Source organism: Oryctolagus cuniculus, chromosome 15, assembly GCF_051225735.1.
Source record: "Oryctolagus cuniculus isolate XC-2025 breed Fujian yellow rabbit chromosome 15, ASM5122573v1, whole genome shotgun sequence".
Taxonomy (NCBI): Eukaryota; Metazoa; Chordata; class Mammalia; order Lagomorpha; family Leporidae; genus Oryctolagus; species Oryctolagus cuniculus.
Window position 1 is genome coordinate 42,831,713 of NC_142881.1, and position 144,179 is coordinate 42,975,891.

The following is a 144,179-nucleotide window of genomic DNA, read 5'->3' on the forward strand; positions in this document are numbered from 1 at the left end:
ATTGGATTTGCTGCTTTGAATTCCACTGTCGTCTCATCTTTGACACACCTGACCTATATCATCTGTAATGTAATTTTTTTTTCAATTTGTGGTTATATACACTTATATTAATTCTCTGTTGCTGCTCTAATAAGTTAGCACAAACTTGGTGGCTCAAAACATTTCATATTTATTCCGTCACATTTCTGGAAGCCTGAAGTCTGATGTAGCTCAAGGTGTTAGCAAGAGGCCAGCGCCGTGGCTCACTAGGCTAATCCTCCACCTTGCGGCGCCAGCACACCAGGTTCTAGTCCCGGTCGGGGTGCCGGATTCTGTCCTGGTTGCCCCTCTTCCAGGCCAGCTCTCTGCTGTGGCCAGGGAGTGCAGTGGAGGATGGCCCAAGTGCTTGGGCCCTGCACCCTCATGGGAGACCAGGAGAAGCACCTGGCTCCTGCCTTCGGATCAGCGCAGTGCGCCAGCCGCAGTGCGCTGGCCGCGGCGGCCATTGAAGGGTGAACCAACAGCAAAGGAAGACCTTTCTCTCTGTCCTCTGTCTCTCTCTCTCACTGTCCACACTGCCTGTCCCCCAAAAAAAAAAAAAAAAAAGGTGTTAGCAAGAGCCTTTGATGCTTTAAGAGAGGATCTGTTTTCTTGCTCTTTCCTACTTCTAATGGCCACCTACATTCCTAGAACGTAGCCTCCTCCATCTTCAAAGCCACAACAGCTAGTGGAGTACTCATGCCCTCTCATCACTCTGATCTTCTCTTAGGCCTCCTTCTTCCACATTTAAAGGACCCTTGTGATTATATTGGGCATACCTGGATAATCCAGGCTAATGTGCTTCTCTAAATTCAATAGATTAAAAACATAATTCCATCTGCTACCTTACTTGCCTTTTGCCATGTAACCTAACAGATTCATAGGTTTCAGAGATTAGGATGTGAACATCAATGGGGGTCTATTAGTCTGCTTACAACAACAAGTTTCTCTGATTTTGCTTCTGTCTTGTCATTAGCACTTCCACAGAAGGGTATTGATTTTAAAAAGCTAAAATGTCGTCACCATTCTACATAATTTTTATACTCTCTGTATAAATATTAACTATCATAAATAAGAGAAAACATGTGGTATTTGTCTTTTTGGGTCTGGTTTATTTAACTTAGCATAATAATCTCCAGTTGCATTCCTTTTGTTGCAAATGTCAGAATTTCATTCTTTTTTAAGACCAAGTAATATTCCATTGTGTGTATATACATTTTCTTTATCCAATCATCAGTTAATGTACATCTGAGTTGAATCCAAATCTTAGCTATGGTAAATTGAGTTGCTATAAGCTTGGGGGTACAGATAATTCATATGCTGATTTCACTTTCTTTGGGTAAATTCCTAGGAGTGGAATGGCTCAGTTATATGATAGATCTATTTTCAGATTTCAGACAGGCTGAATGGATTAAAATAGACCCATCTATTTGTTGCCTACAAGAAACACACCCCACCAACAAAGATATTTGCAGACTGAAAGTCAACGGATGGAAAGATATTTCATGCTAACAGAAAGCAGAAACAAGCAAGTGTAGCCATCTTAATGCCAGAAAAAAATAGACTTTAGCATAAAAACTGTTAAAAGAAACAAAAAAGGACACTGTATAATGATTAGGGGATCAATTTAACAGGAAGATGTGACTATAATGAATGTGTATGCACTCGATTACAGGGCACATGGCTATGTTTTAGAAAGCTTTATTTAATAAATATATTTCATAGGTACAGCTTTAGGAATATAGCAGTTCTCTCCATACCTGCTCTCCCTCTCCCACTCCCACTCCTATTCCACCTCCTACACTCTCTCCCATCCCATTCTTCATTAAGATTCATTTCTAATTATCTTTATATACAGAAGACCAACTCTATACTGAGTAAAGATTACAACAGTTTGTACCTACACAGACATACAAAGTATAGAGTGATGTTTGAAGACAAGTTTTACCATTAATTCTCATAGTACAACTCATTAAGGACAGAGGTCCTACATGGGGAATAAGTGCACAGTGACTCCTGTTGTTGACTGAACAACTGACACTCTCATTTATGACATCAGTGATCACCGAAAGCTCCTGTCATGAGCTGCCAAAGTTATGGAAGCCTTTTGAGTCCAAAAGCTCCGTCAGTATTTAGACAGGGCCATAAGCAAAGTGGAAGTACTCTGCTCCCTTGAGAGAAAGGTACCTCCTCCTTCTTTGATGGCCTCTTCTTACCACTGGGATCTCACTCAGAGATCCTTCATGTAGATAATTCTTTGCCACAGTGTCTTGGCTTTCCATGCCTGAAATGTTCTCTTGGTCTTTTCAGCCAGATCCGAATCCCTTAAGGGCTAATTCTGAGGTTGGGCATTTGTTTAGGGCATTTGTCATTCTATGAATCTGCTGTGTGGCCTGCTTTGCATGGCACATGGCCATTTAAAAGAAATGTTAATGGACCTAAAGGGAGATATAGATAGACTCCAATGCAATAGAAATTAGAAATGGGAAACTTCAACATCTAACTTATCAATGGACAGATCAACTAGAAAAAAAATCAACAAAGAAACAACAGAGCTAATCAACATAATGTATCAAATGGATCTGATATCTACAGAACCTTTCATCCCATAGTTGCAGAATACACATTCTTTTCATCAGTGCACGGAACTTCCTCTAGGACAGACTATGTGCTAGGCCATAATGCATGTCAGCAAATTTAAAAAATTCAAAATCTCACCATGCATTTTCTCTGGCCACAATGGAATGAAGCTGGAAATCAACAACTCAAGAATCTCTAGAACACATGTAAACACATGGAGACTGAACAACATGGGCCTGAATGAACAGTGGGTCATAGAAATCAAAATGAAAATCAAGAAAATCCCTGGAAAGAATGAAAATGACAATACAGCATGTCAAATTTATGAGATACAGCAAGAGCAGTGTTAAGAGTAAACTTTAGAGCAATTGGTGCCTACATCAAGAAACTGGAAAGGCACCAAAAACTGAGCTATCACTGCATCTCAGTGACCAAGAAAAACAACCACAAGCAAATCCAAAACTAGTAGGAAAGAAATAATTAAAATAAATAAACAAAATTGAGATCCCCCACAAAAACACAAAACATCAGTGAAATGAAGAGCTGTTTTTTGAAAACAAACAAACAAACAACAAAAAGAAAACCCCACAAAACTGACACACCATTAGCCCAACTAACCGAAAAAAGAGGGAGAAGACTCAAATTAATAAAATCAAAGATGAAAATGGAAATGTAACAATGGATACCACAAAAATAAAAAGAACCATCAGGAATCTCTAAAGTTGTATGCCAACAAACTGGAAAATCTACAAGAAATGGATAGATTCCTGGACACATACAATCACCGGAATTGAGCCATGAAGATACAGAAAACCTAAACAGACCAATAACCAAGATGGAGACTGACTCTGTAGTAAAGACCCTCCAAACAAAGAGAAGTCAAGGACCAGATGGCTTTCACTACTGAATTCTACCAGACTCTTAAAGAACTAACTCCAATTCTTCTCAAGCTATTCAAAACAACTGAAAGGGAGGGAATCTTCTTTTAGGCCAGCATCATCTTAATTCCTAAATCAGAAAAGATACAACAGAGAAATAGAACTATAGACCAATATCTCTGATAAACATAGATGCTAAAATTCTCAACAAATACTATCTAATTGAATCCAACAACACATCAGAAAGATCATTCATGGGACCAAGTGAGATTTATCCTTGATATGCAGAGATGGCTCAATATTTGCAAATCAATAAATATGATACATTACATTAACAAACTGAAGAATAAAAACCATATGATTATCTAAATAGATAGAGAAAGCATTTGATAAAATACAACTTAGTCATAGGAACAGTAAACAGGCAAAACCTCCCTTTTGAAATCAAATGAAAGTAGAGAAAGTTTTATTAATGGCTTCAAATTTTATAGATAAGGTAGTCATCACGTTTGTGAAAGCAAGGACAAGCATTTCAACTAAGATCCAGAATCAGACAAAGAGGCTCACTCTTATCATTATTATCCAATATAGTCCTGGAAATTTCAGCCAGAGCCATTATGAAAGAAAAAAAGAAACTAACGGGATACAAATTGGAAAGGGAGAAGTCAAACTATTCCTATTTGCAGATGACATGATTCTTCATACAGGGGAAATAAAAGACACCACTAAGAGACTACTGGAACTCATAAAAGAGTTTGGTAAAGTGGCAGAATATAAAATTAACATACAAAAATAGCCTTTGTATATACAGAAAATGCCAAGGCTGAGAAAGAACTTCTAAGATCAATCCAACTCACATTAGCTACAGAAAAAAATAAATATGTTAGAATACATTTAACCAAGGAGATGAAAGATCTCTATGATGAGAATTATGGAACATTAAAGAAAGAAACAGAAGACACACAAAAAAAATGGAAAAATCTTTCCTGTTCATGAATTGGAAGAATTAATATAATCAAAATATCCATATTACTGAAAGGAATTTACAGATTTAATGTGATCCCAATCAAAATACCAACTACATTCTTCTGAGATCTAAAAAATGATGCTAAAATTCATATGGAAACACAAGAGACCCCAAATAGCTAAAGCAATCTTATACAACAAAAACAAAGCCAGAGGCATCACAATACCAGAATTCAAGACATACTACAAAACAGTGATAATCAAAACATCCTTGTGGCACAAAAATAAACTTGTAGATCAACAGAACAGAATAGAAACTCCAGAAATCAATCCATACATCTAAAACCAACTATCTTTGACAAAAAAGCTCAATTCCTGAAGAAAGGACAGTCTCTTCAACAAACAGTGCTGGGAAAATTGGATCTACACATGCAGAAGTATGAAACAACCTCTACCTTATACCTTATACAAATATCAATTCAAAATGAATCAAGGATCTAAATATACAACCTGATATCATAAAATTACTAAAGGAGAACATTTGGGAAACTCTACAAGACACTGGCATAGGCAAAGACTTCTTGGAAATGATCCCAGAAGCATAGGCAATCAAAGCCAAAGTTGTCAAATGGGATTACCTCAAGCTTAGAAGCTTCTGCACTGTAAAAGAAACACTCAGCAAAGAGGCAACTGACAGAAGGGAGAAAATATTTGCAAACTATGTACCTGATAAAGGATTGATATCCAGAATCTATAAAGAGTTTAAGAACCTCAACAACAACAAAACAAACAATCCAGTAAAAGAATGGGCAAAGGACTTGAATAGGCATTTTTCCAAAGAAGAAATTCAAATGACCAGCAGACACATGAAAAAAATGCTCGGGATCACTAGCCATCAGAGAAATGTATATCCAAACCAGAATGAGATTTCACTTTAACCCAGTTAGAATGGCTCCCATATAGAAATCAACGGACAATAAATGCTGGTGAGGATGTGGGGAAAAAGGTACCTAATCCATTACTGGTGGGAATGTAAACTAGTACAGTCATAGTGGGAGACAGTATAGAGATACTGTAGAAAGCTGAAAATTGATCCCATTCCTGGGAATTTACTCAAGGAAAACGAAATCAGCACATGAAAGTTATCTGTAACCCCATGTTAACTGCAGCTCAATTCACAATAGCTACGATATGGAGTCAACCCAAATGTCCATCAACTGACAACTGGATGAAGAAATTATAGTATAGGTAAACTATAGTATACTATTCAGCTGCAAAAAGAATGAAATCTTGTCTTGTGCAACAAAATGGATGCAACTGGAGACAATTATGCTTAGTGAAATAAGCAAGTACCAAAAAGATAAATACCATATGTTTTCTCTGGGCTGTGGTAAGTAACAGAGTACCAGAAAAGTAATGTTTAGAAGTGAAACTGACATTTTGAGTTTTGATGATTATTTTTTTTCTTAATATTTGTTGAACTCTTTACTTAATGTACAGTTAATCTATTTTTTTAAAAGACGTATTTATTTACTTGAAAGAGTTACACAAAGAGAGAGGAGAGGCAGACAGAGAGAGAGAGAGAGGTCTTCTATCCACTGGTTCACTCTCCAGTTGGCCACAATGGCTCGAGCTGAGTCGATCCGAAGCCAAGAGCCAGCAGCTTCCTCCAGGTCTCCCACAAAGGTGCAGAGGCCCAAAAACTTGGGCCATCTTCTACTGCTTTCCCAGGCCATAGCAGAGAGCTGTATTGGAAGTGAAGCAGTGGGGACTAGAACTGGTGCCCATATGGGATGCCAGTACCACAGGTGCTGTCCCCATTTTTAAGTTAATCTTATGAGTATAAAGTAATATGAAAATAGATCAAGAAAGGAATTAAGAGAAGGAATAGGAGGGAAAGGTGGGAACATGGGTGGGAGGCAGAGTAGGGTGGGTAGTATCACTATGTTTCTAAATCTATATATATGAAATTTATATACCTTAAATAAAATTATTTAAAAAGAGAAAATGCCTATTATTAAAAACAAAACCAGAAGAAAAGAAACCTAAATCCCAGAAACCATAATCTGTTTACTATTCAAAGTGGGAACAACCTTACCAATTATGTTTTTTATGATGTAACCTTTGACACAGTTGTAACATGTGACTGCATAATTATCTTGAATGGAACATTTGAGAATGAATCAGCTTTAGTAAATATTCATAAATACTTAGAGGGGGAAGTGAAAAAAAAACACCCAGCTTTCCCTTCTAACTTAGCTAAGTTCAAACCAGTCATTTTCATAAACCAGTTTTATGTGAAAAATTAAGTCATTTTATATGCTAAAGATAAATGTGCTTGGTATATAAGGCTATTATTCTCATTTTCTTGAATATACTCCAGAGACTTCTGAAAATCATCTAAAATATAATACTAGTGAATACAGGGCTTCTCTGTTTTTCCTCCTTTAGGGACAGACACTAATGATTTCCAAGGGCACCTGATTAGATTACCAAGAAGAAATATAGTGCTCTTGTCCCTTGGCTGACCTGCTCATCAACATGGATTGCAACTTGTTTTTAGTGCAAGAAAAGCATTATTTCAGTAAGAACGGAAACACAGCATTTTCTCTAGATTGGAGTCCTTCTATTATATTTAGGTTCTTTTGCTTTCTTGCTGATACTTTCCAGATAAAAATAATTATTGGGGGCAGGTGGTTAGCCAAGCAGCTATGATGCCCCCATCCCATGAAAGTGCCTAGTTTCAATGCCCAGCTCTAACTCCTGATTCCAGCTTCCAGACACTGGGAAGCAATAGTGTGCCTCAAGTATTTGGGTCCCTGCCACGCATATGTGATGCCTGAACTGAGTTCCCAGTTCCAGCATTGGCCCATTCCTGGCTGTTGTGGGTATTTGGGGAGTAAACCAGTAGATGGGCACTCTGTCTGGCTCTCTCTTTCTCGAACACTTGGGGGTGGAGTGGGGGACACTATTGAGTTAATATCCTTTCCACAATGATATATAAATGCTACCAAAGGTTGCTATTTATATTGGTTTAAAATGTTTTAGAAATTCTTGACCAACTGTGAAACAGACCATCCCTATTAAAACAAATAATGATGAAATCCAAATGGCAACTATCCTGGGTAGAAGCTCAGAAGTATAAACAGTCCACTCAGGAAAACATTTATTTTGTTCTTTCACACTGAGGAAATGAATGATGTAGTCTGGTATGTCACTTGCTGCACTGAACAATGCTTCAAGTTAAAAGGAAGTCTAATGGTAGAATCCCACATCAACTGTGCAGACAGGCTGGTGTTCCTCAAGGCACAGAGACTTTCTTCGACCCTCAGAAGTAAATTCCTTCTGGATACCAGCCAGTCTGGGCCATGGTAAGCACACTGTTGGCTGCTCTTCAGTATTGTGAAAGGAAGATGGTACAAGCTGTAAGATTCCAAAATGGAGTCCTTTGTGGCAACCCTATCAAATAATAATTATATAAAGCTTGAGGGTTATGAAAGAATGGTCCTTACACATGACTGCCTCATAGTAACTATCACAGAACCATATAACCTCATAGTAACTATCCACAGAACTATGACAGTCACCACCTTACAAGAAGGTACTTCTACAAAGATATCTGTCCAGCAACTGTCTGTTCAACCTCAGACTAATGTCATCTTCGCTACTCATCATGGGGGCCAAAATAATAATTTCAAAACATCTGATATAATCCTCTTCATTTCTACCTTTAAAAAAACTTCCCCTTGTCTAACATCTTTGAATATGCCCACAGTTAATTATGGTATGCATATTCCCGTGGGAAGCTCTGCAGTTCCCAGATAAGTATCATTACTCTTTGGAGAATCTCTGATTTTTCTTTTTTTTTAATTTGGGTTGACGGTATCCATGTGGGGAAAAGGGAGACAAACACAATGGTTGAGAATGTTGGGTCCTTAGCCAGATGGTGGGGAACATGGCTCCTAGACTTAACACTTCCTGACTTTGGACAAAGTGTTTTTCTCTAAGCCTCTTTTTGCTCATCTGTAAAGGGAGATCATTACAGTATCTACCTCCAGGGTTACTGTAAGGATCAGTGAGACTGTAGGTCAAGGACTTAGTCCAGGCCTAGCCCACAGTAAGTACACAATCCATTAGCTCCTCTTGCTATACTTTCTTGCTGTTAGCATGACTGAAGTAAATGGAGATGGACAATGTTTCAGCTTCTGCCTACAGCTTTCCCCAGATTTCCAGGAATAATGTCATATGAAAAAGGAGCAGAGTTACATAGAGAGGGAGGGATGGCAGAGGCCTGGGATTTTCCAAATGCTTCTCTCCTTCTTCTTTCCTTGCCTTGGATTCATTTCCACCTTAGGTTCTTGAAAGAAACCAAAACAAAAACACAAAGACTAAATAAATGCATGTTATAAGCCTTGGGACCAAACCCCTGCACAAGCCTGAAGACCTGGGCTGGCCAGTTTGTAAGATCACTTTCACATAAGGCAGGCCAGGGCCCAAGAGCAAAGCCATCCTTGCACCTCTCTCTCCTCAAACTCTTCTTCCCAAAACCTGTACCCCAGTTTCCCTGGTTCTGACAATACAGAAAAAGGAGCCTAGGAAGAATTAGCAAGTTAGCAAAGAAGTAGTTTACTCCAGAGGGCATGCATTCCTCATCTAGAGCTCAGTTGAATGAGGCATTCTCAGGAGGTGAATAGCAGAGGGAGAAAAAAACCCCGAATGACAGAGCCAAGAGCAATCACCCTACTGAGGTCATAACTTTAGGTTGCTCAATTCATTCAACCCGTTTTATTGAGCCTCTATCATGTGTTATGAACTTGTGGCAGAGGTGGAAACCTCACACCACTGCAGAAGTGAATTCATCACAACCATAAAGAAGATAGACACCTTTGATCCTTTGTACCTGGAATCTGCCCCTTACCCTGTCAGAGCTAAACTCCTTCAGACCCCAACCCATCCTGAGGCAGGGAGTGAGAGGAGAGGAGGAGCTGAAGGGAAGCTTAGGTAACCATAGTCAGAAAGACAACAGAGGGAAAGTATCAAATGGAGAGGTATTCTCACTTGCTTCCCTGGCTTCATTTTTCATCACAGGTGGGGTCACAAAGTGGTCGCCAGGCAAGCCTGAGTGGGGACTGTGAAGACATAGAAGCCTCTGCCCTCTCTCTGCTGGGTCACTCTAAACTCCTGCCACTGGACTGTCATTTGGTCCCAAATAGGAAATTAGTTGATCTGAACTGGGGAAAACGTGGTTTGCAGAAGACAGGACAGATGCAGGCAGGCAGTCCATTCTTGTTTGCTTTGGAAAATGAACTGCCTGCTTTCCATCCCAAGCCAACAGCATTATAATCTACTCAATGCTCTGAACCAAGGCGGAGGCCAAGTGCTAGGGACAGAAGATGCTCCACCAGGGGCAAGCACTTGGCCTGGCAGTTAAGACATAGGTTAGATCACTGCATTCCATATCAGAATGTCTGAGTTCAGTACCAGGCTCTGGCTCCTTATTTCACCTTCCTATTAATGCAGACCCTAAGAGGCAGTGGTGATGGCTCAAGTAGTTGGACTCCTGCAACCTACATGGGAGATCTGGATTGAGTTCTCTGCTCCTGACTTTACCCCCTTCTGATTGCCAGCTGCTGTGGACATTTGGGGAGTACACCAGCTTATAGGAGCTCTGCCTCCCTGTCTCTCAAATAAATAAAAAGAAGATGCTCTTCCAGATGTTTTTTATCTGACCAAATTATAAGTTAGGTCCCAGATGGAACCACAGGTATGATGGAGACAGAGCCTGCCATAGATGGGCTTGATTTTTTCAGCTATTTCTTCAAATTGCCGCTCACATATTCTTGATAATCTTTTAGATTTAAATAGACTTATCCTAACATCTTTTACTTCTGGGGTTTTGAAACTGAACTAATTCATTCAACCAGCACCTTTTGTGTTTAAACATAAAGGATAGAATTCCAAGTGGGGGGAATCTCCAGTCCTCATGATACAAGTGTATTTTACTTGCTCTATATGCCCTCTGGAAATTTCTTTTCAGACATGACCAAAAAGGTAAGATGCAAAGAAGTTAAGGCCTCTTTTCTGAGTTTCTAATAATCACGGTGAAAAGCTTCTTTCTCAACCTTTGCTCTTTGCTCCTTCAGTAAGAACTGACTTATTGAAGGGTCAACTTTTGAAACCACATATGAACTTACCTTTGGGATTTGAGAAAATGGTCTAAGAGCCAGCTCTACCTAGAAGAAAATTTAGAAAACTCCCCAACTTTTAGTTAGAGGGCTGGGATGGGTGGGTGTGGCAGCTGTGGACTGGGTTTCTTGATTCTTTGCTGCTTACAACCAGGATAGCTGTGAAGTATAGGACCAGCCCTTGTGTCAGGAAGCAGAAAACATGCGTGACAAGTACCCTGCACTGAAAATTGGTGAACATAGAGAGTCACAGATTGTAAGTTACATAAACCATACAACTGAGAATTAGAATGAATTTTAAAGGCAATGGTTCAATAGTCTATAGATAAACTGAGGTATTTTGAAGGTAATGACTAAAACTAAAAATACATAATTAGATTTCTTGTAAAGATCACTAAGTTCACAATTTGACATACCCCCTCTGTTCAAACAGCAATAAATAAAATAGATTAAAAAAACTTTTAAAGGATATGGAGGAGCTCAAAATAGGATACACATTCCATGAACCTCAGAAGAATAATATGTACACTGAGAGAGACTGATGCTCCCAGCCAGAAAGCAGGCACTGGTGGCTGGTCTATAATTTTTGAAATTTGATGGGGTCTTCAGCTGTCCCAAGTGAAATAGGAAATTAATGACTTCCTGCTTGAAATCAGGGTCAAGGGATTCAAAGTATGGAAAAACACCTGCTGCTTACCCACTTCCAATAGTCTGGGCTCAAGAGGAAGTAGCAGGTTTTAGAAGGAAGAATAGGTAGCAAGTGGGCATTGGGAATCAACAAAGCTTGTGACTTGGAAAGGCCTGATGTCACAGGAGAGTTTCCAATTGCTGTTATAAGATATGGTTTTGGACTACATATCTAGACTGTGGCAACTGTAAAACTACCAGAGAGGTAAGGTGAGGAAAGAAAGATGAGGAAGAGGAAAAGAAAAAAAAACATAAATAAACACACTTTTGTGCTAAACAACTGTGCTACTCCAGACAAAACCTAAGAAACAAAAGCTATAACAAAAGCAATGAGAAGTTAAATTTGTTCTGTATGACATTAATTTTATGGAGCAAGCTGACAAAGACTTTAAAACAAATATTTAGAATGGTCAAAGACACAAAGGTTAACTTGAATTTTCTCTTTAAAATTTTTATTTGAAAGGTAGAGAGAGGGGAGAGACAGAGATTTCTTCTTCACTGGTTCACTCCCCAATTGCCTTTAACAGTCGGGGCTGAGCCAGGCTGAAGCCAGCAGCCCAGAACTCCATCCAAGTCACCCAAATGGGTGGCAGGAAAGTAAGCACTTGAGCCATCACCACTGCCTCCCGGGATGTACAGCAGCAGGAAGCTAGAACTGGGAGCAGAGCTTGGACTTGAACTCACAGACTCCTATACAGGATGTGGGCATTTTAATTATTGTAGCAAGCATCTACCTCTAGCTTCAATTTTAAAAGAACAAAAAATAAAACAAAAAGAGGCAGACATAAAACAAGTGAATATGAAAAAAGTACCAGTTGGGGCTAGCATGGTGTTGTAGACCATATGGACAGTGGTTTGAGTCCCAGCTGCTCCAGTTCTGACCCAGCTCCCTGTTAGCACACCTGGGAAGGCAGTGGAAGGTGGCCTAAGTGCTTGGAGCCTGCACCCATGTGGGAGACCCGGAAGAAGCTCCTGGTTCCTGGTTTCTGGTTTCTGGCTTTGGCCTGGCAAAGCCTCTGCTGTATTACAGCCATTTGGGGAGTGAACCAACATATAAAATATCTCTGTCTCTTCCCACTGCCTGTAACTCTGCCTTTCAAACAAATAAAAAAATCAAACTTTTTTTTTTTTCAAGAAAATACCAGAAGTACTAGATAGTATTCATAAGTGGTCTCCAATATTTTCAAAAAGCAAGGATATTATTCAGGAAGCAGCACAGAGACAAAGGGTTAAAAAATATATAAAGCCAAAGAAGCCTGGAGGACTGATTTAGAGGGGGGCAAATTAAAAGAATCCAACATAAATTTCACAGAAATTCTGGAAACGAGAATGGAGAAAATGGCCAAGAAATAATATTTTAAAAAAGAAAGATTGTGAAACTTGCAGAATTAGAAAAATGGTATATGTTTTCAAGTCTACCCTCTCATATTAAATAAAGGCAATTCTACACTTAAATTTCAGAATATCAAGGATAAAAGTACCAGACCTTACAAATCAATACAAGGCAGATTATCCAACAAAAAAATGGGTGAAAGACTTGAACAGGCACCTCACAAGTTATGTAATGGCCAAGCAAAAAAGCAGTCAATTTCATTAGCCATCAAAGAAATGCAAAAACAATTTTGAGATACTTCAACACACAAAAATGGTTCAAATGAAAAAGTGTTGGTACAAAGTCTGCCAAACAGCACTTTGTTACATTGGTGGTGAGAGTGTAGAGAGGTACACTTCAGAACACTGTTCAATGATATACAGGTTGAGTATCCCTTACCCAAGTGCCTGGAACCAGAAGGGTTTGGAATTTGAAACTTTGTCAGAGTGCAGAGTAACAGAAGATATATAAGGCGGTTTCTTGGGAATAGGGTTCAAATATAAAAACAAAATTGATTAATGTTTCATAACTTATACACACAGCCTGGAGGTAATTTTATATGTTTTTAATAGTTTTGTGGATGAAACAAATTTTGAACATTTAACTATGTTTTGGCTGACTCATCACCTGAACTCAGATGTGAAATTTTCTACATATGACATCATGTTGGCATTTAAAAAGTTTCAGATTTTTCAGAATAGGGATGTTCCACTTCAAGTTGAACATACACAATACCCTATAACTTAGCAGTTTCACTGCAAATAGAACTACACACGCAAGATCAGAAATGTATATATGTGCTCATCAGAAGATAGGAATAGGGCTGGCATTGTGGTGCAGAGTTAAACTGCTGCCTGCAAGGCTGCACATCCCATATTAGTGCTGGTTCAAGCCCTGGCTGCTTCAATTCCAATCCAGCTCCTTGCAGTGACACATGGGAGACCTGGATGGAATTCCAGACTACTGGCTTTGGCCTGGCTCAGTCCTGACTGTTGCAGCCATTTGGGGAATGAACCAGCAGACAGAAAATTTCTTGCACTCTGTCTCTCCCTCTCTTGTGTTGTAGTGTAGGAGACTAAGCAACCACTTGTCATGCTGGCAGCCCAGGATTAAGTCCTGGCTGTTCCACACCCAATCCAGCTCTCTGGTAATGTGCCTGGGAAAGCAGTGGAGGATGACCCACCTGCTTAGGCCCCTGCATCCACATGGGAGACTTGGAAGAAGCTCCTGGTTCACACTGGCCCAATCGTGGCCACTGCAGCCATTTGGGGAGAGAATCAGTGGATGGCAAACCTAACGCTGCCTTTCAAATAAAATAATCCTTTTTTTTTTTAAATCTGATATGTGATTTATAGCCAGCATCTATGACAAACCCTAATATCTCAATAAGATGACAACCACTCACTTTCAGAATGGGCAAAACATTGAAATAGGCACTTCACCTAAAAATGCTATAAATGGTGAATAAGGACATTAGAAGGTACTCAGTGTGTGATCTTCTAAAAGAATTCCAAGATGATAGTGATGGCATGGCTTTTTATATTTACCCAAGCCCACTGCCCACCATAGAAACAGAGCAACCAAAATAGCAAAACCAGAAACCCAGACACTATCCACAACAAAACTAGTGAAGTATTCCCAAGAATTTCCCAGAAGGTAGAGACTAGCCACCGACAGCTCAAAGACCTATACCACATGAATTATCTTCTTTATGGGCAGAAAAGCAGAGGGAAGCTTTGGGCAGCTGATGGATCCAAAAAGAGAGGGACCTCTGAGTCACCCACAGGTACTCACTGAGAGCACCAAGAACAAACACACAGCAGCAACAATATGCTGTTGTAAAGTTTACCTCAAGGTCTGAAAAGGGCTAGAGGGGGCAAGGGGGCTCTATGGACTCTCAAACCTCACCAGTTCATTTCCAGGACAGGACCTCACTTTGTGGACAATCTCCTGGGGAGTGAAGATTCCTATCAAAAGAGGATGGGGACAAAGAAAAAAAGAAAAAAAAAGAAAAAAGAAAAAGAAAGAGAAGGTCTACATAAAAACAGGGTTGGGAATTGAATCAATCAGACTTCACAAAGGACAAGGGACAGTTCTCCTGACTGGCTCCCTCTGCCTCACCCTAACCAAGGTTCAGGAAAATGAATTAGTAGTAGATATGCGGGAAATATCAGCACATAAGCCCCTAGGTAACACCACACTTGAAATAGCAAAGTTATCACCGAGAGGTCAAATTTCAGCATCTGGTCCTCAGATTGGGAAATGCTTTCTAGCAATGTCTGTAACAAGATTCTGCTGATGTAAAACAATTGGGTATTTACTGTAACCACATTGTTATTGCAATGATTATCAAAGTGGCAGAGGGGTAGAGATTGCTGGTATGGGATAACATATGCAACTTGCCTCTGACAAGTCAGTAGCTAATTGTATTTTTTCTTTTCCTTTTTTTTTTTTTTTGACAGGCAGAGTGGACAGTGAGAGAGAGAGACAGAGAGGAAAGGTCTTCCTTTACTGTTGGTTCACCCTCCAATGGCCGCTGCCGCCTGTGCACCGTGCCGATCCAAAGCCAGGAGCCAGATGCTTCTCCTGGTCTCCCATGGGGTGCAGGGCCCAAGGACCTGGGCCATCCTCCACTGCCCTCCTGGCCACAGCAGAGAGCTGGACTGGAAGAGGGGCAACCAGGACAGAATCCAGCGCCCTGACCGGGACTAGAACCTGGTGTGCCGGTGCCACAGGTGGCAGATTAGCCTATTGAGCCGCGGCGCCAGCCTAATTGTATTTTTTCATTCTCTGTAGAATCTGCCATTATAGTTACCTGGTAAAGCAACTGTCAGCTGTCACTCTGAGTGTTCAATGAGCCTGGCTTATAGACTTGATAGGTGAGTTACAGAAGTGAAGGTTTGTGGGCTGGCGTAACTATATGACAGCTATGTTATCTGAATGAAGACGGGAGTGCCAGGAAAGACCACAGGCATATAATTCTAATTCAAGCACAGAAATCATCAAGAATCCTCCTAAGACTGAGGACATTCAAAGATACATTATTTCTAAAACAGGAATAACACCTTATTTAGCAATACAGAGTATGTACCCAAAATATTTGAGGGCACAAAATATTTTATTCCAGTGCTCAAAACCATCCTCTCAAAAGGGTTCTGTCATGAAAGTAATGGAAGAAGAAATATATATGATAAGTGTAGTTCCCATTATTCTTGAATTCAAACAACTGCATTTCCAAAAAAAATCATGAGACCAGCATTGTGGCATAGCAGGTAAAGCCATCCCCTGCAGCGCTGGTTCAAGTTCAACTGCTCCACTTCTAATCCAGCTTCCTGCTAATGTGCCTGGGAAAGCAGCAGAGGATGGCCCAAGTGCTTGCACCCCTCCCATGTGGGAGACCTAGAAGAAGCTCCTGGCTCCAGGCTTTAGCCCAGTCCTGCCCCAGCCATTACTGCCACTTGGGGAGTGAACCTGCAGATTGCAGATTTCTCTAACTCTGCCTTTCAAATAATCTTATAAAAAAAATAAATTTTGCTTTGCTCACAGTAAAAAAAAAAGTCTGAATTGTGCCTTGCTTAGAAATACTTAAAACAGAATTTTAAAGGATCATTTAAAATAAAAGAATCAATTAACTTGACCCACCTTTCTGTTTAAATCTGAAAGCATTTTAGAATAGGTGCATTGTGCAGTCAGCTGATTGGTCTTGGGCCATTTCCAAGGCTCTGATCACAATACACTTTCTTCTTCCCATTTCCTACAACTTCCGGGATTCCACAATTATGACCATGGGGTACAGAGAAGAACAAGGGAGAGCAGCAACTTCCAGGATAGCTGGAGTTTTATTGCAGTAGGGAGCAGAACCAAGATGTTGGCCAACAAGCAGTCTGCATTACTGAAACAACCTGCACACCAAAATGCCCCAAATGAACGATGTGCAAGCAATTCCACTTTAAGATTTTTTTTTTTTTTTTTTTTTTTTGGACAGGCAGAGTGGACAGTGAGAGAGACAGAGAGGAAAGGTCTTCCTTTTCCATTGGTTCACCCCCCAATGGCCGCCGCGACCCGCACACTGCGGCCTGCGTACCGCGCTGATCCAAAGCCAGGAGCCAGGTGCTTCTCCTGGTCTCCCATGAGGGTGCAGGGCCCAAGCACTTGGGCCATCCTCCACTGCACTCCCAGGCCACAGCAGAGAGCTGGACAGGAAGAGGAGCGACCGGGATTAGAACCCGGTGTCCCAGCGCCACAGGCAGAGGATTAGCCTATTGAGCCACGGCGCCGGCCCAAATTCCACTTTTTCAATAAAAAGATTTAATGTATTTCAACAGCAGAGACTGAAAAAGAGGATCTTCCATCTGCTGGTTCACTCCCCAAATGGCCACAATGGCCAGGGCTAGGCAGGACCAAAGCCAAGAGCTTCATCCTGAAGTCCCATGTGGGTAGAGGCCCAAGCACTTGGCCATTTTTTGTTGCTTTCCCAGGTGCATTAGCAGGAAGCTGGACTAGAAGTGGAGCAGCTGGGACAAGAACTGGAATCCAGATGGGATGCTAGCATTGCAGGTGACAGCTTTACCTGCTATATAACAAATTTGAATAGTGCTTTCTCAACTTCAATTTCCTCAGCTGCAAAGTGTTTCATTACTATTGACTTCATAATGCTATAATGAGGATTAAGTGGGATAACAGATAAGAGTATATATGACTACAGTGCTTGGCAGGTGCAGATATTTCTCTTACCCAATAGCATCTATTAATTAATATACATGATTTATCTTATAGATAACCTAATTCACATCAGGTACATTGCTGAGTACTGAGAATTACAAAAATACTTAATTATACTTTGCTTTGTAACAAGATGATTTTCTCTTAAGCCTGGACTACACACTTTTCTTTGGGTAAATACATGTACTCAGATCCATAAACGTGTTTACAAAATACTTATGAAAGAGTTTTTAGACCTGTTAAGGAAAATCGTGCTTTGAAACATCAGTTTGGCCCAGGGACTGCAGGGCTGCTCTAGTCATGCCTCTAGCTATTTTTAAGAGCTAGGCTGATGACAGCTAGACTTGAAAAGCAAGTATTACTGACCCACCTACTAGGAGACTGAGGCAAAGATCAGCAGCACCTATTTGAAAAGTGCCAGTGTTGCCCACTCTCTATTTTCCTCACTAGAGAAACCTGAAGCCTTTCCACCAGACTCGAGCAGATGTAACATCCCATTACTTCTAGAAGCCACACTTCAATCTGCGTTTCATTTACTGTTTCTCTCAGAAAGAAAAAGGCAAAGGGGTGTTGCTTCTATCTCACTTTTCCAATGTCCTATGACAAGGATCTCAATTTCTCTTTTTAGTCCCATCTACTGAAGTAGCAAGCAAAGCCGTGAGACTCCACTGCTTTATTTTTTCCCCACTATGAGTAACACTTAGGTGGATTAAAGAGAACACAAAACTGTAACTAAAGTAATCAAATTAGAAAACCAGGCTCTCAACCTAATCTCCATAAGGCAAATGTTGACAGAGAGCCTGAGGGAGCAGCCCTGCACATGGAAAATAAGCACTATCTTCTCACCAAGACTGCTCTTCTCACTTTCTTAGGAAGATAAGAATAAAAAAAAAGTGTAAGGAAAAGAACCTAATGGGTCTCTCAAAGAGAAGAGCAATAATGGCTAGAGCAAGATGAATGCTCTCGCTGTCTCCAATTAATTTTTTGTCTATAAGAATTGAATCCTTAGATTTATTTCACCAGAACATAAGTAATCGACACCACACCAGGATTTTTTTCTCCACAAAATTTGTTGAGTTTGCAAAAGCACCTACACTCTTAAATGTTTAACGAAGACAAACAGAACCAAGTTTGGTCAGATGAACTCTAATAAAAAAAAAAAAAAGAAAAATCTATAGACTTTCATCCAAACTATTTTTTATACTAGCTGTTTTAGGAATAGTGTAAAATAAATATTATAATTATGCTTTGCTATTATACTGGGAGTGTTATCTAATTCAGAAGGCTATTATTTTAATGAACAAATATTTGTTGCTTCAGTATAACAAATAAGAGTGTGAACATGAACTCTTTGGGTTTGAACGGTTTGATATTTTAGAATATAGTACCAGGAAAAAAATATATAGTACCAGGAAGATACTGAATTAGGACCAGTTTTAGAAATAAAATTAACAATCTTTTATCTTAAAACGTATTAATTCAATAATGATAAAATAGTCAAAGTTTTAAAAGTTAATCTAGCCAGCACCGCAGCTCAACAGGCTAATCCTCCGCCTTGCGGCGCCAGCACACCGGGTTCTAGTCCCAGTCGGGGCACTGGATTCTGTCCTGGTTGCCCCTCTTCCAGGCCAGCTCTCTGCTGTGGCCAGGGAGCGCAATGGAGGATGGCCCAAGTGCTTGGGCCCTGCACCCCATGGGAGACCAGGAGAAGCACCTGGCTCCTGCCTTCAGATCAGCGCGGTGAGCCGGCCGCGGTGGCCATTGGAGGGTGAACCAACGGCAAAGGAAGACCTTTCTTTCTGTCTCTGTCTCTCTCTCCCTGTCCACTCTGTCAAAAAAAAAAAAAAAAAAAAGTTATCTACCAAGTGGCCAGGTATGAAGCTGACACCACACATCTTTTCCTGCAGTGGAACTATCTCAGAAAACCATTCACAAACACATACACACACACAAATAAATAAAATAGCTGACTAGACTGAGAAGACCCTTAAGAGTACAACAGGTTGCCAGGTGAGCAGAAAAAAATGCTTGAGAGAAAAAGAATGGTTAGAAGAGAATGGAGAGGCCTGTGATACAAATTCAAGGTAAAAATCTAGATATGAGCATACTATATAGTAATGCATTATTTATTAAATTTACTTTCAGCTCATATTTGGCAAAAGACAGTCAAATTCCAAGTATCATTAATGGACCACATGAAATGCCACATGGGAGAAACGTGATCCCAAAATTTATACATTTACTGGATCAGTTGCGTGTTTACTTAGACATCTTCAAGAGCGTGCAAAAAAAAATCAGTTCTGCAGCCTGCAAAAGGAACACATTCAGAGATATGAAAGTTGATTACACCTACAAAAAACACTTTTTTCTTACACAATGATTTCTGCTTTCAGTGTCAAAATTAAGATCATTTACAAAAACAGTATCAATGAGTGACTGTGTGACAGAGCAGAAACTACATAATCAGAAGAAACTAAGCACAATGCAATACACACAAGTTATAGATTAGGAAGAAAGACACCTAATGTCAGTAGGTATTAATTAATCAACTAAAATGTCAGAAACAAAAGGGATTAGACTTTGGCCTAATTGAGTAATTTGGTGACCTATTGCGAAAGAACCCTTCCTATTCAAAAATTATTTCTCAATGTTCAGCTTTTCATATATCCTATCCTGGGTAGGATCTTTAGATTTTACCATGAGATTCTTCAGTTTCAGGCATTTCCTAAATGAGAATAACAGCACCAGAATATCACAACATTTTTAACACTTGCAAAAAAAACAAAAACAAAAAACAAAAAAAAAACACACCACTTACTCCCCCATCCTGAAATATTTTATATATGACACATTTTTATATAATCAAAGATGACTCTATGGTCCTATTCAACAATGAAATTAAATAACTCATAAAATTTATATAGTCTTTGTTATTGTATAAAGTATTCAAAGAGTCAGTATTATTTAGTTAATGTCAGACACCATGTAAATTCAAGTTTTTTGAAGATAACCCCTTTCAATAAAATAATTAGGCTCATTCATTTTTTTATGCTCACAGATGCAGTCTAATATTTGGACATAAAAAGAACTCAATGGGTATTGAATTCAAAGTATTAATTTTTACAACAAATGATTAGGATTAAGAAAGCCTTGAAAACAAATACAGCAGTAATAATAAATCACTCATTCAAGAATGATATGCAGTTAAGTCCTTTTACAGAAAATTTAAAAACTTCCACAACAATAATACAAGTTTCCAGAATCAAGCATGAAACAGAAAGGTTAATCTTGAATTTTATGTTGATGGTCACCTCTAGGCAAGGAGTAAGGACAGTAAGATCAAGGAAGTACACAGAAGTTCTCAAAACTGCTCTTATTTGGTTTAAAACAAATGTTATGTAACTTCGACAAAACATAATGGGTATGAGTCCTTACCATTTTTCTTCTTTTATCTACATATTCACAACATTTGAAGAAAAATGAGGACACCAGAATTTTCCAGAAATAATCAGCACTGAGAACATTCATGGTAAATTCAGAGCATTTACCACTAATCATCTATTTTATGGACATCATTCATTTGAAGATCAGTGACCAACAAAATGATGTATGCATCTTCTTTATGATTTTTGGCATAGAGTTGTATACCTTATTATGTAAATTTTTAACATAAAATAGATTTCCATTTGTCTTTCAGAAGTGAAAAATAGGATACTGGATTCAAATGACTCAGGAAACTTGTGCTTCTCTTTCCTATGGATTGTCTCAGGTTTTTCACATGCTGACATGCAGTGTGACTACAAGGAGGCATTTATGAGTGGTCTTCAAAATATTAGTGTAAAATGCATATTATGGGGTCTGGCACTATGGCATAGTGGGTAAAGATGCTGCCTGAGGTGCCTGCATTCCCATTTGGGTGCCAGTTTGAGTTCTGGCTGCTCCACTTCCAATCTAGCTCCCTGCTAATGTGCCTGGAGAAGCAACAGAAGATGGCCCAAGTACTCCCAAGTACCCACATGGGAGACCTGAGAAGCTCTTGGCTCCTGGCTTCAGATGGGCCCGTTAACAGCCATTGAAGCCATTGTGTTAGTAAACTGGTAGATAGAAGCACACATGTGCTCTCTCTTTCAAATAAATAAATAAATAAATAAATCTTTTTTAAAAAATGCATATTATAAAAAAACTATACATGGACTGCAAATTTTTTTACATCACAATAAACTTATCTTTAATTCCATTTCCCACAAACTTTCTGAAATACCCTTGAGTATTCTATAATTCCCAAATGCTGGCTTGTAGCTTTTTTTTTTTTTTTAATTTATGTACTTGAGAGGCAGAGAGAGACAGGGAGGGCTCCTACCTGCTGGTTTACTCCCCACTCCCCAGATGCCTACAATAGCCCCCAACTATTTCAGTGGAGCTGAAACCAGGAACTCAATCCAGGTCTCCCACTTGAGTGGCAGAAACCCAATCCACATAAGCCATTACCACTTCCTACCAGGATCTATATTAGCAGGGAGCTGGAATCAGCAGCAGAGGCTGGTGTAGAACCAGGCAACTCAACCAGTCTTAACCACTATGCCAAATGCCTGCCATGCCTTGAGTCCTTTACTTACTTATCAGTGCTACTATTTTTAATATTAGAAATCCATTCAAAAAGGTATTGGCAAAGTTACATAACCCCACGGTAAATTTAATTTTAAAAGATATCCTAGTCTTATTTTTGCAAAAGTGAAAGCAACAAAGTTTTCTGATCAACAGAAAAAAATTCAAATTTTTAAAATTGTATTCATAAATTAGCATAAAGTATCACTGAGTAAAAAAAATTTTTAAAAATCAACTGATTAAATATTAACCAGAAAACATTTTAACTCTCAATGCTAAAAATAAATCCCATTTCCACTTTTTAAAATTAAAGCTGGAAAGATATTTTTCTATTTTTACCCTGAAATTTGGCAGAAAGTACTCAAATTTTAGCCATACATGACAATTTGTCCATAAACACATGCATATCCTTAATATGTGTTTGTTTTCCTATGGTCTGGCCAATCAAAAGTAAACTCTGAAAAACTCATGCAGTAAATTAAACTGAAATTTTACTGTAAATTGTTTGATAAGAGTAACCACATTTTAATACAAAAATCCTAAAACTCTCTTTAAAATATATCTTTAAAATGACCATGAATTAAAATAAAATAAAATGGATTAGTAGTCAATTTATTTGAGGAAATTTTACTAGAAGAAAACTGCCTTAAAAAGCCTGATTGCGTAGCTACTTGAAATGCCAACCCTTTATTGATTAAAATTCAAAAAGGACAGCAGAAAAAAACTGTGTTAGTAAAGTCACAAGAATTTTATTATTGTAACAGTCTCATGGTATTTGACAGAACTCAGAACTACTTCTTTGAGATAGGTTCAAATCTGTGAAAACAAAGCCAGCCATAATGAAGTCTTTATTAAAAAAAAATCAAACAAGCAAAAGATACATTTCATAAAGCAAAATATAAAAACAGAAGCCAGTAACAACAGAAAAGATAGCTAAGCAATAGATTTAAGAAACTTTGATTCCATCCATCTGACTTGTTGGTAACTGTTCTGTTTGTCCTTCCACTGCTATCTCTGTAAAAGTGGTATGATAATTTAAGACAACCTAAGACCTATTAGAAGCTTTAAGGAATTATTGAAAAAGTATTCAAATGTTTTACAAATACTACCAACAAACACATTATACTTTTTATCTTGCTCCAGTGAAAGCGTCTCTTTAAATCAGACTCTGCTCTGTAAGTTTCAAACTCTCATCTAGAAAGATGTTAGCTTTCTTCCCAAGTAATACTCGGTTTATCACAACATTTCTGATTAACACAGACAATTAATACCAGAATTGTCCTACCTAAGGCAAAAAGAACTTTAGCACATTTGGTAGTCCCTAGACTCAGTTCAATCAAATGATGAGTCATTCAATTAATATTTTATTAATTGTTACTCAAGCATTTTTCAAGTATCATTTTGAAATTACATCCTTCCTATCTCAGTGTGAGGTTTCTTAAACAGGAAGAATTTCATTTCTGTTAATATCTGCAGTGCCAGCTGTTTCAATAAATAGATATTTTTCTCTTTAAGAAGCTGCCCCAGTGAAGAATCATTTCTTATATATCATGTCCAGATCCAAAAAGAAACATTTTTCTGTGAAAAGAAATACTCAAGAAATGTGAAAATTCTCTGTAATCAAAGGATTGCCTACCTCTTAAAAGCATGTAATCACCCCTACAGTTTGGTGAAGAATTAAAAGTTTTCTCTAGTGGCTTACAGCTCATCAGATGTACTGTTCACCTTTGGTAATTCACATTCTTCACTGTTCTGACAACCCTGAAGGATGTCCTTGTAGTAGTTCTTCAGATCCTCATACAAAGAAACAGTTTCCTGTGAGTGAGCCAAGGGTAACACCTTTTCATTCAGCAACATCTGCACTTGGAATTGTTCTTTAGGAGTCTTAGCGTTCTCACAATGGTAAAGCACAAATATCAGGTTTGAGGCATAAGGTACAATGTGACCACTTCGGAACTTCCGATGCATTTGTTCCTTATAATTATAAGCTGTCAGGGGCTCCTTGTCTTTGAAGTAGCCCATGAGAGAAAGCAGTGGTAGAAGGGTCTCTGCATGACCAAACTGGAGAATGACTGGAGAAGAAATCGGTTGAGACCTTCAAAGAAAAATTGAGAAAAAACAAAGAATATATATATTCAAAGCATGGAACATAATATCTCACTTAGAAGTCATATGCAACTTGCCCATTTTCTTCTCTTTTAAGTTTAAATAGTCTCACCTTTTTATCTTTTTTTTTTTTTTTTTTTTTTTTTTTGACAGGCAGAGTGGACAGTGAGAGAGAGAGACAGAGAGAAAGGTCTTCCTTTGCCGTTGGTTCACCCTCCAATGGCCGCCGCGGTTGGCGCGCTGCGGCCGGCGCACCGCGCTGATCCGATGGCAGGAGCCAGGAGCCAGGTGCTTTTCCTGGTCTCCCATAGGGTGCAGGGCCCAAGCACCTGGGCCATCCTCCACTGCACTCCCTGGCCACAGCAGAGGGCTGGCCTGGAAGAGGGGCAACCGGGACAGAATCCGGCGCCCCTACCGGGACTAGAACCCGGTGTGCCGGCGCCGCTAGGCGGAGGATTAGCCTAGTGAGCCGCGGCGCCGGCCACCTTTTTATCTTCTTATATGTAACTCAAGCAGATGGCTGTGCGGCTGAAAACTGAACTTTTTATATTGAAAGTTAAGTTTCAAAATCCAGGATCACTGTAATGTAAATTCATCTAAAATAGTGTGCATGTATATTATCCTTTATGTTTAAAGAGAGAGTCCTGCATATAAAAGAACTTGAAGCAGACATACATTTCAATACTAGCTGCCTTTCAGTGAATGAAGCTAAGCAAATTGGCCCTTTGTAAACAGACTACTTCATAGAGCCATCAGAGTAAATTTAAAATGTTACTACTATTTTTAAGGAATAAGGACAAACAATATTCAGTAAATTTTTTGGTTAAGACCAAGTCTGAACAACGAATAGTAATCCATGTAATCCTCTGTTTACGAGACCTGATCTGCACAAAAACTTTAGCACAGAGCCAGACAATGATAGAGATGCAGCATATCATGTGAATACACCCTGTCTCTGTGACTGAGAGTAGGAGCCTTTTCGGTGCCAGAAACACAAACTGCTTTCAACACTATCAGTTAAGTTATTTTTCTTCAAGCTTTTTTCTATGATTTTTTTTCTGATAAAGGCTTCTTTTTATAAGAAGCAGTGAATGGCTGCTTAGTCTTTTTCCAACTTTTACAGAGAGAATATGATTCCTGTTCTTAAACAGAATTTGTAAACTTCATTATTCAAACTCAGCCATCTGACTTCTTGCCAACCACTCCCCACATCAAGTTATAAATTTAGTGCATCCGGATTTTCTAAGAGGACAGACACAGGAGTTGTAGACCTTCTAGGTTTCCCACAAAAAACGGTTGGAGCAACTAGACTGAAAACCCAAAACCCATGGGAAACATTTACAAACAACAAGGTGGAAAAGTATTCCCTATTAGCCATCACATATTCTCAAGAATTGTGTATTATCAGTGGGTTTGTTGGAGAAAGCAGAGGGAAACCAGAGTATCTGAGCTATCTGAGGGCAGAAGAACCCCAAACAGCCAATAGGTATTAGCCGGAAAAGGCGTGGGGTGGGGGGTGAGGTAAGAGGGGTCAATCTGAGAGCAGCTGAAATCAGGAAGCTGTTAGCCTACTCTAGTATTGGTGAGTGCAAGGCAGGCCTATGGTTAGCCCAGGGACTTGGAGAAACCTGGTCCTGGTGAACATCACAAACACAGAGCCCACAATACATAGAAACTAGTGGGAATGGAATCAAGACAAGCAGGAAGGGAATAGCAGAGACAAAGGAAACAGTAAGTTCGGATGAAAGTAGGCGGGAGAGAACAGAACCAGGCAACCTGAGAAAACAACTCCCAGGGGCTGGTGTTGTGGTATAATGGGTTAAGTTTCCAACTGCAATGGTGGCATCCCATATGGGTACCGCTCCACTTCCAATCCAGCTCCCTACCACTGTGCCTAAGAAAGCAGCTGAAGATGGCCCAAGTGCTTGGGCCCCCTCCACTCATATGGGAGACCTGAATGCAGTTCCTGGCTTCAGCCTGACCCAGCCCTTGCTGTTGCAGCCATTTGGGAAGTGAACCAGTGGATGGAAGATTCTCTCTCTCTCTCTCTCTCTCTCTCTCTCTCTCTCACACACACACACACACACATTCTGCCTTTCAAATAAATATAATGAATCTTAAAAAAAAAAAAGCAAGCAAGCAACGCCACACATATCTGCATGGAACACACATAGGGAAAAGGAGCTTGTGAGATTAGAAAAGCAATCTTACACAGGCCTTCTTCTAAATCAGGGGTGGGGAATCTTTTTTTCTGTCAAGAACCATTTAGGTATTTATATCATTTGCAGGCCATAAAAATGATCAACTTAAAAAATTAGCCTGCTATAGATTTATAAGGGGGGCAAGTGTCTGGCACATTGGTTAAGTTGCTGCTTGGGATTCCAGTATCCCATAGTGGAGTACCTGGTTCAAATCCTAGTTCTACTTCCAATGCAGATTTCCTGCTAATGTGAACCCTGGGAAACAGCAGTGATGGCTCAAATATGTGGATCCCTTCCATCCACATGGGAAACACTGACTTAGTTCTCAGTTGCTGGTTTTAGTCTAGTCCAGCCCTGGTTGCTGTAGGCATTTGGGGAGTGAACTAGCAGATGAAACACCTCAATCTCTCTCTGCTTTTCAAATAAAATAGAAATAAAATTAAATATCAGTATGTAATACTTTAAATGTAAACATAGTTTCAAGTAACAAATTCATTTGATTGAATGGTATATTTTCATATATTTTAAAACTCATCAGCTATCCTAAAGTACCAAAGATCCAAATTCAAAAGCATGGCATAATCAAGTTTCACAACTACAATTTACAGGGTTAAGATCTGCAAAATCAGTTGGTGGTCTGGCCCTGCCAAGGCAACTGCAGGAAGGATTCAAAATTCAGTAAATTAGGTTAATTTTTAAGTTGATAATTTCGTATGGCCCATGACTGATGTTATAAATGTAAAAATGGCCCTTGGCAGAAAAAAGGTGCCTCACCCCCGATTTACACCAAAAGAAAAATCTTCATGCCTTCTTGTGTAAGACAATACTTGTATATTTGGACTACAACAAATACTTAGGAATTTAGCGCTCCAAAGTTTACTTTTTTTTTGACAGGCAGAGTTAGACAGAGAGAGAGACAGAAAGGTCTTCCTTCCGTTGGTTCACCCCCCAATGGCCGCTACGGCCGGCATGCTGTGCAGATCCGAAGCCAGGAACCAGGTGCTTCCTCCTGGTCTCCCATGTGGGTGCAGGGCCCAAGCACTTGGGCCATCCTTCACTGCCTTCCCAGGCCACAGCAGAGAGCTGGCCTTGAAGAGGAGCAACTGGGACTAGAACCCGGTGTGCCGGCGCCACAGGCAGAGGATTAGCCTAGTGAGCCGCAGCACCAGCCCCAAAGTTTACTTTCAAACCACTGCGGATTTTAAATCGTTTAGAATCAAATCAGTTTTTATCTGAGTGGAGAAACATGGTATTTCGACATACTAGTTGAAGAGGACTATATTCTCATGTTAAATCCTACAGAATAAGAAAATGGATTATTTCTTAAATAAGGCATAGATTCTTCTCCAAGAATATAAAAAAAAGCAAAGACCCATTCCTCAGGTTTTTAAATCCAAAATGAATACACAGCAAGAAAAAAAAACTGAATAAAAATACTGTCCTACAAAAACTCATCATCAATGATATAAGAGGATGAACGAAAAGAAAAAAATCTTGCTTCAGGAACATACTTCATGACTAACCGCTTCCTAAAATTAGAGACATCATGTCTCTGTGAGGTTATCTAGACAGCTTCTCCCTCTCAGTGTCTAAAACACTCATTACCTTATATTCCCCACCATGAATTCAATCTGGTTGGTAATAAAGACTGTGTGTGCACACTGTAACATAAGATGCACTGAATTAATATTATGATGCTGTATTTTTTTTTTGCTTTATGACAATATCATTACTAGTCAAGTATATCATAAAGCAACACAAAAATATATATACCATATATATATATATATACAAATTTATTCCTACATTCACGTACACAAATCTTTAATGGATATTGAATAAAAATGTTTAATTGGTTTGGTTTATGACTTTTTAAAAAATGTCAACAATGAAGATTTACAAACATGGGTTAAATTTTATTTCAAAAAATAATTCATAAAATAAAGGATGATTTATTTTATGCTTAGAATACAATTCGGTTCCCCAAAGCCTTATGTTAATGTTTATTGGATTAATGTTAAATGGTTGATGGATTGATTATAGGTGGAAGGCTTGATATAGCTATGCCATCTAGGAGATGAGTCTCATGGCAGGGGGAGGTGTGGGTACACTGGAGGCATGATCTCAGAAGGCAGGACTAGAGGCAGGGTTGGTTAAATAAGCAGAGCCTGTTTCTGGTTCACCACGTGATCATCCCTCTGCCATTCTTCAGCCTTACTAGATGCTTAAACCTATGAGGCCGCCTGAGCACGGACTGTGAACCTCCTGAAATGAGCCTTATTCCTTCCTGAGTAGCTTCTCTTGAGTATTTTGGTTAAAGTAACAAACAGCTGACTAACAGATGCTTTATAAAATATCCTGTCAACATGAACATTAAATGGAAACCCTAATGGGGACAAAAATTATTTTTGAATATTTATATATTATAAGTTTTATAATAAAACTTTTTATTTCACCATTTGAAAACAAAACAGAACTTACTAAATGTCTAGGTTGAGGTTTTAGGGTTAAGAAGCAGAATTTAGCACACTCTTAAAGAAGTCACAACTTAAAGAATGTTAAGTATTTTTTGCTTTACCTCAAAAGTATTTCCACTAAATAACTTGGAATTTATTTTTTTCCCACACTGACACAGTACTTCATTTATAACTTTTGACCCATTATCACTCCCAAGTTATGTTTTTATCAGCTGTCAAGTATTCAAGGTAAAGATAAATTTTAGTTAGATGGGACTGCACCTGGAAAATAAATTCTTAAAATTCCATATACACGCTTCAAAACTGCTGACTCCCAAGTCCATCTATGAACTCCAGGGTTGCCAGTATCGTGGTGCAGCATACTAAAGCTGCACTATCTGAATAGCCTATTAATTCTGCATACATCGGGTATGTGTCAACCTGTATCAGACTGTGCACTCTAACTGAACATGGCAAAATATCCATTTTTTTGAACTTATCATTTGATGTCAAACAATGAAGCAATTCCCAGCAGTATATACAAAAAAAAGCTTTGCATTTACAAAAGAATGTTTCCCATACTGATTAATACAGGCAGCTAACTCATTGGTTTATGCAACTTTATTGAAGAAAAATAAATCAATTACTAGCAGAGCTATTAGTTGATCAGTCATTCATTGACAACTTGCATAATTTATTCAGTGCTATATTAAACAGTGTATTGGAAGATAGATCAATAGCTCCAAGCCTCCTAACAATTTAACTGAAAATTACAAAATGTTTTAGACCCTGTTTTGGAATACAAAAGGTGTTTGACTTCCAATTAATAACTTGGGATTTAAATAATTGAAGGCTAAAACATTTTTCTTCACTATTTTGTTTTTCCTACTCCAAATTCAATTTCTTAATCCTTAGTGGTTTGAGTGAAAACTAGAATAAAGACAACAAAGCAATTTTTATTATCCCCAAGAAAACAGCCTTCTTCCTCAAGCCTCCCAAGAAACTATAAGAACTAACTCAGGGGACCGGTGCTATGGCATGGCGGGTAAAGCCACCGCCTGCAATACCAGCATCCCATATGGGAGCCAGTTCGAGCCCCAGCTGCTCCACTTTCGATCCAGCTCTCTGCTGTGGCTTGGGATAGCAGTGGAAGATGGCCCAAGTCCTAGGGCCCCTGCACCCGCATGGGAGACCCGAAGAAGCTCCTGGTTTCAGATCGGAGCAGCTCTGGCTGTTGTGGCCATCTGGGGAGTGAACCAGCAGATGAAGACCTCTCTCTCTCTGCTTCTCCTCTCTCTGTGTAACTCTGACTTTTGAATAAACAAACAAATCTTAAAAAAAAAAAAACTAACTCATAATTTTGAGGTATAAAATTCAAGAACTTAGCCAAACATTTTCTGCCATTTAAAACTATACAAGAATACACCAAAGGTTCATGGAAACTATGCATGGTTTCAGAAATTTTGGCACCAAAATAAACTTTAAAATTTTTAAATTATTTTTTATTTGTAAGACAAGGAGACAGAGACAGAGCTTCTATCCAGTGGTTCACTCCTCAAATGTCTTCAACAGCTAGAGCTGGGCCAGGTTTAAAACAGGTGTTGGGAACTCAATCTAGGCCTCCCATGTGGTTGGCAGGGACCTAAGGACTTGAGCCATCACCAGCTGCCTCCCTGAGTACCCATTAGCAGGAAGCTGGAGTCAGTAGCAGAGTCAAAATTCAAACCTAGGCCTGGCATTCTCACATGGGATGTGGGCACCCCAAGAGACAATCTTAACTGTTGCACCAAACGCCTGCCCCAAACTTAACTTCTAATTTGTTTTTCCCACAAGTTTTTTGAAGAGCCCTCTTAAATCAGGGGTCCATTTACAATAAGAATGTAACAATGCTTTTATTATAAGCAAGAATGACTTAGCAGTACACTGACTCCTACTATACATTGTTTGAATCTCAACTAGCAAAATATCAAACTCTGGTATATTAAAAATTAACTACGGCCGGTGCCACGGCTCAATAGGCTAATCCTCCGCCTAGCGGCGCCGGCACACCGGGTTCTAGTCCTGGTCGGGGCACCGGATTCTTTCCTGGTTGCCCCTCTTCCAGGCCAGCTCTCTGCTGTGGCCCAGGAAGGCAGTGGAGGATGGCCCAAGTGCTTGGGCCCTGCACCCCATGGGAGACCAGGAGAAGTACCTGGCTCCTGCCTTCGGATCAGCGTGGTGCACCGGCCGCAGCGCGCCAGCCGTGGCGGCCATTCGAGGGTGAACCAACGGCAAAGGAAGACCTTTCTCTCTGTCTCTCTCTCTCACTATCCACTCTGTCAAAAAAAAAAAAAAAAAAAAAATTAACTACTTCCATGGAAATATTGGTGACCAAAAGAAGTATATGTTTCCTCTAAAGGGTTAATATAATCCCTCTTAAACAGCTGCACATGCTTATACCTGTTTGTCCTTTTATAAGACTTTACTCAAATTTCTGTTTTCTTTGGCAAAGTTAAGTGGCATTAGTGTCAAATGGAAAAACATACCGTATTTCTATTTTAAATTATATGTGAACACCTAAAATTGGGACTTGGATCATTCTACTACTGGAAGCTGAAAGAGTTGTGGGGTTTGCATGTATATGCACACTTACAACAAGGCTTTTTTTTTTTTATTAACTCTAAACATCTCAAAGCAAATATACAAGGGTATTTAATTATTATCCAATTTCATAACAAGTATTTGCCAAGTTTTTACAAAGTAAATCAGTAATTTCTGCAAGAAAGTGGCTTGATTTAATTTCTAGGAACACAGCTACTCTTTGCTTTGTGCCATAACTCACAGTAAATCTTTTTTCTTTTAAGATTTTTGTATTTATTTGAAAGGCAGAATTAGAGGTAGAGGCAGAGAGAGAGAAAGAGAGAAAGAGAGAGAGGGAGAGAGGGAGAGAGGGAGGGAGGGAGGGAGGGGGTTTTCCATCCGCTGGTTCACTCCCTAAATGGTCACAATGGTCCGAGCTGCGCTGATCCAAAGCCAGGAGCCTCCTCCGGGTCTCCCATGCAGATGCGGGGGTCCAAGGACTTGGGCCATTTTCTACTGCTTTCCTAGGCCACAGTAGAGAGCTGGATAGGAAGTGGAGCAGCCATGACTCAAACCGGCACCCATATGAGATGCCGGCATCGCAGGAGGCGGCTTTACCCGCTAAGCCACAGCGCTGGCCCCCACAGTAAATCTGCCACAGAATTTAATTTGGTTCTAAGCCATTTCTTAGGAACTGATATATGCCAGTTGGTAAGGCCTACTCACTATATGAAAGAGTCATATCCCATTTCTCTTTAAAAACACTGAAACCCCAAGCATAGCATAAACACTTCTCTGGATTTCATTCCTAATATTCTCCGAAGCCAAAATTGTCTATAATTAGACATAATACTGGTGGCAGCAAATCGGTGTGAGCATGTATGTGAATGAGGGAGTAAGGAAGAAATATGTTTATGGTTTGGGGATGCATGTGTGTGGGGGAGACAGAAAGATGAAGTAGGTAAGAGGACAAAAAGGGGAGGAATGTGAAACAAATTACTTTTTATATGACTCTATACATATAATTTTGTCATAAAATTGCTGGGAATACAAAGATTAATATATTCTACTCTATCAACAGTCCCATGTAGCCTTCTTTTACGCTGCCATTCAATGAACAGAGTTGAGGTTCAAGGTGCCATGACCACACAGACCAAGCTTTTTTCTTAATAAAACAATGCAAACTTCTTTTTTTCTTTAAGGTCTTCCTTCCACTGGTTCACTCCCCAAATGGCCGCGATGACCGGCGCTGTGCCGATCCGAAGCCAGGAGCCTGTTCCTGGTCTCCCATACGGGTGCAGGCGCCCAAGCACCTGGGCCATCCTCCACTGCCCTCCCAGGCCACAGCAGAGAGCTGGACTGGAAGAGGAGCAACCAGGAATAGAACCCGGCGCCCATATGGGATGCTGGCGCCGCAGGTGGAGGATTAACCAAGTGAGTCATGGCGCCGGCCCACAATGCAAACTTTTAACATGAATATGTATATGATTTTTTAAGGAGGGTCTGGCAATGCAATCAGTGATCAAGCATATTCAATATCCACTGCATCGGTGGTTTTTAACTTACGAGTAGCTTGAGATTTTGACTAAAGGAGTAAGAAGAGAAACGCACACAGCCATAAAAACCTGAATATAACTTTAGAAGTTCAGACTTCTAAACAAAAACCTCTGTGCTATATGTTAGAATCTGTCATCCTGAGACATAATGCACCTCTAATTCCATCCCACTTTGGTTTTACCTCCTGAATCACATGTATTCCAGAAAACTGACCATTTTTATTCTAATAAATTCTGCATTTAAAATGTCTAATGTATTAAATTTATATACTTAACACCAAATAAAGAATTCATAGGTCCTATAATTTGTTTTCAACTTTCCTATTTTCATGAATCTTTGTTTCTGTTGGTGTTTTCTGTAATCTGATCCAATAACAAACAGACTTCTATTAGTCACATTTCTCAATTTAACTTACACCTAACCACTTGTAATGACTTCTTACTTTGGGACTCTTAGTAGAATAGATTCCCAATAAACAGGGAACACAAAAGCACGGTATGGGACATCTTTAACTCTGATCTCTCACTCTGATTTAAAAACACAAAAGCATTAAACTTGGGACAAAGCCACTTTAAAAGAAGTATATTTTGTTTAAAAAACTTGGAAAATGTAAACAATACAAATGCAAGAAAGCGAAATGAATAATCTATAAGAATATACAGAAACAGAATTCTTAGGGCTGGGATCTGGTCAATCCCCCTTATTTTAGAAATAGGAGAATCAGGGGCCGATGCCGAGGTGCAGTGGTTAAGCCACTGCCTATAGTGCTGGTTTGAGTCCCAGTTGCTCTGAATGAGATCCAGCTACCTGCTAATGTGCCAGGGAGAGCAGTGGAACATGGCCCAAGTACCTGGGCTACTGATACCCATGTGCAGATATTGATGGAGTTTCAAGTTCCTGGCTTCAGCCCGGCTCAGCCCCAACCACTGTGGCCATCTGGAGAGTGAACCAGTGGATGGAAGAGCTCTGTCTCTCCTTCCATTATCTGCCTTTTAAATAAATAAAAATAAATCTTAAAAAAAAAAGAAGTAAGAGGCCCAACATGGTTGAACGACCTAATGTTACCCAGGAAGATTAGAATGTAATTCTTCAAATTCTGTCCCTCTTTTACAAAAATCTCCAAGTAAAAACAATATTTACTTTGAAGTCTGAAATTACATCGTTAAACCAGAGTTGATTATAATGGGTATGTTCAAAAAGCAGGTAAAACACACAAAGAAAATACTTAAAAATCATTTTAAAAGCTTACCCAGAAAACCAATAATTGCATGTTTTCCTCAAATGTACTCAGATCTTTCTAAGCTCTTAATTCATGTTTCACACTCAACTGATATCACTTAGAGTATGTTTTTAAACATGATCCAGGCATATCAGATACAGCTTCAAATAACACATAATTTCCAGACTTATATAAGTGCACAAACAAGCAATATGAACCAGCAGATATGAGATGCTTTGGGAAGAAAATTACCAATAAACAAAATTTAAGTTTTCTTATACCTCTGATTGCAATATCAACTCCAGTGAGCATATGAAGAAATATCAATTCAACAGCTTAACAGTAATGTAGAACTGAAAAGACTCCAGCATAAAGTTTTTTCTTAAGCAAAAATACACACGCGCAAAACCAGCTTTTGCTTCCAGTCAAGATGGAGTAAAGGGATCAGACTTACCGTTCTGCTTTAAACTACTACTTTTAGACACTCAACAGAGTAAGAGAGAAGGAGAGCAAATGAGGTGCCCCAGCTTACTGCCTACAGTTTGCAGACACAAGAAGGTGTAACCTAAACAGTATGGCAACCATGAGACGGCAGTGAGAATTTAGACAAGAATATAATACCAGAGAAGAGAGCTACAGGACAGAAAGCTCAAAGTTCAGTAGGGGCTTCCCTCAAGTTTTCAGCTGATATCGCTCAGCACAAGCCCATAATAAAATCACAAATCTAGAGAAAAATATTTGGAAAAAAACAAGTGAAAAATTCTCAAAGCTAATACAGGGGGCAGGAATAGTATATGTTCATTCAGTCAGACTAGGAAAACCTCAAAATGCAAAGGATATCATACAGATACTCAGGAAGAAATTCCTCAATGGCAGTACAAAATCAAAACATATCATTAAAAACAAAAATGCAAACCACTGACTATGAAAAATATGTGTAAAGCACCAATCTAACAAGCAACTTCTATATCTAGTATATAATAAATGCTTACAACAAAAATAATGAATAACATACACAACTCAAGTTAAAAATGGGCAAATGATTTGAACACACTTAACCACAGTGGATAATATGTATGGTAAATAAACACATGTGAAGACGCTATCATTAGTTTTGCAAACTAAAACCCAAATTAGGTACTACTAAACACTGATTAGAATGACTAAAAAAAAATTTTTTTTTTTTTGGACAGGCAGAGTGGACAGTAAGAGAGAGACAGAGAGAAAGGTCTTCCTTTGCCGTTGGTTCACCCTCCAATGGCCGCCGCGGCCGGCGTGCTGCAGCTGGCGCACCGTGCTGATCCGATGGCAGGAGCCAGGAGCCAGGTGCTTTTCCTGGTCTCCCATGGGGTGCAGGGCCCAAGCACCTGGGCCATCCTCCACTGCACTCCCTGGCCACAGCAGAGAGCTGGCCTGGAAGAGGGGCAACCGGGACAGAATCCGGCGCCCCAACCGGGACTAGAACCCGGTGTGCCGGCGCCGCTAGGCGGAGGATTAGCCTGTGAGCCGCGGCGCCGGCAGAATGACTAAAATTTTAAAGACCTACCATAGTAACAGTTGGCCAGAATGTGAAACAACTGAAACTCTCAAACACTGATGGGTAAAGTTCAGAAGTTTTACAAAAAGTTAAAGATACACCTACAAGGGCAAGTATTAGACTAATGGTTAAGATACCAGTTAAGATGCCACATTGAAGGGCTTGGGTTCAATACTCCACTCCAGCTCCTGACTTCAGCATCCTGTTAATGCAGACCTTGGAAGGCAGCAATGATGGTTATAAGTAATTGGGTTCCTGCTACTTGTGTAGAAGACCTGCTCTGAGTACTTGGCTTCAGCCCAGCCCACCTGTGGCCACTGCAGGCATCTGGGGAGTAAACAAGCAGACAGAAACTTTCCCAATCTGGTTTTCTCTCTATCCCTCTGTCTCTGCCTCCAAAATAAAAAAGAAACAAAACAAAAAACTCATAAAACCTACATATAACTCAACCATTCTATCCTTAGGCTTTATCCAAGAGAAATGGAAGCACATACCCATGCAAAGACCTAGAACATTTAAGCTGCTTTATTTGTAATAGCCCCAAAGCAGAAACAACCCAAATATCTATCAAAAACAATTTGTGTTAGATATATCTAACACAATAGATATCACTCAGTCTTAAAAAGGAATGTGGTATGCATATATCCAACAACATGGATGAATCCTATAATCATTATGCTGGGTGAAAGAGGCCAAACAAAAAATGTATATACTATAATGGTTCCCAGACATAAAATTCTAAAAAGTATAGAGTAATCTATAGTGCCAGAAAGCAAATCAGCAGTTGCTCAGAATGGGAATGGGAAATGGATTAGAAATTAAAAGTTAAAAATGGAAACAAAGAAATATTTGGAGAAGATGATTTTGATGTGGTGACCATTTCATGAGTGTATACATATGTTAAAAACACATCAAACTGCCCACTGTAAATACGTACAGCTCACTTTTGAAGTATTATATCAATTATACCTCAAAATAACAGTAAAAAAATTACACCAAAATAAACACTAAGGACTGATCTGATTTGTTGAGATTAGTAAAAAAATCTTTGGCTATTTTTCCCTTAAAACCTTTCACGAACAGTTTCACTATTTTTTCCCATAAAACCCTTAATGAACCTTTTCACTATTTTTCCCATAAAACCCTTAACAAACCCTGTAGTTCAAGTGAACCCTCCCTTATCACTTCTGTTTTTACCTGTTTAGTGCTATTATATAAGTCCTCTGAAATGGACATAAGTTTTTTGCGATAATTTAAATATATTCATCTACTTCTACAACCTCTACTGTCTATACCTACATAATAATCTGAACATAGTGGATACTCAAAAATAACTTGAGAAAAGCTCTGTATTTAAATAGATATGCCCAACTTAAAAAATTAATAGATATTATCTGCCAGTATCCTAACTAAGGAGAGAGATGTCTACATACTAATCTCACAACCCACAAAACCTATGTTTAAGCCAACAAAAACATTAAGAGAGAAATAATAAAAGTTTTAAGCCAGCATCTACAAGACAGGCCAAGTACACTCTGATGGGTGAGGCACAGGTAAAACCGTACCTAGCACGACTTATTTACAAATGTTGCTCAATTCAAACCATCAAATTAATTTACTTAGCATCCCCCAAACACTCCCATTTTCAGTCCCACACAAGTCTTGCTCCATACTCTTCCTTGCAGAATATTCTAATCATTCTTCTCCAACCAAATTCTACCTGTGTGATTGTCAGATGGTGCTAGCAGTTAATGAAAAAATGAAACTATGGATCAACAATAATTAATAAAAATCATGGGACATGTGTGCATGTCAAGTGAAACAAGATTTGTCTCCTGGTTCTGCTCTTGGGACCAATGAAGAATAGGCATACTCCCCAAATATGGCAAAAATAGATATGGAAATAAATGTGAAAGTGATTCTAAAAAAGTTGGACACAATTCAGTAATAGATAAGTAAAAATATGTATGAAGGGAAAATAACTGTAGAAATAATGAATAATTAATATAACAATACACTAAAGTTAAACAACTTTTGGCTATCCACAATAATATGCATTTAATAAGCAAATACCATACTGAGTGAAAGAAGGTAAAACAACACATACAGTAGGGTTCCATTAATATAAAGGCAGAATTGTATGATATTCTTTCTTAATATACTGAAAGTTGTACCAAGAGGTGTACTAGGTGTTCCATTTCTTGACCTGGTTAATATATATGTAACTGTTCACTTTATAATTGTTCCTTTAAAAAAAATTATTCAAGAGACAGAGAAAGACAAGACAGAGAGAGTTCCAACTTGTTGGTTGACTCCCCAAATGCCTCCAACAGCCCGAGCAGGCTCAAGCCAAAGTTAGGAGCCAAGAACTCACATCGGTGGCAGCAACTTGAACCATCACCTGCTGTGTCCCAGGGTATGCATATGCCAGAAATAGAAATCAGAAGTACAGCTGGAGGGCTGGCGCTGTGGCCCAGCGGGTTAACGCACTGGCCTGAAGCGCAAGCATCCCGTATGGGCGCTGGTTCTAGTCCCGGCTGCTCCTCTTCTGATCCAGCTCTCTGTTATGGCCTTGGATAGCAGTGGACGATGGGGGAGTGAACCATCGGATGGAAGACCTCTCTCTCTGTCTCTACCTCTCTCTGTAACTCTTTCAAATAAATAAAATAAATCTTTAAAAAAAAAAAAAAAGCAGTACAGCTGGAACTTGAACCCAGACACTCCAATTTAGGATGTGGGTGTTCCAAATGGAGATTTTACAACTATGCCAAATACCCATCTTAATTGTTCTTAAAACTGTACATATATTTTATAAATATTTTTTCTTAATAATTTATATAAAAGGAACAGATTTCATGTGTTTATGTATTTCATATATACAGTTTTAAGAACATAATGATACTTCCCACATCCCTCACTCTCTTACATCTTGATCATTTTGAAATGTGCTAAGTAAAATTTGCCAAAAACAATTAATGAACTAAATTAGTAACCTTTAACATATTTTAAAAGTCACTATTTGGCCGGCGCCGCAGCTCACTAGGCTAATCCTCCACCTGTGGCGCCAGCACCCGAGGTTCTAGTCCCGGTTGGGTGCCGGATTCTGTCCTGGTTGCTCCTCTTCAAGTCCAGCTCTCTGCTGTGGCCCAGGAGGGCAGTGGAGGATGGCCCAGGTCCTTGGGCCCTGCACCCACATGGGAGACCAGGAGGAAGTACCTGGCTCTTGGCTTTGGATCGGCGCAATGTGCTGGCCGTAGCGGCCACTTGGGGGGTGAACCAACAGAAAAAAGGAAGACCTTTCTCTCTCTCTCTCTCTCTCATTGTCTAACTCTGCCTGTCAAAAAACAAAAAAAGTCACTATTGGAGGCTGACACTGTGGTGTAACAGGCTGTCTCCACTTGCAGCACCAGCATCCCATATGGGTACCAGTTTGTGTCCTGGCTGCTCCTCTTCTGTTCCAGCTTTCTGCTATGACCTGGGAAAGCAATGGAGGATGGCCCAAGTCCTTGGGTCCCTGCACCCAGGAAAAGCTTCTGGCTTCTAGCTTCAGATAGGCTCAGTTCCCACCATTGCGGCCATTTGGGGAGTGAACCAGTGGATGGAAGAACTCTGTCTCTACCACCTCTCTGTGATTTTTTGTTTTGTTTTGTTTTGTTTTTTGACAGGCAGAGTTAGACAGTGAGAGAGAGAGAGACAGAGAGAAAGGTCTTCTTTTTCCATTGGTTCACTCCCCAAATGGCCGCTATGGCCCACACACTGTGCTGATCTGAAGCCAGGAGCCAGGTGCTTCTCCCGGTCTCCCATGCGGGTGCAGGGCCCAAGCACTTGGGCCATCCTCCACTGCCTTCCCAGGCCACAGCAGAGAGCTGGACTGGAAGAGGAGCAACCAGGACAGAATCTGGCACCCCAACCGGGACTAGAACCCGGGGTGCTGGCGCTGCAAGCAGATGATTAGCCAAGTGAGCCGCAGCGCCGGCCTGTGACTGTCTTTCAAATCTTTAAAAAAAAAAATCACTATCATCAATGTCACCTTCAGAAAGCACAGCAAAATATCATAAAACCTGTGAGAGGACTGCATCCTGGTAGTCAATGGGGAGTCATGGTATGATCTATGCAGGATTCAGATACAATCAGATCCACATCCTAGAAAACAGACAGTATTTGAGGAGAGTAGGAGTTACCACTGAAATCAGGAAGCACTGAAAAGACAGCCACTGTTCACTAATATGAACTAAGGTGGTAGCAACTAGGATGAAGGAAAGTAAAAGGTACTGACATAAACTGGAAAGGAAAAATGTAATGAGAGATAAAGAAGATGCAGAAGCTGGAGCCAAGAATGATTTGTAGATTTGTGGCTTGGATTTCTTGGAAGATGACAGAAACATCAACTACAATAGAACTGTAAGAGAGACAGAGAAATGGTAGATACTCCTTCACTACATACAGGAAGCACCAACTATATCACATGCATTGTTCTAGGTACTGAGGCAACAATGTCTTAGACAAATCTACAACCTAGTGGGAATCAAAACTTACCTACCCAAAAGCAACTGCACATTTGAACCTGAGCTCAAATATAGCCAGGACAGTTATTTAAATTTTTACATTATTTAGGCAGTAGTTCTCAGCAACTTATACTAGGAGAGATTCCTGGTACTCCTGGTTAAAATTCATGGAACCCTGACATCATAAAGTTGTAGCAAGAAGACCTAGAATCTGCACACATTTCTAAAAACTTAAAGGACCAAGTTCCTCTCTTTATAATGAGATAACTGACCAAAACAGCTACACATTTATTATGCCACTGAACATTATTTCAATGCTGCCACCTTATGTTAGAACACAGGACTACACAATCTAAAAAAGATATCCTTATTCAATTACAAAATCTGAAAACACCAAAGATTTCAGAACTGATGAAAAGGTTAAAAAAAAAAGGTTAATGTGAGTCATTTAATGACTGTAATATAAATATTACTCATAGCAATTAATTTTGGTATCTGGAAATATTCCTGACTGAACAGAAGATCTCAGGAAGCAAGTAATTATAGTCTTAAAAGTCTTACTTTGAGAAAACAGGAAGCAAGTTGCTGAATTTCTCTAATCTAAAATGGTAAAAAAAAAAATATTAGCAGAGATAACAGGGGAAGGGAGAAGAAAATAAAATGCAGAGCTATCTCATTTCTTTTGTAAATTCAACTGCTTTTCCTAATCACAGCTGCTTAAACAGCAGTAACAGTTTATGTTTACAAAGGTAGCAAATTCACTGGTTTCAACTTTAATCCCACCACTGTAAGGATAGTTTAAAGGAAGAAAATAAAAGCCAAGATCCTAATAAAAATTAAAGACTTTGAATTTAGAGAGCTATTCATATGTAACTGAAATGTTGACATTTGTCAATAATATTAATTGTGATATTTAATTTTTCTGTGAAGTAAAATTATGTTATAAAAATTATAGTGGAGGGGTTGGCACCATGGCGCAGTAAGTTAATCCTCTGCCTGCAGTGTCAGCATCCCATATGGGCACCAGTTCTAGTCCTGGTTGCTCCTCTTCTCATCCAGCTCTCTGCTGTGGCCTAGGAAAGCAGTAGAATAGGGCCCAACTCCTTGAGCCCCTGTACCCGCGTGGGAGACTGGGAGGAAGCTCCTGGCTCCTTGCTTCGGATCGGCAAAGCTCCGGCCATTGTGGCCATTTGGAGAGTGAACCAATGGACGGAAGACCTTTCTGTCTCTCCCTCTCACTGTTTGTAACTCTACCTCTCAGATAAATAAATAAAAAATAAATTATACTGGAAAAATGCCCCTGAGTAGGGGCATTTAAGAAAATCTGAGTTATTGTTAACAAAAAAGGACTTTAACAATCATGTAAGAAAAAAGTTAATGTTTTGATAAAACAGATCAGGAACAAATACAAAGATAAAACACTCTGTTAAAACTACCATTCTATCATACTGTGCACCACCTCCATGGTGAGGGAGGCTGTGTGTGGTATGTGGGAACTCTGTATTTTCTACTTGGTTTTGCTGTGAACAAAAAATAAAGTCTATTAATTAAAAAAAAAAAAAAAAAAAAAAAAACTACCGCACATTTGCTAAGCATATATTGGTTTCTTCAAAAGTATGCCTCACAGCATTGTTCAGCACCAACTGTTTTTCAGGGAGAAATCAGATGAAAGTCTCTAAGCACACTTTCCTTCATTATTTTAAGAAGAGTTAGTCTTGATTCAACTAAATAAATAACTGAAAATCCTCATCAGTCTTTAGTACAGACAGTCAAGTTGTGAAATCACCTGCCAGTTTCTTCACTATCATTGCTGAATTACTTTCCTTTCTCAGAGCAAGAGGCAAAGACTAAAACAACTTCTGGTCTCTTTCTCTTTTTAAAAAACAGTTATTTATTTATTGGAAAGGCAGGGTTACAGAAAGGCAGAGAAAGAGGGAGGTCTTCATCCACTGGTCCACTCCTCTAATGGCTGCAATGGCTGGAGCTGTGCCTATTTAAAGCCAGGAACCTGGAGCTTCTTCCAGGTTTCCCAAGTGGGTATAGGTGCCCAAGCAGTTGGGCCATCTTCCACTTCTTTCCCAGGCATATTAGCAGGGAGGTGGATGGGAAGTGGAGCAGCCAGGACTCCAACCAATGCCCATATGGGATGCTGGCACTGTAGGCAGCAGCATTAACCGCTACACCACAGCACTGGTCCCACAACTTCTGGTTTTAAACAGTCAATAGACTTTCCTTCCTTTAACTTTCACAATCTTACATAAACATGCTTTTATAAAACACCTCTTCTATCTTGAGATTGTAAAAGTCACAGGTGCAATAACTTTGCCTTAGTTATCGACATATCCTAAAACATTGCCTGGCATACTAAAAATATTGAATGAATTTTCTTTTCAGTTTTACAAATGAAGGAGAAATAACCCAAAAGGTATAAACATTTTCCCCATCTTTCAATATAAACAAAATTAGTTTAATAGACGAACTCAAGGGCCGGCACCGCGGCTCACTAGGCTAATCCTCCACCTGCGGCACCAGCATCCCGGGTTCTAGTCCCAGTTGGGGCACCGGATTCTGTCCTGGTTGCTCCTCTTCCAGTCCAGCTCTCTGCTGTGGCCCGGGAAGGCAGTGGAAGATGGCCCAGGTCCTTGTGCCTTGCACCTGCATGGGAGACCAGGAGGAAGTACCTGGCTCCTGGCTTCGGATCGACACAGTGCGCTGGCCGCAACGCGCCGGCCGTGGTGGCCATTTGGGGGGTGAACCAATGGAAAAAGGAAGACCTTTCTCTCTGTCTCTCTCTCTCTGTCTAACTCTGCCTGTTAAAAAAAATAAAAAATAAAAAAAAGTCTTATCTTTGTGTGTTTAAATATTTAAAGGCAACTACTGCTACACACACACACACACACACACACACACACACAGTAGAAGCCAGTACAACAAAAGGCAAGATGAAATTTTAAAAAAGAAGAGTCAGGGATGAGAAAGACAGCCCTAGTGACATTATCTGAACCCCTGGATTCAGCCTTTCCTGAAGCTAGCTGCACCCCTTGTACTCCTCAGCTACTTGCAGCCGTAAGTCACCCTTGTGGCCAGAGTTGGACTGGATGGGATTTACCAGAGGCTTTCCAGAGCATCCTCATCTATACGGCCTTCAGGCTAACCACTCACGTTTTATCCTCACTTGCTGAATTAAATGCTCACACATTTCCACAATGTGTTAAAAATTAATTTTCAAGCCATTCAGAATATAAACAATAAAAAGAAATGAAAAATACATTCACTGCCTTGCCTGACCCCCCTCACTGCCTTGACATTTCAGCATCATGACTTTCCCCAGTCCTGTACAGATATGCCATTTTTCTACTTCAGTTCCCAGATCCTTACTAGGAAAAAAAAATACCAATTGCATGGGAGACCAGGAGGAAGCACCTGGTTCCTGGCTTCGGATCAACACAGCACCGGCTGTAGCAGCCATTTGGGGGGTGAACCAATGGAAAGGGAAGACGTTTCTCTCCATCCCTCTCTCTCTCTCACTGTCTAACTCTGCCTGTGGGGGAAAAAAAAAAAGATGAGCTCAAGATCACGAAAATTTGAAGAAAATATGTTCTACAGAGTACTTTTTTAAAAAAATATCTGAATAGTTACAGAGAAAATAGGGGTGAGTGAACTCTGAAAAAAAATCTAAAGACATGTTTTGACTAAAGAATTCATTCGGCTGGCGCCACGGCTCACTTGGATAATCCTCCGCCTGCGGTGCTGGTACTCTGGGTTCTAGTCCCGGCTGGGGTGCCAGATTCTGTCCCGGTTGCTCCTCTTCCAGGCCAGCTCTCTGCTGTGGCCTTGGAAGGCAGTGGAGAATGGCCCAAGTGCTTGGGCCCTGCACCTGCATGGGAGACCAGGAGGAAGCACCTGGCTCCTGGCTTCAGATCAGCACAGCATGCCAGCCGTAGCGGCCATTTGGCGAGTGAACCAACGGAAGGAAGACCTTTCTGTCTGACTCTCTGTCTCTCTCACTGTCTAACTCTGGCTGTCCAAAAAAAAAAAAAAAAGAAAGAAAAAAAAAGAAAGAAAACCGAGGCAGAGTCTCTTTCTCTCTAACTCTGCCTGTCATAAAAAAAAAAAAAAAAAATTCAACTGACTGAACACCAAAAAGGAAACCTCCTGAAGTGAAATGGACACTATGGGAAACAGTGACTTGATCAGCATAGCCCTGACTGTTAATGAACAACTTAATACATTATCCCTCTTAGTAGTTTTTTTGTCTGTTCTACTTAATATGACTGGTTTAATTCTGTAATTAATACACAGTTATTCTTAAGTGTTAAAAATTAACTGAAATGTGATCCCTGTTAAACATAAGAGTGGGAATAAGAGAGGGAAGAGATGTATAATTTGGGACATGCTCAAGCTGACTTGCCCCAAATGATAGAGTTAAAAACATACCAGGGGATTCCAATTCAATCCCATCAAGGTGGCATGTGCCAATGCCATCTCACTATTCCAAGTGATCAATTTCAGTTCACAATTGATCATAATGAAAGGACTAAGAGTCAAAGGGAGCACATAAACAAGTCTAGTACCTGCTAACACTAACCGATGGAATAAATAAAGGGGAGAGTGATCCAACATGGGAAGTGAGATACTCAGCAGACTCATAGAATGGCAGATGTCCTAAATAGCACTCTGGCCTCAGAATCAGCCCTAAAGCCATTCGGATCTGGCTGAAAAGCCCATGAGAGTATTTCAGGCATGGAAAGCCAAGACACTCTGGCAAAAGATCTCTGCGAGTGAGATCCCAGTGGAAAGAACAGGTTTTCAAAGAAGGAGGTACCTTTCTCTGAAGGGAGGAGAGAACCTCCACTTTGACTATGACCTTGTCTAAACAAGATAAGAGTCGGAGAACTCAGAGGACTTCCATAGCCTTGGAAACTCATGACTGGAGCATAGGGAGACTACTGATGCCATAGACAGGAGTGTCAATTGGTAAAGTCAACAACAGGAGTCACTGTGCACTTACTCCTCATGTAGGATCTCTGTCCTTAATGCGCTGTGTATTGAGATTTAATGCTATAATGAGTACTCAAACAATATATTTCACTTTGTGTTTCTATGGGGGTGCAAACCGTTGAAATCTTTACTTAATGAATACTAAACTGATCCTCTGTAAAAAAAAAAAAAAAAGAAAAAAGAAATTATCAATTCCCAACTTGACTCTCAATGGGATTAAACATGACAATAGGTCTGATCTGATTTCATCATCATTTAAAAAAAATCATCTATTATTTTTCACTTTATGTTTCTGTGTGGGAGCAAACTGTTGAAATCCTTACTTAATGTATACTAAGCTGATCTTCTGTATATTAAGATAATCGAAAATGAATCTTGATGTGAATGGAAGGGGAGAGGGAGTGGGAAAGGGGAGGGTAGTGGGTGGGAGGGACGGTATGTGGGGGAAGCCATTGTAATCCATAAATCGTACTTTGGAAATTTATATTCATTAAATAAAAGTTAAAAAAAATTCATTCACAGTAATAATGCTATATTATACCGAGTACTTTAATAGATATCCTCTCCTTTGATTAGCACAACCATCAATCAAGTGAGATATTTCCCTTTTCCAAAGTTAGGAACCTGCGGTATTAAAAAAGCAAAATCAGGACTTCAACCAAGCATCTACCTACTGTATCACATTGCCTCTAGCAGTATATTACTGTATTGATCTCATATGGCAAGCATGAAAGTTAGCCTTACTAGTTTCTAATGATACAAAAAACACAGTCAGGTACTTCCTAACATAATGAAGTACTCAAGTAGTTTCATTCTTCCTTCCATACTTCACTTGTGGGTGAGACAAGCAAATAATAATAAAAGTTGGAAATTCAAGATAAAAGCAAAACAAACAAAACTTTCCAACAGACAATGTGGATTGCTACAAACAGGTCAACCTCAAATTAGAATGTTTCACTTCTGACCATGTCCAGGAACCAGGGCAAGTGAGGAATGTGCTATAAATCTGCAGTTTTAACTAATTCTTTAACAATCACTAACCATCAAAATTAATGACTGCCTCCTCTTGAAATTCTACTTCCAAACTCCCAAGCAAAATGAAAACATGTTCAGTCAAAAACTTGTATGCAAATATTCAAAGAAGCATTATTCACAACAGCCAAAAAATAAACATAGCTGAAATGTCCAAATGATGAACACATAATATTTTCAAACAATGAAATATTATTCAGCCACGAAAAAGGAATGATACATGCTACAACATGAATAAACCTTAAAAACATTATGCTGTCAAAAAAGCCAGTCACAAAGAAACACATATTATACAATTCCATTTATATGAAATGTCCAGAGAAGGTAATTCCACAGAGACAGAAGAGAGATTAGAGATTTCCAGGCTATGAGGGAACTAAGGGAAAAAGGATGTGATGGCTAATGGGTCTGGGTATTTTTTTGCGATAAAGAAAATGTTCTCAACTTAGATAGTGCTGATGGTTCAATAATTTTGAATATACTAAAAACACTTAATTGTCTGCTTAAATGGGTAAACTACATTCATATAACATGAATTATTTCTCAATTAAACTATTTAAAATTATGTCCCAGTATCTCTATAATATACTTAACTTTTCAAAAATTCAATTATTTTCCAGTATATTCCCTCAAGTTAGGGAAGTGAATTGATAATTTTAAAGCATTTCAACACCATGTCATAAGCATTATGGAGCCATCCTGGCAAATACTTCAAGGAAAGATTCAATTTTTATGAATGATCAAACTCTTAAAAAATGATTTGTTTATTTGAAAGTCAGAGTGGGGGGGGGGGAATGAATATTCCATCCACTGGTCCACTCCCCAAATGGCCAAGACTGGGACAATCTGAAGCCAGAAGCTTCATCCGGGTCTCCCACATGGATGGCAGGGGCCCAAACACTTGGGCCACACTTTGCTGCTTTTCCAGGCCATTAACAGGGGGCTGGATTAGAAGTGGAGCAGCAAGGACACAAACCAGCCACCATATGAAATGCTGGCATCGCAGGTGGCAGCTTTACCCACTTCGTCACAATGGTAACAACAGCCTCTCAAATGACAAAATTCTTAAAACGTTTTCTTCACTAAAAAAAAGGGGGTGGTGATGATTATTTATTTTAAAGGTAACATGACAGAGGATAGACAAAGAGAGACAGAGCTCTTTCATTTGCTGGTTCATTCACCAAAAGCCAAGGCTGGGCCAGGCCAAAGCAAAGAGCCAGGAACTCTACCCAGGTCTCCCACATGGGTGGCAGGGAGCCTAATACTTGAGCCACCATCTGCTGCTCCCCAAGAGCATTAGCTGGAAGCTAGTTTGGAAGCTGAAGTGGGACTCAATCCCAGGCACTCCGATAGGGCAGCATTCCAAACAGTGGCTTAACACACTATGTGCAACAAAGCCTCCCCTCAAAATTTTTTCCATTTTTACAAAAATGTCATTTCATTCTTTTTCCCCTTTCACTTTTCTTAAAGACCACACTGTTTTAGAAGTTTTATTGAAGTATAATATATTACCATAAAAATCACTGTTTTTAATTGTATGAGTACAGGCAGATGTTTTAATAAATGTACACATTTGTGCATGTAATCTTCACCAGCATCGTGTGGGGAATATTTTTAGCACTCTATAAAGTTCCCTGTACCCATCTGTTGTCAATTCCTGATCCTGCTCCCACCTCCAGACTCTGGCAACCACTGATCTGCTTTAGTCTTTAAAGATTTTCCTTCTTAGAGATTTTAAATAATCAGGGCCAGCATTGTGATGCAGCAAATTAAGCTGCTGCCTGCAGTTCCAGCATCTTATGTAGGCACAGGTTCAAGTCCTGGATGCTCTACTTCTAATCCAGCTCCCTGCTAATGTGCCTAGGAAAGCAGCAGAAAATGGCCCAAGTGCTCAGGCCTCTGCACTCACATGGGAGACCTGAAGAAGCTCCTGGCTCCTGGCTTCAGTCTGGCATAGTTGTGGCCATTTGGGGAGTGAACCAGCGGATAGAAGCTCTTTGTCTCTCTCTCTCTGTATCTTTGCCTTTCAAATAAAATAAATCAATCTCAAAAAAATTTAAATAATTGGAATCATCCAACACTCAGTCATTTGTTACTATAAATGTTTTTGAAGTCATCCATTTGGTTATTTATTAGCAGTTCATTCTATCTAGTTGCTTAGCAGTATTCCATCACATGCTTGCAACTCACTATGTTTACTCATTTATCAGTGGATGAACACTGGAACTGTTTAGAGTTTTTAGTTAACACAAATAATATTGCTGTAAATAGTCTCATAAAAATCATTGTATAGACATATGTATTCATATTCAGATACCCAGAAGTGGAATTTTTAAGTCACAGGGATGGATGTACAAAAGGTCTTCAAAAACTTCAGAGAAAATATGTATTATGAAAGAAAGTGCTCATGGACTTCAAAAACATTTTTGCACAAAAACACACTTATATTTATGTTTTCCCATGAACATTTTGAAGGACCTTCATATGTCTAAGTTTTTTTAAAAACAGCCAAACTTCACCAAAATGGCATTATATTTTTACACTCCTGCCAACAATTTATGAGGTTTCCAGTTTCTTTACATCTCAACAATACCTAGGACATTGCTTTTTGTTTTCTGCCAACTGAGGAGGGTTCTTAATTTTGATGAAGTCCATTTTTCCAATTTGGTGTTAAATTAAGAAATCTTCACCTAATCTGAGGTCATAAAGATTTGCCCCTATTTTCTTCTGAGAGTATTACAGTTTTGGCTTTTATATTTAGGTCTTTGCTCTTCTTAAAATTTTACTCTTCTTAAAGTTTTACTCTTCTTAAAGTTTTAGTTTCACATTTTACATTTAAATCTATGATTCCTTTTTATGCATAGTGTGAAGCAATGGTCTCATTTTTTATAAACATATGACTAGCTAAGTGTCCTAGTACAATTTGTTGAAAAGACTACCATTTCCCTAGGTGCATTACCTCAGCACATATACAAACATATATCCATATACATCCATCTGTCTGTCTCTATATATACATATACATACACAAATACCTGAGTTTATTTCTTTATTCTGTTCTATTGATCTACTGACTATGACTGGATCTGTAAGGTTTTTTTTAAGATTTTTTTATTTGAGAGGCAGAGTTTCAGACAGGCAGAAGCAGAGACACACAGAGAGAGGTCTTCCATCTGATGGTTCACTCCCCAGATGACTCAATGGCCAGAGCTATGCCGATCTGAAGCCAGGAGCTTCTTCCGGGTCTCCATGCGGTGCAGGGGTCCAAGGACTTGGGCCACATTCTACTGTTTTCCCAGGTCATAGCAGAGAGCTGGATCAGAAGTGGAGCAGATGGGACTTGAACCAGCACCCATATGGGATGCCAGCACTGCAGGCGGTGGCTTTACCCGCTATGCCACAGTGCCTGCTGCAGTAAGTTTTTCTTCTCTAATTTTAATTTTCTCCTACTAGTTTTGGGTTTGGTTTGCTGTTGTTTTTTTAGATCCTTCAGATGCACTGATAGCACATTTATTTGGTGGCCTTCTAATTTCTTGATGTAGGCACCAATTGCTATAAACTTTCCTTTTAACACTGCTTTTGCTGTATCCCCTAAGTTTTCATATGTTATGCTGTCATTAAGCAAGTTTTGAAGCTAGCTATTACAAGCCCTTTTGGCTATTTTTTAAATTGCTTTAACTCTGCTTGGTCCTTTAAATTTCTGGGTATTTTAGAGCTAGCTAAGAAACTTACTGGGATTTTAATTGGGATTGCACACAAGATTATTAATTTGTGTTTGTACAATCCATAAAAACGGTATCTCTCTTCATTTGGGGGGGGGTCATCTTCAATTTTTCTCCGTAATGTTTTACAGTTTTCAGTGTACAAAAATACCAATACTAAGCTTCTTACTTACATCTTAAACATAGAATCAAACTGTAATAGTAATCTCAGCAAAAGTTATTTAAAAATTTCCCTGACACAATTTTATTATACTTCACATTCAACAGTGAGATAAATAATGAACAAACAGTAAAGATCTGTCATCTCACAAAGTCTAAGGATCATAAACTATTAAGCATAAAAAAGTTAACTACTATCCAAAGAAGGCAATCAACTTGAACAGAATCCCCACAAAAGTTTCTTGCAGAAAGTAAAACCTCAATCTTTTTTTATTTGTCTACCTCCCATCAAACCCAACAAAATTCCTCAAAAAAATATATACCAAAATAAGTAAAACTGAGTGCTGAAAACTCAGTAAATATACCATCTCTGGTCTTTTTGTCTTAATTTTTATAGTATGATTTTTGTTTCTAATCATAAAGGTATAAGCCTTTACATAAACCTGTCAAATAAAATGGGATGGGGCAGCATTGTAGTGGAGCAGGTAAAGCTGCCACCTGTGATGCCAGCATCCCATATGGGCGTTGGTTCAAGTCCCAGCTATTCCACTTCTGATCCAGCCCCCTAATGTGCTTGGGAAAGCAGCAGCAGGCGACCCAAGTGCTAGGGCCTCTGCACCCACGTTGGAGACCTGGATGAAACTCCTGGCTCTTGGTTTTGGCCCAGTCCAACCCCGGTCATTGGCCAACTGGAGTGGATGGAAGATCGCTCTCTCTCTCTCTCTGCCTCTCCCTCTGTACCTCTGCCTTTCAAATAAATAAATCTAAAATAAAATAAAATGGGATTGAAGTTCTACAAAAAGTTCAAGTCAAGAAAAACTGAAAAATGTTTAGAAGAATGAATGTTAACAAAGGCCTTTTGATGAGAAACTCTCCTTTAAAGCAAAAATATTTAGCATTCAAACCAACAGCTACATACAAGAAGGTTCATAATTATATTTTTGTAACAGCAGAAAATATAAACTAAATGCCCCCTGACAAGAGTAGATAATATAAACTAGCATATTCAGATTATTGTGCTGTTGTAAAAATGAACTAGGGTTTTATGCAAAATCCCAGAAAACAATAAGCAGTATGATTACAAGCAAATCATACTGTTTGAGCAGTATCAATTATTAAAATATTTTTTAAATCACAAGCAAAAACTATTTTTATCATTCATTATAAATGATTTTCCAGAAGTTTTGTAGTGAACTCCAAATGTACTTCCAAAATTTTACCTTTGCTTCTGTTCAACTGCTTTGTCTAAGTGCTGGAAGATATCCTGAAACAAGGTGCAACTGGATCGACTATTAATAGTATAGCCATGTCCTCTTTTCCAGTACTGTTTCAGGTCATTTAAATATTCTAATACCTGAAAAAAAAATTTAAAAAACATTTCAATACACAGATTTCCAAATTTAATAATTATCCTGTCAAAAAAAAAAGGCTACACTGTCTACCATTTTGCACAAAAGACATCAGACCTTTCATATTCATGGATTTATTTATATCATCTCAAGCATATAAGAGCTGCCCCTGACAATCCATGACAGAGATTACTGCTGCATCACATATTTCAATCAGAAGAACGCCGAGGCTTGCGAGCAAAAGCAAGTTAGTAAATCCACACAGCCAATAACCCAGCATCCAAGAGAGTTCAGGAGACTGAACAGGCACTCATCACCCTTTCCATCTAAAATTATATTAAGATGAGAAAGAAACAGAAAAAAAATACACAGAATGATATTTATTACAGCACAGAAAGATACCATTAGTGAATTGGGAATTTTTAAGAATTCTGAGAAGACAAAAAAAAGCGTTACTTTGGTTCACTTATCAGTTTGGCAAAAGTACTGGTAAAAGCATATCAAAGACATGATATGTAAGTACTGTTGAAAGCAAAGTACACTGGTATAGACATACTAGAGAGTAAGTCAGCGAAGTCTATGAAAACACACATACTCTAATCAATTTAATTCCACTTCTTATATAGTAATATTTACAGAGAAACAAGAATATCTTATGATAGCAGTGTTTACAGGAGTTAAAAATTTCCTGGAAACAGCTGAATTCCATTAGTAAGTACCTGTTAAATAAAGTAAGATATCCATATTCTATGCAGTACTCTACAGTTACCAAAAAGTTACATATTGAAATAACTGACATGGAAAGATTTTCAAGAAATACTTCTGAATGAAAAAAGAGTGGGTTAAGAATAATAAACACAGTAATACCACTTATTACCTAAACACATACACCGATCACAACCTGAGGAGTCAGATCTCAGTTTGTGAAGCATTAAAGGCAATCAGCAGGGCAGAATATCAAGAGTAAGTTATGCAGCAGTCCCATAAGTCTGTGAACTAGATGGCAGACTTCTATCTCTGTCTCTTTGCCTTTCAAATTTAAAAAAAAAAAAAAAAAAAAAAAAAAAAAAAAAAAAAAACACCACCATTTTTTATCTTAAAACCAGCAGAATACACCTCTTTAAAGCACATGGAACACCTGGAGGAGCAAAAGCAGCAATCCTTCCCTTGAAACAATGTGAATGAAGTCTAAGGGGAGCCACCCTGGGCTGTATGAACACTACTACAAGGCTTGACAGTCAGTCAGTCTTTTCATATGCATAAAGGATCACAGAGGAGAGTAACTAAACTTGAAGGAATCTTGCTCCTTTCTGGATATCTACTCATCTCTGTTAGCTAGCTATAGAGAAGCTAAAAATCAAAATGAGGGGCCAGCATTTATGGGCTAAGCATCCAATAACAACAAAATGTTGAGGGGGCTGGCACTGTGGCATAGTGAGTAAAGCCACCACCTGCAGTGCCAGCATCCCATACGGGTGCTGTTTCAAATCCTGGATGCTCCACTTCTGATCCAGCTCTCTGCTGTGGCCTGGGAGCAGTGGAAGATGGCCCAAGTCCTTGGGCCCTTGCACCCTTATGGGAGATGCAGAGGAAGCTCCTGGCTCCAGATCAGCACAGCTCCGGCTGTCTTGGTTATCTGGGGAGTGAACCAGCAGATGGATGACCGACCTACCTACCTACTTCTCTCTCTCTCTCTGCCTCTTCTTTCTGTAATTCTGCCTTTCAAATAAATAAACAAATCTTTTAAAAAAATGTTGAGGGGCTGGCACTGTAGTGCAGTGGGTTAGGGCTCCAGTCTGCAGTGCTGGCACCATATGGGTGCTGGTTCAAGTCCTAGCTGCTCCTCTTCCAATCCAGCTCTCTGCTATGACCTGGGAAAGCAGTAGAAGATGGCCCAAGTCCTTGGGCCCCTGCAACCACGTGAGAAGCTCCTGGCTTTGGATCAGCTCAGCTCTGGCTGCTGTGGTCATTTGGGGAGTGAACCACTGGATGGAAGACCTCTGTCTCTCTCTGGTTCTACCTCTCTCTGTATCTCTTTCAATAAATAAATAAATCTTCCAATAAATAAAATAAATCTCTTTAAAAAAGATTATATATACATAGTGGACAGAGTAAGTGTTTCCCATTTGTCTCCATGTTAATCCCTGGATGTCCTATGAATATGCTACACGATAAAAAGGAATTTACAACTGATCAGCTATGGATTTTGAGATGGAGAGAGTACCCTGGACCATGCAGGTAGGCCCAGTGAAATCACAAAACTCCTTCTACGGCAGGAAGTACAGTCAGGGTTAGAGATACACCTACTTTGCAGAGACTTAAGTGATAAAGGAATACAAGTGATCTCCAGGGACTAGAAAGGCAAGCTATGGATCTTTTCCTACAGCCTACAAAAGAATATTTCTGCCATTATTCAACCCTCATTTTGGACTTGTGACCTCCAGAACTCTATAGATAATAAATTTGCATTGTTTTAGGCCACTATGTCTATAGTAATTTGTTACAACAGCACAAAAACTAAAATAATAGCTTAGAGAGATAAAGCAAATGTGGCAAAATGGGGGGAGGCATTTAACAACTGTACATATACAACTAGGTGACAAGAGGATGGATAAGCAGAGACCGTCTATAGCCTGAGAAACATATTGTCACTGCAGTGAAAGCAGGCTGCACTTAAACTAGAAGTTGCTAATCTTCAGAATAAATAGGACACACAAATATAGCTACTCAGAACAAGAAAGGAACAGATGGGAGATAGGTAGGTGAATCTTACCCCCAATACTTAAACAACTAGAGTAACTGGGCAAGTAAGAAGTTTGGTCATGAGGCTGGCACTGTGGCACAGTGGGTTAACGCCCTGGCCTGAAGCGCCAGCATCCCATATGGGCGCTGGTTCGAGACCCGGCTGCTCCACTTCCAATCCAGCTCTCTGTTATGGCCTGGAAAAGCAGTGGAAGATGGCCCAAATCCCTGGGCCCCTGCACCTGCATGGGAGACCCGTAAGAAGCTCCTGGCTTCAGACTGGCACAGTTCCAGCAGTTATGGCCAACTGGAGAGTGAACCTTCGGATGGAAGACCTCTCTCTCTGTCTCTCTGCCTCTCCTCTCTCTGTGTAACTCTGACTCTCAAATAAAATAAAAAAATCAAGAAGTTTGGTCAAAAGGCAAATTTCCCTCTTGCAAATATCCATCGTTACACAATATAGAAAATCACTTCAACTAATTTTTTCCCCAGGAAGCAACCTGAGTAGGGAGAAAAGGAGGTATTGTGATACGAGTGGCAATCATAAGTCTCAGTTTATATCTATACAGACATAATTATCAGCAGCGCCCCTTTCAGTTTTAAAAGTGTCCCAATTCAGAACATAAATTACATGATCACCCTAAGCACAAAGTACTTCAAAAGAGGGAAGACCAGGAAGTTTCTGAAGTAGTGCATTATGGACAGAAATGACAAGGATAATGGGTATCTGGTTAGGGAAAAAGGAGGCCCCCAGAATCAAGAACACTGAAGGAAAATACAATATTCTTCCTTACTGTGGTCCTCAGCATCCTACAGCAACCACCCAGAGGGACCTTCCCCTCTCTTCCAAGTCGCCATGTAAGCTCCACCCTCACACTGACACAGTAATCACATTATTACCTTTGATCTGCTGCTGATACCTGAAGTCCCTGAGTGACAACATAAACCTCCTGTTTACTTTCACACAAAAGGTAGTAAATTACCTCTCAGCTTAAGAGTTCTGCTCTATCTGGCAAACAGTATGCTTCTTCTCAAACTTTGAAAATAAATTTTGAAGCTGATAATCAATTTCCATATGACATAATGAAGGTTTTACATGTACACAAAGGATAACTAACGTTTCACAAGTCCATATCCTGAATGATCCAAACTTAAAATTGCTTAACTAACATTCTCTTACCCTATCTCTCTGGTCCAGCACTCCAGAACTGACCAGAATTTACCTCTCTTACAGCCATCAGAGGCTATAAGTCAGAGATACACCAATGAGGAGAAAAAAAGGGAAATGAAGTAGGTAGGCAGGAATTATAAATGGATTACTGCCACCACCAGGTGGAACACAGAACTCAATTCTCGGGAAAATTGTCACAAACAAACAGTTAAGTCTTCAGAAAATCATTAATCCACTCTTGAGTTCTGACTTCGTATAAAAAGAAGTATTGGGATTACACCATCTCTACAACCCCTTCCACCAGTAAAATGGTGGAAAAATAACGGAAATTACTTTTATAATAAAAATAGTGGAAAATAAATGGGAAAAAAATGGCGATGGGTTAAACACATTTTTAATTGTGTGAAACTAGAAATTCAATAACCATGGAAAAATGTTTTCCAGCGTTTTACGAACAAAAACTGCTTGCAAATAGGTGAGACTCACTTGAATACTTCAACCTCTTGAATGAAAATCGGGAGCTAGTCATTAGACAGTGTATGCTCCCTAACTCTTATTTTCAGAAAAGTGGCTTCAAGTAACAATACAACAAAAACACATAAAAAAATGAAAAAAGACTGCAAAAGTAATACTTACCCTTGCATCGTCTATGTCAAAAACATCACACCAAGGAGACTTAACACCTTTAATTGCCAGGTCAAATGAACAGGTAAAAAAAGCTACCTGAATTAAATCTGGGGGAGGAAAAAAACAGGTAAAAATGTGTGGGTTATTAGTTCATGCAATTTTTAAAGGCTAAATATCTATAGAAGTCCATGTATGGCACAGCTGAAGAAACTGGGTATCCCTGCTTTGGAAAAGAAACTACTTGGGTTTTCCCAGCTATCAAAGAGTTAAAAGACTTGCTCTGTACCATTTAAAGGTGTAGAAGTGGAACTATCCAGAACATACTTGAGGAGGCACAGATTTCAATGAAACTAAAAACCTTTCTGTAAACAGTAACATTACATTTTTAAAAGTTTTTTTTTTATTAAGAGCATATTTGCCTAGCAAGTCCAACAAAAAATTTAGTCCAAGGATTTACTATGTAAAACTTGACTTGTGAAATTTAGAGGGCTAGAGAAGGAAAGCTAAATTAAAGGCTTTAGTCCCTAACCTGAAAATCAGGAACACATTTATTGAACACCTTTTAAAACTATACAATTCCCATCATAATTATTATGACGAGGAAGTATAAAGAAAAGGGCATGAAAGGGAAAAGATGACTGTAGAAAACAGAGACAAAGAAAGAGCAGAGGTAAGTGAGGGGGCAAGAGAAAGGTGAAACAAAGAGTCACGGAGAAAAATAAGAACACACTAAAAGGGAAAGAAAGATGGTAGCAGCATCCGTTTTTCAAGCTGCATAGACAATTTCAGAAGTAGTACCTGGGATTTTTACACTGCTAATTTATTGATTATATTACCTTTGGATACACTGGTATTGAAGACAAGGGATAAAGAAACGAGTGCTTGGGCTGCAAAAGGTAGTGCTGGTAGAAATAAAATCATTGCTGCTCTCTAGTCAGTGAGAAGTGGATGATACTTAATGCCAGAGATACAGGAGTCAACTGCAGGAGTTGACTCCATTGCTTTTTCCTCATTATTATTGCTTTTCTTCCATTTCAATGAAAAACAAATTTTTAATCAAAAACTAATTGAGATTACATGCTTTGAACACTGAGTTTAAATAATTCCCCTGATGCAGTATATAGTACAAAAAAGTGTATTTCTTTGGGAATATACACAAAAGCCATTCAAAAATTTTGTTTAGGGGTGGGCACTGTGGCACAGCTTGTTAAGTCATATTAAGCCATCACCTGGGATGCCTGTATCCCATATCAAAGTGTCTGGAATGGAGTCTACCTCTGCTTTTGATCCAACTTTTTGCTAACACACATCCCAGGAGGGTACTGATGATAGCTCAAGTATGTGGGTTCCAGCCACCCATGAGGATGGGAAGTGAATCAATGGTTAGAAGATATCCTTTGGGGGCCAGTGCCGTGGCTCACTTGGTTAATCCTCTGCCTGTGGTACTTGCATCTCATATGGGCGCCAGGTTCTAGTCCTGGTAGCTCCTCTTCCAGTCCAGCTCTCTGCTGTGGCCCAGGAGGGCAGTGGAGGATGGCCCAAGTTCTTGGACCCCTGCACCCGCGTGAGAGACCAGGAAGAAGCGCCTGGCTCCTGGCTTTGGATTGGCGCGGTGCTGGCTGTGGCGACCATTTGGGGAGTGAATCCATGGAAGGAAGACCTTTCTGTCTCTCTCTCTCTGTAACTCCATCTGCCGAATAAATAAATAAAATCTTAAAAAAAAATAAGATATCCTTCTTCTCTTAGTTCTCTGCCACTGTCTTTCAAAATAAATATAATTTAAAGAAACTTTTGTCTATATAACAGAAAGGTTTCATGATTCCAATACCTAGAATAAGTACCATGTATAGCAGATGAAAGCTCTTGGCCCATTTAGACTCAAAGTTCAAGTTCTGAAACTATGAAAGTCAGGCCCAATAGTGTATTCTTTAATCAAAAAGAAACTGACTAAACAGGAGTTCAGCAAAAAAACTCTTTGAAGTATAGAGGAAAAAAAAAAGCTTGAGATTAAGACTGAGGTTATGAGTCCTAATTGTACCATTTATTATTCTGGGAAAGCCATTCAGGATGTTTGAGTCTCAGTGTTCCCACCTACAAAATATGCAGGTTAAACTATTTAGTTGGCAAGTTATAGCTCTGATTCATTTTGATTTTTTTTTTTTTTAGATTTGCAAGATTTTTTTATATACTGAAGGAAAAAAAGAGAGCCAGATATCAAGATCTTCCATCCCAAATGGCTGCAACAGCCGAGGCTGGTCCAGGCCAAAGCCAGCGGCCCAGAACTCCATCTGGATCTCTCATGTGGGTGGCAGGGGCTCAAGCAATTAGGTCATTCTCCAGTGCCTTCCCAGGCACATTAGCATAAGCTGGACTGGAAGAACAGCCAGGACTTGAACTGGCACTCCAATATGAGATTCTAGTGCCACAAGTGGCTGTTTAACATGCTGTACCAACACGTCGGTCCCCTCTTCTGACTTCTTGATCAATATTTTGGGACACCAAAAATATCTCAGATGAATCAGATTTAGATATTAAAAATATAAAGGAAGACAATAGAAAAATATAATAATATGGGGATAAGAGAGGATTTCTAGACAAAATAATAAAAGTCATAATGAAAAGAAAGATTGGACTACATAAAAGATGTAAACATCAATCAAAAGCACCATAAATACACCTAAGCTAAGCAACAAATTAAGAGAAAATATTAGGAATATACAATAAGAACTAATCTTTTGTCAGGCAGAATTAAAAGGTATAGAGTTAATATATTCATAACACATAATGGGTACTTATGATCAATGAGATAAACAAATAACCCAAAAGAAAATAGGTAATGTTAGGAAGATGCAAGTCTCAGAAGCAACCAAATATCTAATAAACATAGAAAAAATGTCCATTTTTAAATACAAATGAAAGCTAAATGCTATTTTTCATTAAATTTGGAAAAATTAAAATTACTAACATTTACTGTTGGATGAGATATGCAAAAATGATGATTCTCAAACTGTTGATATAATTTTTACTATACCTTCAGAAAACAAATATTCAAATATTCATCAGTGTTAATACAATAATTACAACTACATATCTTCTAGAGAAATTCTCAAGTGTAAATAACAGACTACAAGAATGTTCACTGCAACAATCATTTGACAGAGCTAAAAACTAGAAAAAACTTCAGTAAGAAATTAGTTTCTTATAAAAAGAATTTGGATTGTATTAGCTCCAGCCTCTAATAGCAGTAAAATCTGATAGGTTTTTACTGCATTGAACCAAAAATTAAGTCATATATCCTATGAAATTACATATAATTTGAAAGAATGTGACAGGTCTGTATGTATAGACATACACTGTTACATAAAAATAAATTACAGAAAATATTCACTATATCACACATCTATGTAAATAAAAAAGATATTCAAATAGCTCAAATATTTACTGAGCAGTTTCTATGCCAAGTACTGCACTAAATGCTTTGAAAGAATTAATCACATATAATCCTTTCAATGATCCTCTGAGGTTAAGAGTATTTCCTATACCCATTTTATAAAGAAGCAAACTACGGCATTGAAACATTAAGGAAGTTGCTAAAAATCCGTTGGTCAATACTAGAGTAAGGTCAAGATACAAACACAAACAATCCAGAATGCACAATTTCAACCACTTATGCATATATTTTCTCCAAAAAGAAGTTGCTCTCAGTTCCCATTAACAAAATAAAAATTCTTTGCCTGTTTTCAAAGACTTAAAAATATTTTACAAAAAAATCTTTTTCAACGATCTAAATGCTCACTGAGAGAATAATGACTAGATACCAATACAGTTGTATAAGAGTATTCTAAACTTAGGGCTAGAATCAAAAACATTAAATAAAAAACAAAAAGTGGTGCATAAAAAAATCAAATTTCAGAATCATACACTTGACTACTGTTACCTCAAAAGATTAAATATCTGAACAACTACATCCCATTTATGTTCAGAAACACACAGAAACTGGCCTGGTATAATTTAAGCACTCAATTTGTGATGCTGAATACCTGTGGAGAAAAAAGAAGGAAATCCAGGAAAGGAACTACAGGGCCTCAATTTCCTTTTTATTCACTTGAAAGGCATAGTGTCACAGATCTCCCACCTGCTGGTTCACTTTCCAAATACAAACAACAGCTGGGACTGGCCAGGCCAAATCTAGGAGGTAGGAACTCAAACCAGGTCTCCTACCTGGTGGCAAGGACCCAAAAGTACTGGAGCCATCACCAGTTGTCTCCCAGAGTGCAATAGCAGGCATCAAGAGTGGAAGCAGGGCCTGGACATGAACCCAGGCACTCCAGGATTCTTAGCCCAGTGATGCTTAACTGCTAAGCCAAACGCCCACTCCTGGACCTCAATTTTAACTGAAACATAATGTTAAAATTTGGTAAAACTAAACTGTGAATATATATTCAGTACATTAGACTTCATTCTTATCTATATTTCACAATAAAATACATAATTTTTAAAGCTCTAGAGGTGACCTGAATGTATAGCCAGTCTAGGGAAAGAAAAAAAAATTTCAAATACTAGTCTAGGCATATTCCTTTTTATAAAAAAAAAATTAGTTTTATTTATTTGAAAAGCAGAGTTATGAGAGAGGAAGAGACAGAGAGATCAATCTTCTATCCACTGGTTTACTCCCTAAATGGCACCAACAGCCAGGGCTGGACCAGAACAAAGCAGGAGCTTCTTCTTGGTCTCCCACTTGGGTGCAGGGGCCCAAACACTTGGGATACCTCCCATTGCTTTCCCAGGCACATTAGCAGGAAGTTGGATCAGGAGTGGAGTAGCTGGGACTCAAACCAGAACCCATATGGGATGCCAGCATCGCAGGTGGCGGTTTACCTGTGACAACACAACGCCAGCCCGCAACGTCTTCATGTTTTGATCCTTCTGAAGCATCCAGGCTCCAAGACGGATAGATTCTAATCTATTTTCCCCTCAACATGTCCTACTTCTAGTCTTCTGGAAAATGATTCAGAACATAATGAAATCCAGCCATTTACATATGTCGACATTTGCTCTACAGATAACAAATTGCTAGGAAACAGAAATATATCTTATTTTCTTAATTTCCCATTGCTAGGAGACCATGTGCCCTAGTTTTCTAGCTGCCTTCCCAGTATAATTATTATCAGTGTTCTATTTTACCCTCAAAGGGTCACAATTTGGATGACAAATTACACAGCTCAATCACTGCAATACCTTTTGTTATGACTGATTAACTCAGCATCTCTGTAAATGAAACCCTCAAAAGACATATGCCTCTACTTTTCACTTTGTAAAAACTTATCCTTCTCACATATTAGGCTATGATTTCCCTATTTTTAAAAAAGATTTATTAATTTGAAAGGCTAAGTTACAGAGACAGGGAGAGACAGAGAGATCTTCCTTTCACTAGTTTATTTTCCAAATGGCTACAACGACCAGGACAGGGTCAGGCCAAAGCCAGGAGCTTTATCCAGGTTTCCCGCATGGGTACAGGGGCCCAAGCAGCACTTAGGCCAATTTCCTTTGCTTTCCCAGGTCACTAGCAGGGAGCTGGATTGGAGGTGGAGCAGCCAGGACTCAAACCAGTGTCCAAACAGGATGCCAGCATCACAGATGGCAGCTTAACTGGTAAGCCACAATGATGGCCCTGATTTTTCTACTTGTATCACTTTATGAAGAGATAATCTAAAAAAAATGCTTGCTTTATACTTAGAATCTGAGTCCTCCAAAAAAATCCAGTACAGCAAGAATCTTCTATATCAATTTACAAAAGTCAAAGAATGTGAGTGTAAATATAGCAAAGCATGAGGTATACACTTTTCCTGACTCCTTATTTTCTTAACATAAATTGGCCTCAAAAAGGATAACTATTTTCTTATTTTGTGATTTTCATAGTTCAAAATTATTTAAACCAAAGTTCAAATGACAGATAATAAGCACAATACCTGCATTTAAATCATTTACTGGCACTTGCAAAGTAGCTGCAACTTTTTTTAAAATGTTCTGCATTTCTGGTCCAGTTTTGAAGGCTTCTACGTGATAAAGAGCCGTAGCATTCCTTTCCACTTCAGTTAAAAACTTCTCACAATGATCAAAGAATCTCATCAATTTATCATTAATCCTTGGAGGTCCACACTCCATATCTGAAAGGAAAAAAGTTTACATAGGTGTAAATCATTCACATAAATGACAATTTCAAATTATTTAAAATTTTGTTTCAAGTGTGAAAAATGAATACAATTTAATCTGCATGTATAAGTTTATGCTGGAAAAAGAGTGAAATTATCTCTCGTTTACAGTAATTATGAAGCATGAGAATATGCTAAAATGACTAAAGAGAGCATCAAGTATATATATTAATAATGTGTTATAAAAAACTGTGCAATGAAATAAAGGCAATTGAAATGATTTTTATAATAAAATTTTTATAGAAAAATTAGAAGTCAGAGAAGCATAAAACTGCTAAGACAGTAAACTTCAGAAAGCACAGAAAACTTCACAAAGCAAACTAAAAATTAGCAAAGTTTCCAACTCCAAAGTTAAAAAGAATTCAAGAGATTAGATCTGTTTTAATATTTCAAACACAAGTCTAAATATAGTATTTTATTTTCTCAATTAACTTTCCTAACCCTGTTTAACTTTACAAAAGATTGAGCTTTGTGCCAAAACCACAGACAACAGCACAAAACACATTAATGTTTCAGTTGACTGTGTTTCACTGTGCTAAGTGCTTTTGATTTGGTTTATTCTTTAACTGAAGCTTCCAGATAACTTTCCATTTAGAATTTAGTAAATTAACGTTATTTCCCCAATTCAACAACAAATATATATTGGAAAAACATTCATAATCATTCAATTGCTGGGATATCTGCTAATAATTTCTCATGAGAATACCAGGTATATAATTTCTGTACATAACATGAGAAAAATATAGTTAACACCATTGTGTTGATGAGTCAGATATGTGTGCAAAAAAAGAAAAAAAAGAGATGTCTAATTATGTCCCCAGAAATGGAATTTCTGCCCAGTTTAATTACTAACTGGATTACAGTTCTTCAAAAATTATCTTGAGTAGGAAAACGAGAATTTTGTCATCCTTTTCTGTGGCCTCAAACTGTGATTCCTGAGTGGGTCTAGATATTTCATCCTTGTTTTTATCTAACTACTGCTCTTTAAACAGAAACAAAGGCATTGTTCTGTTTCTAATACAAACTCTCATTCAGTGGCCTCCCTCAAAAGCCCGTGGATATACACAACACGCAAAACAATTGTCTACGGATGATAATGAAGTGGCTAGGCAAAGCATTTAATCCCTGAGACTGGATATAGTGAAAGGTGGGCTAATCCTGAACTATTGTGATCCCTCACTTTGTACTGGACAGATGCCAGTATCCACCATGCCATCTGAAGGCGACAATTCATTAATTCAAAGAGTTCTATTACACAACTATGTTCTCCCTCACCATTCAGCTAATTTAAGGGATTTATAGGGAATTGTCACCCATGTCAATAGGAAACATCCAACTGTAATTAAAAGGCATGATTCAACAAGTGACTAAGCACAAGTCAGCCAAATGAGTTACCCACAGAGCAATAAACAACACGACAGTCAACAAACAAACCCCTTGCAGATGGTTTAACTGCTGCAACAGAAAAATGGCAAATCAACCTATAGTTTCTCACTTGGGCTTTGAAGCTAAATGTTCCTCACTTCAACTCTGACCTTAACACTAATTTCTAAGAATCATAAACCATTAGCTTGTTGATCTAAGACAAACAAGCAAATAAAACCCAACTAGTATCAGAAGCAATGCCTGGGGAATCCCGTTCTAGACGTAATTTCTAGAAAGCGTGTCCAACTGTGAAACTACCAGCCAGGGGAGGGGAGATGAAATGGGACGGCGCTCAGAGAGAAGCAATTCCACCTGGGGACGGGAGATGAAAAATCTCCAGGGAGGGATCGGTGTGCCTCCTCTCCCGCTGGATGCCCAACGTCTACGACCGCACAGAGCACGCAGAAATGTGCTCAAGTCACACCAGGTCAAAGAGTAAGTGAATACAGGTAAGAGAAGGGAGACAGCCAAGTCTGGAGCATCCCGGGCCCGAGGACAGGGGAGCCGAGGAGAGGCTGGGGCCGAGGAAGACTCCAGGCCCCGGGGGAGCACCGGGCGGTCACCTGCGACGTCCGGCGGCGGCAACCCAGGGTGGTAGTGCTGCCACAGCCCCTGCAGGAAGGCGGCGCCGCTGTCCACGCAGCGGTGCTTGGAGCTGGTGAGGAGACGGAGGCGGCCGTAGTTCTCCCGGCTGAAGAGGGCCGGGAACAGCGATGCCAGGCGTAGCGCCAGCTGTCGCATGTCCTGCCGTCCCTTTTCCACCAGCTGCCCGTCCATCCAGTCGGCGTACCCCAGGGGCCAATCGGCCAGCGCGGCGCCCAGGTCGCGACCGCCCGCACTGCCGCGGCCGCGGGCCTGCAGCAGCCAGTGCAGCTGCCTCAGCTTGCGTATCTGTTTAGCCGTGGGGTAGCGGGTGCCATGGCGGATGAGGGCGACCAGCTGCACCGGGGTGCAGGTGCCCTCCAGCAGCTCCGGGTCCCGCCGCGGCGCCTCGGGGTCCAAAACCAGCCCGGGGTTGACATCCTCGTAGCGAGTCTTGGTGCCGAAGTAGGGGCTCAATACCGAGGCCACTGGGTCGCTGGGCCCCAGGAGAGAGCAGCGCGCGAGAGACGAGAGCAACGCCGCAGCCAGGGCCACGGCAGGTGCTACGGCGGCCCCGAGGCGGCGGCCGGAGGCGCGGAGCATGGTGCGGTGCGGCCCGCGGAGGGCTACGCGCCGGCAGCTGACGCTCAACTTCCGGCTCCGGCCGGCAAGGGGGAGGGCCCTGCGGCCGCTTCCGGCTTGTGCCAGCTTGTGATGGGCTGCGCTTCGCCCTCCTGGTGGTGGCTGGCAGAGGGAGGTGGGTGCTGGCGGAACAGGTGCTGTGGCTCAGGTGGAGCCGGCGAAAAACCCCGAGGCGGCTGTGGCTGAGGTGGAGCCGGCGCCGGCTGACGGGAAGCGTGGGCAAGCTTCCTATTAGCTGACGCCTCCGGGACAGACTCGAAGGTTTCCCTCGCGTTTGTAGTTTGCTGAGATGTCACCGAAGCCCAGTCCACGCCTTAGCCTCCCAGGTCGCCAAACGGAACGTCTTTTAGCAGAGGAGTCTAGTATCACCATCCGTACCTGCTTCTAGTGGGGATTTACATAGCCCCTGAAGCACGGGGAGCAAATCCACCTGAGGTGCTTGCTGACTTGCAGAGCGCTCAGCCTTGCTGCGGGATGCCTCTGGAAGCCCAACTTAGTTCACCCGCTCCAGTTTGAAACTCCGCCGAGAATTTGGCCTACTTCCCCAGAAACTTGAGTCCCGAACTTTTGGCATTACCTTGACCCTGACTGGCAGAGCTGACACAAACAACAAACAGGGAGACAGCACCCAAGAAGTTCAGCGCTTGCTGATCCCCAAGGCCTGGAAAGTGGAGACGTAGTAATCCTGATAACTTGGGCCCACTCAGTCATGGCTCCACAGGTTCCCTCCATTATCCAGCATGAGCTCGACTGCGGTGTGAAGCAGACCTTCACCTTATTGGCCACCCCTGCAGGCCCTCACTCTCTTCCCGTGTAGCTATATACTGAAATCACCTCAGGACTTCTTTTTCTGTTAATCCACTGTCCTAACGTTTTGCTAGACTCTTCAAAGGACTTCTAAAATAGTCATTCCACTCTTAAAATTCCATGAGGTTTTATATAGTGTTTTAGTTTATAACCATCCACTGTACTTTTAAAGGCGTTGTTGGAGTTGTTTTTCTGATGGAGAAATAACGAAGAAAGAGGGAAAGGCTGTATTCTGTGGGGGAACACTAGGTTCTCCATGTAAATATAATGTTAAGAACATTGATTCTGAAGTTAGACTTTATGGTCTTAAAAATTTCAGCTTCGTCACTTAATAAACTTTTGCTTTTTTTCTACCTATAAAGTGGGAATAATAACACCTGTGCTATGGAATTGTTGAGGGGATTTAATGAGATGGTGTACATTAAGTCTTTCATCCTTTGCCCTAAATTGTCAGTTTTTCATAGATACCTGTTATCTCACAACTACAGTAAGCAACTAATTTTATGTCTGTGCCAAGAAAGTTTTAACTCTGCTATCTTACTTCCCTGCTGTTGGCCTCATTCCTCTGTTAACATTTGTCAGTTGTTGATTTAGAGCTTATTTGCATTCTGTTGCAGGAGAAGAAGCCAACAGAAGATAGGTCTGTGTATGTGGGTGAATGATCCATGCTTCAACAGCTTGAACTCTTCAGCCTTGCTTGAAGGGGGAGGCCACATGGATCACAAGCTCTGAATATTGTAAGATACCTTTGTGCAAAAGGAATCACACCATCACTGACAGTTATCCCCAACTTTGTTCTCCAGCATAGCAAAACTAAGTCGAATTGCATAAAACTGTGCTTCAATTGATGTAGAAAACTTTGCTGAACCACATATAACCATGGAGTTTCAGTTTCAGTTGTTATGCCTTACAAGAGGAGTTATTTTGCAGTGACAAAGCTTCACTTCTGATGTCCTGACACATCGTAGGACTTTGAGGTTGGTAATTCTTTTCATCAAGTTTTGGTTACAAATCATCCACAGACTAAGGAACTAGTTCTAAAATTTTATAGTTTTAAATTATTTATATTCTTTGCTACTCTCATTTAATAGAGGGAAATCATGAATATATACACTTTCTAGTCCTGTTCCATATAGTGATTTTCCTGGACAAATTATCACTATTGCTTAGCAACATAATTTCCTCCAGAAATTAATCCAAATATATTGTTATTAATTAATTTGTTATTAATTAATCCAAAATATATTGTTGTCCCATCACAAAGATAAATAATGAATTTCCAAATCCTAGTAAAACTAAATCTCTTCTCCCTTTTATTTCTGAAAAACAGGCATAGATGATCACAGTTGTATTTTAGCATCTTGTTTTCTTCTGGAATGTTTTCCAAAATTGAAAACTCTCTTTGAATCATTGGGTCTTTCTGACAAGTGGTTAGCTGACTTTAAAGCCATTAATGTCTCCTTATTCAAAAAAATAGAGAATTTTCAGAACAATAGTTCTGGGTTTTTGTTGTTGTTGTTCTTTATGAGGAAGGCAGTTTTTTACTAGTCATTCAATGTCATTTTCACGTTGCCTCAATAGTCCATGCATGAGCAAATAATCTCAGTTTTTGTTTGGTTTTGTTTCTTGCTTGGATTGAGTTGTTTTGTCTATATTAACATATCACTGAGTAGTAAAATGCAAACATTATTTAATCCCAAAAAGCAATGTAGATACCTGTGGATTCATATGCTTGGTTGCAATCACTTGGTAAACTGGACAGTTCACACTTGAGCGGTAGCAACCATGATAGCTCCACAAGTAACATTCTTTATTATTTCACCTTACCCTTCCTGTCTTACTTCCCATACTGCCTTGTCTGATTATATACTCCAAGATATAAGGCAGACTCTGCTAAATAATCCATTAGTTAATACATTAAGTGCAGGGACTGTAATGAAAATGTTCATCCCATATCTTACATTAAATTTACTGTCAGCAATTATTTGTAAAAGATTTTATGACCTACTTGTTAAATGGGTGTGTGAATAAATGAAATTAGAAGCACATAGTGTGGGAAGCTAAAGTAAGGAAATAATATTATTTTGCATTTATGCAGTATAATTATCTCATTTTATTTTCCCAGCTATCCCATGACACTGTAAAACAATATTAATATCATGTTGTGGGTGTGAAAATTGAGTCAGAGTTTAGATGCTTTGCCTAATGTCATCCAATAAGTCTTTAGCAATACCAGTTCTAGATTGTGGTCTGTGGAAACAGAGCTATCCCGTGTTTCTTTTCTTGATACCTACTATATTACTGACAAATTAACACTGACTTAAACTTGAAAAAATTCATAGAAACAGACTCCTAAGACATACTCAAGAAGGAAGAGAAGGGGCCAGCACTGTGATGTAGTGGGTAAAGCCGCTGCCTGCAGTGCCAGCATCCCATATGGGCACCGAGTCCCAGCTGCTCCACTTCTGATCCAGCTCTCTGCTGTGGCCTGGGAAAGCAGTAGAAGATGGCCCAAGTCTCTGGGCCCCTGCACCCACATGGGAGACCCAGAAGAGGCTCCTGTCTTCAGATTGGCGCAGCTCCAGCCATTACGCCCATGTGGGGAGTGACCAGCGGATGGAAGACCTGTCTCTCTCTCTCTTTCTCTGCGCCTCTTCCTCTGCCTCTCTGTAACTCTGCCTTTTAAATAAATAAATAAATCTTAAAAAAAAAAAAAAAGAAGAAAGAGAAAATCTGAATAGAACTATAACAAGTAAGGAGATTCAGTTAGCAACCAGACACCTCCAAATAAAGCCCAGGACCAGATAACTGCACTGTTGAATTTTCCCAGACATTTAAAAAACCTTAACACTAATCCTTCTCAAACTCTTCCTGTAAATAGAAAAAAAGGATGGAATACTTTCTAACTCATCTGTGATAATAAAACCAAAGACATGAAAATTTTTCACAAGTATCCCTTATGACTATAGATATAAAAATACTCATCAAAGGACTACTAAATCAAATTCAGAGTGTATTAAAAGTATTATATATCATGATCAGTGGGATTTATCCTAGAATTTCCAAGAGTGGCTCAACATGAAATTCAGTACACTACACTATGTTGATGGAATGAAGGAGAGAAAAACACAGGATCATCTCTATCAATGTATAAAAACAACAAAAAGACTTTTTAAATTGGCAGAGTATTTAACTAGACATTTCTCTGAAAAGATGAAAATGACCAAGAAACATATGAAGACATGTTAATTAGAACCACAGTGAGATACTACTTCATACTTACTAGGATGGCTATCATAAAAAAGAAGAAAATAACTAGTGTTAAAAAAATGTGAAGAAATCAGGGCCCTAGTACATTGCTGGTATGAATGTAAAATGGTGCAATCACTGAGGAAAATAGTATGACAATTCTTCAAAAAGTTAAAGTTAGAATTACCTTATGACCAAGCAGTTCCATCACTAGATGTGTATCCCAAAGAATTGAAAATGATACCTTAAACATGTACACATCAGTGTTTATCGCAATCTTTTTCACAATAGCCAAAATGTAGAAAAACCCATGTATCCATTAAAAGGTAAATGGATAAACAAAATGTGGTATTTACATGCAGAGGACTATTAAAGCCATACAAAAGAATGAAGTACTCATACATGTTACATCATGGATGGATGTTGAAGATAGTATGCTAAAGGAGTAAGCCAGACACAAAAGGAGAAATACTATATGATACTATACATGAGATATTTAGAATAGCCAAATTCATAGAGATAACAAGTAGGGATTATTGGGCTGGGAGAGAGGAAATGGGAGTTACTCCTTAGTACAGAGTTTGTAGTATGGAAGTGTTTTGGAAATAGTGATGATGATTTTACATCATCGTGAATACAATTAGTGCCATGTTATATTTAGAAATTTGCAAATTGTTTATTATACAGATTGAGTATCCAAAATGGGACCAGAAGTGCTTCAGATTCTAGACTTTTAGGGATTTGGGAATTTGCATGTGAATGAGATATGTTAAGGATAAGACCCAAGTCCAAACATGAAATCCAATTATGTCTCATATACACCTTATACAGAAAGTAATTTTATACAGTGAATTTGTTACAATTGTGTTTTTGACTGCAACCCATCACATGAGGTCAGGTGTGAAATTTTCCACTTGGAATTTCCCATGCCACAAATGTCATCATGTTGGTGCTCAGACAGTTTCAAACTTCGGAGCATTTTGGAATTAGATTTTTTAATTCTAGATGTTCAACCTGTATATATTTTATCACACATACACACAAACAGAAAAAAAGAGTTGATATTGCAAGTTGATGAGTATATTGTTAGAACTATGAAATAACTCACCTGTAGGATTAATGTTAAAATTCTTTGCCCCTCAGTTTAGCCTGTTTAACCCAAGATACATATTTGTATGAAACTATAATAAACAATTCTAAAACATGGATAAATAAAACAGAAAAGCAATATGGTAAATAAGAAATGTTATTTTTGTCATCTCGTGGCACTTAAGGAAAAGCAAGTTTCACTAATGGAAAATGAAAAAATGAATTATTTTTTATTCTGTGAAAATCTCAGGTCTATCTCTAGAAGGTTTGGTAGGCTAAATGGTGGCCCTAGTGTTTTCCACATCCAAATCCCTCAGATCCGTGAACGTTATATGGCAAAAGGAACAGCACACATATGATTAAATTAAAGGTCTTGGGATAAGAGAGTTATCCTGGATTATCTGTTTGACCCAGTGTAATCACAGGGTCCTTATGAAATCAATAATGTGAGACTAAAACAGAGGGCACAGTCAAAGTGATGTCCTGGCTAGACCCAAGGAATGTGGACAGCCTTTGGAAGCTGGAGGAGGCAAGGAAATGGATTATTCTACTCTTCCAGTAGGAAAGAAGCCCTGCTGACCCATTTTTAAAAAATGTATATTTAGGGGCCAGTGCTGTGGCGCAGCGGGTTAATGCCCTGACCTGCAGTGCTGGCATCCCATATGGGCGCCAGTTCGAGACCCGACTGCTCCACTTCCAATCCAGCTCTCTGCTATGGCCTGGGAAAGTAGTAGAAGATAGACAAGTCCTTGGGCACCTGCACCCTCTTGGGAGATCCAGAGGAAGCTCTTGGCTCCTGGCTCCTGGCTTCCCATCTGTGCAGCCAACTGGGGAGTGAACCAGTGAATGGAAGACGATCTCTCTCTCTCTCTCTCTCTCTCTCACTCTGCCTCTCCTTCTCTCTCTGTATAACTCTGACTTTCAAATAAATCTTTAAAAATGTATATTTATTTATTTCTTCTACTTAAAAGGCAGAGCAAGAGAGAAATAGAGGAAGAAAGATCTTTTATCCATTAGTTCACTTCCCAAATGCCCATAACAGCCAAGGTTAAGCCAGAATGAAGCTAAGAACTATGAGCTTCATCTGAGTCTCCCATATGGATAGCAAGGGCCCAATCACTTGGGCCATCATCTGCCACCCAGAATGCATTAGCAGGAAACTGAAATGTAAGCAGAGGAGCGAGGACTTGAACCAGGCATATGGGATGCTGGCATCCCAAGCAACAGATTGACCCACTTCACTACAATGCCTATCTCCACTGACCTATTTTAAACTTCTAGTCTCTAGACCTATGAGATAACAAATCTGTGTTATTTTAAGCCATTACATTTGTCATAATTTTTTATAGCCTCAATACAAAACACAATGACTAATTTTGCTTCTAAACTCAATTTCTTCCTTAAAAAGTTTATCCCAGTAATTGTTTTTATATTAATCCATCATATTTATGAATGATATAACCCTGATTATGAATGATGTAGACAATGCACCCATTTATGGTACACTCCACAGTATACAAAGCATTGTACTAAAGGATTTGACTATTTTTGAAATACTTAAGACCTTTTCAGGTAGATACCATTTTCCACTTTTACAGATTGGAAAATAGGATCTCTGTGGTTAAATAATTTACTTACGGTCATACTGTAGTGGTATAAAATTCATGTGCTAAAATAGAATAAACAAGTCAGGAGTCAAGTTATTTTCCATGACACGCTAGGGTAGTTGTTGCCAGAGAGTGAAGGTTTGATTAAATGTATAGAAATGTTGATTTGGGTAATTCCCTATGTTGATTGGTTCCATATAGCTTGACCATAGTTCAGATGGGAGTTTAGGAAAACAGTAGACAACAGTCATTTCTATATTGTATGTTTCAGAGTCAAATGTTCTTAACAGTTGTTCTTAAAAGAAGATTCCACTTTCTTAAAATTCCTAAGAAAAATATTCTCTGTATTAAAGGCTTGTTCAAGGACTGGCATTGTGGCATAACGGGTTAAACTGCCACGGGCAATTTGGCATCCCATATGGGTGCTGGTTCTAGTCCTGGCTGCTCTGCTTCCCTGCTAATGCACCTGGGAAGGCAGCAGAGGATGGTCCAAGGTCGTGGGCATCTGCACACATGTGGGAGACCTGGGGAAAGCACCTGGATCCTGGATTCAGCATGTCCTTTGTGGACATTTGGGGAATGAACTAATGGATGGAAGATTCTCTCTCTCTTTGCCTGAAATAAATCTTTTTAAAAACTTGTTTATAAAATTAACATTGCTACAAGTATTGTTGAAGTTTTCTAATTGTTATTATCTGTATAAGTGTAATATTTAATGTCATACATGTATATATATAATACATATATACATATAAGTATGCACACAAATCTTGCAAACAAAGCAGATCTAGAAGAAATTCTTTGAAGAGGCACTGGTTATCCCTGGTCTACTTGTATTTATCTTCTCTGTTTTACTTTAGAATACAATAAAATATTTTTTAAGAAATTAAAAAATCTTAGAGAATTAATAAAAATATTTGATGATTTGAAGTATAGATGAGAGGTGGCTGTTTAAAAATACATATATACTAGTTATGGACTCACAGAAGGAGAAATCAAAAGACAAATCCAATTCACAATAGCTACTAAAAAAAATCAAGTATTTAGGAATAAATTTAGCCAAAGAAGTGAAAGGCCTCTACAGTGAAAACTATCAAGCATTGATGAAAGAAATCATCAAAGACAAAAAAATTTTGAGAGATATTCCTTGCACATGAATTAGAAGAATAAATATCATTAAAATGTCTATACTACATAAAGCAATTGACAGATTCAATGCAATCCTTATAAAAATACCAATGACATTCTTTACAGAACTAAAAAAACCAATCCTAAATTTCATATGGAATCACAAAAGACTCAGAATAGCCAAATTGATTTTGAACAGGAAAAATCAACCTGGAGGCATCACAATACCTGACTTCTAAGCATACTACAAAGCTATAGTAAATAAAACAGCATGGTACTGACATAAAAACCAATGAAAAAGAATAGAGAACCCAGGAATTAATCCACATATGTACAGCCAACTAATTTTTGACAAAAGTGCTCAGACCATATAGTGGAGTAAGGATAGTCTCTTCAACAAATGGTGCTGGCAAAACTCGATTTTATAGAGAAGAATGAAATTAGATCCAACCTCTTACCATATACAAAAATAAACTCGAGATGGATCAAAGATCAAATTTAAGAACTGAGACTATGAAGTTGATGGAAGAAAATGTAGAGGAAACACTCCAAGACACTGGTATAGAGGATGACTTCTTGGACAAGACCCCTAAAGCACAGGCAACAGAAGCAAAACTAAATAAATTGGACTATATCAAACTCAGTTTTTGCAAAGCAAGGGGAATCACCAATAGAATGAAGAAACACCCAAAAGAATGGGAAAAAATATTTGTAAACCACCTGAAAAACAATGTCCTGAATATATCAGCAACTTTAAAAAATCAGCAACCCAATTAACAAATGGGTAGAGGAACTGAACTGACAGTTTTCAAGAGAAGGAATTCAAATGGCCAATAGCCACATGAAAAAATGCTCAGGATCACTAGCCATCAGGGAAATGCAAATCAAAACCACAATGAGGTTTTACCTCACACCCAATAGAATGGCTCACATACAGAAGTCAACAAACAGTAAATGCTGGTAAGGATGTAGGGAGGAGGGTACCTTAATGCATTGTTGGTGAGAATGTAAACTGGCACAGCCACTGTGGAATACAGTATGGAGATACCTCACAAAGCTGAATATTGAACTACCATATGACCCAGGCATCCCACACCTGGGAATTTATACAAAGGAAATGAAATCAGCATATGAGAGTGATCTGTATCCTCATGTTCATTTCAGCTCAATTTACAATAGCGAAGATAAGGAATCAATCCAGATGTCCATCACTTGAAGACTGGATAAAGAAATTATGGTATAGATACTCTATGGAATACTACACAGCAGTAAAGAAAAACAATGAAATCCTATCATTTGCAACAAAACAGATGCAACTGGAAACCATTATACTTAGTGAAATAAGCCAGTCACAAAATGATAAATACCATATGGTCTCACTGATCTGTAGTAACTGAGTACTCAAAATGTAATCTAGAGGAGCAAAACTGACACTTAGAGGTGCAATGATTTTGAACAGCTCGTGCCTTGACTGTTGGGAAACAATGTTTTTCTTGTTTGTTTTTTTTTATCTTTTTTTTTTCTTTTAATCAGTGAACTCTCTTCGTGGTGTACGGTTAATCTTAATCTTATGAGTATAGGGGCCAGCGCCGTGGTGTAGTGGGTAAAGCTGCTGCCTGAAGTTCCAGCATCCCATATGGGCACTGGTTCTAGTCCCAGCTGCTTCACTTCTGATATAGCTCTGTGCTATGGCCTGGGAAGGCAATAGAAGATGGCCAGAGACCTTGGATCCCTGCACCCGTGTGGGAGACCTGGAAGAGGCTTTTGGCTCCTGGCTTTGGAATCAGCTCAGCTGCAGCTGTTGCACCCAATTGGGGAATGAACAGCAGATGGAAGACCTCTTTTTCTGTGCCTCTCCTCTCTCTGTGTAACTCTGACTTTTAAATAAATAAATAAATCTTTAAAAAAAATCTTATGAGTATAAAAGTTAACTGAAAATTGATCTGTAAAAAAATAAGAATGGGAAAGAGGGAGGAGGAAGATAAGTGGGAGTATGGGTGGGAGGGAGGTATGAGGGGAAGAAGCATCATGTTCCCAAATCTATATATATTAAATGCATGAAGTTGTATTCCTTAAACTAAATAAATTTTAAAAAATTTAGAAACAACAACAACAAAACCCAATCCAGTTGAAAAATGGGGAAAGCGCTTTAAAATACAGTTCTTAAAAGAAATACTAATGACCAACAAATATATAAAAAAAAAATGCTCAAACATCACTAGCCATCAGGGAAATGCAAATCAAAACCACAGTGAGATATCACCCCACAGTTGTCAGAACGGCTAAAATCCAAAACATGGAGAGTAACAAATACTGGCAAGAATGTGGACAGTGGGGGACCACTTTTACACTGTTGGTGGGAATGTAAGTTAGTGCAGCCACTGTGGAAAACTGTATGGAGATTTCTTTAAAAACTACAAATACACTTGCCATATGACCCAGCAATCCTACTAATGAGTATACACCCAAAGACTTGAACACAGTGTATCAAAGAGATACCATCATGTTCATAGCAGTATTGTTCACCATAGCCAAAATTTGGAATCAACCAAAGTATCCATCATCAGATGAATTGATAAAATGTTGTACATAAACATAATGGAATATTACTGATATAAAAAAGAATAAAATCCTGCCATTTGCAGCAAAATGGATGTAACTTGAAGACATCACGTTGAATAAAATAAGCCAGACCTAGAAAGACAAATACCACTTTTTCTCCATTATATGTGGGAGCTAAAATTTTTTTAAAAGGGAAAAAGAAATGTCTTTGTATTATCAGTATTGCTGCAAATAGAGTTTTGTTAGACTTTGTTTTATACCTTTGTGACACCAGTGGTTAAGTATGTTATACTACTATGGTTTGAATGATCCCTGATTACTTAAAAAATTTATTGTATATGAGTAAAATGGTCATTTTTCCATTAAATTATTGTTTATAGTCATTATCTATATTCCCATTAAACTAAGGTCCTTTTGCTTTATACTAGTTAAACTTTTTATTTTAAAAAAGTTAAACTTTTTCCGTGGCTCAATAGGCTAATCCTCCACCTTGCGGCGCCGGCACACCGGGTTCTAGTCCCGGTTGGGGCGCCGGATTCTGTCCCGGTTGCCCCTCTTCCAGGCCAGCTCTCTGCTATGGCCAGGGAGTGCAGTGGAGGATGGCCCAGGTGCTTGGGCCCTGCACCCCATGGGAGACCAGGAAAAGCACCTGGCTCCTGGCTCCTGCCAGGATCAGCGCGGTGCGCCGGCTGCAGCGGCGGCCATTGGAGGGTGAACCAGCGGCAAAGGAAGACCTTTCTCTCTCTGTCTCTCTCTCTCACTGTCCACTCTGCCTGTCAAAAAAAAAAAAAAAAAAAAAAAAAAAAAAAAAAAGTTAAACTTTTTTACTGTAATGTAAGTTTAAAATATGTTATCTCAAAAACTAAAGAAAGGGACAAGAAAGGAGGGTGAAAGGGAGAGGGGAGGGAGGGAGTCAGCAAGGACGGGAATATAATTGTGTTCTTAGGATTGTCTCTACAAAGCACATGGAATCTGTTAAAAACTAAAAACTAAAAAAAATAAGTAATCAAATGCCTAATGCCATTCTTGGTACACAGTACATGCTCAAAATGTGAATTACTTGCCCCTCTCTTTTCCAGTATGAATAGATAAGACTATAAAACAAAGTCTATACTCCAACAGCTATTTTCCTTTCAAATGTTTTGATTCAATAATATAATAAAATATATAAAAGTTAAGCATACATAAAGATCTTTCTTGATTATTTTTTTAAAATATTTATTTATTTATGTGAAAGGCAGAGTTACAGAGAGGCAGAGGCAGAGAGGTCTTCCATCTGCTGGTTCACTCTCCAGTTGGCCACAACAGCTGGAGCTGGGCCAATCTGAAGCTAGGAGCCAGGAGCCTCTTCCAGGTCTCCCATGTGGATGCAGAGGTCCAAGGACTTGGGACATCTTCTACTGTTTTCCCAGGCCACAGCAGAGAGCTGGATCGGAAGTGCAGCAGCTGGGACTCAAACCGGTGCCCATGTAGGATGCTGGCACTTCAGGCAGTGGTTTTACCCATTATGCCACAGTGTCAGCTGCATCGTACTTCTCAATGTTTGGCTGCCGTGAAATTTCTGCCCTCACACCCAAATACCCATGATAAGATATCTGTTCTTAACATGAACAATAACTGGAGCACTTAGGATTAAACAAGATGATAGATGCCACAGAATAAAGGAGGTGAGGAAAGTATAAAGCGATAAGGTGCTAGCCAGCTCAGGGTAGCTATTTTAGATAGTGTAATACAGCAGAGTAGAAGAACCTTGTTAGAAAGGAAAGGTGCCAGGCAATAGATAAGGAGGAGCCTGTGTTAGCCAACATCATGAACTGAAAACACTAATTTGAGTTTTTATCCTTACCAGAGAAATACATCCTTATGAGAAATTAAACACAGACATGTACTAAATCATTTTGCTTATTGATTCATTTGTTTTTCATTTATTCTATGGCCATTTACTGAGTGGCTACCTTGTAGTTTTTAGACTTCAGAATGATCTCAAGGCAAACTTGTGAGGTAGGGTGTTCATTTTAGTCATTTCACCTTGTTCTGCTATACTAGGCTCTTTTGTGAGGCTTCAGGCTTCCCATTCCTTCCTCAGGCTTTTGAACTTAGAAAATAACAACATCAAGGCTTCAGTGACAAAGGGTGACATGGCTGTTTCAGATAAACAATTGTTGTGTTCAGAGGAAGAGGGAGAGAGTATGTTCAGGAAAGAATGGCACCAAGCTGTTGTTTACTACCTGTAAATAGATGAAATTATGTTCTCTCTCTCTCTCTCTCTCTCTCTCTCCCCTCTCTTTCTCTGTCCCCTCTCTCCCTCTGCTTTTCTGTTGTAATGATAATGATATTCTTTTTTTCTTAAAGATTTATTTATTTATTTGTAAGTCAGAGTTACACACACACACACAGAGAGAGAGAGAGAGAGAGAGAAAGAGAGAGAGAGAGAGAAAGAGAGAGAAAGGTCTTCCATCCGATGGTCCACTCCCCAGTTCGCCACAATGGCTGGAGCTTTGCCTATCCAAAGTCAGGCGCCAGGAGCTTCTTCCAGGTCTCCCATGCAGGCACAGGGGCCCAAGGAGTTGTTGGGTCATCTTCCACTGCTTTCCCAGACCATAGCAGAGAGCTGGATTGGAAGTGGAGCAGCCAGGTCATGAACCAGCGCTCATATGGGATGCCAGCACTTCAGGCCAGGACTTTAACCCACTGCGCCACAGTGCCAGCCCCAAGGTATTTCAAAAGTATCATGGAAAATTGAATAAAGGACTATTTTATTTTGGTGCAAAAAATTTTTAAATATATACATAGTTTCACAATACTGATTTCCCATGGAGTTCTTGAAGGTCCCTTGAATACCATGAAGGATAAAAGAGATGTTTGATAGAATGGATGGAAGATCTATTTTATCTTGGGAACATCAATGAAGGGCACTTCGAAGAAGTGCTATTAGTCCTACCACAGACTACAAATACAAGGGACCAACTTACAGTCATAGCAAGTCAGATTTACTGACTCATTGTATTAGATTATGCACAGAACATTGAACATTTCACCAAACAAGGAAAAGATGATTACAGGATTCATGGAAAGAATGGAGTTTGAGTGCAATTTAAATGAAGCAGTGTTTTGACAGACTTCAAGGAAGTCAAGGTTTTACATCAGGTCTGGACAAGCTCCAGGGCCCTTCTTCCTTGAAAACTACAAAGTGAAGATTGTGGTAGAATGCTGCATCCAGGAACCCCCTTTTCTTAAGCTTTGCACCTGGATTGAAAGTTGAAGCTTGTTTTCTGTACCCTAAGTGTCTTGGAGTCTCCAGAAAAGAGTACAGTGTTTTCTTGTGTTAGAAGGTTTCTAATAGTATAGATTTTAGAGAACAAAGTTTCTCAGCAAGGAAGAAAACAGTAATTACTCAAAGAAGGGGGTTATTATGAGGCTTTATAGCATGTCCTTAGGGGAAATAGTTTTTGTGAACTTTGCTACCGACTCTGTCTGTGTTGATTATTCCAGCCTGAGGAGTGGTGGAGCAGATTTATACTAAGTCCAGCAAAAGTTTAAGAGAGAACCACTCAAAGGAGGTCGGGGGTGTTGAAACAGCAGGAAAAAACTTCCCAAGCAGAAATGAAGCCAAGCATAAAGATTGTGAACTGGATCTAGACACAAGAAAGAACTTAGAAAGACAGAAATACAGATAGCAAATTATTCTAAATGATTTGGGGAGATAGGCAGAGGGTAGATCTTACAGAAAGCTGTTAGCCTTATTAAGGATTTTGTACTTTATTAAAGAGCAAAGGGAAGCCATGAAAGGATTCCAACAGAGGAATTACTCAGTCTTCTGAGTTCTATGATAGAAGGTGAAGAGTGGAAGCTGGACATTTAGGAGGTTGTTAAAAGAGAATTCAAAATAACTACCAAATCTGGAGGCAGAAAGAAAGGAGCCAGCAAGGAGGCTCTGGCACCCTGAAAATGGCCAAACCAGTTTATCAAAACCTCACCCAAGTCCCTTGAGTTAATCAGAACAGTGTATAAATGTACCAAAGCATGACACTCGACCCCATAAAGAGGAACAATTATTATCTATCAATAAATTAAAAAAAAAAACTTGACTTGATGCTTTGATGGTACCTGTCATTGATTTCTTAGATAATCAAGAGCTGAAACATATCCTGGTATTGCTTCTATTTTTATCTACTGCTCTGCATCATCTGTATCCATCTAATCAGGCACTTCCTTTCTTGAAATGCCTGTGACAGAAGCTAGCGAATGTTATTTTTTTGTGAAACATTTGAATAATATAAACATACATGTGACATTACAGCACTAGCAAGATGTTTTAAATTTTATCTTAAGCCTGTGCTCCAACTGCATTATTTACCGGTGCCCCAGCTAATGCAGAGATTCAGGGAGTGAACCAACAAATGGGAGTGTATTCTCTCTCTCTCTCTCTCTCTCTCTCTGTCTCCTTCTCCCTCTCCTGCCCCCAGAACTCGTGTATTTGCCTTTCAAAAAATATTTTTTTTACCTACTAAAAAGGTGGGGAGGGATGAAAAGGCAACCCAAAGACTGGAAAAAAAATCCCCAAACTCTTGGCTAATGTTTTAGGATGTGAAATATTACCATGCTTCTAAGAATTAAAGCTATACACACAAGAATACTCCATCAGTGTCATTTCCCTCTAATCATTACTACCCATTTCCATTCATTCCGTTTTCTCCCTTAGTCCTAGTTACCCTCTATAGGTAACTAATCTTGTTAACTTCTGGTTTACCTTCCCAGAATTTGTTTCTTTTTGGTTTTGGATGTATGTGTATTGTCCTGTATATACTTCTTTCTTATTTGCAGAGTAGTTTACTCTAGATATTCTTTTGTACCTTGTTTTTCACATATGATTATACCCTGGAAATCTCTGCATGTAAATTCCTAGGAATTTTCCTAATTGGGCTCAGACTTGTGGTACAGGGTATTAAGCCACTACTTGCAGTACCAGTATCTCATATGGTGCCAGTTTGAGTCCTGGCTGCTTTGCTTCCTGATCTGCCACCCTGATAAATGTGCCTGGGAAAGCAGTGGAAGATGACCCAAGTGTTTGGGCCCTTGCCACTCATGTGGGAGATCCAGATGAAGCTCCTGGTTCCGGCTTTGGCCTGGCCCAGCCCTGCCCATTGCAGCCATTTGGGAGTGAACCAGAAGATGGAGGCACTCTCTCACTCTTTTCTCTCTCTCTCTCTCTTTCTGCCTTTCAAATAATAAATAAATATTTTTTAAAAAATAAGTAAATGAATTGAAGATTATAAATCTAATTCATCTCTTCTTTCCTGGATCACAAAACTCCACAGGAGGAAGTATGAGATGTCTATGCTGTTTACTTCTGAATCTGCTAAATCAAATACACAATGTGCCCCATAAAATATGTTGCATGAATTTTTAATAACCTAGTGAATATTTGTATAAACAAAATTCAGTAAAACCCACTCAGCTAAGATTCAAGTAAAAAGTAATTATATATCCTTATTTCAAGACATCCTTAAAGAGAAACCTTTAGGGCAAACTAATTGTTCAGTATTATTCCCTCTCAGCTTCCAGTACCTCTTTTTTTCACAAACTAGTGCTGATTTTGTAATGTTTACTGGTGGTCTGGAATTTATAATAGAAATGAAAAATGCTGATGAGGTCTTTGGCTGTAGTAATAATATGAATTAGAGATAACTCAGAGGATAAATCTATGCTGCATTACATTAAAATTCACCTCTTGGAAAATGACATAATATGGTTGACTAGAGATGAAGGTAATTTATAAATTTATTTATATGATGCATATTCCATGATCTTCACTTTTCTAAAATTAAACCTGAATATATAACAATTTGGAACACCTTAATGCTAAGCTTCCTTGCTTGGCTGAGCCCCTTTTATCAACTGGAACACTAAAATTACCTACCATAATTTATCTCAATGGTATAACATGTCAGTGGCTCACTTTGTATCATTTATTTTCATAATTCATTTCCCTTGTAAAAGTGTTTATAAAAAATGAATGAAATTTAAAGGCAAAGAAAAAAATTAGAATAAAAGAGAAACTCTAAGGGAGTCATTGATTCAGGAAGGACAAATGAAAAAATTATAGGAACATTTTCAGTTGCTAAATCTTCATAAAATCATACTAATTCTCTATATGTGAAGAAGTAGTTGCATTATTTTTACATGGATATATTCCAGGATTTGAGAAAAGTTGGAAGTCACTATGGAGTTGAATGAGCATTCCAGGGTTTACCATTAGAGTCCACCCTGAGAAGAGAGAGAATATCGGATATTTTAATTGTTGATAACTTCTCCTAAAAGAAGCCATATTTATGTTCCTAAGTTTTTAATCACAGATACTAGCACTAGGGAAAACCTCAAGGTATTATTCAGTCACTTCTTTGATTTTTCAGTTCTGAAACTTTCCATAGACATACAATGTGTCTAAGTGTAACTTTCAAAAGACAGAGATTCTACAACCCCTTTTAGTAACCTGTATCCACCCATATTCTCTTTCTCCTCATTCTCTATTTCTGGAAAATTACATTTCTTTTTTTCAATATTTAGTTTTTATTTATTTGAAAGGCAGAGTTACAGAGAGAGGGAGGGACAGAGAGAGAAATATTCCACCTGCTGGTTCACTCCCCAAATGTCTACAATGGCCAGTGCCTGGGCCAGACCAAAGCCAGAAGCCAGGAGCTACTCTGAATCTCCCACATGAATGCAGGGGTCTAAAAACTTGGAACATCCTCCGCTGCTTTCTCAGGTGCATTAGCCGGGAGCTGGATTGGAAGTGGAGCAGCCCAGGACTGCAACTAGTGCCCAAATGGGATGCTGGCACCACAGGTGGTGGCTTTACCTGTTATGACACATGCTGGCCCCCAGAGGATTACACTTCTTGAATGTCTTTTGAATCCCTGATCTCCTTGCCTTTCCATTGCTACAGCCCTTATCATATTTCACAGAAGCTATTCAGGAAGCCTCCCTTATCCAGATCTCCTTTCCAATACATCCCCCATTCTGCCCCTACTTATTTTTCTAAGTTAATAGCTGCTTATGTAATTCCTTACTCATAAACGTTTGATGGCCCACCACTGTTTAAAAAGTCTCTGAGGGATACTCAGCCTAGCAGTTGAGATGTCCATGTGCCACATAGGAGTGCCTGGGTTTAATTCTCTGCTCCTAATTCCCACTTCCCATTAATGGTAAGAGGCAGCAATTATGGCATAAATAACTGGGTTCCTGCCGTGCACGTGGAAGATCTGAACTTGAGTTTCTGGCTCCTGGCTTTGGCCTGGTTGAGCCCCAACAATTGCAAGCATTATTTGGCGAACACTAGATGGCAGATCTCTCTTTTCTATACTCTCCCCCTGCCCCGCCTCCTCTCCCCTCTTCTTTTTGTTTTCAAGGCATTACAACTTCTTCCTCCAAAAGCATTGTCTCCCAACCAACTCTTTCCTTGTTCCTTTGCTTGTGGAAGGTTTATGTGAGGTTTTCTGGATCTCCATCCTCAAAAGTTACTGTTATTTCCCTATGATTCTTAGCTTTACTTTTGTCATAGCACCTAGTAGAGTGAATTAAATGAGACACAGTCTTGCTTTGTCACTTTCTGGCCATCTTTGTGGCTGCACTTGATTGGTTGCCATCCTGCACCTAAGGCAGGAAGATGGTGGCTGCAAAAAAGATAAAAAAGTCACTACAGTTCATCAACTCTAGGCTCTAGCTTGTTATGAAGAGTGTGCTGGGGGAACAAGCAGTGTCTGAAGATGTTTAGACAAGGCTTTGAGACAATCTGAAATAAATAGAGTATTACACTATGTTGGCAAAAACCAGTGTCCACCACAACAGTGGCAACAGTGAATTGGGCACAGCATGTGGAAAATACTGTGGAGTATATCTTCTTTGTATCATTGATCTAGATGATTCTGATATTATTAGAAACATGCCAGAACACACCGTGTGTGTGTGTGTGTGTGTGTGTGTGTGTGTTTGGATGTTCTGAGTGATACACCATTGTCTGTCAAAGGGGAAAGAAAGTACAATCATCTTTCTAGCCATTAGTCAAATCCCCAGGGCGGTATATGATTCACAAAGATCAACTTGAAAATTGACCCACAGTGAGTATCTAGCATACTTCCTGGAAAAGGTTCAAATTTAATGTGAACCTTTAGGGAACAGAACTCAAGAGATTTCATCTAATCCTGTCAATGCTTTTCTTTGAGTTGAGCAGGTCACACCATGTTCTAGCAGATTCCAGATTAAGGGATACAAATCGACCAATAAATGTATTCTGATTTCCTAATCCTTTTTCGTTGTTCCCTTTCTTTTCCATTTACATGCGCTCACTCACTTAGGTCAGGGGACTTGCTTGTGTCTGGAGGCTTCCAATATCAAGTCTTACTAGCGCAAAGTAGTATCCCAAACCTAAGATTTTTATTTTTGATTAGAACATTGCTAATGTTTCCAATTCTTCCAGAGTTCTGCTAGTTTCTGGTTAATGTGATAAATTGAACTAAAGCTAGTGTTCATGTTAGGTAATGTCTGAATGATTAGCGATGGGTATATCAGCATAAGCAGATACATGTTCTTGTGGCCTGGAAAAGCATAAGCTTTCTGAGGATCTTTAAAAATCTCAGCTTTCTAGTCTGTCTGAAGACTGGCCTTGTCTGAAGCTTGCTTCAATTCAACGTTTCCTCAGAGTTTATTTTTGTAGGCACAAATAACAATGACAGGGTCCCTGTGGTCTTCCCTCAGTCACACATAAGTAGCCCATAGGCAGTCTTTTCACTGTGAATGCTCCAGGGTAGGTTATAAGTGGCCTGGTTATCACAGAACTTAGCAACCAAAATCTAACCAGTCTTCAGCGGTCAGCTCAAACTGAGATAACTTACAGATGATAAATAGACAATGCCTGTAAGAAGAAAGGGAAGGTAAATCCACTTCTGAACTTTCCTATTGCCATTTTAACCTTGGAAAATAATGTAACGTCAGTACTAGGTACTGAAAGGGAAAGGGAGAGTTGGTTCAGTCTTAAACTACCTCCTCTCATCCAGTCACACATCAACAGTCCAGAGGAAGCCTCATTCCTTTAACTGGACTTTGACTCCAATCTTCCAAACCATACAAAGTTGACAGGGAATTGGGCGTGGGGTGTGGTGCCTTCATTCTCTTCTACCTGTTCCACAGCCCTGAGAGTGTCAAGGCTCCTTCAGTGTAAGTCTCTCAAGATCATGCACTCCCTTTGTGCTCTCTTTTCCCACCACTCTTTTGCTTGGTAGCTCCTGTGTCATTTAACCCAAGGTTCTCAATCCATACTACACAGTTTTTCAAATCTAATAACTGTGCCCTACCCCCAAAGAGTCTGATTTATTTGATCCCATTTCCTTATCTGGTTAACCTTAACAGTCTCTCAGTTCCTGGAGACTTCCTCATTTTCAAACATGGATAATTTGACTTCTTCTTTTTCAATTTTGATGGCTTTTATTTGTTTCTCTTCCCTAACTGTTCTTGTTAGATCTTCTAGTACTATATTGAATAAGAGTGGCTAAAGTTGACATCCTTATCTTGTTCCAAATCTGAGAGGAAATGCTTTCAGCTTTTCTCCATTCAATATGATATTGGCTGTTGGTTTGTCATATATAACTTTTATAACTTTGAGGAATGTTCCTTCTATACTTAATTTGTGGAAGATTTTTTATAAGGAAGAGGTGTTGAATCTTATCAAATATTTTCTGTGTATGTATTGAGATGACCATATAGTTTTCATTCTTCATTCTGTTGATGTGATTTATGACATTTATTTGCAAATATTGAACCAACCTTGCATTTATGGGATAAATCCCTCTTGATCATGATGTATGATCTTTTTGATGTGGTTTTGGATTTGATTTGCTAATATTTGTTGAGAATCTTTGCATCTATATTCATGAAATGTGTAGTATTTTTTTTTAAAAAAGATTTATTTTATTTATTTGAAAATCAGAGTTACTCAGAGAGACAAGGAGAGTCAGAGAGAAAGAGAGAGGTCTTCCATCCAATGGTTCACTCCCCAGTTGGCCACAATGGCCAGAGCTGCACCAATCCAAAGCCAGAAGCCAGGAGCTTCCTCCGGGTCTTCCCTTGCAGGTGCAGGGGTCCAAGGACTTGGGCCATCTTCTACTGCTTTCCCAGGCCACAGAAGAGTGTTGGATCAGAAGTGGAGCAGCCAAGACTTGAACCAGCATCCATATGGGATACTGGCACTGCAGGTGGTGGCTTTATTCACTATGCCACAGTGCCGGCCCCATGTAGTTTTCTTTTTTTATCATGTTTTTCTTTGGTTTGGTATCAAAGTAATGCTGGCCTCATAAAGAGTTTGTCAGAGTTCCAACATGTTCAATATTTTGGAAAACTTTGAGAGTATTGGACTTACTTCCACTTTGACTGTTTCATAGAATTCAGTAGTAAAGCCTTCTGGTCCCGGACATTTCACTGATGGAAGATTTTGATTGCTGCTTCATTCTCACTGTTTATTATGGGTCTGTTTAGGTTGTCTATATCTTCTTGGTTTAATCTTGGTAGGTTATATGTCTAGGAATTTATTCATTTCTTTGAAATTTTCTAGCTTATTATTGTACTACTTCATAGTACTTTTGTGTGATCCTTTGTATTTTAGTGCTGTCAGTTGTAATTTCTCCTTTTTCATCTCTAATTTTTTAATTTCAGTTTTTCTCTTTTTTTCTTTGTTAGTCTGGTTAGAGGTATATCTGTTTTGTTTATCTTCTCAAAAAAACAACTTTTTGTTCTGTTGATCTTTTTTAGTTTCAATTTAATTTATTTCTGCTCTGATCCTTGCTATTTCTTGCCACCTGCTGATTTTGGATATGGTTTGTCTTTGTTTTTCTAAGTCTCCAAGATGCATCATTTGATCTTTGAGACTTATTTTTAATGTAAGCACTTAATACAATAAACTTCCCTTTTAATACTGCTTTTGCTGTATCCCGCAGGTTTTGATATAATGTGTTTTCATTGTAATTTACTTCAGAAAAGTTTTTGAGTTCTTTCTTAATTTTTTCAATGACTCATTGATCATTCAGTAGCATGTTGTTTAATTTCCAGTTGTTTATGAGTGTTTTGTTCTTATTGATTTATAGTTTTATTTCTTTATGGTCTAAGAAGATACTTGGTATGATAGTCTTTTTATATTTACTGAGACTTCATATGTGGCCCAGTATGTGATCTATCCTGGAAAATGTTCCATGTGCTGATAAGAAGAATGTGTATTCTGTAGCTGTTGGGTGAAATGTCTATTAGGTCCATTTGCTCAATATTATGTTTCAACTTCAATGTATCCTTGTTGATTTTCCATGATGAGAGTGAGGCGTTGAAGCACTCACTATTTTTTTTTTTTTTTTTTGACAGGCAGAGTTAGACAGTGAGAGAGAGAGAGACAGAGAAAAAGGTCTTCCTTCCGTTGGTTCACCCTCCCCCGCAAATGGCCACTACAGCCGGCGCGCTGTGCTGATCCAAAGCCAGGAGCCAGGTGCTTCCTCCGGGTCTCCCATGCGGGTGCAGCACCCAAGCACTTGGGCCATCTTCCACTGCCTTCCCAGGCCTCAGCAGAGAGCTGGACTGGAAGAGGAGCAACCAGGACAGAACTGGCGTCCCAACCGGGACCGCAGGCAGAGGATTAGCCTAGTGAGCCGCAGCGCTCACAATTAGTGTAATGGAGTGTATCTCTCCCTTTGGGTCTAATAGTACTTGCTGTTTATATTTGGGTGGTTGTGTTAGGTCCATATGCATTTATTATGATTGTTATGTCTTCTTGCCAAATAGAAACTTTTATCAAAATATAATATCCTTTAGCTCTTTCTTTTTTTAAAAAAAAGATTTATTTATTTATTTGAAAGTCAGAGTTACACAGAGAGAGGAGAGGCAGAGAGAGAGAGAGAGAGAGAGAGAGATCTTCCATCTGATGGTCCACTCCCCAACTGGCCGCAACTGTTGGAGCTGTGCCGATCCAAAGCCAGGAGCCAGGAGCCAGGAGCTTCTTCCGGGTCTCCCACATGGGCACAGGTGCCCAAGGACTTGGGCCATCTTCCAATGCTTTCCCAGGCCACAGCAGAGAACTGGATTGGAAGTGGAGCAGCCAGGTCTTGAACCGGTGCCCATTTGGGATGCCAGTGCTTCAGGCCAGGGCGTTAACCCGCTGTGCCACAGCACTGGCCCCTATCCTTTAGCTCTTTCTACAGTTTTTGATTTAAAGTGTGTTTTATCTGATATCAAGATAGCTATGCTTGCTCACTTTTTGCCTCCATTTGCCTGGTATATCTTTTCCCAGCCCTTTACTTTCAGTCTGTGTGTATCTTTTATTGTGAAGTGAATTTCTTGTAGGCAGCATTTGATGGGGTCATGGATTTTTATCCATTCAGCCAACCTAAGTCTTTTGGTGGGTGAATGTAATCCATTTACATTCAAGGTTAGTATTGATAGGTAAGAAATAAGACCTATCATTTTGTTGATTGGATAATGATTTTTTACCTGCTCTGTTAGTGAACTTGGCATTGACATGTGTTTCATATTTCATGTTTACTTCTTTTTTTTTTTAAGATTTATTTATTTGAATGTCAGAGCTCCTGAAAGGCAGAAGCAGAGAGAGAGGGAGAGGTCTTCTGTCCGATGATTCAGATGGCTGCAATGGCCCGAGTTGTGCCGATCCAAAGCCAGAAGCCAGGAGCTTCCTCTGGATCCCCCATATGGGTGCAGGGGCCCAAGGACCTGGGTCATCCTCTACTGCTTTCCCAGGCCACAGCAGAGAGCTGGATCAGAAGTAGAACAGCTGGGTCCCAAAACAGTGCCTATATGGGATGCCAGCATTGTAGGTGGTGGCTTTACCTGCTATGCTACAGTGCTGGCATCCCATATTTACTTCTAAAGCAGGACACCCTTCAGAATTTCTTGTAGACTGCTCTGGTGGTGATGAATTCTCTCACTTTTTGTTTATCTGGAAAATATTTGATTTCTCTTTCACTCTTAAAGGATAGCTTTGCTGGATATAATATTCTTAGTTGGAAGTTTTTTTCTTTTAAGATAGTGAATTTATCATCCCACTCCCTTGTGGCCTGTAGGGTTTCCACTGAGAAGTGTGATGTTAATCTGATTGGTTTTCCTTTATTTGTAACTTTATATATAACTTGATGCTTTTCTCTGTCTTTAGGATTCCTTCCTTGTCTTTTAATGTTTGACAATTTGATGACAACATGCCTTGGGGAAGATCTTTTTTGGTTGAGTCTGCTGGGGATTCTTTAGCTTCTTGTATCTGGATGTCCACATCTCTTTCATGACCTGTGAAATGCTGAACTATTGTTTCATTTAACAGGTTCCCGATGCCTTTTTCTTTTTCTTCTCCTTTAGGACTGAATATGAATATTCAGTCATTTAATGGTATCCTATATTTCATGTAGACTTTCTTCATTCTTTTTTATTGTTTACTCTATTTTTATCTAATTGGGTTATTTCAAACTTCTTATCCTTGAGATCAGAAATTATATCTTCTACTCAGTTTATTCTGCTGTTAAAGCTCTCAGTCATATTTTTATTTCACTGATTGAAGATTTCGTCTCCAGAATATATATATTTGGTTCTTGTTAATGAGTTCTGTCTCCTTAGTAATATTTTCATTCATGTCACTCATTGACTTCCTCATTTTATTAATATATCTGTATTCTCTAGCATCTCGTTGAGTTTCCTTACAATCATTATTTTGAATTCTTTATTTGTCATTGCATAGATTTTCTTCAGCTCAGGATCTAATTTTGGAGGAGTAGTAATATTGTGTTCATTTGGAGGTGTCGTGCTACCTTGCTTCTTCATGTCTCCTGTGTCCCTACATTGATGTCTGCCCTTCTGGTGTATTCATCTCTTCCTCTGTATGGAGTAGGTTTTATTGTAAAAGAGTTTAAGATTTAGCTGAAATGTAGGATATCACTGGCTTGTTGCTTTGGCTTTGGTTTTAGATGAAACCAGGAGTGTAGTATCTGAGTGATTTCTTTTGTCTTAATGTCAGCAGTGACATTAGTGACACAGTGGCCTAATTTGTTGCAATTCATAGGGGTAGAATTGTGACTTTGAGAAGAATAAGGGTTTCTCTGGGTGTGTATCTTGGATCCACAGAGAGTTCAGTGTCAGTCTCCCCGGCGAATGTGATAGCTAGTGTCTTGTTTTTGGTGCTAAGGGAGACAAGAGTAGCTGCCCCTTGTCTTACTGGCAAGCCTGAGTAATGCTAGGGTTTGTGGCACCAATTGCTGTGGCTATAGGACTATGTGATATGAATGGACCCTTCCTCAGGTCCTCCTAAGGGAGTCCAAGTGGTGCTGGGGCTTATAATACCAATAGCCGTAGTCCTAGGGCTAGGGGATATGAAGTTTACCGTGGTCCAGCCCTAGAGGGTGACTACAAGGTACAGAGGAGATTTTACTCTGGAGAGTATAAGTCCAGAGAGGTGGAATACAGGTAGGTTCTGCCCTGTTGCCACTGGTAAGCTTTCAGGGGCACCAAGAAATCCTGGTGTTGCATGGTATAGCAGTGTCATTACCCAGATTTTCAAAGATGGGAGCAGATTTTTCTTATGAGCAGTTACTGGTGTTAACCCCCAGAAGCTAAGGTGACTCTCCCTTACTCATGTAGAATATGTGAGTGTAGCTCTGGGGCTAATGCCCCAAAACAGATGCAGGGGATCTGTCCTTAGCCCCACATGTTACCCTGACTCTGTGATGCTGGGAGGAGAATAGAGGTACACTGTGCAATTTTCCCCTGCTGAATTTGGCACTCTGTGGGAGTGGGAAGGGGAAGGAAGCAAGTTGGCTTCCCTGTTCTAAGTGCAACATTTGCTTAGAGCCCATTCAGCCCTCCAGGCTGATGTAAAAGTCAGTGGGTGAAGGCCAGCTCTCTGCTGTGGCCAGGGAGTACAGTGGAGGATGGCCCAAGCACTTGGGCCCTGCACCCCATGGGAGACCAGGAGAAGTACCTGGCTCCTGCCATCAGATCAGCGCGGTGCACTGGCCGCAGTGGCCATTGGAGGGTGAACCAACGGCAAAGGAAGACCTTTCTCTCTGTCTCTCTCTCACTGTCCACTCTGCCTGTCAAAAAAAAAAAAAAAAGTCAGTGGGTGACTATGGAATTCCCTCTCAGCTAGAACTGTGAGCAGCAGGGTGCATGGCAACTTTTTCCTACTTTGACATAGTAAGATGGTGGCTCACAACTGGCTAGACTGTGTGGGTGGCAGCAACAGTGTCTCTGTCTTCTCTCCTCTTGTCCCACAGAGTCTTTGTTGATTTTTTCACTCCTTTGCCAAGTATTTCCATCAGTCAGGCCCCTGGAAACTTATTCCTTCCTTTATTCTTTTCACATCCCAGAGCAGCTTAAGTTAGTGTGGCTGTAACCTATTCAGCCATCTTGGATCTCCAAAAATTTAAACATTAAAAGTGCTGTTGGTTACATTTTATTGTTTCTGTTGTTGTGGCTGTAAATTTTCTGTTTCTCTTTCTTAGTGATTTTTAAAAATGTTTTTTTATTTTCATCTACTTAAAAGGGAGGGAGAGGGCCAGCACCGTGGCTAACTAGGCTAATCCTCCTTCTGCAGCACCAGCACCCCGGTTCTAGTCCCAGTTGGGGCGCCAGTTCTGTCCCAGTGGCTCCTCTTCCAGTCCAACTCTCTGCTGAGGCCCAGGAAGGCAGTGGAGGATGGCCCAGGTCCTTGGGCCCGGCACCCACATGTGAGACCGGGAGGAAGCACCTGGCTCCTGGCTTTGGATCTGCGCAGTGCACCGGCCGTAGCGGCCATTTGGGGGGTGAACCAACGAAGGAAGACCTTTTTCTCTGTCTCTCTCTCTCTCACTGTCTAACTCTGGCTGTCAAAAAAAAAAAAAAAAAAAAAAGAAAAAGAAAAAAAAAAAGGAAGGGAGAGAAAAAGAGAGAGAAATCTTTCATCTAATGGTTTGCTCCCCTAATGCCCTCAATAGCCAGGGCTGGTCCAGGCCAAAGCTAGGTACCAGGAACACCATACAAGTCTTCTATGTGAAGTCAAAGCGACACAAGCATATGAGGCATCATCTGTTGCCTCCTGGGAGGCCTTATCAGGAAGCTGGATCAGAAGTGGAGTAGCCTGGACTTGAACTGGTATTCCAATATGGAAGGTAGGCACTGCAAGTGGCAACTTAACCTGCTGTGCCACAACCCCCACCTCTGAATTTTTCTAAAATAAATTTATCTTTTAATTTAATTTTTGAAATTTTTAAAAAGTTTTTTCAGACAGAGAGAACTCCCTCCTGCTTGGCCACACTGAAATGTACACAATGGCATATGCTGGGCCATGCTAAAGTTGAGAGCCAGGAACTCAATCAAAGTCTCCTTTATGGCATCAGGGACCCATCTACTTGAACCTTCTGCTTCCCAGGTTGCTTAGGCAGGAGTCAGGAGTAGAGCCAGAACTCAAACCAGGCACTTATATCTGGGATATGGGTGCCTCAATTGGTGTCTTAACTGCTAGGCCAAATACCCGTCTCTATAACTTCAATTTTTGAATGATGTTAGCAACTATCATTCCTAGCAACTAGGAGGAGAGTACACCAGGCCATTGAAAGGATTCAGGGCAGGGGAACAAAGCATCTTTGGTAAAGATGTCTTTTAGTTGGAAGAACACTGAACCAAAAAACAAAGCATCAGAATCAAGAAGAAATGGTGAGCCACGAAATTTATAAACATCTGGATCTATCTAAATAAACACTCTGATAAACCACAATTATAGGACTAGTTATGGATAATTTGGGTTTGTAATCAAGTGGTAGAATTAAAATAATAAACAGGATGTATGGCATGATCAGTATTAAAAGTGCCTAAAGACTTTGCATTTTTGATGTGAAGAGTAAAATATTTTTATTAAACTTAGGCTTCATTATGTCAAACTACACTTCTTTTTTTTTTTTTTTTTTAATTTTTTGACAGGCAGAGTGGACAGTGAGAGAGAGACAGAGAGAAAGGTCTTCCTTTGCCGTTGGTTCACCCTCCAATGGCCGCCACGGCTGGCGCGCTGCAGCTGGGCACCACGCTGATCCGATGGCAGGAGCCAGGTACCTCTCCTGGTCTCCCATGGGGTGCAGGGCCCAAGGACTTGGGCCATCCTCCACTGCCTTCCCGGGCCACAGCAGAGAGCTGGCCTGGAAGAGGGGCAACCGGGACAGAATCGGGCACCCCTACCAGGACTAGAACCCAGTGTGCCGGTGCCGCAAGGCGGAGGATTAGCCTAGTGAGCCGTGGCACCGGCCTACACTTCTTTAAAAGTGAAGGAAGCTCCAAGGTATAAAGAGGAAATTAAACATTTGTATCCAAATTTGTCCTCCCCAAATCCAATTAAAATGACAGTGAACTTTTTGAAAGCCTACATGGGAGAAGAAACAGCAACAAAATTTAGAAACCTGAAAGATGATAGATGAATGATAAAAGACTTAGCAGACCCCAAATTAAGTTACTATGCCAGTGGCAGGAAAGCCACGAAGCAACTTTTTTTTTTTTTGCACTAAAGATCATCAAACTCTCAGGAATTGGCAGCATCAGATTCTTTTGGAAGTGTGGTGAAGAGCAGAGACTAAAATAAGAATGATTCATTGAAAGTTTATTTAAGAACCAGTGAGCCTGCCAAAGCTCTTCCAACAGTGAGAAGCCACAATAGCGTTCACTTGAGGTATATTTGCAAGAGAGAGCAAATCTAGTTTCTTTTATTTAATTTAATTTAATTAATTAATTTATTTATTTTTTGCCAGGGAGAGTTAGACAGTGAGAGAGAGAGACAGAGACAGAGTTATAGATAGTGAGAGAGAGAGACAAAGAGAAAGGTCTTCCTTCTGTTGGTTCACTCCCCAAATGGCCGCCATGGCCGGCGCTGCACTGATCCGAAGCCAGGAGCCGGGTACTTCCTTCTGGTCTGCCATGCGGTTGCAGGGACCCAAGCACTTGGGCCATCCTCCACTGCCCTCCTGGGCCACAGCAGAGAGCTGGACTGGAAGAGGAGCAACCGGGACTGGTACCTGGCACCCCAACTGGGACTAAAACCAGGGGTGCTGGCGCCACAGGTGGAGGATTAGCCAAGTAAGCCACGGCGCCGGCCCAAATCTAGTTTCTAGAACCTGTGGATCCCAAGCAAGATGGAAGTTGGAGGCACCTGACTGAAAATAGCAAGATTAAAAGAAAATCTGTATGTTGGATGCCAAGCTCTTTCCACTCACTCTTACTCTACCCAGCTCCAGAAAATTAATAGCTGGACTTCAGACAGGAGATTGGGAGGACCTTTTCTGATCAGCTCAGGAGAAAAAACTGAAAGCAGTGACATTAAGGGTTCCTAAGCTGCCCTGACTTAAGATCTTCACCAAGACAGAAATTAAACCAAGAAAGTAGGAATCCAGAGATATAGTACAGGAGGTATACCCAGGAAAGTGAAAACAGACAGTATACCAGTGGTGATGGTGAAGGACAATTCCAAGATGATAGCCATGGGTCAGGCATAAAGACTGAAGGAAAGGCTGGAAGAAGGATCTCAAAGATACCTCATCAAGAAGATTAAATCAACACATCTGATTATGTTAGGAGTAGCAGCAGAGGGTTTGCGATTACATTTGTGATAAATACATAGGAAATTAAACAAATCTTAAAAAAAAAAAAAAGACAATGGCTTAAGGACAAGCAAAAACATATCCAAGAAAGAAAACATAATCATAGTTCCCTACATGGTTCAGTGGGTTACAGTTTTTGCACATTGTTTTTGCTTTTCAAAGATTTATTTGTTTGTTTTTGAAAGAGCAACAGATAGAGGGGAACAGAGAAATAGAGAGATCTTCCATCTGGTGGTTCACTCTCCAAATGGCCACAACTCCCAGGTTTGGGCCAGGCCAAAGCCAGAAGCCAGGAACTCCATCCTGGTATTGTACATGAGTGGAAGGAGCCCAAGAACTTGGGCCATCTTTTGCTGTCTTCCTAGGTATATTAGCATGGAGCTGGAATGGAAGCAGAACAGCCAGGACTGATGCTCCAACATGAGATGCAGGTGTCACAAGCGACAACTTAATCACTGCACCACAATGCTGCCTCCTGTACAGTCATTTTAAAATAAACAAATTGATTGCTATCAAAAGCAAATATACTGGGGCCAGCCCTGTGGCATAGTGTGTAAGGCAGTTGCCTGCAGTGCCAGCATCCCATATAGACTGCTCCACTTTTGATTCAGCTCTCTGCTATGGCCTAGGAAAGCAGTAAAGGATGGCCACCAAGTCCTTGGGCCCTTGCACCCACATGGGGACCCCAAAAGAATCTCCAGGCTCCTGGCTTCAGATTGGCACAGCTCTGGCTGTCGTGGCCATTTGGGGAGTGAACCAACAGGTGGTAGACCTTTCTCTCTCTCTGCCTCTGCCTCTGTAACTCTGCCTTTCAAAATAAATAAATAGTTTCTAAAAGCAAATATACTGGGGCCCCCGCTGTGGCTCAGTGGGTTAACGCCCTGGCCTGAAACGCCAGCATCCCATATGGGCACCGGTTCAAGACCCAGCTGCTCCACTTCCGATCCAGCTCTCCACTATGGCCTGGGAAAGCAGTAGAAGATGGCCCAAGTCCTTGGGCCCCTGCACCCATGTGGGAGACCCGGAGGAAGCTCCTGGCTCCTGGCACAGCTCAAGCCATTGCAGCCAACTGGGGAGTGAACCTTGGATGGAAGACCTCTCTCTCTCTCTCTCTCTGCCTCTCCTCTCTCTATGTAACTCTGACTTTCAAATAAATAAATAAATCTTTAAAAGAAAGCAAATATACTATGACTATATTGTAAGTATGTAAAAGAGGAAAGAAGAAAGAAGACATATGTGTACTTGACATGACCAGTAAAAGAAACACAAACAGCTGTTTCTGGAGGGAGGAGTTATGTAAGACTGATGTTTTGGGGCTAGTGTTTTGGCATAGTGAATTAAGCCATGCTCTGTAACGCCAGCATGCAATATGGGCAGCAGTTTGAGTCCTGGATGCTATATGTCTAATTTAGCTACCTGCTAATCTGCCTTGGAAAGCAGCAGAAGATGGTCCAAGTGCTTGGGCCCCTGCACCTACATGTGAGAAACAAACAAAGCTCCACGCTCCTGGCTTGGGCCTGGCCTAGCCCTGGCCTTTACAGCTGTTTGGGGAATGAAGCAGTGGATGGAAGATCTCTTTCTGTTTCTCCTTCTTTCTCTGTAACTCTGCCTTTCAAATAAATAAATAAATCTTAAAAAAAATCTGTTTTTTTTCCTAATAAATCTTGAGGTAGTATTTGATATTTTCATCTATATGCTGCTTAAAAAGTTTGTTAATTTAAATCTAAATATATAGACAAAGATGGTATAGTAACAAAAGAAAATATTAAAGATATTTTAATGCCAACTGCTGAAAACATTTCACTGAAAGTACCATTATGAGCTACACAGTGTTTTGATTAATAGCAGACTATGTGTAAGATTGTGGTTCCGGTGCTGGCACTGTGGCGCAGCAGATTAACGCCCTGGCCTGAAGCGCCAGCATCCCATATGGGCACCGGTTCGAGACCCAGCTGCTCCACTTCTGATCCATCTCTCAGCTATGGCCTGGGAAAACAGTAGAAGATGGCCCCAGTCCTTGGGCCCCTGCACCTGCATAGGAGACCCATAAGAAGCTCCTGGCTCCTGGCTTCAGATTGGTGCAGCTCTGGCCATTTCGGCCAACTGGGGAGTGAACCATCGGATAGAAGACCTCTCTCTCTCTCTCTCTCTCTCTCTCTCTCTCCCCTTCTCCTTTCTGTGTAACTCTGATTTTCAAATAAATAACTAAATCAATCTTTAAAAAAAAGATTGTGGTCCCTTAAGATAAGAGCCTCTACTGATATCACAGCCATCTTTGTAAGCTCAAGTATACTTTATGATGCTACACAATGAAATCCCCTAACAATGCATTTCTCAGGACATTACCTTGTCATCAAGCAACATATGAGTATATATAACTTCCAAACCAGTATTAAGGGAAAAGAGAAAACTAGTTCATTGTTCTCTTAGCAAGCAGGAAGGCGGGGTGGGGGTGGGGGTCGAGGTGGGGGTGGGCAGCGCTGTGGTGCAGCAAGTTAACACCCTGGCCTGAAGTGCTGGCATCCCATATGGGTGCCAGTTTGAGACCTGGCTGCTCCAGTTCCAATCCAGCTCTCTGCTGTGGCCTGGGAAAGCAGTAGAAGATGACCCAAGTCCTTGGGGCTCTGCACCCGTGTGGGAGACCTGGAGGAAGCTCCTGGCTCCCAGCTTTGGATCAGCACAGCTCCGGCCGTTGCGGCCAATTGGGAAGTGAACCATGGATGGAAGACCTCTTTCTATCTCTCTCTTTGCCTCTCCTCTCTCTGTGTAACTCTGACTTTCAAATAAATAAATAAATCTTAAAAAGAAAGCAGGAAGGGAGAAATAGAAGAAGCAAAGAACATATTATTAAAGAAAAGAAAAATAATCAAAGAGATTTAACTAATGTAACAGGTAAGCCTTTAAAGATTGAGAAGAAAGGGGTTAAAAAGAATTTATGGATATGTGTGACAGTATTCAGTTAAATAAACTGATTTCCAGCTTTAACTGACTTAAGCCTTGCAGGGCCAGAATGACCCTGGGGAAAAGGAAAGGTGGTAAGAAAATCACTCAGAGTAGGCCCCGAGGGCTGGTCAGCAGGTGGTGCTGTCTGCATGGACAGCAAGGTCGCTGTCCAGAGCAGCGTTCAGTATGTGAAAAAGAAAACTGAAGTGTAACAGGCCAACCACTTTTCCTAGTTGAGTGTTCGTAACTGAGGAATTACATTCGTGTCAGTGTTCAACATATGACTGATAAATTAAAAAAAAAAAGATTTATTTGAAAGGCAGAGTTACAGAGAGAGGGAGACACACACACACACACACACACACACACTTACACACAGATCTTCCTCTTCTGGTTCAATCCCTATATGGCCACAATGGCCAAGACTGTGCCAGGCCAAAAACAGGAGCTGGAGCTTCATTTGGTTCTCTTACATGAGTTCAGGGGCCCAAGTACTTGGGCCTCTTCTGCTGCTTTCCCAGGCACATAAGCAGGGAGCTGTATTGAAAGCCTAGGAACCGAGACTCAAACTGGTGCTCATATGGAATGCTGGCATCCAGGTGTTGGCTTAATGTGCTGTGCCACAACGCCACCCCAAGTCATCATTTTAATATTCAGTATTTAATATAATACAACCAACATTTAATTAGTATTAATAACATGACCCTTCTGATCAAAAGGAATTCTGGAGTGAAAGACACCTAATAACCAATGCCACCATTCAAAGAAACTGTAAAAATACTGGGTTTCCATAAAATTTTCAATCTATATCTTGATATTCAATTGAACATCAAATATATTTTGTCCAGATTTCAACATTCAGGGTAATTTCATTCTATCTTTTTACTTTTCAATTATTTTTGAAAAGATTTTTATTTATTTATTTGACAAGCAGAGAGCTGGATCAGAAGTGGAGCAGCTGGGACTCGAACTGGTGCCATGTGGCTTTAACGCACTGTGCCACAGTGCCGGCCCCTATTCTTTTGTTTTTAAATTAGACTAGTATGCCTTTAAAACTGGAGCAGCAATGTCAGGCAGTGTGTACACATCAACTCCTTAACCATGTCCTAACATATTTACTAATTGCTGGGAACATTTTGAGCAGTTCTAGATATCTATGAGAAGGTTCACTCTTGAAAGAATAAAAGAACCATAATGTAAAAGTCTGTTCTCCTAAACAGGGCCATAAGAAGTAATAAAGAAAGATGTGTATCTGAAAGACCTCTTAGAGGACTGGGAAACTATCAGGAATGAAGATTATTGGCTGCAGATGATAACTCTGGAAAAAGAAGCATAACAGTGAAAAGGAATACACCATGACTTGAAAGCCTAAGAAGTTCATCAAACAGAAAATAAGGACAGCTGTGGGTGAGGCGCCTTTCTTTCAACATGACAGATGTTCAAGACAAAAAATGTCTGCCAGGGCAACAAAACTACTCAATCTGGAATAAGAAAGGTAACTGTAGAAAGAATCACTTAATCAGGGGACTGAATGGAAGATGTGACATCTAGTGTCTTTTATCTCAAGGGAGTTGGGAGAAATAGTTGGGAGATCAAAGATAGGAATAAACCTGGACCAGACAGAGTGACAAACTAAAAATGAGAGTCATTATCTTTAAAATATATAAATACATATTAATTTTTATCAAGCCAAAATGTTTTACTATCTGCTTTATGAAGTTAATGGAAAACATGCAATGAAATAAGTTTTAGTGAAAATTTTTGAAATATGTGCACTTTTTCATAATATACATTTTTCATAAACATTTTCAAGACCCCTCACATGTATATATCTCACGCTTTTTTGCACCAAGATAAACTTATCCTTTAATTCCATTTCTCACAGGCTTTCTGAAGTACTCTTATAATTATAGGTATAGGATATAGTATATTGTGCATGCTGGGGTGGGCCTGTGAGGCCATGAGGCTGATAGCATTGGGATGAAGGAAATATTGGAGGAACGAAAAGAGCATAGGAGGGGCTGGCATCGTAGTGCAGCAGATTAAGCTGCTGCTGGCAATGCTGGAATTGCCCCTGCCACTCACATGGGAGACCCAGGTGGAGTTCCAGGCTCTTGGCTTTGGCCTGACCTGGGCCCAGCAGTTGCAGCCATTTGGGGAGTAAACCAGCAGATGGGCAATCTCTTGTTCTCTTTCCCTTCTTTCTAACTCTGCCTTTCAAATAAATAAATAAATCTTTAAAATAAATTTTTAAAGAGTATAGGAGAGCTTAAAAAAATCTTGGGATCTCTGGTCAGTTGTTGGGATTTGTGGGCAAAAGGATATTTCAGAACATTATACATGGGAGTTAACAAAATATAGATTCAAGAAGGCTATATATGGGCCAGCCACAGCTGACCGGTGGCGGGTTAGCCACAGCTGTCAAACCACAGATTGCTGGAACTGTCAATCAGCAGCTCATGTGAGTCAGCCGGGAGCTGTCCAGTGGCCATCCATGTGGGGCCATCAGACCTCAGTTTGTTTCCCTGGTTATCAACATTTCCACCTTGAGATAACTATATGATAATAATTGTGAATTCAAAATAGCTTTCCTCCTGCACTTGAAGGTATACTTAGTTGAAGTAGAAGGAAAGGTGAAAAAGAGAAGACATGATCTGGGTTTGGAGAAAGAACAAGCCACCATTCTTTCCAAGCATTATACCAACCGAACACCATCACTCTATATTACTATACATGGAAGGTTAAGGAGTGTGAACAGTATGAACTACTACATTTAGAAGGTTATTGTCGGCCAGCACCACGGCTCACTAGGCTAATCCTCCGCCTGCGGTGCCGGCACACCGGATTCTAGTCCCGGTTGGGGCGCCAGATTCTGTCCCGGTTGCCCCTCTTCCAAGCCAGCTCTCTGCTGTGGCCAGGGAAGGCAGTGGAGGATGGCCCAAGTACTTGGGCCCTGCACCGCATGGGAGACCAGGATAAGTACCTGGCTCCTGGTTTCGGATCTGCGCAGTGCACCTGCCGTAGCGGCCATTTTGGGGGGTGAACCAACAGAAAAGGAAGACCTTTCTCTCTCTCTGTCTCTCTCTCACTGTCCAACTCTGCCTGTCAAAAAAATTTAAAAAGAAATTATCATCTTTATTTCATCATATTCCTAAGCATCCTGAGAAGGAAACAGTGGTCATCACCCCTCAATCAAGGAAACTGACAAGGACAATAAGAACCTGTTTTGGGTGACAGCCTGCACATTGGGACTTATTTGAGACTTGAAATCTGAGACCTAAATCTAGATAACCTTAAATAGTATAAGGTAAGGAGACAAAATTTGTGCTCATCAAATCATAGAGTAATCAGATGAAAAGTTATCCCTAGAAGTATGAAAAAAATGGATATAAATAAAATGAAAGGAGTAAATTTAAGAAATCCCTCAACCATGATTAGTAGTATAGCCTGAAAACATGTATTTATATAATGTAGATATATGACAGGCACTAGGAATAAAGTTAGTCTGCTGTCATGGGGTTCATGATCTCAACGGGATGATAGAGCCTGCCACTGATTAGCTCAGCTGTGGGGAATCAGACAAAATAGAATGAAAACTAAAGGACATAGAGCTATGAAGGCAAATCTTTTAAAAAAATGTGGTACTATCCTAAATGTATTATCATTGATTTCCTTAGAAATAAGGTTTAATGCTTCTTTTTTATATATAGTTTACAGATTCACAAGAAATAGATGGTGTGTGTATGTTTTAGACTTAAAAAATGTTTCAGTAGAAGTTCATCACTTATTATGTGCCTTTCTTCCTTGAAAAAGGTGATAATTAAGCAGGGAATTCAGGATGAAGGAGCTGGAAAATATTTATGGCACTCAAGAACAAAGCTATAACTCCAATTGCAATGTTTCATTATAAGTACTGAAATGCAATTTAGAACTACCACATCTGTAAAATTAAAGATGCTACTTACTTGGCTGGGTCCAATTTGTATTTGTTCATCATGATTTTAGTTGCTCTTTGTGTTGACAGACACCTTATTCCTCAGAAGAAATCACTCTCCAAAACCCCAAAATAATTTAATTGTGAAGTGCAGTTATTTAAGTCAGTTTTTTTCTGGTTATTGAACACTTCATATGAATACATTTATTTTCATGCACATGATTCCTTATCTGAATTAGCTTTCCAATTCTTTAAAATTCCAAGGGCATTTTTCCTAACATAAACATACTAAAGGCATTTTGCTATCACATGGTTTATTAGCAGAATAGGAAAATTAATATTATTCAAGCGAAAGCAGGGATATAATGAGCTGAATAAGTATGGCATTTGCCCATGAACTCCTTGTTCACATAATATATCTATTTTGGGAATCATAAAACTAGAGCAAGATAAAAATATGAGACAATATTAGGCTTCTGTAGTTATTATTATTAGGAAACTTGGGTAGCTTTTTTGTGACTTTTCAAGATCTACATGAAAAGAGCTAAAGAACATAGGAAATAAATGCTATATCAATTATTATTAGCAACTGTTTATTTTACAGAAAATAAATGGAGGTCATCATAGTAGGTATGACAAACAAGACTGACTACTTAGTTACTCTCACACTTGAGCTCTCTTTTTTAAACTCTATACTGCAGATAGCATGGAATTTATGTTCATGTTCCTAGAATCTTTCTTCTGCCTTCATTCAGAGCCTAGAAACAATTTGCTCTAAAACTTTAAAAATTTAAGAATTGATATTCCCAAAGTGCTTTTGAACCTTAAACTCACTGAACCTCTGGGCTCTAGGATACATTTTTTTAAAAGATTTACTTATTTATTTGAAAGTCAGAGTTACACAGAAAGAGGAGAGACAGAGAGAACCATCCATGGTTCATTCCCCAGTTGGCCGCAACGGCTGGAGCTGCGCTGATCCAAAGCCAGGAGCCAGGAGCTTCTTCCAGGTCTTCCACATGAGTGCAGGGGCCCATTGACTCGAGCCATCTTCTGCTTTCCTTCGCCATGGCAGAGAGCTGGATCGGAAGTGGAGCAGCCAGAACTAGAACTGGCACCCATATGGGATACTGGCACTTCAGGCCAAGGCGTTAAGCTGCTCTGTCACAGCACCTGCCTGTCTAGGATACATTTCTTAAAAGTGATTGTGCTTTACAATTACTGCATGTCAATTAAAAATAAAAATATATTTTAAAAGTGTGCTTAAATTTTCATTTGATTCTAAATTCATTAAGACAGTAAGTCTTCTGATTTTTCACATTAAGGATATTTACCATGGTTATTATATTGGAGAATCTGACTCTACTGCATATGATCCTTTTTAAAAAGATGTAGTTAAGGGAGCTATTCTGCAAGATTTCTTGTTTGCTGGTGTGTGTGTGTGTATGTGAGTGTGTCAGAGTCTTGTTTTATAAATTAATTCATATAAATGGGACAGAGGTCAGTTATTTCATATATAGTTTTTTAAGATTTATTTATTTGAAAGAGTTACAGAGAGAGAGAGAAAGAGAGGGAGAGACCCTCCATCTGATGGCCACAATGGCTGGAGCTGAGCTGATCTGAAGTTCAGAACCAGGATCTTTCTCTGGGTCTCCCCTGTGGGTGCAGGGGCCCAAGCACTTGATCCATCCTTTGTTGCTTTCCCAGGTGCATTAGCAGGGAGCTGTATCAGAAGTGGATCAGCCAGGACGTGAACTGGCACCCATATGCAATGTGTGTACTGCAGGCCATGGCTTTAACCTGCTGCACCACAGCACTGGCCCCTTATATATAATTTTTAGAACATAATGATATTTCCCATCCTCTTTTTAGAACATAATGATATTTCCCATCCTCTCTCCTCCTACCTTAGTTTTCTTTTAATTTTTGTGAAGACATATGTTTAATTCACTTTATGATCACAAGCTTAATCCTCCACTAAATAAAGACTTCAACCAACAGTAAGTAGAAAAACCACTGTTCCTCAGGAAAATAGACAGGAGCTGTAAACAATAATCAAATATCAAGATGTCAGTTTCACTTATATACATTACACTTTCTTTGTATTCCATATGTTACAACAAAATAGAGAAAAAATATTTTCTTTTTCAAAAAAATTTATTTATTTATTTGAACGTCAGAGTTCCACAGAGAGAGGAGAGGCAAAGAGAGAGAGTGAGAGGTCTTCCATCCAATGGTTCATTCCCCAGTTGGCTGCAATGGCTGGAGCTGCACTGATCTGAAGCTGGGAGCCAAGAGCTTCTTCTGGGTCTCCCACGTGGGTGCAGGGGCCCAAGGACTTGGGCCATCTTCTACTGCTTTCCCAGTCCATAGCAGAGAGTTGGATCAGAAGTGGAGCAGCCAGGTCTTGAACTAGCACTCATATGGGATGCTGACACTTCAGGCCAGGGCATTAACCAGTTGTGCCACAGATTTGGCCCTGAAAAAATACTTCCTTTTTGGGACTAGCTTATTTCACTGGCATAATCATCTCCAATTGCATACATTTTATTGCAAAAGACAGATTTCATTCTTTTTATGGCTAAGTAGTGTTCCTTCATGTATATATAGCACAATTTCGTTCTTTCTTTCTTTCTTTTTGACAGGCAGAGTCAGACAATGTGAGAGAGAGAGAGACAGAGAGAAAGGTCTTCCTTCCATCAGTTCACTCCCCAAATGGCCGCTATGGCCAGCGCAATGCACAAATCCGAAGCCAAGAGCCAGGTGCTTCCTCCTGGTCTCCCATGTGGGTACAGGGCCCAAGCACTTGGGCCATCCTCCACTGCCTTCCTGGGCCACAGCAGAGAGCTGGACTGGAAAAGGAGCAACTGGGACAGAATCCAGCACCCCATCCAGGACTAGAACCCGGGGTGCCAGCACCGCAGGTGGAGGATTAGCCAAGTGAGCTATGGCAACAGCCTAACACAATTTCTTTATCTAGTCATCAATTGATGGGCATCTGGCTTGATTCCATATCTTAGCTATTGTGAAATGAGCTGCCATAAACATGGGTATACAGATAATTCTTTCATATGCTGATTTCACTCCCTTTGGTAAATCCCCAGGAGTGAGATGGCTGGGTCATTTGGTAGATTTTTCAAATTTCTGAGGAATCTCCATATTGTCTTCTATAATGGTTGTACCAGTTTACAATCCCACCAACAGTATGTTGGGGTACCTTTTCACCACATCCTCCCCAGAATTTATTATCTTTTGATTTTTGAATGATAACCATTCTAACTGATGTAACGTGAAACCTCATTGTGGTTTTCATTTGCATTTCCCTGATGGCTAGTGATCCTGATCATCTTTTCATATGTCTATTTGCCATTTGTATTTATTTATTTTTTCCAACTGATAAAATTTTTTATTTAACTTTGAATTTTTAAAATTTTCCTGATTATTCCATGAGAGGTGAAACTAGAACTGTTTAAAAGACAAACACAGCCGGCACCATGGCTCACTTGGTTAATCTTCCGCCTGTGGTGCCAGCATCCCATATGGGTGCCGGGTTCTAGTCCCAGTTGTTCCTCTTCCAGTCCAGCTCTCTGCTGTGGCCCAAGAGGGCAGTGGAGGATGACCTGAATGTTTGGGCTCCTGTACCCATGTGGGAGACCAGGAAAAAGCGCCTGGCTCCTGGCTTTAGATTGGTGAATCACCAGCTGTGGTGCCCATTTGGGGAGTGAACCAACGGAAGGAAGACCTTTCTCTCTGTCTCTCTCACTGTCTATAACTCTACCTGTCAAATAAAAATAAATAAATAAAGATTAAAAAAAGACAAACACAAATCTGGTGTATCAATAACCAGGGATTTTCTTTTTTTGTTATATGCTATACTAGTTTCACAACCACAGGTGTGCTTGTTAGGTGATATAACCATCACAGAAGCAAACATTGGACATAATATTGGTAAGGAAAAACAAATCAAGAAAGAGCTACCAGATATACAGACAGGGTTGGTTCCACATTCACTACTGCATTTTCAAGCACCAAGTATGAACTGCACATTTTTGACGTGCAGCTAGGAAGAAGGGATTTTTTTTTTGTTTATTTTAAATCAGTGCATGAATGTTTCTTTTCTCATTTCAGCAGATGCATAGATGGTCATTTATATTTCATCCTTTGAAAAATGCCTGTTCATAACCTTTGCCCATTTCTTGTTGAATTATTTGTTTTGTTGTTGTTAAGTTTCTTGAACTCATATATTATGGATATTAATCCTTTATCAGAGGTATGGTTTGCAAATATTTTCTCTCATTCTGTCAGTTGCCTCTTTGCTTTGTTCAATGTTTCTTTTGCTGTGCAGAAGCTTCTTAGCTTCATGTAATCCCATTTGTTTATTTTTTGCTTTTGTTGCTTATGCTTCTGGACTCTTATCCAAGAAGTTGTTGCTTAGGCTAATGTCTTGTAGTGTTTCCCCTATGTTTTCCTCTAGTAATTTGATGGTTTCAAATCTTGAGTTTAGATTATTGTTCCTTTGTGAGTGAATTTTGTATAGTTTGTAAGATATCTGTGCAGAATTTTGTAAGATATTGGGCAAAAAATTGAGTGTTATTTGTTTCATTTATGTGTTCAGCTTTCTGTATGTGTGCATATAAAACATAGAACACAGTTCAGATTAGAAGAAAATGGACTGACAATGAATGTTGTAGGTGATTATTTCTGAGGACTGAGATTATATGGCAGTATTCTTTTTTCAAATTTTGGATTTTTAAAAATTTTATTTAAGCTATACAAAATTCATATATTTTTATATATACAGATTTAGGAACATAGTGATACTTCCCACCCTACCCTCCCTCCTACCCATGCTCCAGCCCTTCTTCCTTCTCCCTCTCCTATTACCACTGTTAATTTTTACATAGATCTACTTTCATAATACTTTACACTCATAAGGTTAACCCTACACTAAGTAAAGAGTTCAACAAATAGCATGAAGAAGAAAAAAACACTGTTTTAGAGGTGTGATTATTTATTTGAATCTACTTGAAAGGCAGAGCAACAGTGAGAAAGAGAGAAAGCTACAGAGAGGGAGAGAAAGGGAGATTTTCCATCTCCTGGTTCACTCCTCAATTGTTCCCCCCTTAAATCTTGCCAATAGCTGGGCTGGGGTAGATGGAAGCCAAGAGCCTAGAACTTCCAGGGGCCCAAGCATTTGAGCCATCAACTATTGCATATCAGGGGACCTTAGCAGGAAGCTGGATCAGAAGCTGGGTGGCTGGGACTCGAATTAGTGTTTCTACCTATATGGGATATGGATGTCCCAAGCAGCAGCTCAACTTGCCATGTCACAACATCTGCCCCTATATGGCAGTATTGTTTTCTTCAGTATGGTCTTCTTGTTTGCCAATAAGTGGTTGAGCACTTTATACAAGCATAATATAACTAAGAAACTTGGGAAATCTAAGCAACAAATTTTCTTCTGTTTTGGAGCTTTCTTTTTTTATTTTTTTTTAAGATTTATTTATGTATTTGAAAGTCAGAGTTACACAGAGAGAGAAGCAGAGGGAGAGGGGGAGGGAGAGAGAGAGAGACAGAGAGAGAGAGAAAGAGAGAGATCTTCTATCTGCTAGTTCTTTCCCCAACTGGCCACAATGTCCGGAGCTGAGCCAATCTGAAGCCAGGAGGCAGGAACCAGGAGCTTCTTCCAGGTCTCCCACATGAGTGCAGGGGCCCAAGGACTTGGGCCATCTTCTACTACTTTTCCAGGCCATAGCAGAGAGCTGTATCAGAAGAGGAGTAGCTGGGACTAGAACCAGCACTCATATGGGATGCCAATGCTTCAGGCCAGGGCTTTAACCTGTTGTGACACAGCGTCTGCCCCAGAAAAGATCTTTATCACAGCACATCGTAGTCAAACTTGCAAAAGTCTAACGAAGAAAAGATTCTAAAATGTGCATGAGAGAAAAGCTAGATTACTTTTAGCAGATCTCCAATTAGACTCACAGCTGACTTCTCATCAGAAATCCTACAGGCTAGAAGAGAATGGGGAGATATATTCTAAGTTGTAAAGAAAAAAACTGTCAACCCAGAATATTGTACCCAGCAAAGCTCTATTTATGAATGGAGGTGAAATAAAGACCTTCCATAACAAACAGAAATTGAATTTGTCATCACTAGTCCAACCTTACAAAATATGCTTAAGGATGTGCTGCATATGGAAACACAGAAAGATAGCCATCATCATGAAAAAATGTGAAAACAGAAAATCCCCCAATAAAAGTATAAAAGAAATTTGAAGTAAACAATAGGAATATTTATGGCAAAATGGCAGGGCCAAGTCGTTACTTTTCAATAGTCACCTTGAATGTAAATGGCCTAAACTTTCCAGTTAAAAGATACAGACTAGGGGCTGGCACTGTGGCATAGTGGGTAAAGCCACCTCCTGCAGTGCCAGTATCCCATATGGGCACCGGTTCAAGTCCCAGCTGCCCCACTTACAATCCAGCTCTCTGCTGCGGCCTGGAAAGCAGTGGAAGATGGCCCAAGTCCTTGGGCCCCTGCACCCATATGGGAGACCTGGAAGAAGCTCCTGGCTCCTGGTTTTGGATTGACACAGCTCTGGCTGTTGCGGCCAACTGGGGAGTGAACCAGCAGATGGAAGACCCCCCCCCCCACCTCTCTACCTCTTGTCTCTCTGTGTAACTCTGACTTTCAAATAAATTGATTAATTAAAAAAAATATACAGACTAGCCAAATGGATTAAAAAACATGACCCATCTATTTGGTGCCTACATCTCACCAAAAAAGAAACATGCAGACTGAAAGTGAAAGGATGGAAAAAGATATTCCATGCTAATGTAAAGCAAAACAGGGCAGGTGTTGCCATCCTAACATCAGACAAAATAGACTTTAACACAAAAACAGTTAAAAGAGACAAGGGCACTATAACACAAAAACAGTTAAAAGAGACAAGGGCACTATGTAATGATTAAGGGATAAATTCCATTGGAAGATGTGACCATAATAAATGTATATACACCCAATTACACAGCATCTGGCTATTTAAAAGAAATGTTAATGGATCTAAAGGGAGACATAGACTCCAATATAATAGTAATAAAGGACTTCAACACCTCACTTTCATCAATGCACAGATCAATTAGACAGAAAATCAACAAAGAAACAACAGAGCTAACTGACACTGTGGACTAAATAGACCTAACTGATATCTTTTTTTTTTTTTTTTTTTTTTGGACAGGCAGAGTGGACAGTGAGAGAGAGAGAGAGACAAAGAGAAAGGTCTTCCTTTTCTGTTGGTTCACCCCTCAAATGGCTGCTGCGGCCAGTGCACCACGCTGATCCAAAGCCAGGAACCAGATGCTTCTCCTGGTCTCCCATGCGGGTACAGGGCCCAAGCACTTGGGCCATCCTCCACTGCCTTCCTGGGCCACAGCAGAGAGCTGGACTGGAAGAGGAGCAACCTGGACAGAATCCGGTGCCCCGACCGGGACTAGAACCCGGTGTGCCAGTGCCACAGGTGGAGGATTAGCCTATTGAGCTGCGGTGGCAGTCCTAACTGATATCTACAGAACTTTTCATCACAGGGTTGCAGAATACCCATTCTTCTCAACAGTGCATGCAACTTTCTCTAGGATAGACCATATGGTAGGCCATAAACCAAGTCTGACCAAACTTTTAAAAAATGGATATCATACCATGCATCTTCTCTGACCACAATGCAATGAAACTCGAAATCAACAACTAAAGAATCTCTAGATGATATGCAAACACATGAACAACATGCTCCTGAATGAACAGTGGGTCACTGAAGAAATTAAAAGCGAAATAAAAAAATTTCTGGAAACAAACAAAGATGACAATACATCATATGAAAACTTATAGGAGGCCAGCGCGTGGCTCACTAGGCTAATCTTCCACCTGCGGCGTTGGTACCCTGGGTGCTAGTCCCGGTTGCTCCTCTTCCAGTCCAGCTCTCTGCTGTGGCCCAGGAAGGCAGTGGAGGATGGCCCAAGTGCTTGTGCCCTGCACCTGCATGGGAGACCAGGAGGAAGCACCTGGCTCCTGGCTTTGGATCGGCACAGCGCACCAGCCACAGCAGCCATTTGGGGGGTGAACCAATGGAAAAGGAAGACCTTTCTCTCTCTCTCTCTCTCACTGTCTAACTCTGCCTGTCCAAAAAAAAAAAAATTGTGTTCTTGTCTACAGGTGGCCTACTGATCTGTATAGAAAAAAAAAAACTTATAGGATACAGCAAAAGCAGTGTTAAGAAGGAAGTTTATAGCAATTGGTGCCTACATGAAGGAACTGGAAAGGTACCAAATAAATGAGGTATCAGTGCATCTCAAGGAGAAAGAAAAACAACAAACCAAACTCCAAATTAGGAAGAAGAAAGAAATATTTAAAATTAGATAAGAAATAAACAAAATTGAAACAAAAAAATACAAAAGACCAATGAAATGAAGAGCTGCTTTTTCGAAAAAATAAAATTGATACACCATTCACCCAACTAACGGCTGGAGCTGCGCCAATCCAAAGCCAGATGCCAGAAGCTTCTTCTTGGTCTCCCACACGGGTGCAGGGGCCCAAGAACTTCGGCCATCTTCTACTGCTTTCTCAGTCCACAGCAGAGAGCTGGATTGGAAGTGGAGCAGTTGGTTCTTGAACTGGAACCCATATGGGACGCTGGCACTGCAGGCGGTAGCTTTACCCACTACACCACAGCACCGGTCCCTGGAGCTTTCAATAAGGCACAAGTAAATTGACACTGTGATATTTTTATTTCCTATTATGTACATATAACTCATTTCTTTTCACATACTGTATCTCCTTTAATCTAAGCACATAGAATATGTGTGAATCTACTTTATGGTATATTATTCAGCAATTGTAATAATATTGATGATGAACTTGGAGATACGTTATTTTATAATGGTAGCTTTACCAACACAAGATAAAAATGGGCCAATGAAAAGCTATGCATATCCTAAATGGAAAGCAATCTAGAGAGTGATTTTTTTAATGCCTTCTAAATTTACCATGATAAGCATGAATCTTTCACATAATGGGAGAGAAATACATTTTAATAAACACCTGTGTGCTAACCTTCAGGGACTGATATGCAGCATAACAAATATTTAGTGGAAGGAGAGACGACTATGAAATGGAGAAGGTGTCAAGAAGCAATATGTGGCTTGGAAAAATGGTCATATCCTATAAGTGTGCAGAAGGATGGCATTCTAAAAAGAAAAAATTCATGTAGCAGCCCTTAGAACCAGTCCATTTGTAAAATAAAATAATACTGACTTGCTCAGAAGGCAGCTAAGAGGATTAAGTGTGCTGATATACCCAGTAGCATGTCCAAATGGGAGACACACAGAAAGTTAACCATGAGATGACAGTGATGGTTAAACAGAGAGGGAGGATAGACTCAAGACAATGTCCAAAGGAATGAATGGCACACTTGTTCACAGTTTGGTTCTAGGAAAAGAAATAAAAGTGCCAAATAGGCCTCCATTATTTCTTTCCTGAGAGGTCAAAAGCGCCTGATTCAAAAATAGAAATAGGCTGGGGAGAAAGAGATGGGGCAAGTTTATGACAATTTGAGTTAAAGGCTTTAGAGGTAGGGGCAGGTATTTGGCCCAGCAGTTAAGACACTGCTTGGGATGCCCACATCCCATATTGGAGTGCCTGGGTACAAGTCTCAGTTCTTCTTCCAGTTCCAGCTTCCTACTAATTCTCCACCCTGGGAGATAACAGATGATGACTCAAGTCCTTGGATCCCTGCCACAATTGTAGGAGATCCACACAGTGTTCTGGGGTCCTGGCTTCAGCCTGGGCCAGCCAGGAGTGTTGCAGGCATTTGAGTAGTAATTCAGCAAATGGATGGGAGATTTTATCTGTCTGTCTCTGTCTCTCTCTGTTTCTCTCTGTGTGTGTGTGTGTGTGTGTGTGTGTGTCTGTGTCTCATATAAAAAAATCAATGGAGGCATTAAAAAAAAACAGCTATGGAGGGAAAGAACAGTGGCTTATGAGGTGGAAAACAGCAATAAAAGCATAGAAACAAGAGGCATTGAGGATTGTCATCAACTTTTCAGCCACAGGAGTCCCAGGGGAGCTGAGTACGTAGAAATAGAAGCCATCCAGTGCTCTGTTAATTGCATCACTACTTGAAACAGCCTGCGTCTTCTATTCTTGCATCTAATTACAATGCCTATGAACGAAACCAGTCATTCTCTGCTCAATTTGCTGTTGTGCTTAAAGGAATTTAAACTTGGTATCTGAAGGCCAATTACTAGGAGCCACTAAATTAATTCTGCCTACCCCCGCCATCAGCACTGTACATAGATAAAGCAATTAGATGAGGGGAAGGAAGCTTAGAGTTAACTTATGGGAAAGTGGGGGTAAAGAAGCAGTGCAAATAAGCCTACTTGGATTGAGGAAAACATAAGTTTTTTTTAAAGATTTATTTATTTGAAATGCAGAGTTAGAAAAAGGAGAGAGAGAGAGAGAGAGAGAGAGAGAGAGAGAGAGAGACTGAGACTCTTCATCTGCTGGTTCACTCCCCAGATGGCTGCAATGGCTGGGGCTGGGCCAGGCTGAAGGCAGGAGCCAGGAGCTTCTTCCAATTCTCCCACATGAATGCAGGGGCCCAAGTACTTGGGCCATCTTCTGCTGCTTTCTCAGGGATCCGGATGGAAAGTGGAGCAGTTGGGACTTGAACCAGTGCCCATATTGGATGCCAGCACAGAGGATGGTGGCTTAATGCACTGTACCATAGTGCCAGTCCCCGAAAACATAAGCTTTAATTCTGAAAAGTAAGTAGAAGTCATGGTCTAGGTCTTCTTTTCTCTTTCCACAGCGTTGTCATTTAGGAATTGAGAAGGTGAGCTGAATAAACAGTTGAGCAGAAAATGAAAAGAAAAGCTAGAGATATGTTGGAGAGTCAGGTTTCTCTATAGCTATAAAAACCTAGCTGAGGTACAACATATGGAATACTTTCTCTGTGCCAGGCACTGCACTAAACAGTTCACATCATTAACCAATGGAATCCTCAGGCAACCCTGAGGCAGAAGTCTCATGATCACCACTGCAGCTGAGGAAACAGGGTAAATGAGGCCAAGTAGACTTGCCAAGTCCTCTAGCAGATAGGAGCCCAGACAGCATCCCCATCAGGAGGTCCTAGAGTCACCCTGCATTATCACCTCCTATGCTATCAAACTCACTGCAAAAGAAGACAGTTGGCTGTCTGAGAAGCTCAGGAAGTTTCATGAAATGCATGCCACCAAAAATTCACTAAGAGTTAAAAGTAAGCAAGAAAAAAAAAAAACACTCATTAACAGTGGGGATCAATCTCAAAAGTATGATGTAAAAGGAGACACACAAAAAAACTACACATGTGATGCTATTAGGTCAAAATGCTAGATAAATTGGAGAAACTGCTTAGGATCCCCAGAACTGGGTCTGTATGCAGAGCAAGTCCAGCACTTACACCAGGGCAATGGAAGAAAGTAAGAGTTTATTTGCAAAGCTGAGAGTAGGGAGTCTGGCAGCTATTACTCGGTTACTGGACTCTGTAAAGGATTAAACACTGTGAATCTTCTAGAATAGAGTGGATACTGAGCAGAGCATGAGCAGCTGGTGTGTGGCCTCTGGTTGCCCCACAGCTCTTGTAGCCTTCCTTGGACTACTCAAAAATGGGAGACTGGCATGTTCTTCTGAAGATGCTGTGATGGTAAAGTGGGCTTCAGCATGCCTAGGATCTATAGGCAGATACTACATGACAACTGAAAATAGAGATTTGCAGGAGGATGTTGACTGTAGAGATGATAATTGAATTTTGAGTCTTGCGATCTGGGGTCCTGCAGGGCCATCCTGATCTTCCTATCATTCCCTTAATTTAGTGAGTTAATCTTTATTAAGGGCTTGATTTGTAATCTCCACAGTGAAGATAGAAGAACTATAAGCTAAGGGAGAGAGACTGGGGCCTGACAAAGTTTGAATCAAAGGCATTACAGAGGGGGACTCAGTTTCACTATAATGATTGCAAGTAGATCAATGGTTGCCTGGAGCTAGGGAAGAAGACAGCCAATTTGCAAAGGGACAAGAAATAACTTTTGGGGCATGATGGAAATATTCTATATTATGATGGTGATGGTGATAACTCACTTTATATTTGTCAAAACTTTCAAAACTGTGATTTTAAAATGGGTGAATTTTATTGTATGTAAAAATTAAGAAAACTTTTTCTGTTAGGAAATTTCCTTAAAGATAAGTTACCTTTAAGTTTTATATTTGAGCAAACCATATTATCTATTTCAGTAAATACGGACATGTTCATAATAGAAAATTACATTACTATTTGGAAAATGACAACTTGGAGCTTCTAGAGGCATCTTAGGCTAAAAAGTGATCAAATTACTCAAAAGAGCAAATACCTTCTAACTATACACGAATGAAACTGTCTACCGTTTCCTGATGGCAGCAACTCAGAATTGCAGGTCCTTCCTTCATGCAGCAAATATTCATTGACCATACTGAAAAGCCATTTTTGTGGGTGATACATGGGCATATGTGGGTAATTCCAAACGGTCCAACCTGACAGAAAGAACCTCCTGTGTGTTAGGCACCATCCTGCTAGCTGGGCATACAGTGTGGCATAAGAGACCCAGGTTCCTGCCTTCATCTTGTTTACATTCTGGAAGTCCAGGACATAAATGAGCAAATATATAAATTAATAAAGTCAGTCCAAATTGTGATAAGGATAAAATAATTGATAACTTACTTGAGGTGATACAAAAGCTTCATTGAAAAAGGAGGTTAGAAAGGCTGAGATAGATAGAACATCAAGGGGATTATAATTTCAGGTAAAGGAAGTTGAATAATTACAAAGCAGAATGAAAATTGGGATATAGGCCATGCTGTGTGAGAGGTCTTTTTATTGGGGGACCTCAGTGAAACAAAGAGAAAGGGGTTTCTGTAGGACTTTCAGGCCTCTAACAAAGAGTTTAGAGTCTATAATTTATTCTAACTCAAAAACCATTGATGGCTTTTTACCAAAAGGGTTGACATGATTCAGTTTATGTTTTAAAATATATCTTTATGGGTAAATGAAATATTCTGCATTTTGGATATGGAGGTTACAGTTCAAATGTCATTTAACTGTATACCTAAAAACAAAGGCAAATTGGTGAATTTTACTCTGTGTAAATTTTACCTTGATAAACCTAACCAGAGATAAACAAACAATAAAGGGGAAACTAAGCTAATGTACTAAAAATAGTTTCTCTGTGGCCGGTGTTGTGGTATAACAGGTAAAGCCACCATCTGCAATGTTGATATCCCATAAAGGTGCCAGTTTGTATCCCAGCTGCTCCACTTTCAATCTAGCTCTCTGCAAAGGCCTGGGTAAAGGAGCAGAAGATGGCCCAAGTATTTGGGCCCCTGCTATTCATGTGGGAGACCCAGTTGAAGCTCTTGGCTCTTGGCTTTGGCCTGGCTCAGCCCTGGCTGTCATAGTTACTTGGAAAGTGAACCAGTGGATGGAAGCTCTACTTCTCTCTTTGTCTCTTTTCTCTATATAACTCTGACTTTCAAGTAAATAAATAAATCCTTTTTAAAAAATGGTTTCTCTGGAAGATATTAATTTGTCTTGCTTGTTTGTTTCCTTTTGGTAATAGCTCCAGTTCGACTGTTTGTCTACTTAAGGCCTGTGCACATGTTTTTAGTAAGATTTAAATGATATTTTACAAAGATAACTGTGGCTACCAAGTGGAGAAAAATTTATGAGACAGTAAGATTGGTTACAGGGAGATCATTGAGGACATTATGGCAAGAAATAAGAGTAAAGCTTAGACTAGGGTAGTGGCAGAGAGGGGGAAAAACATAAAAATCTAATTTGGAAATAGTACTGACAAGACTTGCTGGTGGATTGGATATAAATAGAAAGGATAAAGAAAAAGAAAGACATCAAGGATGACTTTCAGGGGAGGGTGTTGGCATGGATGTGGCATTGTTGACAAACAGGAACAAATAGTTCAATCAAGTGCTTATTTTGGAATTTTTCATATTTGAGATGCCAAATGGGGCTTGAGACAGGCAATTGAATAGATGAGCCCAGATTTGGAGGTAGAAATGAGGACTAGGTTTGAATGTCATCCCTGTGTCCATAGTTTTTAGTTTGCTGTGCTATAACAAAATACCATGGGCTGGGCAACTTATAAACAGAAGAGATTTATTTCCTTTAGTTCTGGAAGCTGGGAAGCTCAAGATCAAGGCATTAGTAGTTTCAGTGTCTGGTGAGGGCCTATTCCATCAATGACATTGTATCTTTGTGGCATCCTCACATGGTAGAAAGAATGGCAAAGGGGCCGGCGCCGCGGTTCAGTAGGCTAATCCTCCGCCTTGCGGCGCTGGCACACCGGGTTCTAGTCCCGGTCGGGGCGCCGGATTCTGTCCCGGTTGCTCCTCTTCCAGGCCAGCTCTCTGCTGTGGCCAGGGAATGCAGTGGAGGATGGCCCAAGTGCTTGGGCCCTGCACCCCATGGGAGACCAGGAGAAGCACCTGGCTCCTGCCTTCGGATAGGCGCGGTGCGCCGGCCACGGCGGCCACTGGAGGGTGAACCAACGGCAAAAGGAAGACCTTTCTCTCTGTCTCTCTCTCTCACTGTCCACTCTGCCTGTCAAAAAAAAAAAAAAAAGAATGGCAAAGGGGGCCTTGTTAGGTCCCACCAGCCATTTTCTAAGTTACTAGTCCATTCATGAGGACAAGGCTCTCATGGCCTAACCTCCTTCTAAAGGTCGTACTTTGTTTTTGTTTTTGTTTTTTTTTTTTAGAAAATTTTTATTTAATAAATATAAATTTCAAAAGTACAACTTTTGGATTATAGCAGTTCCCCTCCATAACCACCCTCTCACCAGCAAACCATCCCATCTCCTACTCCCTCTCCCATCCCATTATTCATTGAGATTGATTTTTTTATTCTTTTAATTATTTAATAAATGTGAATTTATAAAGTGCAACTTTTATATTGTTGTGGCTTTCTCTCCCCCAACCTCCCTCCCTCCCTCCCGCGGCCCTCCCCTCTCCCACTCCCTCTCCCATCCCACCCTTCATTGAGTTTCATTTTCAATTACCTTCATATACAGAAGATCAACTTAGTATATACTAAGCAAGGATTTCAACAGGCTGCCCTCACACAACCGCACAAGGTATAGGGTGTTGTTTGACTAGTAGTGTTGTTTTTAAGTTTCATAGTAAAACACATTAAGGACAGAGATCCTACGTGGGGAGCCTGTACTCAGTGACTCCCATTGTAGATTTAACAATTGGCACTTTTATTTATGGCGTCAGCAATCACCCGAGGCTCTTGCCCAGAGCTGTCTAGGCTATGGAAGCCCCTTGAGTTCACCAACTCTGAACTTGTTTAGTAAAGGCGGTATCACAGTGGAGATTCCTTCCTCCCTTCGGAGAAAGGCATAAAGGTCATACTTTGTAATACTGTTGCATTGGGGGTTGGATTTCAATGTGAACTTCAGAGAGAATACAAATATTCCAACCATAGCAATGGTATTTAAATCCCTGAGCCTGATTGAGATGTAAGACTTAGAGAAGGTTCTAGATATAGCAGAGAGGGCCCTGCAGAACTCCAAATTTTGAGATCTGATAGGAAAGGAGGAGACAGGCAAGCATGGAGAACCCACACAGACATTTCCCAAAAGGTATGTGTGTGTATGTATGTGTGTATATGTACATATATGTATGTAGATGTACACACATACACAAAACACTTTGAATGTTGGACCTGAGCAATAGTAATCTCAGTTTGCCATAAAAAAAATACTATATACTGGGAGGCTTCCACTACAGAAATTCACATTCTCTCCATTCTAGAGTCTAGAAGGTGCTGATCAGGGTGCTGGCTTGATTGGCTTCTGGTGAGGGCCTTCTTCCCAGCTTAGACAAGCTACCTTCTTGCTGTGTGCTCACAGGGTCTTTTCTCAGTGTGTTTGAAGAAAGAGAGAGCTTTTTCTGTCTTCCTCTTCTTATAAGGCCATAGTCCCATAGAATTAGCACCCCATTCTTACAAATCCTTTAACCGTACTTGTCTCCTAAAGAATTTATCTGTAGATAAAGTCACATTGAGGATTAGGCTAGAGGAGATTAGGAGAAGGGTGGCAGGAGGGCCACAATTCAGTCCTTAGCAACCTGCAAGGAGGCATCATGCTAATCAAAAGATACATACCAGGGTCAGTCTTGTCATGTGGGCAAACTGCTATTGCAAAATGACTACATTGCAATGATTCTTTAAATTTGTATCTAGCAAGTTGTTACCGCTGTGTGATAACATGGCATTTTGAATTCCCCTCATGCACACACACACACACACACACATGCACATACACAAACAAGTTCAGCTACACTTTTAGTAATACAAAGAAGGAGGAAGAGAGGGAGGAGGGGAGGAGGAGAAGGAAATGCATTATGTAATACACTGTGCTAGGTAGGTATGTTCTAAGCACTTTTGCATGCATTACCTCCTCCAGGCCTCGCAGCAACCCTATGAGGTAAATATTTTGTTTTACAGATGAGAAAACAGAGGGCTCAAGAGGTTAAATAACTTGTTCAAAGTTACAGAGCTAATGAGTGGCAGAAAAGATCTGTGTACTCAGCTATCTGACTTTAAGAGTCAACAGTTGTAATCATTATTCTAGCTCTGATCTTAAGGGATTCACTTAACTTAAATGCCATAGAGTCACTGGGTTCTATTTAACAAATATCTCATTATATTCTAGTTATAGCCTGTTCTATAATTGTTCACAATTTGACACAATTCAAATCAGTGGTATTTTGAGGCACATTAGTGTCAGAAACCAGGAGGCCATTAAATCTCATGAGGGCTATGTTGGTTCCATAGGGCTGTCATAACAGAGTAGCACAAATTGGCTACCCAGACATCCAAAATCTACATGTCAACAGAGTTATGTTCCCACCTTAGGGGAATCCTTCATATCTTCTTAGCTGCTGGTGGTTTGCCAACAATCTTTGACACGCAGCCAAATCTGATCCCTGAGTAAGCAGATTACAAGGCATTACTTGATTTGAGTGCACTTCTCTAATCTCTGCCTTCATCATCACAGCACATTTTCTTATCTGTCTCTCTTCATATGGCCACCTTCATATAAAGACACCAGTCACATTGGATCAAGGGCCCACTCTACTGCACCTCATCTTAATTTAACTAATTACATCTGCAATGACCTACTTTCAACTGAGGTGACATATTCACATCTTTTTGGGGGACATGATGTGTAATCCAAACCAGTACTCCAGCCAGGCGCTTGTGAATAGAGTTTAAAATCTTTAGCATGAGCATCCCTTCTCAACCCTTTCGTGCATAATCCCCTTTTTCTCAGTCCTAACATCCACAAAAGCTGCTTATCAGTTCCTTCCTCAGGTTAAAGGATCCCCAATGACAGATGTTAAGCTGGCTAGGAAATCTGTAGATAACAGGGAGAAATACAAAGAGAAAACAAAGTCCTAAGAAATAGCCTAAAAATTGTTAGCTTGTACCTTAAAATAAACCATCATAATAATTTTTCACAAATTATCTATTTCAAAAGTAACATGCTCAAACTATTTTTTCCATTCTTCAAGTTGAGCTACAAAGTTAATACTACTTATATAAAACATTGTTTTCAATTATTAAATGTTTTGATCAGTTCTGCCACCTCAAATAAACTCAATATTTAACTCAAGGTGGCATTTTAAATACATGAGAAAAAACTGGATTACTTAATAAATGGTTCCGGGACATTTGGCTAACCATTTGGGAAAAATGAAGGCAGATGCTTAACTCACAAATTTGAGATTTAATATTTTCAGATAATTGAAGATGAATTTTTTAAAAAATTAGATAACCCATAAAAAGCTGAAAACATAAGTGGATATTTAATATGTTGGGGTATTGGGAAATATTCATGCTAAATCTAAACACAAAAATTTTACCCATGAAAACAGATATGAAATAATTTACACAAAATTTAAAACTTTGGGGGCCAGCATTTTGCATGCCAGCTGGGCTGCTCCATTAATGCACCTGGGGAAGCAGCAGAACATGTGTCAAGCGCTTAGGCCCCTGCCACCTATGTGAGAGACCAAGATGGAGTTCCAGGCTCCTGGCCTGCCCTGGCCCTTGTGTCCATCTCAGGAATGACCCAGCATGTGAAAGATATTCTCTCTCTCTCTCTCTCTCTCTCTCTCTCTAACTTTTCCTTCCAAATAAATAAATCTAGGGGCTGGCATTGTGGCATAGTGGGTTAAGCTGCCACCTGCAAAACCAGCATCCCATGTGGGCACTGGTTCAAGTTGCAGCTGTTCCACTTCCAATCCAGCTCCTGCTAATGCACTTGGGAAAGCAGCAGAGGATGGCCCAACCACTTGGGCCCCTGCAGCCACATAGGAAACTAGGAAGAAGCTTCTGGCTCCTGGCTTTGGCCTGGCCCAGTCCTGGCCATTGTGGCCATTTGGGGAGTGAACCAGAGGATGGAAGACCTTTCTCTGACTCTCTCTCTCTTAACTCTGTCTTTCAAATACATAAAAATAAAAATCAATAAATATTTTTTTTTAATTTTTTTTTTTTTGACAGGCAGAGTGGACAGTGAGAGAGAGAGACAGACAGAAAGGTCTTCCTTTGCCGTTGGTTCACCCTCCAATGGCCGCCGCGGCCGGCGCGCTGCGGCCAGCGCACCGCGCTGATCCGATGGCAGGAGCCAGGAGCCAGGTGCTTTTCCTGGTCTCCCATGGGGTGCAGGGCCCAAGCACCTGGGCCATCCTCCAGTGCACTCCCGGGCCACAGCAGAGAGCTGGCCTGGAAGAGGGGCAACCGGGACAGAATCTGGCGCCCCGACCGGGACTAGAACCCGGTGTGCCGGCGCTGCTAGGCGGAGGATTAGCCTAGTGAGCCGCGGCGCCGGCCAAAAATCAATAAATCTTAAAAATTTAAAACCTTTGTTTATATATTAAAAACAGCATACCAACATGGATTTAAAAAAACATTGTACACTATATGTAACAGATTTATATTCTTTTTTTTTGTTTTTGACAGGCAGAGTGGACAGTGAGAGAGAGAGACAGAGAGTAAGGTCTTCCTCTTGCCGTTGGTTCACCCTCCAATGGCCCATGCGGGTGCAGGGCCCAAGCACTTGGGCCATCCTTCACTGCACTTCCCTGGCCACAGCAGAGAGCTGGCCTGGAAGAGGGGCAACCGGGACAGAATCCGGCACCCCGACTGGGACTAGAACCCGGGGTACTGGCGCCGCAGGTGGAGGATTAGCCTATTGAGCCGTGGTGCCGGCCCAGTATATTTATATTCTATATGTTAAAAATACTTACAAATTGCTAGCAACTAATTCTCCAATAGAAAAATAGCAAAGAACATTTTTATTTTTCTGAGATACAGAAAGACAACTCCCATCTACTGGCTCATTTCCCAAATGCCTACAGTAGCTAGAAATGGGTGGGGCAGAAGCTGGTATTCAACTCGGATCTCCCACGTGGGTGGAAGAACCCAGTTACATGAGCCATAATCAAGGCCTCTCAGAGTCTGCATTTGCAGGCAACTGGATTGTCAGAAGCTGGAGCCAGGAATCCAAACCCACGTGCTGTGATGTAGGACCCAGGTGCCTTAACCACTAGGCCAAACACCCACTACCTGGCAAAGAGTTCTGAAAGGTAGTTCAAAGAAGAAATACAAACATCCATTGAACATTCAAAAAGATGCTTCTTCTCTGTTAAAAGAAAACTCAGTTAACTAGGATCTGTAAGTCTTCTTTCAGTTCTAACACACTGATCCCTTTTTATGATTTGTTCATTTGAAAGGCAGAGTTGCAGAGGGAGAGGGAGGGGTCATAGAAAAAGAGATCAAACTTCCATTCACTGGCTCACTCTCCAAATGACTGCAACAGCTGGGGTTGGGCCAATCTGAAGCCAGGAGCCTGGTACAGCATTCTGGTTTACCACATGGGTGGCAGGGCCCAAGCACTTGTACCATCTTGCATTGCTTTCCCAGGCCCATTTGCAGGGAACTGGATTGGACATGGAGCAGCCAGGATTAAAACCAGCAATTCCATTGTAGGATGCCAGCATTGCAAGTGGCAGCTTAACCCACTGTGTCACAGCATTAACCCCTAACACACTGATTCTTAATGTATAGGATGGAGTTGGTACATTTTTGTATACATTTATTCTTGAACTGATATTCCAGTGCAAAATATTTTCACTCTTAATATAAAATTTAATAAAATTACTTAAATGTCACATATTTCTGATATAAAAATCTGAATCTTAAACATAAATTTCAAACTGACATAAGAAAAAAAATGAGCAGATGTCTATCACCTCCACAATTCTATTGTGTTCTGAAACTCTTAGAGATATAAGGATAAGTTGACCTCATTCTTATCACCTACTGGGTGGAGAACTTATCATCTTACAAGTAGAACAGCTCTAAGTGGAATATACTTGGATGTCCAGCCATGCTCTCCAATGACTTCCTAATAATTTAACCTTCCAATTCTGGGAGTTTCTAGAAGAAAACTCCATTCCTGCTGAGGTTGGCCTGTTTTCCGAAGAACCTTCAGCACACAGCTGTGTCTGATTGGCTTATTTCTGTCATGCCCCTAGGTTGTAAGGGACTGTGGTGATGATATTTCTGCTTTACAAGCCCTCTCACCTGTGCTCCTCTTGGGTCCCATAGGTCATCACGCCCCCTCCCCATGTGATCCAATCAAAACAGTCAATCACAGCATCTCCACCACCCTTCCCCCAATCTTTGATTATGACCCAAGCTAGTTAATCAGAGTGTTCTCAGGTTGGATTAATCAATGTTAGGAGTAGGTAAACTCAGGATGAAAAGTTGGGCTACTGGTGGTTAAAGAAAGCCATCTGTCACAGGAAAAAATGAGGCAAGAAGTAGAGAAGGCAGAGTAGAGAAGAAGAGGGAGACAGTAACCTGTGTAAACAGTTCTGAAACTCATTCCACCACCAGACTTCCAAGATATTTAAACCAGGAAATTATCTTGTTGCTTATTAGCTTGACTCTTGCTTCTGTCATTCAAAACCAGATGGTTCTAACTTATGGGTACTTCTCCCTTACAGGGCAGCTCCCAGAAGCCTCAGTAAATCAACCTGTAGTCTTGTCTTCTACTCTCTTTGGAGTGTGTAGTATGGGAAAGAGAGGCACTTGGAATATCAAAAAAAATTTTTTTTTTTTTGACAGGCAGAGTGGACAGTGAGAGAGAGAGACAGAGAGAAAGGTCTTCCTTTGCCGTTGGTTCACCCTCCAGTGGCCGCCGCAGCCGGGGTGCTGCGGCCGGCGCACCGCGCTGATCCGACAGCAGGAGCCAGGTACTTATCCTGGTCTCCCATGGGGTGCAGGGCCCATGTACTCGGGCCATCCTCCACTGCACTCCCTGGCCACAGCAGAGAGCTGGCCTGGAAGAGGGGCAACCGGGACAGAATCCGGCGCCCCGACCGGGACTAGAACCCGGTGTGCTGGCGCTGCAAGGCGGAGGATTAGCCTAGTGAGCCGCGGCGCCGGCCGGAATATCAAATGTTTTTAATGACAACAAACAGCTTATTGTTTTCCCTAAGAAGTGAGATGTTTTTTAAACACACACTTCATTTCTGTTGCATCCACTGAGCCATGGATTCACCCTGACACTAAATATTACTTTCCACTGTATTATTCAGTGCAGAACCAGTTTCAGTGAACTTAGAACAGTAGGTTCTTGGCTGAAAAAAAATCTTGTTCCAGACACATTGTATTCATTGACAATTGCTGTGCTACAAATTACTCCCAGACCAGCAGCTAAAGACAGAAAATGTCATCTCACAGCTTTGAGAGTCAGGATTCCAGGAACAGATGAGCGGGGTGGTTGCTCCAGAGTCTCACAAGACCCCAGTCAGGGTGTTTGCCAAGAGAGTGGTCAACTGAAGGCTCCACTGGAGAAGCATTTGCTTCCAAGCTCATTCACATGGCTCCTGCAGTCCTCAGTTCTTCACCATGTGCTCCCCACAGGTGCCTCACAACGTGGCAGCTGACCTCCCCTCAGAGTGAGCAATTTAAGAGGGTGAAAGAGTGAGCATGCACCAGGCAAGGGAGCAGTTACAGTCTTTTTGAAACGCAAAGTGATGGGGAGGGAAGAGAGAGAGAGAGAGAGAGAGAGATCTTCCATTCACTGGTTCACTCCCCACAACAGGCAGGGTTAGGCCAAGCTGATACCAGGAGCCCATAACTCCATCTGGGTCTCCCACATGGGAGGCAGCGACCCAAGTATGTGTCATTATTTACTTCCTTGCTGGCACACTAGCAGGAAGCTGGAAGACAAGCAGAGGAGCTCAGATTCCAACAGGTCCTCCAATATGGGATGCAGGAATCCCAAATAGCAGCTTAAGCATCTGAGCCACAATGCCCACTGTGCTGCAATCTTTTAATAATTTGATCTCAGAAATGACATTCCATCCATTTTGAAATCTTCGGGAAAAATGCCCCACACTAAGGGACAGGGAATTACGCTCTATCCCTTTAGGGCAGGAGAATCAAAGAATATTTTCTGGAGCTGTCTTAAGGCTACTACATACTTGTTAGAGGAACTGATTTCCCAAAGAGAGTCTTAATTTGTTCTAAAATACCACTGCCTTTCGCCAATGGCTACAATACCTAAGGGTAGATGGGGAATGCAGCAGAAACCAGAGGAAAGCCACTTCAGGAGAGGAAAAATTCTGCAACAGCCATACATTCCTCAACATCCCAGAAGCTGCCTTTACAGGCCATAAGTGAGAGAATGGCTAAGGGTGTTACATCATCAAAGTGCCAATTAAAAACTCCTAGTAATAAAATTCAATAAATTAGAATTAAAATATAGCCATGTGATTATAGTAGGTGAGACAATGGCAAAATTATAACAATCTGCACACATGTTGACTGATTTTGGTCGCAAACCACTGCTGATGGCAGGAGGCACTCCATTCCTTAAAAAGCTCAATTCCAGAGGAGCAGGAGGGTTTATCCTAGCTCAGGTGTCCACCTCTTGTGCCATCTATACTTGTGCCTTAGCTGGGACTCTGGGAGGGCAGGGTCGTGTCCTGTGTCCTCCCATTCTGCCATTCTATAAGCATCCTCACCCTCAGAGCTCTTTCCTCCCTCTAAACTCCTGAGACACTTGGCATTGTACAGTTCATGGTTCATAGCCAAGTCCATGTAACCTGCTGATTCAAGCCACTGCAGATTAAAAATGTTGGTGAAAAAAAACTGTATCCATTCTGAATATGTACAGACTGTTTTCCTTGTCATTATCCTCTAAACAATATAGTGTAACAGCAACTTATTACATTGCGTTGTTTTATAAATAATCTGAGATGACTTAAGTTATACAAGAGAATGTGTGTAGGTTATATGCGAGTAGTATATCATTTTCAATGAGGAACTTTGGCATTCTTAGAGTTTGATATCCACAAGGATTCCTAGAATCAATCCCCTGAAGATATCAGGGGAAAACTATATATCATTTATTTGGTGATGATTCAAATATGGTCTTATTGGGGTGTTGTTGTAATAGCAGGTTAAGCTACCACCTGTGATGCCAGCATCCCATATTGGAGCACTGGTTTGAGTCCTGGCTGCTCCGCTTCTGACCCAGTCCTCTGCTAATGTGCCTGAGAAAGCAGCAGAAGATGGTCCAACTACTTGGGCCCCTGCCACCCATGTAAGAGATCAAGTTGGAATTCTGGGCTCTGGCTTTGGCCTGAACTAGCCCCACTGTTGCAGCCCATTTGGAGAGTGAACCAGCAGAAGACTTCTCTCTCTCTCTCTCCCCCTGACCCCTCTGAAGCACAGGTGGGTGGAGTTCCTGGCTCCTGGCTTCATCCTGGCCCAGTCTCAATTGTGTAGGCATTTGGGAAGCAAGGCAAGGGATGGAAGATTTCTCTTTCTCTCCCCTCCTGCCCTGACTTTCAAATAAAAATTTTTTTAAAAAGCATTTAAAACAAAACGAAAAGAGTCTCAACAAACTAAGAGTAACAGTGTTTTAAATCAAAGATTTCCTGAATGGGAAGGTCAAATTTATGATTGCTTGAGTCCTTCTATTCAAAGTGTAGCCAGATCACCTGGGAACTTGTTAAAGATGTAAAATCTCAAAATTCGACTTTGAATTAGAATCTGTATTTTAACAAAATTTCCAGGTCATCATATGCTCATTAAGTTTGAGAAGCACTAATTTATTTGTTTCACACACACACACAAACCACATTTTTATACTGGAAGAGTGTTAGAGAGGAAGTAGGAGGGGAAAAAAAGCAGTCCCTAATGGTGGGTCTTATTTGGTGGTTGATTTTTGTTCCTCAAGACTTTGAGGAAATAAAACGTGTTTGGAAAAACTCAGGTGTAGCTGTGTTGCATGTTGTGGTGGGTAGAAGGGATAAAATATGAAGGCCCCTCCCACCATCCCTCTGCCTCGAACTGTGCCCTGGAACCAAAGGGCAGAGAAAGTGTCCCTTTCACACTTGCTTCTTGGGATTTTTGACGTCCTCGTGGTGATAGAAAATGGCAAACAAAGGAGCAACATACCCAGCATGTTGGCTAAGATGGCAAGCTGCATGTCCCTGATCATCCTGATCATCAGTTCTGCTCAGTTCCTATGATGGCTTCGCACAAGATCGAGGTAGGAGACCTGGAAAGAAGCAAATTTTGACCTTGTCCTTATCCTTCCTTTTTACTATGTTGCAGGTCTTGAGCTTCCTATGCAGTCACCCAAGAGGAAAGTGGCAGGTTACAGCTCCAAAACACACCCAGGAGTGATGGGATACACTGACTCTTGGTTCTGCATACATCTTTTCTGGTGTGGAGCCTCTGCCTGGTGATGCAGACAGCACGCCATGGCTGCCATGTCTATCGTACCCTTCACGTTGTAGACATTTTACAAAGTAAAAAAAAAAAAAAAAAAAAAAAAAAAAAAAAAAAAATTCAGTGGGAGAGAAGGGTCTTGAAAAATGAGTGCTTTTTTTCTATTCAAAAGCATGTATTGGGCTAGATGTCACCTTAATTAGAGCCAGGATGGAATGTTGGGATGTAGCAGTGAACCAGAGAAGTTGAATTATTAACTAAGTATTTCCTGTTTGATAGAATTTTAGTTTTTGTATAAAGTTATGGTGATTGTAAAAACCCAGTGCATAAGGTTTATTTCCAGTGTATCGAACATACTCAAGTTTAATATTTGATATTATTATACAGCTTATGTTTTTCCCTTCATAAAGTTCATTATGAGTCTTGGAACACAATCCCTAATTACAATATTTTCTGTGGGGAAATTCGAATGACTTTTGAGCTTTATACTTTATGACAGAGTTTGCAGGTACATATGATAGGAAAAGGAAAACTCTGCTTCCATAATTTCTGTTTCTGAGAGCCTTTGGTGTACACATTTGTTTTAGAGGTTTTCTTTGTTTTATACATCTCAAGTTTTCTGGACCTGATGGTGTACTCTAACATGACTTCAAAGAAGACAACAAATATTGATGAACAGATTCTCATGGCAGCACAATTTATGACAGATAAAAACAGGAAGCAGTTCAGATTTTAAGCAAAAGGTGAAGGATCAAATAAATCAATACACATTCAAGTGACTAAAAACTACAGTTATTAAAAGTTATGAGTCTAAAGAATAATGAATGGCATGGGGAATATCTCATGTAAAATGTTGGATAAAACAGATTCTAAAAGGTTAAGAAGGGGGGCCGGCACCATGGCGCAATAGGCTACTCCTCCGCCTTGCGGCGCCGACACACCGGGTTCTAGTCCCAGTCGGGGCGCCGGATTCTGTCCCGGTTGCCCCTCTTCCAGGCCAGCTCTCTGCTGTGGCCCGGGAGTGCAATGGCATCAGCACGATGCGCCGGCCGCAGCGCGCCAGCTGCAGTGGCCATTGGAGGGTGAACCAACGGCAAAAAGGAAGACCTTTCTCTCTGTCTCTCTCTCTCACTGTCCACTCTGCCTGTCCAAAAAAAAAAAAAAAAAAAAAAAAAAAAAGCGCTGACTCTTAAGCTCCAGTCAGAATCCACAGAATCAGAATGCTCAGGTGATTCTTAAGCACATTAATGTCTGAAAGACATCACCCAAGTCTTCTCAACTTTGAGTAATAGCATTGATTTACCTTAAGGATTTGAACCAAAGTTCATCAGCAACTTAGCACCCACCCACTTGATGCAAGACCACAGCTTCTATCCAAGAATACATCCGATGTCTTAAAGGGGTATCCATAAATGCAGACTTCAGGACTGGGGAGGTACTTCCCCCTCAATGTCTCCAAGGGAAAAATGGTCTTTGACAATGGTGATTATTTGCAAAGTTTGTCAAAGTAAGGGGAGACTTGTTTTTATTACTAAATAACATTTTAATGATATAGAGTATATATACCAAGAAATGCACTTAAATGTGGAGATAAATGAGTTTTTGTCCCCTGATCACACTCATAACCAACACCCAAATTAATAACAAAACATAACTAGTACTCCAAGAGTCCTTACTATTCCCTGCCTCCATTTTTTTTTTTTTTTTTTTTTTTTGGTGAGGTGAGAAATGTCGCTCCCCGTCTTCGTGGAGGAACGACACTAAGCCCTGCCTAGGCTTCATATCCGAGTCACGGCACCATTATGTCGCTCCCCGTCTTCATGGGGGAACGACACAGGACCCTGCGCTGTTCTTTCGTCTGCTCGGCCCTCCCCGGGTTTGCTGCTGGTTCTTCCCGGGTTGGCTACTGTCCCTTCCACCTCCGTGGAAGGGCGGTTCCCCCTGCCACATTCCCCACTTCCGCGGGGGAGCGGCACACCGTCGGCCGGCTCTCTTGGGGGCTGCACAGGTGTTCCTTCAGATAGATGTTCCCCTTAGATGTTCCTGGTGCATGTTGTCTCTCTCCTCCTTTATAGTCCTCTTCCACCAATCCCAACTCTGCTACCCACACGCCGAGTACGCTGCTCTCCTCCAATCAGGAGTAGGTCCTACAGTTTATTGGCTGAACTGGAGGCAGCTGTGTAGAAGCTGTTTCCCTTCTCAGCGCCATATTGTGGGAGAGCAGATGCATAGAATAAGTCTTAATTCCAGTAACTTAGTCTAGTCCGAGTTGCTCCCCACAAGAAAGAGGATGTTGTCATTTACATAGTATGATTCAGTGAAGCACTATTAATAACTATGTATCAAATAATATGACATCCACACAATTTTATACTCTGTATGTATATTAACTTCCACAAAAAAAAAAAGAGATGATATTTGTCTTTTTGTGTCTTAGATATTTGAACATAATCTCCAGTTGCATCAATTCTGTTGCAAATGTCAGGATTTCATTCTTTTTTATGGCTGAATGATATTACATTGTGTGTGTAATAGACACACACACACATACCCGGTGTGGATATCTAGGTTGATTCCATATCTTAGCTATTGGGAATTGAGCTGCTGTAAACATGGAAATGCAGGTATCCCTTTCATATGCTGATTTCATTCCTTTGAGATATATTCCTAGAAGTAGGATAGCTAGATCTTATGGAAGGTTTGTTTTTAGTTTTCTGAAAAATGTTTGCCATAATGATTTATCAGTTTGCATACTCACAAGCAATGTACCTTTTTCTCAACATCTTTGTCAGCATTTTTTTTTTTTTTGGATGATAGCCAATTCTAAATTCAGTGAGGCGAAACCTCATTGTGGTTCTTATTTGTATTTCCCTGATGACTAGTGAGCCTGAGCATTTTTTTCATGTTTCTGTCAGCCATTTGTATTTAATCCTTTGAAACATGTCTATTCTTATCCTTTGTTCATTTCTTAACTGGATTGTTTTATTGTTAATGAGTTTTTTAAACTTCTTATATATTTGGATATTAATCCTTTATCAGATGCATAGTTTGCAAATATTTTCTTCCATTCTGTTGTTTGCCTCCTCACTTTAAGTGTTTCCTTTGCAGTACAGAAGCATCTTACCTTGATATAATCCCATTTGTCCATTTTTGCTTTTACTGCCTATGCTTCTGGGGTCTTATCCAAAAAATCATTGCCAAAGACAATATCTTGCTGTGTTTTCTCGATTTTCCTCTAGTTTCCTCTTGTTTCAAATTTCTTCATATGGAAATCCAATTTTCCCAAAAATAATTATTGATTGTCCTTTCTGCAGAGAATGACTCTAGCTTGTTTGTTGAAGATTAGTCGGTTATAGATGTGTAGATTAACTTCCAGGATTTCTAGTCTGTTCCATTAATCTACATGTCTATTTTTGTGCCACTAGCAGGTTGGTTTAATTATGACAGTCCTGTAGCATGTCTTGAAATCTGGTATTATGATGCCTCTGGCTTTGTTTCTGTTGTTTAAGATTGCTTTGTGAGTTGGCATTGTGGTGTAGCAGGTGAAGCCACTTCCTGTGATGCTGGCATCCCATGTGAGTGCCAGTTCGTCTCCTGGGTGTTCCACTTCCAATCCAGCTCCTTACTAATAGCCTGGGAAAAGCAACAGAAGATGGTCCAAGTGTATGGGCTCCTGTCACTCACATGAGAGACCTGGAAGACACATCTGGCTTCAGTTGGGCCCAGTCCTGGCCATTGTAGCCATCTGCAGAATAAACAAATGGAGATCTCTTCCTCTTTCTCTGTAACTTATTTTAAAATAAATAAATAACTGGTTATTCGGGGTCTTTTGTGTTTCCATATGAATTTTAGCATTGTTTGTTTCTAGATCTGTGAAGAATGTTCTTGGTATTTTGATTGGAATCACACTGAATCTGTAAATCACTTTGGGAAGTAGGCAATTTGATGATATTAATTCTTCCCATCCATGAACATAGAAGATTTTTACTTTTTTTTATGTTCTATTTTTTCACTAATGTTTTATAATTTTCAGTATAGAGATCTTTGACATCCTTGGTTAAATTTATCCCAATGTACTTAAATCTTGTAGGTATTGTGAATAGGACTGATTTTTTTAGATATTTGTTTATTTATATATTTGAAAGATAGAGTTAGAGGGAAAGACATCTTCTGCTGCTTCCCCAGGTGCAGGGAGCTGGATTGGAAGTGGAGTAGCCAGGGTTCAAACTGACACCTGTATGGGATACCAGCACTACAGGTGGCAGCTTTACCCACTATACCACAGTGCTGGTCCTGTCTGTATCTTTGTAAAAAATTTTTTAAGGTTTTTTTTTTTCATTTGAAAGATAGAATGACAATGACAGAGAGAGCTTCCTCTTGCTGGTTCACCCCCTAAATGGCCACAACAACCAGGACTGGACCAGACCCAAGATAGGAGCCAGGAGTTTCTTCCAGGTCTTGCATGTGGGTGCAGAGGCCCAGTCTGTAGCTTTTTACCTGGAGAATTTAGTCCATTTACATTCAAGGTTCTTATTGATAAATAATGGATATATCTTGCCACTTACTATAAATGGTCTTATTGTTTGTTTTGAATATCCTTGGTTCTTTTTTCTAGGGAGATTTCTGCCTTCACATTCTTCCATGATGCTGAGTGTCTTCCTCTGTTTATGTAGTACATCTTTAAGTATCATTTGCAAGGCTTGCCAGATGATGACAAATTTGTTTCATTTTTTGCTCATCTTGGAAGATCTTTATTTAACTTTGTTTTTTCTTTTTTTTAACTTTTATTTAATAAATATAAATTTCCAAAGTACAACTTTTGGACTATAGCAGCTTTTCCCTATATATCCTCCCTCCCACCTGCAACCATCCCATCTCCCACTCCCTCTCCCATCCCATTCTTCATCAAGATTCATTTTCAATTATCTTTATATACAGAAGATCAATTTAGTATATACTAAGATTTCAACAGTTTGTACCCACACAAAAACACAAAGTATGAAGTACTGTTTGAGTACTAGTTATACCGTTAATTCACATAGTACAACACATTAAGGACAGAGATCCTACATGGGGAGCAAGTGTACAGTGACTCTCGTTGATTTAACAATTGACACTCTTATTTATGACGTCAGTAATCACCCGAGGCTCTTGTCAAGAGCTGCCAAGGCTATGGAAGCCTCTTGAGTTCGCCAACTCTCTCTCACTGTCTATAACTCTCTCTCTGTCACTGTCTTACTCTGCCTGGCAAAAAATATAATTAAAAATAATTTAAAAATGCAATGTAAAATACAATAGGAAAATGGAGTAACAGCAGCTAGTAGACATGTTCGTATCTTAGTTCTTTTTTTTTAAAGGTTTTATTTATTTTAGAGGTAGTTATAGACAATGAGAGGGAGAGACAGAGAGAAAGGTCTTCCTTCCATTGGTTCCTCCCCCAAATGGCTGCAATGGCCGGAGCTGTGCTGATCCGAAGGCAGGAGCCAGGTGCTTCTCCTGGTCTCCCATGGGGTGCAGGGCCCAAGTACTTGGGCCATCCTCCACTGCACTCCCTGGCCACAGCAGAGAGCTGGCCTGGAAGAGGGGCTACTAGGAAAGAATCCAGCACCCCGACTGGGACTAGAACCCGGTGTGCCGACATCGCTAGGTGGAGGATTAGCCTAGTGAGCCGCGGCGCCGGCCAGGATGGATGCTCTTGCTCTTGCTCTCTCATTCTCATTCTCATTTTCTCACCTTCTCTCTGTGTAACTCTACCTTTCAAATAAATTAACCTTAAAGAAAAAAACCCCTTTCATGCCTGGCACCTGAGGGAATCTATGAATTGGTATTGTATATTACAAAATCAAGAATGATCTTGGAGACTAGTTTCGATTGAAAGCCAGCAATATGTTAGAAAGAATACAATGTTCATTGCATTAGGGAAAAAAAACCTGTTCTTTAAAAATTCTATAATAGAATATCCACAATTTATCTTCTGAAACATCTATGCAATTTTTAGATCCTAAATATAGGAGATTTGTGCATTTGATAATGCATCTTTCATTCCACATTTGTAGCAAAATAAACACCATCTATACAATATAATGGCTTTGTTGATCTGGTAAAATTAGCTGAAGGCATTGTTGATTACATCATTAAAATTCATTTCTCAATGTTCCTTAACTTTATTGATTCTTTCACCAGTTCTTGAGTTCTGTCATCATTCCTCTCCTTCTGTCTCTTTCAATTTCCTATCTAAATTGTTCCAAAATAATTATTACAGAAGTTGCAGAGAAATGATGAAATTTTTTATTGAAAATAGATGAACCTTCCAAACTCATTCTCAGTTCATTATCACAGCACCTAGAATATAGAGTGGAAATTCATATCTTGAGAGTGGCTTGGCACTTTAGCATACAGAACAGATGTTTCATTTCACAAGTTTTCCCAATTTATTATACATGATATCTCTATCTCTGCAAGAGGAACACTGCTTTGGGGAATAAAAGCCTTCCCATTTTTGCCAACAAGCTGATGCATAGAGACAGGCTGTTGAGTCAGCTTCCATTCACCCCAGGAGAGGAGTTTGCAAATGCTGTTTGTATAACAATAACTAAGTGATCAAGGGGAAACAGTCACAGTCCACACTCCAGTACCAAAGGCTATTACCTCTACACATGACCATCCCATACCTGGAATGCATTTAATTGGATGTACCCATCCTGCAAAGCATGGCTTAATTTCACATGGTCTAGGATGTGTTCTTTGATTAACTAAGAGTAGAAGCTCTTAATTCAAACAGCTAAACAGTACCTGTTGATTTTATCATTTTCATTGTCATCATTAGCAACTTAGGAGGAAGAAAGGTGGCAGAGGAGTAATAGTAACTTCTCCATTCTCTATTGTGCTGTAAGTTTCCTGAGGGCAGAGACAGTGTTTGTGTTTCTTAGCTACTCCTCGCTTGGCTAGCACAATGCCTTTCATACAGTTGGTGTTTAAGAAACATTGCTAGGTTAATTATATAAGATATTAGCCTTACTATATTGGTAGCCCAACTTTCCACCTACTTTAGGAATAAAAGAGAGGGAGGAAATTAAAAATAAGAAAGTAAGAATGAATTGCAAAACAAACAGGTAGTGAGCAAAGTTGGAGTTATTGTGAAAGTGTAAAAATAAGAAGCAGATGATTCTTAGGTCTGAAGGTCTAGTTTCTCTCCTGGCCTAGATACTTAACCCATCTGTTTTTCTCTCTTCTCCAACGATTCCCCCAACCAACACTGAATATCTTTTCTAATTTCTTATATTTAAGAGTGTGTATACCACTTAATCTCAGACACTGATGGTGGGAGGGGCAGTAGACATACTCCTAAATGGAGAGCAGTTTGGCAGAGACATCAGTAGTTCTGAAAGTATTTACAGCCATTGCCACAGTAATTCTGCAGGGAGTCTATCTTAACAAAAACATCTGAAGTAGGAACAAAGATTGATGCCCCTAAAGTTTTCAATACAGGTATATTTATACAGAGATAGGAATAATTCAGCAATCCAGCAGCAGGGGAAGGGGAGAAGAAAGGGAGGAGGAAAGGGATGAGTCTCTTGGTGGAATGCTTATTTACAAGTTATTGTAGGGGCTGGTGTGGTGGTATAGCGGGTCAAGCCACCTCCACAGAGCTGGAATCCCATATGGGCACCAGTTCATGTCCAGGCTGCTCTACTTCTGATCCAGCTTCCTGCTCATGCACATGAGAAAGCAGCAATGACAGCCCAAGTGCTTGTGCAACTGCACCCATGTGGGAGACCTGGAAGAGGTCCTGGCTCCTGGCTTCGTCCTGGCCCAGCCCTGGTCACTGTGGACATTTGGAGAATGAACCAGTGGATGGAAGACCTCTCTCTCTGCCCCCCATCCCTCTGTAATTCTGCCTTTCAAAATAAATAATATTTTTAAAAAGTTATTTTATGTTTTAAAGATGTTTGAAGCCTATTTAATTTTTAAATTAACATACAATGAAATTGACTTTTTATGTATGCTGTTCTATGAATTTTAGAACATGTATAGATTGGTACATCCACCAGGAATATAAATACAATATAAAACAGTTCTATCACTCCAAAACACCCCTTCATGCTATTCCTTCATAGTCACACACTCTAAGGTATAGAAATCACTGAGCTGTTTTTATTTAAATCTATAGTCTTTCCTTTTTGTAATGTCATACAAATGTAATTTTTTCTTTATAATCTTTTGAGGTTGACTTCGTTAAGCTTAGTACCTTTGAGAGTCATCATTGTTGTTGTGATTCATACCTATTTATTATTGAGTCATATTCCATTGCATGGATAGACTGCCCATTGAAGAATACTTGGGTTGTTTCCAATGTTTGGTGAGGAATAGTATTGGTATAAATATTCACATACTTAATTTTATATAAACATAAATAGTTATTTCTGTAGGATAAACATGTTGAAATGGGCTATCAGTGTCATTTGATAAGTGTTAACTTTATAAGAAATTATCAAGGGTCTGGCATTGTGGTATAGCAGGTTAAGCTGCTACCTTTTACTTGGACATCCCATATGGGCCCTGGTTCATGTTCAGCTGTTATACTTCTGATCCAGCTCCCTGCTAATGTGCCTTGGAAAGCAGCTGAGCATGGCCCAACTGTTTAGGCCCCAGCACCTACATGGGAGACTTGCAGAAGAAAACTCCTGACCTTGCCTAGCCCAGCTCAGAACCATTGTGGCCATTTGGGGAGTGGACCAGCAGATTAAAGCCCCAGCCTACAATGCCCACATCTCATAAAGGCGCTGCTTTGAGTCCTGGCAATTCCACTTCTGATCCAGCTCCCTGCTAATGTACCTGAGAAAGCAGTGGAGGATGGCCAAAATCCTTGACCCCTGCACCCAGGTAGGAGGCCTGGAAAAAGCTGCTGGCTTTGGATCGGCTCAGCTCCAGCCATTGTGGCCATGTGGGTAGTGAGCCAGCAGATGAAAGACTTCTCTCTCTGTCTCTACCTCTCTTTCTAACTCTTTCAGATAAGTAAATTAAAAAAACTTTAATAACAAGGAAAAATGTTTAATTTATAAATGAGAAAGCAGGAAATAAAATTGTGTATATAATACAAAATATCCATATAAAGAAGACTGCAAGAAAATATATCAAAATGATAAAATGTAGTTGTTTTGCTATGATTGGATTGTAGGTTGGATTTTCATCTTCTCTGTGTAAGCTCTGTATCCTATCACTAAGCAATGGATTAAAAAAGTATAAAAATTATCAAGTATTCATATGATCAGATGCCCTACTCCACTTGTAAACTTCAACTATTTAGTCAGGTCCTGGGAGCCCTTCATTAGCAGAAGTGGATCCATGACATCAGAATGGCTTCATGCATCTCTGAAGCCCCCATACTCTGTTATCTGAATTCCTCTTTCCACCCCTCTGTTGACCATTATGCTGTGCTGTTTCCAACTTGCTTCCAGTGCTTCCAGAAGCTTCTTCAGAACCACTATCCTAGAGTATTTTCTTTGACCTTGGCCACCAGGAGAAGTCTCACTGTTTATCTGACTCCTGGTAACACCTTTCCTTCCATTCTTCACAGGCCCAGCGAGCTGAATTAGGGCTCAAAGGAGAATATCTTTTTTTAGAAAGCTTTTATTTAATAAATATAAATTTCATAGGTAGAACTTTTGGAATATACGGTTCTTCCTCCCATACCCGCCCTCCCACTCCCACCCCCACACCACCTCCTATTCCCTCTCCCATAAATTCTTCATTGAGATTCATTTTTAATTATCTTTATATACAAAAGATCAACTCTATACTAAATAAAGATTTCAATAGTTTGCACCCTCACAGACACACACAGTATAAAGTACTGTTTGAAGATAAGTTTTACCTTTAATTCTCATAGTACAACTCATTAAGGATAGAGGTTCTACATGTGGAGCAAGTGCACAATTCTCCTATTGTTGATTTAACAATTGACACTCTTATTTATGACATCAGTGATCGCCCGAGGCTCTTGTCATGAGTTGCCAAGACTATGGGAGCCTTTTGTGTCCACAAACTCCATCATTATTTAGACAGGTCCATAAGCAAAGTGGAAGTTCTCTCCTCCCTTCAGAGAAAGAGACCTCCTTCTTTGATGGCCCCTTCTTTGAGAGGAGCATGTCTAGCACTACTCCCTCTGACCACTGTCTTACTGACATTATAGACAAGAGTCTCTTGTACAATGTTTTTCTGAGACTGAAGACTCTGCCTCCATTTCAGCCTCCAGGAGGAGCCCAAAACCATCAGGCAAATCTGTTCATTAGTGAAGCCTTCTGTGAACCAGGAGGACCAACAGGGCTCCTAATCCTCCTTGAAATTATTAAATGTGCTTCAGTGTCCACAGACCTTCAAGAAACTATGGGGTGTTTTCTGGCAGTTGGGTGATGGATTGGGCTGCAGCACACAAAGGGCCTCTAGGGGGCAGTATTGTCTCATGCCACATATTTATCAGTGATTAAACACTTTGAGCTGTAACGCAGCCAAATTACTGTTGCGTCTGTATTTTCCAAATATTTTACAATGAGTATGCACTAAGAAGATGAAGAAATCAGAGAGATGTCAATGTCAAAACACTTGCTCATGGAAGACATAGTCCAGTTTTCAGAGTATCGTTTCCTCTGTTAACTTCTCGTGATTCAAAGCCCAAAGTTAGGTGTTTTTTTTTTTTTTTTTTTGTTATGATGTTAGAGTGTTTCTGGATTTTAACTTTCCATATTTGAAGTAGAATTTTAATGCTTATAAAGTCATTTCAATTGTATTCTATAAGTCTCCCAATGAGAAACTGAGAGTACGGTTTCTTCCCTCTATGTTGTACAGAGTTAATTTATATTCAATAAGGCATGAGTTTTGAGTTTCGGTTGCACTGTTGCATTTATGCTGGCCCACCTACTCTCTACCTGCGATTGGCCCCATAGTGATGAATGGGGCATGTAAACTGGTCTGATATGTGAAGGGAAAGACAGGCTTTCCAGAGTTATGGGTTGAATATCAAGATAACTAACCCATGCCATATCCTAAAGGAAAACCAGTCCCTTTAGTGGGGGAGATGCTGGCAGGTCTGGAAATAAGCTTTCCAGCCACAACTGGCAGCCTGCTTGTAAAGGACATTTACTTATGTCTGAGGGGCCCACAAACCCCTAGCCCCACTGGATGGCCCCAGGTGGGAACTCTAAGTTTAAGGCATACTTTAAATTATATATCTATATATAGACATATAAATCTCTGATGATACATGAGAGAGGCTGAGAAGTGAAAAAAATACCACTTGTTAGACCTTGGGATAACTAACATAATTGTAATGGTGGCAAATTGGAAACAACTACACCCAATAATAAGGAAATCATCAAGTAAATTGTGACCTGTTCATATCTTGGAACATAACAGTTGTTTATAATAATGTTTTCAGAAAGAGAATGCATCGGGGAGCCAAGATGGCGGAATAGTGAGGGCGCTCACCGATAGTCCGGGAAAATTTAGTTTAATAAAAGGGGAGTTACGGTAGCCGCAGAAAAAAGAACCAGAAAAATATTGCAGGGGAAACCCTTCTGGATGGAGTAGCCGTGAATCGGAGGACCTACTGGCAGAACAAGGTCGCCCACCGCACCAAAGCCAAGTCGCGGGACCGAGCCGCGGAAGCCCCAGGGTCTGGGCGCCAGTGCTCGAAGGGGAGTGCATGCCACACAGACAACAGCGGGGAGACTTGCGACGTCCAGGGCTCCGAGTCCACACATCGGCGCTGGAAGGGGAGGATGAACCAGGCAGAGCTCTCAGGCCGCACCCATCTCAAGCCTCCAAGGCTCTTCCAACAGCAGGCAGTCCACTTAACACGGACACAGTATAAAAAAAAAAAAAAAAAGAAAAAAGAAAAAAGAAAAAAAAAAACGCACAGTGACGCAAGAAGATTTAACTATGCCGAGTAACAAACACAGAAATAGAGGGAGCAAGATCAACGATGACACTATGATGCCTCCAAATAAGCAAAACACCCCAAGCCAAGAGTATGAAGATGATGAGATAGAAGAAATGCAAGATACGGATTTCAAAAAATTTATGATAAGAACATTTAGAAGTTTTCAAAAGCAAATCCTTGAACTACAGAAATCCTTAATGGACAAGATTGAAAATCTCTCTCGTGAAAATGAAATTTTAAGGAAGAGTCAAAATGAAACTCAGAAACTAGTAGAACAGGAAAGTGTTATAGTGAAGAGAAATCAAAATGAAATGAAGAGCTCAATAGATCAAATGACAAACACATTAGAAAGCCTTAAAAACAGAATGGGTGAAGCAGAAGAGAGAATATCGGACTTAGAAGATAGAGCACAGGAAAACATACAGTCAAACCAAAGAAAAGAAGAGGAAATTAGAAATCTAAAAAATATTGTTGGGAATCTACAGGATACTATTAAAAAAACCAACATTCGAGTTCTAGGAGTTCCTGAAGGCATGGAGAGAGAGAAAGGATTGGAAGGCCTTTTTAGTGAGATACTAGCAGAGAACTTTCCAGGTTTGGAGAAGGACAGAGATATCCTAGTACAGGAAGCTCATAGAACCCCCAATAAACATGAACAAAAGAGATCCTCACAACGACACGTGGTAATTAAACTTACCACAGTGAAACATAAAGAAAAGATCCTAAAATGTGCAAGAGAGAAACGTCAGATTACTCTCAGAGGATCTCCAATCAGACTCACAGCAGACTTCTCATCAGAAACACTACAGGCTAGGAGGGAATGGCGAGACATAGCACAGGTGCTAAGAGAGAAAAATTGCCAGCCCAGAATATTATATCCTGCCAAGCTCTCATTTGTGAATGAAGGTGAAATAAAGACCTTTCATAGCAAACAGAAATTGAAAGACTTTGTGGCCACTCGTCCGGCCCTGCAAAAGATACTTAAAGATGTGCTACACTCAGAAACACAGAAACACGGCCATCAATATGAAAGAAGGGAAAGGAAGAACACCTACCAGTAAAAGAGCATGGGAAGCTCAAAGCATATACTAGAAAATATTTCCGGGAAAATGGCAGGGCAAAGTCACTACGTATCAATAGTCACATTGAACATTAATGGTCTGAATTCTTCAGTTAAAAGACACCGTTTGGCTGACTGGCTCACAGAACACAACCCAACTATTTGTTGCCTACAAGAAACACATCTCTCTAACAAAGAGGCATGCAGACTGAAAGTGAAAGGTTGGAAAAAGATATTCCATGCCAACAGAAACCAAAAAAAAGCAGGTGTAGCCATATTAATATCAGACAAAATAAACTTTAATACAAAAACTGTTAAGAGAGAAAAAGAGGGACACTATATAATGATTAAGGGTTCAATTCAGCAGGAAGATGTAACTATTATAAATGTATATGCACCTAATTACAGGGCACCGGTCTATTTAAAAGATATGTTAAGCGACTTAAAGGGAGATTTAGATTCCAATACAATAGTACTGGGGGACTTCAATACTCCACTCTCAGAAATAGACAGATCATCCGGACAGAAGATCAACAAGGAAACAGCAGATTTAATTGACACTATTGCCCAAATGGATCTAACAGATATCTACAGAACTTTCAACCCTACATCTACAGACTTCACATTCTTCTCAGCAGCGCATGGAACCTTCTCTAGGATTGACCACATACTAGGCCATAAAGCAAGTCTCAGCAAATTTAAAAGAATTAGAATCATACCATGCAGCTTCTCAGACCACAGCGGAATGAAGCTGGAAATTAGCAACTCAGGAAACCCCAGAAAGTATGCAAACACATGGAGACTGAACAACATGCTCCTGAATGAACACTGGGTCATTCAAGAAATCAAAAGAGAAATCAAAAACTTTCTGGAAGTAAATGAAGACAACAACACAACATATCAAAACTTATGGGATACAGCAAAAGCAGTATTGAGAGGCAAAATTTATAGCAATAGGTGCCTATATCAAGAAATTGGAAAGGTACCAAATAAATGAGCTTTCAGCGCACCTCAAGGACCTAGAAAAACTGCAGCAAACCAAACCCAAATCTAGTAGGAGAAGAGAAATAATGAAAACCAGAGAAGAAATTAACAGGATTGAATCCAAAAAAACATTACAAAAAATCAGCCAAGCGAGAAGCTGGTTTTTTGAAAAAATAAACAAAATTGACACCCCATTGGCCCAACTAACTAAAAAAAGAAGAGAAAAGACCCAAATCAATAAAATCAGAGATGAAAAAGGAAACGTAACAACAGATACCACAGAAATAAAAAGAATCATCAGAAATTACTACAAGGACCTGTATGCCAGCAAACAGGAAAATCTATCAGAAATGGATAGATTCCTGGACACATGCAATCTACCAAAATTGAACCATGAAGACATAGAAAACCTAAATAGACCCATAACTGAAACAGAAATTGAAACAGTAATAAAGGCCCTCCCAACAAAGAAAAGCCCAGGACCAGATGGATTCACTGCTGAATTCTACCAGACATTTAAAGAAGAACTAATCCCATTTCTTCTCAAACTATTCAGAACAATCGAAAAAGAGGGAATCCTCCCAAATTCTTTCTATGAAGCCAGCATCACCTTAATCCCTAAGCCAGAGAAAGATGCAGCACTGAAAGAAAATTACAGACCAATATCCCTGATGAACATAGACGCAAAAATCCTCAATAAAATTCTGGCCAATTGAGTACAACAACACATCAGGAAAATCATCCACCCAGACCAAGTGGGATTCATCCCTGGTATGCAGGGATGGTTCAACATTCGCAAATCAGTCAATGTGATTCACCACATTAACAGACTGCAGAAGAAAAACCATATGATTATCTCAATTGATGCAGAGAAAGCATTTGATAAAATTCAACACCCTTTCATGATGAAAACTCTAAGCAAATTGGGTATAGAAGGAACATTCCTCAATATAATCAAAGCAATTTATAAAAAACCCACAGCCAGCATCCTATTGAATGGGGAAAAGTTGGAAGCATTTCCACTGAAATCTGGCACCAGGCAGGGATGCCCACTCTCACCACTGCTATTTAACATAGTTCTGGAAGTTTTAGCCAGAGCCACCAGACAAGAAAAAGAAATCAAAGGAATACAAATCAAGAAGGAAGAAGTCAAACTATCCCTCTTTGCAGACGATATGATTCTGTACTTAGAGGATCCAAAGAACTCTACTAAGAGACTATTGGAACTCATAGAGGAGTTTGGCAAAGTGGCAGGATATAAAATCAATGCACAAAAATCAACAGCCTTTGTATACACAAGCAATGCCATGACTGAGAAAGAACTGCTAAGATCAATCCCATTCACAATAGCTACAAAAACAATCAAATACCTTGGAATAAACTTAACCAAGGACGTTAAAGATCTCTACGATGAGAATTACAAAACCTTAAAGAAAGAAATAGAAGAGGATACCAAAAAATGGAAAAATCTTCCATGCTCATGGATTGGAAGAATCAACATCATCAAAATGTCCATTCTCCCAAAAGCAATTTATAGATTCAATGCAATCCCAATCAAGATACCAAAGAAATTCTTCTCAGATCTAGAAAAAATGATGCTGAAATTCATATGGAGGCACAAGAGACCTCGAATAGCTAAAGCAATCTTGTACAACAAAAACAAAACTGGAGGCATCACAATGCCAGATTTCAGGACATACTACAGGGCAGTTGTAATCAAAACAGCATGGTACTGGTACAGAAACAGATGGATAGACCAATGGAACAGAATTGAAACACCAGAAATCAATCCAAACATCTACAGCCAACTTATATTTGATCAAGGATCTAAAACTAATTCCTGGAGCAAGGACAGTCTATTCAATAAATGGTGCTGGGAAAACTGGATTTCCACGTGCAGAAGCATGAAGCAAGACCCCTACCTTACACCTTACACAAAAATCCACTCAACGTGGATTAAAGACCTAAATCTACGTCCTGACACCATTAAGTTATTAGAGAACATTGGAGAAACCCTTCAAGATATTGGCACAGGCAAAGAATTTCTGGAAAAGACCCGGGAGGCACAGGCAGTCAAAGCCAAAATCAACTATTGGGATTGCATCAAATTGAGAAGTTTCTGTACTGCAAAAGAAACAGTCAGGAGAGTGAAGAGACAACCGACAGAATGGGAAAAAATATTTGCAAACTATGCAACAGATAAAGGGTTAATAACCAGAATCTACAAAGAGATCAAGAAACTCCACAAAAACAAAACCAACAACCCACTTAAGAGATGGGCCAAGGACTTCAATAGACATTTTTCAAAAGAGGAAATCCAAATGGCCAACAGGCACATGAAAAAATGTTCAAGGTCACTAGCAATCAGGGAAATGCAAATCAAAACCACAATGAGGTTTCACCTCACCCCGGTTAGAATGGCTCACATACAGAAATCTACCAACAACAGATGCTGGCGAGGATGTGGGGAAAAAGGGACACTAACCCACTGTTGGTGGGAATGCAAACTGGTCAAGCCACTATGGAAATCAGTCTGGAGATTCCTCAGAAACCTGAATATAACCCTACCGTTCGACCCAGCCATCCCACTCCTTGGAATTTACCCAAAGGAGTTTAAATTGACAAACAAAAAAGCGGTCTGCACCCTAATGTTTATTGCAGCACAATTCACAATAGCCAAGACCTGGAACCAACCTAAATGCCCATCAACGGTAGACTGGATAAAGAAATTATGGGATATGTACTCTTTAGAATACTATACCGCAGTAAGAAACAACGAAATCCAGTCATTTGCAACAAAATGGAGGAATCTGGAACACATCATGTTGAGTGAAGTAAGCCATTCCCAAAGGGACACATACCATATGTTCTCCCTGATCGGTGACAACTGACTGAACACCAAAAAGGAAACCTCCTGAAGTGAAATGGACACTATGAGAAATGGTGACTTGATCAGCATAGCCCTGACTGCTAATGGACAACTTAATACATTATCCCTCTTAGTATTTTTTTTTTGTCTGTTCTACTTAATGTGACTGGTTTAATTCTGTAATTATCACACAGTTATTCTTAAGTGTTGAAAATTTATGTTTAACAGGGATCACATTTCAGTTAGAGTGGGAATAAGAGAGGGAAGAGATGTATAATTTGGAACATGCTCAGGCTGATTTGCCCCAAGTGGTGGAGTTGGAAGCATACCAGGGGATTCCAATTCAATCCCATCGAGGTGGCATGTACCAATGCCATCTCACTGTTCCAGGTGATCAGTTTCAGTTCACAGTTGGTCATGGTGAAGGGACTGGGAGTCAAAGGGAGCACATAGACAAGTCTAGTACCTGCTAACGCTAACTGATGGAGTAAATAAAGGGGAGAGTGATCCAACATGGGAAGTGAGATACTCAGCAGACTCATAGAATGGCAGATGTCCTAAATAGCACTCTGGCCTCAGAATCAGCCCTAAAGGCACTCGGATCTGGCTGAAAAGCCCATGAGAGTATTTCAGGCATGCAAAGCCAAGACACTCTGGCAAAAAGATCTCTGTGAGTGAGATCCCAGTGGAAAGAACAGGTCTTCAAAGAGGGAGGTGCCTTTCTCTGAAGGGAGGAGAGAACCTCCACTTTGACTATGACCGTGTCTAAACAAGATAAGAGTCGGAGAACTCAAGGGGCTTCCATAGCCTTGGAAACTCATAACTGGTGCATAGGGAGATTACTGATGCCATAAACAGGAGTGTCAATTGGTAAAGTCAACAACAGGAGTCACTGTGCACTTACTCCTCATGTAGGATCTCTGTCCTTAATGTGCTGTACATTGAGGCTTAATGCTATAACGAGTACTCAAACAGTATATTTCACTTTGTGTTTCTATGGGGGTGCAAACTGTTGAAATCTTTACTTAATGTACACTAAACTGATCTTCTGTAAAAAAAAAAAAAAAAGAAGAAGAAATTGTCAATTCCCAACTTGACTCTCACTGGGATTAAACATGACAATAGGTCTGATCTGATTTCATCATCATTTAAAAAATCATCTATTATTTTTCACTTTATGTTTCTGTGTGGGAGCAAACTGTTGAAATCCTTACTTAAGGTATACTAAGCTGATCTTCTGTATATTAAGATAATCGAAAATGAATCTTGACGTGAATGGAAGGGGAGAGGGAGTGGGAAAGGGGAGGGTTGTGGGTGGGAGGGACGGTATGGGGGGGAAGCCATTGTAACCCATGAGTCGTACTTTGGAAATTTATATTCATTAAATAAAAGTAAAAAAAATAATGTTTTCAAACAGTTTTTAAGTTATGAGCAAGTACTTATATTAAGTAAGAATCTATAAAGCAATTTGTTTAAGTAGGCTCTTTAGAACAAAAAAATCTGTGACATTATTTAGAGATACTAGGGTAAACAAAAATTAACAGATCAAAAGGATCAAATATAAGAAAACTCATAATGGCGAAAAATCTGAAAGCAAATAAGATAAAATATTAATGGTGATTGTTTCATTTTCATTCTTGTTGGCCATTCCAA

At 40.0% G+C, this 144,179-nt stretch overlaps 1 protein-coding gene, 1 long non-coding RNA gene and 2 pseudogenes across 8 annotated transcripts; 2 read left to right on the forward strand and 2 right to left on the reverse strand.

The window, feature by feature from the left end:
- Positions 1 to 22,738: 22,738 nt before the first annotated feature.
- On the reverse strand, positions 22,739 to 64,820 carry MINPP1 (multiple inositol-polyphosphate phosphatase 1). 6 transcript variants are annotated; one of them, XM_017348780.4, is made up of 6 exons: positions 64,157 to 64,820; positions 61,926 to 62,123; positions 55,966 to 56,063; positions 51,288 to 51,421; positions 40,715 to 40,753; positions 22,739 to 24,108 (listed from the first exon to the last, which is right to left on the reverse strand). In XM_017348780.4, exons 1-6 carry the CDS (start codon positions 64,776 to 64,778, stop codon positions 23,712 to 23,714), a joined length of 1,488 nt encoding a protein of 495 aa, XP_017204269.4. In that variant the 5' UTR covers positions 64,779 to 64,820; the 3' UTR covers positions 22,739 to 23,711. The 6 variants fall into 6 exon arrangements, 4 of the variants coding, with proteins under 4 accessions (XP_017204269.4, XP_051679278.3, XP_051679279.3 ...); XM_051823318.3 differs by lacking the exon at positions 40,715 to 40,753 and adding an exon at positions 48,096 to 48,209; XM_051823319.3 differs by lacking the exon at positions 40,715 to 40,753.
- Positions 63,588 to 68,566, forward strand: LOC103351363 (uncharacterized). 2 transcript variants are annotated; one of them, XR_519153.5, is made up of 3 exons: positions 63,588 to 64,042; positions 66,242 to 66,601; positions 67,967 to 68,566. It is a non-coding gene; the product is annotated as an uncharacterized LOC103351363 (long non-coding RNA). The 2 variants fall into 2 exon arrangements; XR_016222184.1 differs by lacking the exon at positions 63,588 to 64,042 and adding an exon at positions 64,832 to 64,932.
- A 14,359-nt stretch (positions 68,567 to 82,925) lies between these two features.
- LOC149121982 (large ribosomal subunit protein eL30 pseudogene) lies at positions 82,926 to 88,701 on the forward strand (annotated as a pseudogene).
- Positions 88,702 to 125,329: 36,628 nt separating this feature from the next.
- Positions 125,330 to 125,442, reverse strand: LOC149121983 (dolichyl-diphosphooligosaccharide--protein glycosyltransferase subunit 4-like; annotated as a pseudogene).
- Between the last annotated feature and the right edge of the window lie 18,737 nt (positions 125,443 to 144,179).

Bases quoted from the DNA above. Each gene is read 5' to 3' on its own strand.
- MINPP1 (XM_051823318.3), bottom strand. From the start codon at position 64,778: ATGCTCCGCGCCTCCGGCCGCCGCCTCGGGGCCGCCGTAGCACCTGCC. The intron at 48,210-51,287 runs GTAAAATTTTGG...TTTATTTGAAAG, and splicing joins GCAGTTGAACAGAAGCAAAG to GCAAAGATACAGAGAGAGAG. The intron at 24,109-48,095 runs GTGAGTGCAGAG...TTTTCTTTGAAG, and splicing joins AGCTTCTTCAGGTCTCCCAT to GTCTCAACCGATTTCTTCTC.